The 111,483-nt window shown below is 47.7% G+C and overlaps 3 protein-coding genes across 7 annotated transcripts; all 3 read left to right on the forward strand.

The window, feature by feature from the left end:
- Positions 1 to 1,549: 1,549 nt before the first annotated feature.
- On the forward strand, positions 1,550 to 76,043 carry LOC108936502 (breakpoint cluster region protein-like). Its single transcript, XM_029252901.1, has 24 exons — positions 1,550 to 2,588; positions 2,897 to 4,422; positions 44,764 to 44,948; positions 46,585 to 46,689; positions 47,364 to 47,549; positions 49,906 to 50,013; positions 51,136 to 51,196; positions 52,521 to 52,573; positions 52,995 to 53,135; positions 58,016 to 58,137; positions 58,950 to 59,115; positions 60,879 to 60,998; positions 61,178 to 61,253; positions 61,441 to 61,545; positions 61,980 to 62,054; positions 62,622 to 62,719; positions 62,985 to 63,116; positions 68,383 to 68,442; positions 69,657 to 69,766; positions 70,080 to 70,219; positions 70,810 to 70,944; positions 71,238 to 71,343; positions 71,585 to 71,747; positions 72,551 to 76,043. Exons 2-24 carry the CDS (start codon positions 2,922 to 2,924, stop codon positions 72,638 to 72,640), a joined length of 4,038 nt encoding a protein of 1,345 aa, XP_029108734.1. The 5' UTR covers positions 1,550 to 2,588; positions 2,897 to 2,921; the 3' UTR covers positions 72,641 to 76,043.
- A 4,058-nt stretch (positions 76,044 to 80,101) lies between these two features.
- Positions 80,102 to 97,909, forward strand: LOC108933998 (cytospin-A-like). Of its 3 annotated transcripts, XM_018751469.2 has the most exons (13): positions 80,102 to 80,320; positions 80,631 to 80,817; positions 82,046 to 82,119; positions 83,288 to 83,463; positions 83,577 to 83,722; positions 84,244 to 84,347; positions 90,085 to 90,160; positions 90,605 to 90,694; positions 91,131 to 91,254; positions 93,179 to 93,281; positions 96,023 to 96,139; positions 96,959 to 97,018; positions 97,432 to 97,909. In XM_018751469.2, the coding sequence occupies exons 1-13, from the start codon at positions 80,291 to 80,293 to the stop codon at positions 97,519 to 97,521; spliced, it is 1,377 nt and encodes a 458-aa protein (XP_018606985.2). In that variant the 5' UTR covers positions 80,102 to 80,290; the 3' UTR covers positions 97,522 to 97,909. The 3 variants fall into 3 exon arrangements, with proteins under 3 accessions (XP_018606985.2, XP_018606991.2, XP_018606999.2); XM_018751475.2 differs by lacking the exon at positions 80,102 to 80,320 and having other exon boundaries at positions 80,750 to 80,817; positions 81,951 to 82,119; XM_018751483.2 differs by lacking the exons at positions 80,102 to 80,320; positions 80,631 to 80,817 and adding an exon at positions 81,838 to 81,900.
- A 2,579-nt stretch (positions 97,910 to 100,488) lies between these two features.
- On the forward strand, positions 100,489 to 106,543 carry LOC108932699 (adenosine receptor A2b-like). 3 transcript variants are annotated; one of them, XM_018749269.2, is made up of 3 exons: positions 100,489 to 101,587; positions 103,204 to 103,786; positions 104,965 to 106,543. In XM_018749269.2, the coding sequence occupies exons 2-3, from the start codon at positions 103,356 to 103,358 to the stop codon at positions 105,989 to 105,991; spliced, it is 1,458 nt and encodes a 485-aa protein (XP_018604785.1). In that variant the 5' UTR covers positions 100,489 to 101,587; positions 103,204 to 103,355; the 3' UTR covers positions 105,992 to 106,543. The 3 variants fall into 3 exon arrangements, with proteins under 3 accessions (XP_018604785.1, XP_018604793.1, XP_018604776.1); XM_018749277.1 differs by lacking the exon at positions 100,489 to 101,587 and adding an exon at positions 102,130 to 102,756; XM_018749260.1 differs by lacking the exon at positions 100,489 to 101,587 and having other exon boundaries at positions 103,068 to 103,786.
- Positions 106,544 to 111,483: the final 4,940 nt, after the last annotated feature.

Consider the following 111,483-nt stretch of genomic DNA (forward strand, 5'->3'; position numbering starts at 1 on the left):
ATTCAAGCACATTGCGTGATGAAGGTGAGCGGCCCATCGCGTAAATAACGTTGATAATTAAAATTTAAATGCATTCATTTTGGGAGGAATTATAAATTATAATGAACACTGAGGATTTAATTACAAACGTCCATTTATTTATTTTTTTTCCTGAAAAAGTGTAGTTTCCTAAAATTCCCGCATATCTCACACCCCGATTTTTAAACTTGAATTTTGGGGAAAAAAGGGCGAGTTATATTCGAGTAAATGAAGAACATTTGTTAAACACACACACACGCTGGCTGAAGCCGCTTGTCCCGAGCGGGGTCGCGGTGGACCGGGGCCTAACCCGGCAACGCAGGGCTGGAGGAGGAGGGGACACACCCAGGAAAGGACGCCAGTCCGTCGCAAAGGACCCCACGCAGGGCTCGAACCCCAGACCCACCAGAGGTCGGAACCTGGCCAAACCCGCTGCGCCCCCCTTCGGTTAAATAAGCATATTACTAAAATTCAGTCTCATTCTTTATGCAACAAGGTGACTTACAAGGTTAGCAAGTAGGTAAGTTCAATTCGTTTCAAGTTCAATGAGGAAGTAATAAATGCAATTATCTGATGAAAATCTGAGAAATATTATTTCGCAGACACAATCTAAGCTGCAATTTCTAGACCCGATAGCCCCCCAACAAGCGAAGGTTAAACAAGACAAAAACAGGCAAAGTGCCAACTTACTGGATTTTGACCCCTAATTTTCTGAATTTACTGCAGCGGCCCCTACTTCTCCTCCCTCTGCTGGGGTCACCTGTCCGCCTGCAGCAGGTCCAACGTGCCCGGACACCTGGGAAGCGCAGGCTGGATGTTGGCGCCACCTAATGGCCAAACTGCGCAATGGCAGCGCAGCCACCTGACAGCGGGGCTCGACGGCGTCGAGTTTCTGCGCTCGGCTGCCAGACGCACTTCGACAAGCAGCTGTGGCGTCCGTGACCCTGTCTTCTCAGCGATCTGTGCAAATCCGCTCGCCACGCGTGCGTTTCGTCCTGACGACACGATGATATCCTTCCCTGGATTTTCTCCTCCTCAATCATCCACCGCCGACAGGCCCGTAACACCGCAGTAAAACAGTTCACTCAGTCTGCGGACATAAAACAGAAAGCGCGCACATTACAAACAGGCAGATCTGCTCAAGTGCTGGTGTCGTGATTAAAATAGCACATTAATGTGTTTCTCTGCTGTAATAAATAAAAAACGCGAAAGGATAAGATGACATCATAGTGCTTGTAGTATGATATTAAACAACACGGTAAAATCATTCAGCAGTCGTCCTTATAAACAGAATTATAGGAATTTAACCTCTTGGTGTGCTTTTGTTTTTAAACAAATATACATTTTTTTCTTCGTCTTAAGGGCATCTCCGCAGTGCCTCCAGTTCGGTGTCGATGCTGCGGCTTCGGTCAATGGGGGGCGCTGTTGAGACACTTAAGGGCGACAAAACGACGTGCGCTCGAACAATAATCGTCGAGGTTTCACCACTGTATTATTATTATTATTATTATTTTACAGTAGGGCAGAAACTATGTAATTGCTGCATGGACAGACAGTCACCAATAGCTCGTCTGCCTGCTCCGTTTTGGATTTGTTCTGTTATATCACGACACTTCACTGTATCGTCGTCGTTATATCGCTTTCATTAAGTCACTTTATCGGCAGTAGGGTACAAAAGGGTGACGCGTCATCGTTTCAGCGCTCATCGGGGGCCGTCATTTCTGCGTGGATTAGTTTTGATCGTGTCCGCGTGTCCTTGCGCGCGGAGCTCGTCGCGAGCGGTCGGTCCCTTTAAGCGGCGCTCGGCCGCTGTCAATCAGGAGCACGTTGGCCCCGCCCCTTCCTGCGCCGCTCGGCGGAGCGCAGGAGTCAATGGGGAGAAGCGGAGAAGCGAAGAGGGCCGTCGGCGGGGAGGCAGCGCTGCGAGCTGGCCGCTGACATGGGATAACTGGGGGGGCGCGGAGAGCACAGTTGGCCCTGCACGGAGCCCGGGGGGAAGAGAGCAGCAGCAGCAGCAGGCTTCAGCTCTTCTTCGGCGTTTTCTCCCTTCTGCGCGAACTCAATTCTTCTCGGACGCGTCCACAATAACCGAGCGAGCGGAGCGAGACTGAAGGTCGTCCCCCCGATGAATGAGGACAGGATGATGCCGATGCGCGTCCGCGGAGCGCCGACGGCTTGAAGCAGCGATGACCAGCAGCCCGTTACATCACTTTTCCCCGCACGCTCGTGTTTCTAGACCATTCGCTCCGTGAGACAGATGTTCGCGGCATTGTCGTTTCCCGAGATTTATTCCCAGCCCCCCCCCCCTCGCCTCGGCTCTTCTCGCGCGCCAGTCTGGTGTGAGACAGAAATCATGGGGGAATATCATCATCATCAGCACAACGTGATTGTGCCCGTTTCAGCCTCCGTCCTTTTGCTGAGTGTCTAGTTTGGGGTTCGACGTCCGACGCTGAAGAAATCGATGAGAGACACAGAGAGACAGACGGACGCTGATATGGTTGGACCGCGAGGGGGGACGTGCTGAGAACAAGGTGCGGCCTCAGGCCAGGAGAGCTCCAGCCACAAGCCAGGTATTTGGCGTCCAGGTGCATGTTGTTCAGCTTGGACTACCTGAAAAATTAGGCTGTTTGTTTAATTGGTACAGAATTTCAAATGCGGTGCGACAGTAATATGATGATAATGACCTGTGTTGTCATTGGAGAGTGTCCTGTTTGAGCTGGAAAAGATGGTTATTGTGAATAGTTGGGAATTGTGGGTAAAATGTGGAATGGTTGCCCAACCGCTGTGGGGACTCACGGGGAGTAGGTAGGGGGTGAGAGTGTGTTGGGTAGTGTAGAAAGAATAACTATGATGATGATGATGACTGTTCTTGTTGCAGAAGAAGGACTGTCGGAGTGTCTGCAATGGTGGAGCCTGTGGGTTTCGTCGAGGCCTGGAAAGCCCAGTTTCCTGAATCCGAACCTCCCAAGATGGAGCTGAGGTCCGTGGGGGGGATCGAGCAGGAGCTGGAGAAGTGCAAGGCGTCCATCCGGCGCCTGGAGATGGAGGTGAACAAGGAGCGCTTCCGCATGATCTACCTGCAGACGCTGCTAGCCAAGGAGAGGAAGAGTTATGACAGGCAGAGGTGGGGGTTTCGCGGGGGGTCCCAGCCGAACGAGGGGGAGCGGCCGCCCGGTGCCGAACCTCAGCTTTCGCACCACGGGCTTGGGCAGGAGCAAGGACAGGGGGACCGGAGCAGGTTCCACCCCGTCGGCGAGGAAAGGTCGAGGGTCCGGCCCCCGGCGCCTAGGAGGTCCTCCTCCCACGGGGACGGCCTGGAGCCTGCCCCTTCAGGAGAGAGGCACCAGCCTGGGGTGCCCGGGGAGCCGGACCGGTGCCGGCATTATGGGGACGGTGAAACGGATAAACTGTCGCCGTCTAAGCAGCGTGGTGGGACCTCCTCTCGCAGGCCTGGGGGCGTGCCGCCGATGCCCACGGACAAAGAGGCTTCCTCAGACCCCCCCAAGGACAAGCCGGGAATGGGTCTAGGGGTGGCCGCCCTGAGGTCAAACTTTGAACGGGCCAAGAGGGGCAACTGGCACTCGTTTGGGGAAGGGAAGGGAGTGCCGGAGCGGCCGCTCTACGCGAGCGTCGAGTACCACCAGGAGAGGAGCCTGGGGAGGGCGGGCGAGCGTGACATGTCTGACGTTGTCAGTACCCTGGGAAGCCAGACCTCGCATATCGACCGCCAGCGGTCTCTGGCCAAGGCAGCGGCGGAGGCCCGCAGGCCTGTGCTCCGAGGCCGGTCTGCCGAGGGCCACGGTGGGGGCTATGAGGCTGAGGGCGAGGAGGCGGAGTCCGAATGTCGCCCCCCCAAAGAGGGGCCGCTCCAGGCGAATGGGGGTCGGCCGCACCACCAGCACCCTCCTCCGCCGTGGCAGCACGCCGACTTCCAGTCTTACTCGGGCATCTACGCTGGAGGGACGTCGGGTGAGGGTGAGGGGAGAGGCGCGGGCAAGCGGGACACTGCACCCACCACCTGGCCCCGGCGGTCCTACTCACCCCGGAGCTTTGAGGACACCGGCGGTGGCGGCTACACCCCTGACTGCAGTTCCAACGAGAACTTGACCTCCAGCGAGGAGGACTTTTCCTCCGGTCAGTCGAGCCACGTGTCCCCCAGTCCCACTGCGCACCGTCCCTTCCCGGCTCGGGAAAAGAGCCGCTCGCCTTCCCAGAACTCCCAGCAGTCCCTGGACAGCAGCAGCCCGCCGACCCCTCAGGCCCAGAAGCGCCACAAGCACCACATCATGGTGTCGGAGGCCTCGGTTGTGAGCGTTCGAAAGACCGGCCAGATCTGGCCTAATGACAGCAATTCCACCTTGTCCAGCAGAACGTCGCATGACAACAGTTTCCATGGAGACCTGGGTACGTATTTGACCACCTAAATCTTCTTCTATTATTGCTGTGCTGACATGTTGCCGAGAAGCGAACACGTGTATGTTGAGGAGTAGCTGAGTACGAGGCGTGTTCTCCACCCGTCGAGGCCGGAGAACAAGGCCGTTCCAACGTAATGGGCAAAATTCAGTTTTTCTTTGAATGGAAGCTTACGAGGGTTCGTTGTCTTTGGAGGTTTTACTGGGATGGCTTGTCTCTTGTGAATTTCTCTACTTGGTACTCTTTTTATATGCAAATTAATAATAATAAAAAAAAAATACTACTGAAGCTCTCTTACTGGAACACATGAGTTGATTGTGACCTTTGGAGCCAGTGGTGAATTAGCGTTTATTTTTAATATTAAAAGGGTTCAGCTACTGGATTCGTATGTGATGCTCGATGTTTGCTGCCTAACATCTTTTGTTGAAATATTGCCGGACTCTGGTGAACATGGCGCCCTCCTGACGCCAAGTCTCCCTTGGCGGTGCGGAGCAGGAAGGTGTTGAGGAGATGGGTGTTGGGGGATGGGGTGCGCTGCCAGGGGCTCGCTGCATTCCTGGAGCGGACCTTGAGCAGAAGACTGGGGCTTGGCTCTTAACTGACCGGTTGACCAGGTTATGGTTCGCCGCATTGTTGTTCGTAAACGTCGGTCAGGTGCACCCCCAGTGCATCATGGTAGAGAAGGTTGGACACAGGCGATTTGACCGCAGTAAGCGGCTTTTTCACTGTCGCTCCAACTCTTGAGTTCACCCGGCAGTTACGGCCAACCGTCCTCCGGTTTTTCACCCTGATTCTTTTACCTCGGGGCTATTAATGTGTCATTAAAGTGGGGCTGTTGCTATGGTTGCGGTGCTGAGCAGCGATTTATGAGAAGTGGCTGCTGAATCATCAGTTGGAGACTTTACCAAAGCTGGTTTGTGGTCACGAAACAAAGCGTCAATGTGAGAAACACCTCATGGTTTCCTTAGAGCAGGTTGGTATTTTTAGTGCCATATTGCTGTGGGGGAGTTGTGTTGAGTGTGTCTTTCGGGTATTTTCCTTTTTTTTTTTTTTTTTTTATTGCGGTGTGATGAGGTGAGCGGTTGGTTTTTGTGGTCATCCAGGATCCACGTAGTGAGGACAGGCCACATGGGGTACATGGGCATCTCCATTCTGTACTCTACCTGTCCGGCGAGCTTCTTCTGAGGGCAAGGAGATGGTTCCGTAGCAGGGTTCGAGTTTAGGATTTGGGTTAGGGAGTCGTCTGTGGTCTTCAACACGAAAGTGTCAAGCGCGAGGCCTCCTTACCCAGTTGTGGTGAATCCAGTCTGCAGATGCTCACCCTGAATGACCTGCTTCCCGAATTGTGGAGTCGCACGTTCACGTTTTATTTTGCAGTATTTTCTTTTAAAAAAAAAAAAAAAAAAAACCTGCTTACTGTGTATTTTCCTCTCTATTTGTTCCAGCATCTTCCTCCACTACTTGTATTTATGCTGCTGTAGCCTGTTTCCTTCAGTAAATATTTTTTATTTTTTAATAGAATAGAAAAATATAAGATTTTACAAGAGGGAAACTCGTACTAAGACAGAAGGTGCAATGCACAAACCCATTTTATACAAAAACAATCCCCAACCCCTGTGATAAAAAGATTAAAAATAGAGAAGTAATTAACTTAAAAAGGGCACAAACAGAAACGTCCCTGGATTAATACCTAGACGTGCAAGGAAACCGAAGCAGGATCTGGGACTTTTTTTCCCTGTACGTATGAAAATGCAGTGATTTATAGCTGTACGTTTCACCTGAAAGACCCTCATGGCAGGTTGGAGCCTCAGCTGCGTATCTGTTGGCGACGGATGTAAACAAGCAGCGGTACTTTGAGCCATCGCCTCGTGGAAGGTTTCCCGTTTTGCTGACCGTTGCGTTTTGTGTGTGCGTGGGGTGGAGGCGAGGAGCGATCGGCATGGCGTCTGTGACGATTGCTCGCTCTTCTGGGAGGCGAGAACCTTCAGTTAGAAAATGCTCCAACTCGAGGTTCTCCTATCGACCCACGTTACTAGGATTGCGTGTAAAGAGGATGTGCTAAAAATCTGAGGAGTAGTTCTTCCATTCTATCAGCGAGGCCCTGCTGTGTGTGCAGACTTTGCTAGGGGATCCTGGGAGGTGTCCCTAGGAGACGGCCAGGCCTTCATGGTCTGGAGGATCGTGGACACATAGAATGATGTAGAGTTTCCTTCGCTCTCCAGTTGGCTGCTGGGACTCCTCTACGTGGGAGACGTCTGGATAAGTGAAGTTCCTTGGAAAGGACCCATAGAAGGGCATCGTCTTCGCTCCTCACTTGACCGCCCTGGGAATTCATGGGAAACTGAGAACGTGGAGACCGAAGAAACGTAGACGCCCGATACCCCAACGTTTTTTGGGTCTTATTCTCGTGTAAAGGGACAGAGATGAGAGCAGCGCTGCAGAAGCAGCATCATGTAACCTCATGAGTCACATTAGGCACTAATTTAGCTCTGTCTTTAAATATGATGTGGCTCTTATATCGTTTACTATGAAATACCTGCTTTTTTTCTTTCAAGTCTAAGGAAGTCTGTATGGGAATATCCTGACAGTCCTTTTCGGCGACGTTATTCTAATTAATGCTCTTTCAAGAGCTAATTCCTATTTTTCAGTGTTGTTATATCAAATATTTGTGGACAGCTGGTAGTGTAGTGGTTAGTGCCGTTGCCTTTGGATCCAAAGGTGACGGGTTCGAATCTCGCCTCTGAGTGTAGTACCCTTGAGCAAGGTACTTACTCTAAATTGCTTCAGTAAAATTACCCAGCTGGAGAAAGGGGAGAAAAATTATAGGTATCTTAACATTGTATGTGGCTTTGGAGAAAAGCGTCAGATAAATGTAAATATATTAATTTTTTCCTTTTGTGATGACTCATTCAGCCACTGCTTAAAAAAGAACATGTATAACGGCTCGACTGTTTTTAATCTGGTAAAATCCAGAGCCCTGAAAAGCCCTCGCTTCACTGGATTCCCTAGTTTTTACTCTGCTTTGACTGCAGTCTCAGTGGCCTGGTTCTTCTGGTCTCAGTTTTAGGGACCTTTTTGTATGAAAGGCTCACGAGTGGCAGTTAAACGTGTCGATTTCTCGCCAGATGGACAGAGATGGAGGCGTCTCGTTGCCCTTTTCCCTTAGTCCTGTGCAGCCCGGAAGAATGCGAAATGCTCCGGTCCGCTCCGTTTTCTTCATTTTTAGCGGTGCCCCATCGCCCACCGTCCTGTCTGCTCCCACGGCGACGCAGGAAGCCGCGGGCGTAATCGTTTCGCCGTCGTGGCTTTCGGGGACAGAACACCGCGTTTGTGATCCTTGCGGTTCTTCCTTGGAGAACATGCAAATCTTTAAAACCCCAGCAGGCCAAGCGGTGTCGGATGGCTGCGGTTAACGTGAGTTCATCTCGGATGTCGGCGAGTCGCTGTGCATCAAACCTAACGTGTCCAGAATGCTCATGCGGCGCTGACCTCACCGTACGTGTCTGCGAGTTGGGCAGCGGTGAGAATTGCTTTGCGGTGATTTCACATCCCCCCCCCCCCCCCCGTCGCAGGAAGCCTTGAGCGTCCGAGTGGCGAATGGAAAGTGCGAGCGTCGTTGCCAGTTGCCGGAGTCCGAGTCCGTCCGCGACAAACTCGCCGTGAGACCTGTTCCCCTTGGCATCGTGGTTTCCGTAGCGATGAATGATTTGATACAAGTGCTTCAGACATGAAGGGGAAAAGCTGGGGATGAAAGGAATAGAGGAGTTCAGAGATGAGTGAAGGAAAGGTTGGGCAGCGGCGAGAATTGGCTGGAGCAGCTCGGTGGAGAAAGGACGAGACTGGAGGTCGGGTTCGGAACGAGCGCCGCGCCCCGACCGTCCGAGGGTAACCCCACCGGTCGCGACGACGCTCTCTGTGCGTTGGGGGTCAGTTCCGTCTGCCGGCTGTGGACCGCAGCTTCTCGCCGATGCTCCGGCTTCGCGATGATGCACGGCCCCGAAAACGGCAGCATGTTTGTGCCCGAGCCGGTTCCTCACGGAGGCCCTGTTTACCCTGTTGTTTTCCAGGATTGGGTACCCAGGTGTGCAGATTAGCGACACTGCAGGGACTGGGGGTGGGCAGCGAACAGGAGCGAGAGCGCGGTAAGCAGGCAAGGCTGCTGTTGGTTACAAAGCGAGGAGGTTGGGCTACGAGTCTCAGCTGTCGAGTGTTTACACGCTGATAGAAGCATGAGGAACCGTGTGGGGCAAGGTCACTTTGGGGCTGGATTTTCTTCTAGAAAGCTCCAGGGTTGTTCTTAACCAAAAAAAAAAAAAAAGTCAGGACACCATCTCCGTAGCTCGCGATCCCCCCCAAACCCTGTTCCATGTGCAGGCCCTGCTAAACGCTCCTTTCTGAGCCCAGCTGTTTGTTCCTCCACGTTCTGCCACGATCGCTTTTGAGTCTGGCTTCTGGAAGAGCGTCGCTCCTTCGCTGTGGCTCAGTAGAAAAGAAGCCCGTCCCAGAAACTTTTTTTTTTTTTTTTTTTTAAATTGGAAGTGACAGAAGTGGGGCAGTCGCGTGGGGAAGAATAAATAAGACGTGTCCGATAGCGGGGGAGACGGCGACGAGGCGCGGTAAACGTGCTTACGATGGACGTGGATAATTTTATACCTGTTATCCGCTCGCGTTACAAGGAGGAGGCCGCCTGCGTCGAATGTGGAGTGTTTAGGGACCGTTGTGTGGGTGCGATGGCTTTCTGGTGCGGAACTGGAAGGCCCACACACACTCTGAGCGTTGCACTTCTGCAGCTCTGTGTGTGTGTGTGTGTGTGTGTGTGTGTGTGTGTGTGTGTGTGTGTGTGTGTGTCCATCCCATTCAGCTGGCAGTTTCTGCTGCGGAAATTTTAAACCAACGCGCTCGACCGCAAACAGTAGCTGGCTGGAGACCAAAGCCTCCGCCGTGCGGCAAGAACGAAAGGGACCGCAGGTTAACCGGTGACGCCCTCCTCCCCCGTAATTCCACGAACCACACTTAACCGTACTCCCCCGCAATTCGTTCGCTCCAGCGGAAGCTGAGAATTATTTGGTTAGAATTTGCCGGAAGCAAAGACTTCTTTCAGCAGCAGGACTGTTTAACGTTCGGGTTAATGGAGAAAGTTCTAGTAACGGACTCAAGGTTCTCCTTTTGAGGGTTTCGTGCGGAGCTAAAAGAGTAGCTGAAGGAGGTTCGTGACATCGGACCTCTCGCGGACGATACTGGCGTGCGACTTGTTGTGGCGAGCGGCTCTCGAAGCCCTCCTGCGATTTGAGGTTTTGCGAGATGTTTGAGCTCTGAGGCACAAATGAAGGTAAGGTCACCCAGTTGGGTTCCTCTCTGGTCCGCGATGCTTTGATAATAGGCTCTCCGGGTTGCACGGGATGTTGGGACGTGCGGGAATAAAATGAGATCTGAGGCCCGATGGGAAATGGGGCGGGATGGCGTGGAGAGGCACCGGGGCTGCTGGGACTCGAGGGCAGCGGGTTGGGCCCCCGCATCACGGCGTCATCGGTAGGGTTTCGCTCCGCTCGATCTGCCCGTGTTTGTGTCGTGAAGGGTCAAAGTGGGAATTTTGGGCAGGGGGGGCAAGTGAACCCCCCCAGAATGCTGGGGATTGTGGAAAGGAGATGCACTGAAACTGGGATACCTGGGGGTGTGTGGTGTGTACCCGCATCTGTTGTTGGGCTCCATCTCCACATACGTGACTATTGGGGAAAATGATGGAAACTCCCTCAAATACAAGACCTTCTGTTGTTCGTCTCCCCATCCCAGCTGGATGCTGTGAGAACATGAATTCATTTGATTTCACGCCTTGCAAATGGAATCTCGTGTTCTATATATGTGTTCGAAACCCCCGAAATGTGCCGTCATGCTGATACCCTGTTCTTTTTTTTTTCTTTTTTTAAAAAAAAAAAAAACCACTGAAGAGGTGGAAAAAGGGCATCGTTCCATTCTATACAAAGGGTTACACCACGATTTCGGGAGCGGAGTGGTAAATCGGCCACAGAACTGCCAACGGATGTCGACCAGACCTGCCAGCCGTCCTGTGTTCTTCTAGCCCGGTACCGATCTCCCGTGTGTTCTCACCCCCTCCGGGTGTGTTGCGCAGGCTCGCACCCAAACGTACGTCCACGGCGCCCTCTCTCCAACGCACACGCGCGCAGATATCGCCGGCCTTACATCATCTCGTTCCCGGAGGGAAATTGTCGCCCGACCGTGGACTAAAGATCGCGGCCGAGAGAGTTCTTTCTGCACGTGTGTAAGGTCCACATGAGACGCGCCGTGTCCATATTATCTCGATCTTCTTTAAGCGACTCCAGTGCACTTCATCGCCTTAAGACTTGTGAAATAGGGGAAAAAAAAAAAAAAAACATTAGTTTAAGCTCTGCCTTTGGGATTTGATCAGTACTGCTTCTAATGGCTCGGAGGAAGCTCCTCATGGATCTTGCGCACAGGAGAGAGCTTGTGTGTGTGTGTGTTCCCCCAATGGAATGCTAACACACTCCTTTGGCTGTTCACACTGCTCCAAGAAGAGTTGCAGTACAGCTCCAGGGAATGGAGCAGCTTCCAGCGGTACGAAGGCCCCAACTCCGCGAGCCGAGCAGGTTGGAGGAGAAATCTATGACTCGGCGTTCGCGCGTCCGCTCTGACCCGGCCACCAAGTCGGCGTCTGGCAGGGGCCCGGTCGAGGCGAGGAACGCTTCCAAAGTCCGGAACGGATCGCGTTCCAGGGCGGCGATGGGCATCCTGCCGCTCGGCTCGCGCTCTTGGCATCAGCTGCCGCCGCAGATTTGCTGATAGTGTGCGGCCTGCGCGGCGCGGGGCCGAATCCCCTCGATCGCCGTGTTCCAGAGCTCATCGGAGCACGTGGGAAGGGTCACCGGCGAAAGCACTCCGCGAACGGACGTTGGCGTTTTCGGTAGGTCGCTTTCCGGACGAGTCGGGCGGCCGCTGCTTTCGCTGCTCACCCGCGCCGCCGTTTCCCGCATGTCTTCAGCAGCAATCCGAACGGGCCGCTTTCTGAACTCGAGATGGATTTTTCGTTCCGTTCCCGCCGCCTTATTCTTACGGTCTCTAGCGTCGAGGCGGGAAGCGAGGCTTCGTTCGCGTAGCGTGGAGCGCGATCGATGGGGCCGTGCGGGCCGACCGGGCGGCCGGGAGGCGGGGCCGTCTGGGGAACAGTCTGTTGTTTTTGGCTACGTGATACGGACCTTCTGCCACGACCGTCGTTTAAGTTCGTGTTCTAAACCACTTAAGTGAGTCGCTTATAAAAATTCATGAACTGCAAGACCTCTTCGTGTCGTCCTCTTTCTTTCTTTCCGCGGTCTCTTCACTTAAGACGATTGTCTCCGGTGCGCCTCCCTAATTGGAAATGCAGCGAAAGCCGGTCTAGTTATGAATATTCATGTGGCTGTTGGACTGGGACTGTTATGCAGGCACTAAATGTTCTTGGGACATGGGAGCAGTGCACTGAGCCCAGTGGTCTTGCCTGTGAATCAGAGCCTTTGGCCTGGACACCCTCCAGGAACCTCTTTGGCAGAGAGAGGATTTCTATGGTCTGCTCGATGAATGGGGGTGGTTCTTTGGGCAGGGTGCAGAGAAGGGGCAGCCCTCTGCTCCAAAGACCCAGCCAAGAATGTTTGCTCGAACGGCCTGTGGATGGGAGAAGGGAGAAGTTGGGTTTAGGAAGCTCCCCAACTGGGGCTTTGAAGACTCCGGCTTGGTCGGCACTCGAGGACTGGTGTCCCGCCGAGGGCGAGACCGAGAGGCCCGAGCGAACGAGGTTCTGGTATGGCCGTAAAGGTACGAGTAGGAGCTGCTTTCTCTCTGTGCTTCTCCTCCCTGCTTCCCGCCAACCCTCAGCCCATGCAGACTTTCCCCACTTGCGTTCTGGGAATTGTAGCCAAGATTTGCGTAGAGACGGGCAGGACTTTGAGGACCCTAGAGCCGTGTCACCTGCCACCCAGGAGCGGCACAGCGGGTCCAGTGTTTCAGGCCTAATCACACTGCAGTCCTGGAACACAAGCTGCTCTTCTAGATCATTGTTGGACCTCTGAAGTCTGCTGTTTTTTTTTATTCTCCATGCGGCATAGAACCTTCTGTTCCCATGAATTAGATTTTTTCTTTTTTTTAATTGCTACTAATTACATCCTCTCCTCTGGCAGACTAAAAATGTACTTTTTTCGAGATTAGTTCAGATTCTAAAATTACTACCCGATATTTGTACATCGGCAGAAGTAATTGTGTAATTGTCCAAATGGTCTTTTTTTTTTTTTTTTTTTGTCTGTCATTCTTTGTTTAGCCTTTTTTCTCCCCCTAATTTAGCTGTGCACATTTACAAGTTTCTCACTCTTACGCCCATGCTTTATTTACATTTACTCATTTAGGTTACAGTTGGTCCCAGTCCAACATTTAGAAAACCTCATTTAGGTTTTCTCCAAATCGACTTATGCTGTAACTCGGTGTATATTTACAGCGGAAAACTCCCTTGAGAAGTTCAGTTACTCTTTTTGCACTAGAATGGGCGAGATGTTATCTAATCCACGTTGGACTCGGTGCGATGGTTGGTGCCAGATATGGAGGTTTTTATCTCGGGAACGGCTACTCTTGTGGGATTTTTTTGGTGCTACAGTATCTAGAATTAGGAGATGATGGTGTGATTAAAAGCCTTCGGTTAGCGGAAGTTCTGTTTGGGGGCACCTTGTTAATGGGAGGCCACGAGTGCACAAACAAGGTCGGTGGTGTTTTAAAGGAGGGTATTTTGGCACTTGGTCACCAAAACTGGGCACTTGGAGGTTGGAAGAACCTCACCTGGTTTGATGGGACTTGGTTTCTGTAGAGATGTTGATGGCAAGGTCAGAATTTGGCATCAGCATGAATACAAGTTTCTGGAACCAGCTCGTGGTGATGCTTGGTGACATAATTTACCGGGGAATGCCCCCCCCCTTCATGCTACACATTAGGGTCCTTAATGCCAGCTGAGCATCACTTATCACAGTGTACCGAAGCATTTTTGGAGAGCCGGTGTACACTTTCACCATAGTCTGGCTTTTTTTGAAGTGATCCTTCCAGCAGAACAATGCAGCATGTAATAAAATGAACATTGTCTGACTGGTTCCAGGAGCACGAAAGCAAGTTTGGCTCACTTCAGTGGCCTACAGAGTCTCCAGATCTCAGCCCAATCAAGCCCATTTGGAATGAGGAGGCACAGGAGGTTCACAGCAAAATTGATGATTTTTTTTTTTTTTTTTTTTTTTTTTAAAAACAGAAAATCTAGAGGAAGTGTCTGCTGTCCAGTCATCGTGATCCAAAAACTATAAGGAATGTTCCCAGCACCCTGTTGAATTATACATCAAACAATTTGGGCAGTTCTGGAGGCACAAGGGTGACCTACCCCATAATAGATGTGTGTACCTAATAAAGTGGCCACGAATGTTTGTATAGCTGTCAACGGTTACGTGGCTGCCCTTCCCATGTCGTAGGAGTTCCGCGAGGTTCTCTCATTTCTCCACTTATGGAGTTTATGATGTGAGTCTCCACACCGCTCATTTACACATGCTGGTAAGCACTGATATGAAAATAGTCCTTCAAAGAGGTTCTCTGTGGTATTTTTTTTTTACCTTCTCAGAATGAATCTCTTGTTCGTAACAAAGAAGGGAAATTTCAAGAGTCAAGAGAGGCTTTGTCATTTCAACCATATACAATAGTACACAACGAAACGGAACAACGTTCCTCCAGAACCGTGGCGCTGCATAAAATGACGCGATTAGCGACCCACTACGTAAAGTGCACGTGGGTAGTGGGCGTCTATCCGGTTTGCCTTCGGGGGGGGTTTGGGGGGGGGTGACCTTGAACACGACGGAGGCCGCAGAGTGGAGGTCATATGGTTCAAGAAACCCTTTTACACACAAGCGAACTTGATATGGTTGCGCTTCTCTCTGCTTGCTGAGTAAAAATACTTTATTGAGACGGATCTAAATATAGTCGTGTGTGAATGAAATAAATTAGCAATTTAAATACACCTCGTATCGCGGGGTGCTTTACAAAGAAAACCGGTTCAGTGGCTAATGGGGATGTACAGACACCCCTTTACTTAGGTCAATTTTTTTTCACGTAAATCCGGATTTATGGAAAAATTCCCGGCAAACGCGTTATTTATGGATAGTGCTTTTATTTTACTCAAAACATCCAAAATACGTTAAGCGCGAGTCAGCGTAGCCAGACGAGGCAGGAAGCTGCATCTTCCCAGTTCTTGCGAGTTTTGAGCTGTGAACACATCTCCTCTCGTTTAGTGTAGTGCTTTTTTTTTTTTTTTTTTTCTCTCCCCAATAATTTTTGACCACTTTCATTATTCGCAATGCCTGATGGTAAATGGGGCTTGAAGGAAAACGAGAACGTCTCGCAAGCGTACAGCGATCGATTTGGAGATCCATCCATCCATCCATCCATCTTCCTCCGCTTTTATCCGGGGCCGGGTCGCGGGGGCAGCAGTCCGAGCAGAGTACTCCAGACCTCCCTCTCCCCGCACACCTCCTCCAGTTCCTCTGGGGGAACCCCAAGGCGTTCCCAGGCCAGCCGGGAGACATAGTCTCTCCAACGTGTCCTGGGTCTGCCCCGAGGCCTCCTCCCAGTGGGACAAGCCCGGAGCACCTCCCCAGGGAGGCGTCCAGGAGGCATCCGGAACAGATGCCCGAGCCACCTCAACTGGCTCCTCTCGATGCGGAGGAGCAGCGGCTCTACTCCGAGCTCCTCCCGGGTGACTGAGCTCCTCACCCTATCCCTAAGGGTGCGCCCAGCCACTCTGCGGAGGAAACTCATTTCTGCCGCTTGTATCCGCGATCTCATTCTTTCGGTCATGATCCAGAGTTCATGACCATAGGTGAGGGTAGGAACGTAGATCGACCGGTAAATTGAGAGCTTCGCCTTACGACTCAGCTCCCTCTTCACCACAACAGACCGGTACAATGACCGCATTACTGCAGACGCCGCACCGATCCGTCTGTCGACCTGCCGCTCCATTTTTCCCTCACTCGTGAACAAGACCCCAAGATACTTAAACTCCTCCACTTGAGGGAGCAACTCCCCCCTAACCCGGAGGGAGCAATCCACCTTTTTCCGACTGAGAACCATGGCCTCGGATTTGGAGGTGCTGATTCTCATCCCCACCGCTTCGCACTCGGCTGCAAACCTCCCCAGTGCACGCTGCAAGTCTTGACTTGATGAAGCCAACAGGACCACATCGTCCGCAAAAAGCAGAGACGAGATCTCGCGGCCACCAAAGCAGACACCCTCCGTTCCCTGACTGCGCCTAGAAATTCTGTCCATAAAAATAATGAACAGAATCGGTGACAAAGGGCAGCCCTGGCGGAGTCCAACATGCACCGGGAACAGGTCTGACTTACTGCCGGCAATGCGAACCAAGCTCCTGCTCCGGTCATACAGGGAACGAACAGCCCGTAGCAACGAGCCCCGAACCCCATAATCCCGAAGCACCCCCCACAGGATGCCACGAGGGACACGGTCGAATGCCTTCTCCAGGTCCACAAAACACATATGGACTGGTTGGGCAAACTCCCACGAACCCTCCAACACCCTAGTGAGGGTATAGAGCTGGTCCAGTGTTCCACGGCCAGGGCGAAAACCGCATTGCTCCTCCTGAATCCGAGGTTCGACTATCGGTCGGATTCTCCTTTCCAGTACCCTGGCATAGACTTTCCCAGGGAGGCTAAGGAGTGTGATCCCCCTGTAGTTGGAACACAATCTCCGGTCCCCCTTCTTAAAAAGAGGGACCACCACCCCGGTCTGCCAGTCCAGAGGCACCGTTCCCGAACTCCACGCGATGCTGCAGAGGCGTGTCAGCCAAGACAGCCCCACAACATCCAGAGACTTGAGAAACTCGGGGCGGATCTCATCCACCCCCGGAGCCTTGCCACCAAGGAGTTTTTTTGACTACCTCAGCAACTTCAGCCAGGGTAATGGACGAGTCCCCCTCCGAGTCCCCAGCCTCAGCTTCCTCTACGGAAGGCGTGTCGGAGGGATTGAGGAGATCCTCAAAGTACTCCTTCCACCGCCCGAGAACATCCTCAGCTGAGGTCAGCAGCGCACCACTTCCACTGTAAACAGTGTTCGTGGAACACCGCTTCCCCCCTCTGAGTCGCCGGACGGTTTGCCAGAATCTCTTTGAGGCCGACCGAAAGTCTTCCTCCATGGCCTCACCGAACTCCTCCCAAGCCCGAGTTTTTGCCGCGGCGACTGCCAGAGCCGCGCTCCGTTTGGCCCGTCGGTACCCGTCAGCTGCTTCAGGAGTCCCATGAGCCAGCCAGGCCCGATAGAACTCCTTCTTCAGCTTGACGGCATCCCTTACTTCCGGTGTCCACCACCGTGTTCGGGGATTGCCGCCGCGACAGGCACCGGAGACCTTATGGCCGCAGCTCCGAACAGCCGCACCGACAATGGAGGAGCGGAACATAGTCCATTCAGACTCAATGTCCCCCACCTCCCTCGGGACCTGGTTGAAGCTCTGTCGGAGGTGGGAGTTGAAGACCTCTCTGACAGGGGCCTCCGCCAAACGTTCCCAACAGACCCTCACTATGCGTTTGGGCCTGCCAGGTCTGTCCAGCTTTTTCCCCCGCCATCGAATCCAACTCACCACCAGGTGGTGATCAGTTGACAGCTCAGCCCCTCTCTTCACCCGAGTGTCCAAAACATATGGCCGAAGGTCAGAAGAAACGACTACAAAGTCGATCATCGACCTCCGACCTAGGGTGTCCTGGTGCCAAGTGCACTGGTGGACACCCTTATGCATGAACATGGTGTTCGTTATGGATAAACCGCGACTAGCACAGAAATCCAATAACAACTCACCGCTCGGGTTCAGATCAGGGAGGCCGTTCCTCCCAATCACGCCCCTCCAGGTATCACTGTCGCTGCCCACGTGGGCGTTAAAGTCCCCCAGTAGAACGACAGAGTCCCCAGTGGGAGCGCTTTCCAGCACGCCCCCCAGGGACTCTAAAAAGGCCGGGTACTCTACACTGCCGCTAGGCGCATAAGCACAAACGACAGTGAGAGACCGTTCCCTGACCCGAAGGCGTAGGGAGATGACCCTCTCATTCACCGGGGTAGACTCCAACACATGGCGGCTGAACTGGGGGGCTATTAATAAGCCCACACCAGCCCGCCGCCTCTCACCTTGGGCAACGCCAGAATAGTGGAGAGTCCACCCTCGGTCGAGTAGAGTGGTTCCAGAACCCAAGCTGTGAGTGGAAGTGAGCCCGACTATATCTAGACGGTATCTCTCAACTTCCCGCACCAGCTCAGGCTCCTTCCCCGCCAGTGAGGTGACATTCCAAGTCCCAAAAACCAGAGTTGGCGCCCGAGGTCCGGGTCGGCCGGGCACTCGGCCCCGACCACCGCCCAAATCACAACGCACCGGCCCCTTATGGTTTCTCCGGCAGGTGGTGAGCCCACCGAAGAGCGGCTCCACGTTGTGGCTTCGGGCTGAGCCCGGCCAGGCCCCGTGGGCATAGACCTGGCCACCAGGCGCTCGCATGCGAGCCCCCCCCCCAGGCCTGGCTCCAGGGTGGGGCCCCGGTGACCCCATACCGGGCGGGGTAAACGGACGCCTTGATTTTTTTGTCATAAGGGGTTTTTGAACCGCGCTTTGTCTCGTCTGTCATCCAGGACCTGTCTGCCATGGGAGACCCTACCAGGGGCATGTAGCCCCAGACAACATAGCTCCTGGACTCATTCAGGCACTCAAACCCCTCCACCACGATAAGGTGGCGGTTCACGGAGGAGCGATTTGGAGATGAAATTGAAAATAATAAGGAAGTATGAAGGTGGACGAAGATTGTCTATAGCGCTGGAACCAGGTTTAGCCACGTCGCCGTGACGATCGAGGCGTTCCATGCCGAGCTGGGGATCCAAGATGCCATTTACCAACATTATAATTACTTGTTAAACACTGGCTTACAAATTGTTACTTTCTAGAATGCCCAGGAGAGGTGGGCAACCACTGGCCCGTGGACCCCCATAGGTTTTTTTCTTCTCCCTCAACCTTCAGTTGGGAGTTTTTGTTCCTTTTCCCGGTGGCCAGTAGGTATACTTGTAGCTCTATAATAAGTTCTTCATTATGGTAGCCATTAGTTGACTCTCTTCTTTGTTTATATCAATTTTTCTTGCTGTATGCCTGTGTTAAAACGCTCTGTGTCACTACGTGAGAAGAACGCTCTATAAAAAATAATATTGACTATAAATACGACGGTGAAGGATTCTGCATGTGAAAAGAACAGCTAGCGTGAAAACAATATCGAAGAAACGTTAAGGCTAGGGTTAGCTAGACTGTTGAATGGTGGGGAGGAGAAGGAATGTAACATGTAACTTTTGATTTACGTAAGGGGTTGAGCGGTGTATTTGCGTAAGTCGAGGAGTGTCTGTATACCGCTTCATACAACAGGCTTATTATTCAGTTCTACAGCATTTTTGCCCATTATGGAGTCGTCATATGTCCACAGTGGGAATTTAGTTCTCTGCACAACCTCGTATTTTGTGCTGCTATTTGATGTTTTAGAGACTGATACGCACACTTGGTGTCTCCCACCCAAAAGGGTTTTCATCCCTCAGTGGTGTCCAGGTAGGGTTCACTTAGTGGTGGTTGGATCCTCTCCTTTAGTACAGGCATTGTTGTAACAGATTTTTTGTTTTTTTTTGTTTTTGTTTTTTTTTTTTTTTAATCATCCTATCATTGTCAAATTAGGACGAAAAGAACACGGTTTATGGAAATCCATTTGTAATTTTCGGACCACGTGTTTCAGCTGAATGCCTTCTGTGTGTGTGTGTGTGTGTGTGTGTGTGTGTGTGTGTGTGTGTGACAGCGTATGTGACATGTCGTATTACTTGGACCAACAGCAAAGGTAATACACCTAATGGTAGTAGTAACACAGAAGGATGGAAATAGCAAACATGTCAGTGTTATGAAAATTAATATACTATTTATATAAAATAAATGTAAATTAAAAACCAATTCCAGTAAACACCCTAATTGTTAGTTTACTGGGGGATTTGAGCACTTGAGCTTCTCGTGATTTTTATATTAAGATGTCTTTGTCATGTGTAAAAAATACCTTTTATTTTGGTATTTTTAATTCATTTTAGGTTCCATATTTTTTTTTCTTCAAGAACCAGTATTTTTTCGTAAATAATGCCAGTCTGATTCCCTCACAATGCAAATTTGACTCATGGTGATTTCATAGAACTAACCCTTTTATGTGCGAAATGGGTTTATATTAAAACTGATTCAAAACAGAAGGAATGTGCTGAAAGGGTGTAACGGTCTGTAAAAACAAATATAACTGTAGCCATTTTTTATGCTGTGGATTATACTCATTTTTAACTATAAATTTCTAATACATAAAAAAGCTTGCATGTAAGAAGTGGCAGTTAATTCCATTGTCTAGTATATTCCAGTATATTTATTATAGAATTTGTAGTTTTTTCTTTTTTTTTTTTTTTTTTTTTGTGTGTGTGTGTGTGTGTGTGTGTGTATTTCCTACATGTGAAAGGCTTAATTTAACTTGGAACGACTTTGCCGCCTTTCCAGGGAATCAAGCGGAAAAAAAAAAAAAATTATCCTTGAGGAATTTTTTTTTTTACGATATAGAGACATGTGACAAACTGGGCTGCATTTGTGATTAAATTAGTCTGCATGTATTTGGATGAAACTTTGTCCAGGCTACACAACGGTCACGAGCTGTTTGGATCTAATATGTCTTAAAGAACTACGCACTGCCAGACTACAATTAAGAACCTCTCGAAACGTAAGCCATAGGTGGATTAAGGTTGGCAGGGTTAAGCGTTCGTGAGACGTTGAGATGGTCCATACGAGATGTGATGGAAGTTCTCCTGCTGGCAGCAGGAAGTGGGGGCTCAATGGGACAACCCAACGCTCTTCTGCCAGAAGCGTGAAGGTACAACACCTTCAACGACGACCATGTGGAAGGCCAAGGTTGTATGTTTGTAGTCGCCTACATATCTGTATGTCTAGAATGAAGAGACGAGCGCTGCTAGAACTTGGAAAGGCGCTACGCTTGGGGAAGATGAGCAGTAGCTTATCGTGAGATCGCAGGGAAGACGAATGTTTAGCCTTTTTACACTGAACCCCTCTGCCCAGCAGAAGAGGGTCAATGGGTCATAGGTAATCTCACATGATAACGTAGGGCCCGAGGTTAGAAATAACCTGGCATCTTGAGGAGCACGTTTGAAAACGCTTATTTGGGATGCGGGGCCGCCTCTGTGTTGATGTGAAAGATGTGAAAAGTGACCTTTGCGAGTGACAATTTTAGTAAATCTCAGATCTGGTAATGATAACATGAACTTTTTTAAAAAAATTTTCTTGTGTAGATGTATGGAGTGCAATTTGAGGGAGGGGTGGTTTGGAGTGATTGATGTGGAATACCTCAAATCCCCTTTCGCTTTCGTTTTGTCTTCATACCCATGTTGGGTGCTCTACTTGCGAATGGACATTGTGGAGCCGTATGTGACGACATTGGAAGCAGTAAGGAAAGCTGGTACACGGAGTCCTGACGGACCATTAGTCTCCTCTGGAGCACAGTAGACCAGGCTGGTCGCTGGTCACTGGTCATGTCTAAGTGGGTGCAGAGTCATTTGCAGTGTTCTCAGATATGCTGGGCTTCTGGTCAAAATGAGCACACTGACCATACGTGGTGTTCGCAGGCACTTCTTTCGCTTCCGTACTGGAACAATTACTGGGCTATGAGGGCCCCCCCTGAAGATACCTTGTGCCACTGTGACCTCCTGGAGCTAGTTAAACCTCCTAAATGATAGATGACCTGTGCGACAAAGGTTGGCGTTAAATTTAAAGTCAGGGTTCGGGGGCTCTTGGTCATTGCCGCTTGGGTCCACCTCCCTTCTGTTACGAAGGAGGTTCTAACAGCACTGGAGTGTGGAGGGATTGCATGGGAGCTGTTGCTTCTGGAACATAGGGTGGCCTGCAACACCGTGAGCAGATCTTCTGCACAATATCTACTTTCGAATTTGCTTCTCCCCTGATCTCCGATGTGCTCCATCAACGTGTATGATGTTATCTGTTTAAAAAAAAAAAAAAACCAATTGCTACTCCTGTAATGTACACAGCTTTATATGGTTGCATGTGATAAATGGACTGTACTCAGTCACAGATCTGCATCCAAATCACTCCTCCTGTTGGCTCGATGCCCTTTTGTATTGCTCTCGGAGGTTTACGTCATTTTTGGAGAAAAGCATCTGCTAAATGAATAAATGGAAATGAATATCGGTGTATCGCGTAACTGGGGCGTGGCGGTGCATCGGGTTTGGCCGGGGCCCACTGTGTGGCGGGTCTGGGGTTCGAGTCCTGCTTGGGTGCCTTGCGGCGGACTGACGTCCCGTCCTGGGTGTGTCCCCTCCCTCTCCAGCCTGGCGTCCTGCGTCGCCACGTTAGGCTCCGGTTCACCGTGACCCCACTCGGGGCAAGAGGTTGTGGACGTGGTCCGCTAGAGTTTCGTGTGCTGGTATATAGTGGTATATTATATACCGTGCATTACATTTCTACCTATTGAACAGATTTTTCTTATTCACGTACGACATGTTGGATAGGTTTGCTTATGAACTGTCTGCCGAAACACACGTTCGTTCTTTCGCTGCGCTAAGTTTGCAAGCTATTTTGTTATATACGGTAATACGGATCGTTGGTTACGTATCTTTTTTTGACCATAATAGGGTTTATTTTTATTTTGTTTTGCAGTGACCTTATTTTGTTTGAGCGCCACAAAAGCTAAAAGGAAAATCTTGCAATTTGATTCTTTACAGCTTTATTTGATGAAAACTGCATTGTTTTTAAGGTAACCACTTGTTGCCATATCTGATGCCCCGTGGAGCTAAATGAAATCGATCCATCGTAAAAGCCTTGGAGGGGCGCAGTCCAATTTATTTAGCCAGCCCAGCCAGACGCCAACTTCAAACCCATTTTAGACAGTGACAGTTTCTCACCTACCAGTCCGATGAAGTTGACCTGATTTGCATTCTGTCTCAGCTGTCACAGTTTGTTTCCTGGTGGGCAGATCAACCAAGTGGGAGGAAATGTGCACGAAGAGTTGGAGCTTCATTGTATCTCTGTCTGCCGGCCAGCAATGTATTTGCGCTTTGTGAGCATGTGGGTCTCCAGAATGTTGCTTTATGGTTGTAGCATCTAGAGTGTGTTTCTTTAGGAATAACATTTGGTGAAGACTGAAGCCTTCCTTGCTCCTTCAGCTTTGTCTTGGTGGAGAAGATGTGGAAAAGAAGTGCTTCTGCTGATGGTCTACTCTGCCCTCTGCCCTTTAGTTGTGATACCAAACATCCCAACTGAACTGAAGTCTAGAATGTCTTACAGGATCATTATTGCTTGTTCTTATCAGGTATCCTCATTATCTCACTGGACATGTTCTCATAATAACTTAAGGTTCGTCACTAAAATATTTGCTTTTGCATAATGTTGTCTGGAAGAACCATTTGCTGAATCGGCTTTTCTGGCTAGTGGCTTTTTTTTTTTTTTTTTTGGTTGGGGATGTTTCTTCTACCCCTAAGGGCTACAGTTTGGAGAGGATCAGTAGGAATTTGGTTAATGTGAGCCCCCTACCTTTGTTTTAATACAAGGATTATTATTTGGATTTTGACCTTGTTCTGTCCTAAATGATGTAATTGTATAAAAGCTTTTCTGTCTGTGTGGTTCTTGTAACTGTATAGCAGACTGATGGATTTGGTGAAAGTCATCCATCCTGGCAACTTTGTTTGTCGTTCCCCTTTTGCTAAACTTAGATCAGCATCAAGCATTTATGAAAGTGAAAGACAAAATGCATATGACTTTTTAAATAACCCTATAAATGCATCACTCTTTTTGGGGCCTCAGTCATCTGCTTCATGGGACAATCTTGCTAGACCCAGCTTCTAGATAGCAATGTCATACATTGAGGGTTGCAAATCTCTCCAGAGGGCAGGAATTAGGTGTGGCAAATATTAGTGCTTCTTATAGTGAGAGCTCTTTTTTTCTTTTTGTTGAAGACCCCTAGATGTTCGTGGATGTTCAGCGTTCCAAATACTGCACAAAAAATGAAGGCCTTTCCTTCGAAGGCACCTTATTTTGACCCACACTCTCTCAACAATGAACTGTCCACGTTGCTGTGTCATTGAATAGGTTTGGCTGGGACTTGGGGACCAGATAGCTCAAGGCTGAGGTACCGGGATGGGCCGTTATAATGCATTCAGTTTGTGTTTTAAAGTTACTTGAATGAGCATGTTGTAAGAACTAAACATTTGCACTAGCAGATGGCACAGCTGTTAAAGACATTAACAAATGACGTGAAGGTTCCAGGCTTCAGTTGCACTTCCACCAGTGCTCTAGAGCCCCTGAGCAAGTCATGGACCCCGTATAAAGCCACAAAGAGTGCAACTGTTGAAGTTGTTCTGCTGAGGGGTTGAATAAATTGGCACATTTATCTGTTACATCTTGTTTATTCCTAAGTCTGACAACTTCAGAGCTGTTAAAGCGGTTGATGTTGTTGGGGGTGAGGCTCTGTAGATTGCATACTAGGTGATAAAGTGAAAATTTGACCGGCCAATGAAACTCACCAGAATTAGATGCCAGCTATTGCTGCAATATTTGCTTATTTGTCAAACAGCTATGGGTAGAAGTCAAATTATCACAAATCCTTTTTTTTTTTTTTGTCTCCTGCCTGGCCTTTTTATGTTGTTGTAGAATTATTTAATATTCTAGTGGTGCCCTGATGTTCTTTTGCATTCCTAGAAATTCAGCTTCTTAGAATAGCTTTGCACTGGTATTGGGCAGGACTTGAGAGGAATCCTATGCCTAGTTAGATTTGATATGTTCTTCCCAAACTGCCTTTGTTCTGGTCATGAGACGAGTCTTTTGAAGGATTTATGAAGTTGCCTTAGCTAGCACTTTTTCATCCAGGAGACTTGGGAAATGCTGTAGAATCTTCTGGGCCCTGATCTGGATGCATTACTACATAAAGTTATAATGGATAGAATAAGCAGTCCTTAAACATCTGTTATGGCTTACAGCTGGCTGTTAGATCCATAGTGCCTGTTGGAGCTTCTCAAGAGACGTTGTTATACCGAGGGCTGTAGAGTCGGTACGCAAAACCTCCGACTCCAGTAACCCAATAATTGCTTCCAACTCCACAGCACTGGTTATACCCAGTTCTCTCTTGATGTGTGTTATCGAACATTAGGCTCAATAGTTTGAGTTAGAAAGGTTTAACTACTATTCATCGGTTACATTTGAATGAATAGGCTTATTGGGTTCATCTCTAATTTTCAGCCAGATTCTAACCAGTTGACGGCGAGCAGGTTCTGCCATGGATATAGAGTTGCCAGAAGTCCAGAGACCCAGGTCAGTGGGGGACCAGACGCCCATTTCATCATGTTAGAAGGAAGGGACATCAATGCAAACATCTTCAGCGGTGGTTATTGTAACTGATTAAAGCTGCACCGTTGAAATGAGGGCTTGTTTTCCTGTGCGTGAAAATGCCCAAGTGCCTTCTAGAGTATGGACGTTCCAAGTGTTCAAGGTGGACAATGTAGTCCTGGCTGTTCACTGCTGCAGCAGAGTTGTGCACCTCAAAGGTACAGTAGCCCCCCGCCGTTATCTGCAGGGGATATTTTCCAAGACCCCTAGCGGATGCCTGAAACTGCGGATAGTACAAGACCCTTATATATATATATACACATACACTTTCAGAACCGCTTGTCCCTTACGGGGTCACGGGGAACCGGAGCCTACCCGGCAACACAGGGCGTAAGGCCGGAGGGGGAAGGGGACACACCCAGGACGGGACGCCAGTCCGTCGCAAGGTACCCCAAGCGGGACTCGAACCCCAGACCCACCAGACAGCAGGACTGCGGTCCAACCCACTGCACCACCGCACCCCCCATATATATATATATATATATATATATATTAAAAAAAAAAAAAAAAAAAGCTTTTTCCTATAGGGAAGACGAAAGAAAACTAAGGACCAATGCCCAGGTCCTAAGTGTTGATTTTTTTTTTTTTTTTTTAAAATAGGTTTTTTTTTTTTTTTTAATTTTTTAAAAAAAAAATTTTTTTTTTTTTTAAATTTAAGAAAGGGTTGCATGAACACAAGCACCGCAATACTGCGACAGTTGGTCTGATAACCGAGATGCCTACTAAGTGACTAACGGGCAGGTAGCGTATACAACGTGAATATGGTGGACTAAGGGATGATTCACGTCTCCGGCGGGATGGCACAAGATTTCATCAGGCAACTCGGAACGGCGCGCAATTTAAAACTTATGAATAGTTCATTTCTGGAATTTTTCCATTTAATGTTTTTGGACCATGGTTCACGCCGGGTAACAAACTGCGGAAAGCGACCTCATGGATAAGGGAGACCACTGTAATTGGTGCTGGTGGTTCAGACATCAGCAGCGACGGCATAATGGAACAGAGTAGACTAAGTGGCTTGTGGCTGGATAAGGTGCTATTCTGTCTATAGCGTCCTTTTTACAGAAGTTCGGTCCCACTTTCTTGAGTATGTGTTGGTGAAATATTAACTATACATCAGCTTCATATACAGCTTTTACAAGCTTCTACCTACCCAAAGGTTTCAGTCCGGTTTAGTGCCGTTGGGGCAGCGGAGTTTTGCTGTATTTTCCCCTTTTGAGGGCTGAAATTACACCATCCGACAGAGGTGTGAGGAGGCTGAGGTTTATGTCTGTGTTGAGTGAGGTCATGTTAGCCATGACCTCCAGAGCGTTGACTACTTATCTGCGAGACCCATTCTTCTCCCAGTAACATTGACGGAGCTGCCCCAGCCAGCAGACCTAAGAGACGCAGATGGGAAAAACCAACAAGCAGCCTTAATGTGAAAAAGCCATCCGATCGGTATCGCCGCAAGACCGCGTTTGTACCGTTTGTCCGTCCGGTCAAGCGTTGCCTTTGTGCTCCATGTTAGTCTTGACAAAAGCAGCAGCCACCATAGCCACTTGCTTTCTGCGGAAGAAGGTCTAAACCTTGCTGGTAATTTTCACGGATACTTTGTCCTTTAAGTTCTTTTTTAGGGCTGCAAAGATCATTACTGTTAACATATGTGGTGAGATGAGTATTTAAGAGCTTTAGGCTGAAGACCTGCAGCTTTTCTTCTATGTGACAGAATGGTAAGGATTAGACCTAGTAATGCAGATTATTGAAGTGTTGTTAGTTTCTTGCTATGAGACATTAAGGTGTTGGTTTTTACTATGGGCCATTATATTATTGACTTTGTATAAAATGCGGAGTAATGCCTGTACCAGACGGCACGGAAGCTGCCAGCAGCATAGCTGAAGGTACTAATGTGGCTTCGGGGACAGATTTTTCCTTCTGGACTTGGCACGTGCCTTTTATGTGCACTGGCATTGAGTGCACTGCTCTCTTGGTCCATTTGGTTAACTCCTTGAGGGTTGTTTTTGCCTTGTGTGTTGCGATAGGTGGTAGTTGAGCCTTGAGAGTCTTTCTGATTCCCTTTGAGGGACAGAGGTTTTTTGCTTTTAAGGTTGTTTCAGGACCATGAGATAGTTTCTTGAATTGTCATTCCATACCTATAGCCAATTATTGCACCATGAGATGTAAATCTAGGAGAGCTGCTTGAACCGTAGACCTAGGAGACGTGCTGAAAGCGGTGAAGTCGAAGAGGATGAAGCTGTTGGAGCCGTTCTGCCAAAGAGTCCTCATGAAGTGTTTGGGAAAGCACCAAGTGAAGCTGCCTTTTGCCGCTCAGTTGGAGGAGCCCTTGGTCTGTTTTTACTCGGAAGTATTTGGAGCTGGAAGGTAAACTTGGAGCGTTTCTTCCGAAACGCACCTCTTGACTGTTTGTGTGTTAACTAGGTGGAGCTGATATGATCTAGTCCATGATTTTGCTGTCTCGGAAGTTTGGGGCAAGCTGCGTTGAAACTGCTGTGGTGCTTGCGGTCTACATGTGCGCCTCTGATGTCATCACGTATCTCAAGTCTTTGTCACATGCCCTACATATTGTTTTTGTACCTGAATTTAGAGCCATGTGGAAATGTTCCCCCATTCTTACGTAGGGTTTATTGTAGTTTCAGGATGCAGCAGTTTGTATGGGCAGGTGTGTAGTGAACTGGCGAGTTCTTTGAGAACAGGAGCTGGTACTGTGCAATTCTTAGAAGAATGATGTCTTTGTAAGAGCTGAGGGGTCAGGGAGACCCTTAGCAGCATTCGATGTCTCATTTACACCTCTGCGTACGTTGGAATGGGGGCACCTCATCTGCTTCTCTGGTTGCCTTTTCCCCATGATAGCAGCAGGGGAGCAAAACCGTAATAGTTTTGGTTAATTTAGAATTTAATTGGCTTTTGATGAATGAGGTTTAGGAGGTTTAAACACCTTGTTTCAGTGCTGTGGCCCAACGCAACCCCCTCTCACTTTGCATTTGCTTCCTTTACCACAAAAGGTTTTTGAAGACTGTTCGGCTCGGATGGCTGCAGCTGAAGGAATTTTGGACTCTTTTGTTATGTCAGCACCCTTCCCCCACCAAGAAATTTTTATCTTCACTGTCACACCCATTTCTGCTTGCAGCAACCCAGCCTCCTGGTCTGTTGCGCAGGTCTCTCACCGGGAATGGAATATGTGGTGGTGACTCGCCAGGGTTTGACACAGCAGATTCGGTCCCCAGGGGAAATTGAATCCCTCCATTTTCCTCCAGCTCTCAAACACAGTTAACTCTTAGTCCTTTGAGCATCTTGGAATTCATACAATGCTAATGTGCATTTCGTTATTCCTATATTGTTGGCGCAGACGTTTCTTGTTTCTGCCGTGAAAGGCTTCATGAAGATGAGACTGTTGAGGAGCGTTGCGTTCGAAAAGAACGAAAGCAGCACGAATCGGTAAAGCTGTTTCACTGCTCGGTGTCACAATGTTGCAGTATGTGTTCCAAGAGATTGGAACAATGAGCAGAAAGCATATTGAAATGTGGAAATCTCGCCTTTTAAGTGTACAAGGAATTCAGAGAGGCCACACATGCACTCCCCAAGCCAGAAGATGTGTAAGAGAGTAAGAGGTGGAAGTACTTGGTGCCCCCCCGAAAAAATTTCTCAGCAATTCTGCACATCTTGAATGCTCCTCAATACCAAAACCAACATACCCAACAGCTTCCTGGGGTGCTGTGTGTCAACACTGCAAAGGGTTATGAATATCCAGTGCTGGAAGGAGACCTTCTCTGTCCTTGAAAACCCTTGGGTTGCACCTTGTTGCAGGAGGCCCTCACAGATGCTCATTTCCTTCTCCTGGCACAACAGGAGATAAGATTGTTCTCATACGGGGTGAAGTGTTTATTAAATGTTAGGTTTTTCCCAGCTTGTTCCTTTTACTCTGCCTATGGTGGGGTGGTGTAAATGCCACCCTTTTTTTTTTTTTTTTTTTTTTTTTTTTTTCCTCCATGACAATTTTGTTTTTTTGCTTCAACCCAATGCTCTGTTGACATTGACACAGATCTTATTTATTGGAGAACTGACAGGTGATAGAAATTATCTTTTAGGTTTACCTAATAGAGAGAGAAGTGGTGTTCATGTATCAGCATATCTAGATGGGCTCGAGACCTTGAGCAATGTGATCTGTGGGACATTATGTCATGTCCTTGGAATTTCATCGATTAGGTTTCGTTTAAGGTCACCGGACTAAATTTCCTTCTGGAACCTCTGCAAATCTCTGGTCGTTCAGTGGTTTAAACTGACAAAAACGGCGTCTTGGATGTTCAGTAAGGAACCTTTGACTTTGTAAAAACATCAGTCTGTCAATGCTGTGGAATCGGCGTTGTGGAGTTGGAAGCAGTTATTCAGTTACTGCGGTTGGAGTCGGTGAAAATGTTCAGATTAAATGTACCCTCGATCCGGCGTATGTCGACCCCCGAAAATTAGCGGTGTAATATAGGTTTAGCCGTATATTCGCCGGATAAGTTGACCCCCAAACTAACGTGCAACCTTTGGGCAGTGCTTCGGAGTTGGAAAAAATTATTGCGTTACGGAAGTCGGAATCGAATGTTTTGTGTACCGACTCCACAGCCCTGGTCTGTCAGTTTTCAGGTGTGCAGTTCCCACTTGTCTTTTCGGTACCTGATGTAGTCCGGGACCGTATGACCCAAACAAGTCTCTTTCCTCTATGTTTAAATTCCAATCCTGTGCCTACCTCTTCTGTGCCATTGACTTGATGTATATTAAAGTATTTATGAATTTGTAAATGCATATGGTTAATGAAGGATGAAAATGACGGGGGTGGGGGTACATTAAGGTGTGTGTGACGGCCTTGAATTAAACTACCCTGTGCTGTGATTTTTACTTGGAGTTTCACTTCCATTTTTCACTTTCTTCACTTGTATCCCACAAACAGGCAGCTCAGCCCATTTTTATTAGTATATTTTATTTTTTTTAATTTACTGTCAGGGTGTACTGATGGCCTGGAAGCAGTCCCCTAATCTTCTGGAAGCAGTTCCCTAATTCCATTGCGTAATGAAGTAATCGCCGTCACAAATGTCTTGATAACCAGACCGCAGCAAAGAAATGAGATTTGCTGATCGGATATCCCCTATCTCGGTACAAAAAGCGTGGATTAGGGTCCGTAAGTGGTTTATGAGCCTGCAGTGGTTATGTCCCATTTTGTCCCGCAGAGATGTGCCGCCTTTACGGCCAGTTTTTGTTGAGTCCTTGTCAGATTAAACCTGTCCAGCGGGCAGCTGTTTATTCTACATAGAATATCTGCAGACTGTAAGTAGCACAGTTTTTTTTTTTTTTTTGGTTTTTTTTAACCACAAAATGTAATATTTAAATGTATAATTTGTTAGAGAATCCCCTTTTAAGTACAGTTTTTGTGTTGAAAAGCTGTTTGTAGCAAATGTAGTAACGTTTGCGAAAACGGTTACAGTTTTGAATTATTTCACAGCAACAAAATGTTCCTTTGTTACGCGAATGTAAAACATTTTGGCAGTTTAATACCTTAAACTCACAAATTGGACTGCTGTCGATTAGTTCCCCATTAGCGTAATGACATCTTTTTGGGCAGAGTTCTGAAACAATGGACCGCTGACCACTCGAGGACTGAAGTGGTGTGGATTCATGCTGTCCTGCGTGAATGAATGATTAATTGTGTTTGTGTGCACAAGTGTTGTAACTGTGAGTTTACCTTTAGAAGCTGAGAAAGGACCTTTGTAGATAGGAGATGGACCACTTTTCAAGAGTGCACATTTTGAATTGCTTAGAAGTACTTAGTTTTTAAGGGTATTGTTATAGTAGGGGTTAATGTCGGGTCTGTGCTGTAGTCTCTAATGTGTAAAGTAGTTGACTAGAATTCCTTAATTAAAATAAAATAACCAGCTGTATGAAGGAGGGCTGTGGAGTTGGAGGGTTCGTGAACCGACTCCAGTAACCCAATCATTGCTTCCGACTCCATAGCGCTGCCCAGAAGTAGCACGTTACGTTGGGGGTCGACTTATCCGGCGAATATTAGCCTTTTCCTTGTATTACACCTTTAATTTTTGGGGGTCAACTTATACGTCGAGTCGACTTGTATGTCGGCATATACTGTACATTCAGTCGGAGTCGGTACGTTTTTTTCCCTCTCCAGTAACCCAGTAATTGCTTCCGATTCAGACTCCACGACTCCGAGTCCACAGCGCTGGTATGAAGGGATAAAAGTGTCTCCTTAAGGGTTTCCTAGGCAACAGAATTATCAAATAATTTGATAAAACTATTTTCTACACAAGTTGATTCATGACTTCGCATAGCTTCAAATATGAACTTGAAATATTTTGTGCTTCAACATCATATTGAGGAGTAAAGTACCTGGTCCAGACTTAAAAAGTGTGTGACAAGGTTTTTCTCTAATATAACTGCTGTATTTTAGTAGATGGCAAATCTAAATGTTTCTTGCGAGGTTTTTTTTTTTGTTTCTCAAATGAAATTCATCGTTTTCCAGTAGTCGGAGTGACAAAATCTGATGAGGGGCCTTATTTAGCCCATGCAGAATCGCCACAAATTTATACTGCACGTGCCGTGCCAGCAGCTTCCAGAAGTGTCAGTGTCGTCGGATAGAAAGCACTACCCTTTTTGATGATTTATTTATCTGCATTGTTAACAAACTCCCGTATCCACGGCAACCTGGGGGCTTTTCATGTTTAATACATTACCGGTTTGTTGATATGAATATTAAACCAGGGCACCTTACGTGACTTGAGGGAGCGTAACAGTTTCAGCCGATAGTTACTCGGTCACCATTCTTGATCTCTTTGTCTCGCTTTCTCTTTTGTGCATGTATCGATGCTGACCCACACTGCGGGTGAACTTGTCTCGCTTCCTCGGACCTCTGGTTATTGGTCGTTTTAAATTTTTCAAAACGGCTGCGCTCGTTTTGCTTTTGAGTCGCTGTACTTTTCCAAAAGTCGCATCTTTTTTCAGCTCTCCCTCTTACGGATGGTGTTAAAGAGAATCTGAATTTGTGGTGCTTTTTTTTTTTTTAATACCTGATCTTTCTGTCTCTCATTGATATGCTCCGAGTGAGATTCAACTTTCGTTGACGCGTGCTTGTAAATATTGGTGTTTTTACGATCGACCCTGCCGCTCTCCGTCCTCAATGTTTGTGTTCCGTTAGCCGGTAAGGTGCACCGGCTTTTTGTGTCCCGCTGCGCTCTCCCAGCCTTTTCAGACAGTCTCCGCCGCCATCAGACTCAGTCATGTAGGTCGTTTTGACATCGTTTAGTCTTGCTCTGCAGGGAAATCTCCTTTGTATGAAAGCGTGCTTCGCATCCCTCCATTTTGTTCTTCATAACGGCAATATTCTTTTGAATGTAGAACTATGTTGGGGTTTTATTTAGGGCTGATATTAATATGGTAGTCCCCCCCCGCCCCATCTGCGGGGAATATGTTCCAAGACCCCCAGCGGATGCCCTGAAACTGTAGGTAGTACTGAACCCTATATATACAGATGCTCCTCAACTTACGATGGTTTGACTTGTGATTTTTTTTTTTATTATTATTTTTTATTTTTAATCGACTTTACGGGAATGAGCTGGCGATAAACATTCAGTAGGAACCATACTTTGAATCCCCCCCGCCTCAGCCAAGCGATATGCGGTGCGACACTCTCTCCCCCGATGCTGGGTAGCGGCAGCGATCCGCATCTCCCAGTCTCTCGCACAGAGGTGTGTGTGTGTGTGTGTGTGTGTGTGTGTGTGTGTGTGTGTGTGTGTGTGTGTGTGTGTGTGTGTGTGTGTGTGTCGACTTAAGATGGGCTTTGCCAAACGTAACCCCATCGTAAGTCAGGCACCACCTGTACTATTTTTTCCCTATACATACAGTACATACCTATTGTAAAGTTTATAAATTAGGCACAGTAAGAGATTAACTGCTAATAACTTATTACAGTATGTCATATTTTATGTGAATGTGGTCTCAAGTATTTTATTGTACTGTACTCGCTCTTCTTCGTTCTTTTCATCCGTGAAGGGATGATTGACGTCCCGGGCGGAACGGCGCAAGATTTCATCACGCTACTCACAACAGTGTGCGATTTAAAACTTATGAATTGTTTATTTCCGGAATGTTCCGTTCAATTTCTTCGGACGGGTGACTGAAACCGCGGAAAGCAAAACCTCGGATAACGGGGAACCGCTGTATGTGAAGCTTCGCCTTGGGGTCACTTGCGAGGTCAGTAATTCGCAACCTTGGGATTATAGCTTGCGCTTGGTTCGGACCCTCTTCTCATGAACTTACGTGTATTTAGTACCAGCGTGTATTGGCCTTCGGTGGTTTTGTTCTTGTGTTCAGTCCCTGTCTTGCCTTTTGGAATTCATTTATAATCAGCGTTACCATGTTTGTCTCATCCGTAATACCCAGCTCTTGTGTGGGACCACAGCAGCCTGAAGTGCGTAGCGCTGTCCGTAGGCGTTCGTCTCTGTAGGCGTGGCTTTGGAGGATGCCGTTAGTTCATATCTAAATGTTATTGACCCAGGTTAGGTGGCCTTAAGGAGAAGAAAAGATGGAATGTTGTTGTGTTTCTGGTTAAGTGTCTCTGGGACCGGAGGCTTGTGCCGGGGAGGGGTCTTCGTCTGATCTATTGTCAGTACCATTCGTTTCAACCACAAAGCCCCCCATCCCCCGCTTGGCATCAGATGACTGAAGGTTTCATTATTAAAAGATTCTCTCCTGAATACCTCAAACTACAAGGTCAGGAAGAGTGAAATTTCTAAACCTTGGCATGTTTCCCTTGTAAATTCAGTCATTAAGCTTTGAAAGATGGTTTTTCTGAGGGATGTTTAGGTACCAGCTGAGTGATTTATATCATATGAGATGTTCATATGCCAGCATGGAAGTGGAAGGAGGACAATGCAATGGCAACTCAAACATCTAAGGTTCGAACTAGCGCCAGCTCTCTATGTGTGCTTTTGCTGTGTTTGTGTGGATTTTTTTTTTTTTTTTTCTTTTTTTTCCACTGCCCATTCTTTACCCCCACAAACCTTCTCATTTTCAAAACTGCGTGCGTAATGTGTGCACCCTTTCCGAGATGAGCCCTCCTGTCGACCTTACAGTTCCCGGATTAGGCTCCAGATGGCCATGACCCCCCGATTGTAAAAGTGGTGCTGAAATATTGATGATGACTGAATGAAAGAAAAGTGGCCAAAGCCCCCTGATGACCAGTAGCACGGACATTTGATCGGGGCAATACGTTGGGTCGAAGGGTTTCCAGTCAAGCTGGAGGCAGTTGCGTGTTTTGAGCTTTTTTTTAATAAGAGGCACTGTACACTAATTACAAATTTGCGACTCATATTGTAAATGCTTTGTTATTTCTAGAGACACATTTATGTAATCCTCATGACTGGTTATAATTCCTCATTATGTTGAGGCACGGGGTCACCCTGAAGATGCGGTGTGATATCCAATGAGAAAACGTGGAATTGCGTAACAAACGTGTGTTTGGCACGAGTGTGTCTTCGAGTACGCGTACGTGTAACTGCCCCGCGGTGTACGGGAGGCCTCCCTCCTGCTTCCGACAGGATCCTCGTAAACAGCTGTACGTTCAGGCCCCGGGTACTCGAGGGTCCGGTTGCTATGGCGACTGGCTTCCAGGAGAGTATCGGTAATTAAGAGGGTACCGTCGCTCTGCGTGCGCACGAGGCTCCTGCGGATATACGTGACAATAGACCCCGGTCTTCTAAATCTTCCACCCTCGTGTCCTCCTGTGGCAAGAGGTTGCCGGTGTGTCTCCTGAATAGCCGCCGCACCTTTGGAAGTAATAAGTCCTCGTAATTAGATCTCCTAAGTAGTGGCTATCTTGGTTTTTCGGTTCTCTCAGGTACGGGGCTCGAATCGGTAACGTGCGGCGGAGGTTATCGAAGAGACCGAGCTGCAAGTTTTCCATCAAGGCGATTAAGGGGGCAGCTGGTAGCGTATTGGTTAGAGCTGCTGCTTTTGGACCCATAGGTCGCAGGTTCGAATCCCACCTCCAGCTGTAGAACCCTTGAGAAAGGTAGTTACCTTAAACTGCTCCGGTAAAGTTACCAACCCGTGTAAATTGAATAAATAAATGGAAGTAGCTCAGCATTGCAAATTGCTTTGTAGAAAGGTGTCGGCTAAAGTGTATTGGTTTTAGTTTGGGGAAGGCTGCTACCTAATACAAGTGTCACAGTCTCAGACAAAAGCAAAAAGCTTTAAATGGTGTGTGTGTGTGTGTGTGTGTGTGTGTGTGTGTGTGTGGGTTTCTGCCCGGCATTGATTCCCTTCTTATTATGCATGTTTGTTAGTCCAGGTCACCTCAACTGACCTGTGTGTGGGAGCTCTGCCAACGCAGGCCATGCGGACTAATGGGAGCCCCCCGCCGAGAGACACCTAGTATTGATCGATCAATTGATCGATCCGTCACGCTTTTCTGGAAGCTCGGAACACTTCGGCGCCGGGTTCGACGCGCCGGTCACGTGATCCGGGAAACGAAACGCAAGACTTGTCTGCGGCGCGACGGCCTGCCGGACGCCGAGCGTAGAACGCGCCGCCGACTGGAGCGTCGGAGCAGAGCGGTCCTTCGTATGGATTCCGTGAGGTTGGCGTTGCAGCTGAAAATGGAACCGGGGTCATTGGCAGTATCTCTGAAATCCCCCCCCCCACCAATCACTGCACCCCTTGTTCCACCCTTCAGAAAGCAGGAACTGCAGAACTCCTTCCTGTGCTCTACGTAACCTAGGCAACGGGCCTTTGAGGGGCCGAATGATTTGCTGTCTGAAGCCTCGTCTCAGAGGAGGGACACAAAGGGGGAGCGGAGACAGAAATAACAGTGAGCCTTGAACACGGCCACCGCGTAATGTGGGATTTGTTTACTGGGCGATTACCAGATTGCTCCATTGTCTGAGGCTCCTGTCTGCTCACGATAAGCGTTTTGTGTTCCTTGTTGCCGTTCGCCGCCAGAACGATGGCAGCCCCCTTATTACCTCCCTGGCTTTTGTTGCTCGCTCTTGCGGAGCAAATGGGCTTTGCTGGCTCGGCCGCCTTGGCCGGGAACGAAGGTAATGTACCGTGCTTCTTGGACGAGCTGAGGAGGCCTGGTCTCGGGTTGCGTGACTCGTTTCTTACGGCCTTTTGAGCCGCGAGTTTCAATGAATTCTAATGCGCCGACTGCCAAGGCACCCCGGGATGATGTCTGGCTGGTGGGGGGGTGGCGGTCACCCCTCCTCGGAGGTGACGGTCATTTTTATAGCTGTAATATCTCAGGCCGGACCGTCCGCCGCTCGGCCGGGACAACCTCTTCGTTTCTGCCGTTTTTCCATTTTTATTGAACTTTTTTTTCGTTAATATCTTTGAGGTCTCATTTCAGACCCTACTTTTCGGGCTCTATAGCAGCCTGTAAGAGAATTACTGTCTGTTGCGGTTATCGATTAGACAAACATTGAGAAGGGCTGTTCAACTTGGAAAGAAATGTGTGTAGAGGGGCCAAGAAATAAATAGCGGTGTCGTTTTTGAAATCCGTTTTGGGCCAAAACCGTGGCTCTGAAAGTCACGAGAAGGTCGAGGCTAAAGAGCTTTTCTGAAGGTTTTGGTAGTTCTTTAAAGCCCTGAAGATTTGAGTATGATTACATGTGTAAGTGGGAGAGAGAGAACTTCATGTTGCTTGGTAACCAAATAACTGACATTATGAGCATAGAGTATGACGAACCCCCCCCCCCACCACCACAGAAAACCGTTGCATAGGTGAAACATCTGTCGGATAAGTCATAAAATGGGTACGGTTCCCCCCCGTAAATCAGGATGGACCTCCGGAACGGTCCCTCCGCCGCTGCTTACAAAGTCTTCTGGAGGCTGTGGTGTTCGTGACCAGAATCATAGTTGCGGATGCTCCGATTCCTACTTTTTTCCACTTTGCCAAAGAATCTCAGCACCTTGAAGAATGTCTCTGGAGGAGACGGGGCTCATTCATCGTCCCAGACTCTTACCGTTAATGTGAATAACGTCCGCTCTTTTTCGGTACTTTCTTTGGCGTTCATTTTCAACGAGTTGCGGTAAATGTCCAGCAGCACCCGACTCCCCGCCCGCCGTGAGCACGCAGCGGCCCGGAGTCCTGGCAAGGCGAAACGGAGGAATGTTTTCCGCTTTACTGCAAGCGTGTCTGATCGGGGCCCGTTCAACTTCTTCTTTGAGCTCCGTGTTTTGAAGCACAGACATCCAGTTAGTTCACGTTAAGCGTTTAGGTGCGATGAATGCTGGGATGTTCAGACCCGTCACTGTATGTGATGATGTGTCCTTATCCATCCAGCCGTCCTTCCCTCCCTGTGGGTGTGCTGCTCTTGGCATCCGTTAGCTTAGTGGAAACCCATAGTCTTGAATTTAGTGGACCCCCCCCATCAGAGAAAGGTCCAGTTTTAATTAATTGATTACATGTATTCATTTGTCAGGCGCTTTTCTCCAAAGCGACAAACATCTCATAGAAAAGACAAGGTGTTGATTACATTAGCAGAAAGAGACACTTAGATGCAGACGTGTGATTCTTAAGTGCCGTTAGTTTGTTTCTTTCCACCAAATGAACTAATATTCATCGAGTAGCTGCATAAAACTTTATCCGAATATTGATGATTCCTGATCCCCTTCCTCGTAATAATTTTTTTGAGATGCATATAAATATATATAATTACAAGAGTAGCTGTGTAAAGGTTTATCCGGGCATCATCTTAAAGTTATGGCGCATGAACATTTACACCTTACATGAACTTAGGAGATCATGGGCCGAGTGAGTCTGGAAGAGGTGAGTTTTCAGACCCTTTTTAAATGTGGACAGGGATTCAGCAGTTGTGAGTGAGAGGGGGAGGTCGTCCCGCCACAACGGAGCCGGAACCGAGAACCTTCGTGCTTTGCCTTTTGTCCGTGGGACCACCGAGCGAGCAGAAGTAGACGAGCGAAGGGGTCTGGTTGGGGTGTAGCGGATGATCGAGTCCTGTAGATATCTGGGAGCAGTTCCGTTGATACATTTGTAGGCTGCAACCAGGGTCTTAAATTTGATCCAGGCAGCTACAGGTTTTTAATTACACGTGATGAATTTTTGTAACATTTTTGGTTAAAAGCAAAACTTTTTTGACTTTGTGCTTAAGAACACTTGAACATGTTTACTTGCTGCACTTTTTGCACTGCTAAACAGAAGAGCGCACATCACCGTATAACTTGGCAGTAATCGAACGAGCCGCGTTCGCATTACCGGCTCGTTAATCGACCGTAGTCGTTTGACTCGGTCTTTCGTTTTAAGCGGCAGGATAAATAAAATTGAGCGCTGTGAACGTAAGGCGCCTGTTCGCACCGAAGCGAAAACCCAACTCATCAGATTCAAAAGATGCTGGGCTGAACACCTCGCTTACATTAGCTTAATACAACGTGTGATCGGGGTACGCGTCCTTCACGGGGCAAGGGTTCGAAATGACCGTTTCCGTTCACCCAGCAGCTCGCTGACACTTATTTCTAGGCGAGCTCGGTCCCTTCCGCACCAATCTGAACCGAGGACAAAACGTGCTCCTTCGTCCGTCGCGTCTCGTGTGACGGGGCCTACGGAGGAGCCGTCGACCGCCGCACGTTCCCTGGACCTTCCCGGCCGACGTGACGCCGAGAACGTCGAGCGTCCTCCGCGTCCGCGATCCGCTCGCCCGCTCCACGTTGTCCCCGCGTGCGCAGCTCTGTGACGGGAAGGAATCGAGCGGCTTCGCGGGGCGACGTACGGCTCCTTAACGCAAATATGCCGAGAGAGGGATGTAAACGGGAGGAGGGGAGAGCGCTCGCCTGTGCCTCGGCAGCCCGAGGCTTTTAGGCTGCGCTCGAGCGTGCGTTGCACCCTGGAGGCCTCATTAGCCAGGGCGGAGGCGGACTCTTTGTTGGCGCTCGCCCGCGACGTCCTCCTCGAGGGTGATTTTGAAGACCGCGTGCAGATCGCAAGTGCGACGTCCTTCCGGTTATCGGGGAATCTCTTTGACGGCCGTTAATAGCACGTGAGCCCGCCGTCCTCCTTTTCGTCGTGCGGTCTCTCCTCCTTTGCGGCGTTCGCTGCCGACAGCGCTGCTCCGAGGGTGTACGGAGGAGCCCTGGCGGGGAAAGCGTAACGGTCGTGAGCGTACGGGGCTGCTTGAGAGTGTGAGACCCCTACGGGGATGGTCATTATTCCCGTATAAAATATTAAAATAAACTTAAAATGAATAAATGACTGTGATTTACACCCCCTGATTCCACTTACCTACTTGATTCAATCAGTACAACTTGGGCTTCACTTTTTTTTTTTTTTTTTTCTCCCCTCCTCCAAAAACATTTTCCCTACTTGTGTGTTTCCACCACGCACACGATTTCCTCTAAAGAAGCATCTGGAATCGGTCATTACACACCTATTATGTCGCATGAGAAACACTGATTTTTGTTAAATAACTGTTCCGTGGTAAAAGTTAGGTACACAAGGGGTTGCCGCACTTTGGAGCAGCTCTGTATAACATGATATATTGTATGGAGGGAGAACTTCATTTCATTGGGCGTAATGAAAATTCAGATTTTTACTGATTTAATCCTGAGTGCATTTCTAAGGCAGAATGGAGTTGCCAGATATTCAAACTTCTCATCATCGTGATAAATTACTCCACCGTTGTACCCAGTGTTCACCGCTGAAGTGAGACGGGGGGGAAATTTTCCCGCATCGGAGTTTTGGGATGCGATCGTGTGTTCATGTTTAATATTAAATTTAAACAAAGGAGGTTTGTGTGTGTGTGTGTGTGTGTCACTCATGTCAGTCCCCATTCTCAGGGTCAGTCTCCACTTCTCCCCTCCCTCCCTCCAAAGATCTCCTTCCTAAAGTCTAGGATTGGAGATTTGACGGTGTGTGTGAATGAGCTGCTGCCAGGGCTGCGCAGCTACGTCTGTTGGCACAGGGGGTCAGGCGTATGTCGCGGAGTTGGGATCAGCGCAGCGTGCGCGTGCCCCTGTGTGTAACGATCACCCAGGCTTCTCTGTTGCCACCATGGAGGAAGCCTGACCGCCACGCTAGGGCTGAGATGAGACGCTGATGCGGAACCCTGGGTCACGGTAGCATGCTGGGTGCGGGGGGGGGGGGGGGGAGGCTCTGTCGGCATCTTTCAAGCTTTTCCTTTTATTCTGGGCGGCACAGCGAGTAGTGCTGCTGTCTCACAGCTCCTGGGTGCTGCGAAAGGACATGGATTCGATTCCTTCAGTCTGTGTGGAGTTAGCATGTTCTTCCTCTGTGGGTTTCCTCCGGGTGCTCTGGTTTCCTCCCACACTCCAAAGACGTGCAGTTCAGGTTCCCCCATACTGTGTGTGTGTTCCACTGATGTATGGATGAGTGACCCAGTGTAAGTAGTGTATCTAGCAGTGGAAGTCACCGCGGTGAATAAGGTGTGTGGGCTGATAACACTACATCGAGTTTATTGGAGGTTGCTTTGGAGAAAAGTGTCTGCTAAATAAATGTAAATTTCAAGATGTGTTTTTTTTTTATTTTGGGGGACAATGTCAATAAACATTGTGAGAATTAGCGAGTGATTTACCATATTTTCTCCCAAAAAACCAAGTTTGTTATACCTCCTGAAAAGCGACGCGTTTTTCTCACTGTCGAAGGTGTAACCGATGGTAGAAGCGGACAAGGAAGGTCCGGAATCTGGCTGAGTGCTTTCGCTCGTAAGCTTCCTCTTCCCCTTTAATTGACAAAGTTTGTTTTATCAAGGGAAACGTTTTTCTCCGACATCCGGACCGACGGGGACCTGGGGGAGGTAACGGTTGCTGTTGGAATCCTCTCCTCGCCCCTGCAGTCCAGGTGCACCGCGATTCACTCTGTGTCACTCCATGTGTGGCTGGAAAAGGGATAATTTTGGCAGCGCTCTCTTTGTGGTCTGCCTTGGCAGCCATCCCCGGTTTATACAGAGGCGCATTCTTCCTCGCGCCGATTCGTCCGGGGGTAATTAGGACACGGAGCCTGGGGCTTCCCTGCAAGAGTCGCCATGTGGTCACCCGTCGCGTCAAATTGGCTTCAGCTATTCAAGGCCGCGGCTTCGCGGAACCTGGTCTGCGGGGGGGAGGGGCGGGATGCACTCGTGGTTCGCCGTCGGCATGTGGGCGCTCTGCGTGTTCGGCTCCCCCTTCCTCCACGCGCACTACCCCCATCTCTGTGCCGAAGAGTCTACTCGACTCTAGTTGACCCTACATAGTTGCACCAAAGCAACTACTTAATTTTCCCCATTTGTTGAATTGTTTTTTTTTATTTTTAAGTAGGTTTGCTCAGAAAAAAGCAATATGGAAGGCTTGATAAGTCTGTGATTTGTACCCTGTTATTGACATTTGACCTGAAGGTAAACAGCCCCAAGCAAGGTATTTGGAAAGCCTGGTGTTACAAGAGGGGTTTGACCTGTTCCCCTTTGGAATGTGCCCTCCTCTTCCTGCCATCCACCCACCACTCCAATCACCTCCTCTTGCACCTGTGGAGCATATTCGTATACATGTGTTAGTTCTTCCGCCGTTGTTGGAATGAGATGTTTACCTGGCAGTGTTGGAGTCCAGAGTCCAGACGGTTGTGTGTGTCCCCCCCCCCCCCCCCCAGGGTTAGCTCAGAGCATCGGAACATGCTGCTAGGGGCTGGAGACTTGTAGCGTTTCCATTTACTCCATCTTTTGGGGCTGTCGTGTGGAACGATGCCAGCCGGAGGTCATGTAAGGGCTTCAGAAGACACTCCGTTGACTTGGTGATAGTGCCCTTTCCAGAATTGTCCTCATTTGAGGTTAGCATGGAGTATAGGGAGCAACCATCCTGGCCTGTAAGCTTTGAGTTTGTGTGTGTGTGTCGCTCCTGCCTTGCAAAGTCACCAAACAACATTTGGTGGAATGTTGAATGACTCGCACAGAAGCATCCCCATCTCACTGTTGATGTCATTAAAGCTCCCTAAGTGTTATGACTAATCACCGTCACAAATGGTGGCCCAACTTCACTGACCTTGTCATAAGTCATTGCGTAGCTACTTTATCAAGCACCTACCAAGCAGATGGAATTCTTCCTCGACGCTCAGCCACCTCCTTCCTGGATCTACAAGGGGTGTGGAAAGGGGTTACCAGTTTAGAAGTGCTGTGATTGTAATGCTTTTTTGCCTACTGCATAATTCCATATGTGCTGTTTCATAGTTTTGATGTCTTTACTCTTATAGAGTAGTAAAAATGAAGAAAAACCCTTCTCTTAGTAAGTGTGTATGGTATGTTTTGTAAATCAATCTGAAGATGGGTAGCAAAACACAAAAAGCCTTCTTAGCATGGGGTGTGTGTGTGTGTGTGTGTGTGTGTGTGTGTGTGTGTGTGTGTGTGAGAGAGAGATTCTTTCAGCAGGCAGGGCTTTATGGGTGTATTCTGCACCCCTGGAGAGCTAGCAAAATCTCTGTGTTGAGATTTTACGAGGGTGCTAAAAGCGTGCTGACCATCTAGGGCGAGAGTGCGGTCAATGGTGGAAAAGCATTCGGTCGAGGCCTGGCCACTCCTTGGCTCCCAAGGAGCTTTGAGGGTGGCCATGTCCTTGTTCCAGCAGCACAGACAACAGACCTTTGAGAACATTCACAAACCAAGGCATTGGGAAATGCTGAATTAGACATGCATCACTTAATGAGGATACGTTCTGAGAAATGTGCCGTTAGGCGATTTCGTTGTTGCATGAAAATCATAGTGTACTTATACACACCTAGGTGGTATAGCCTCGATCATAGAGCGTACTTATACAAAGCTATATGGTATAGCCTCGATTGTAGAGCATACGTATACAAAGCTATATAGTATAGCCTTGATCATAGACTGTACTTATACACGCCTAGGTGGTATAGCCTCAATTCAGTCAAGAGACATGGTAAACACAAGATTTATGATGCTGCTGCCAGCGTAACACAGCATACAATTTTCCAGTAAACTTTTTTATAATTGGGAAGAGTAAAGTGTAAAATAACGATTAAAAAGTACAGTATAGCAAATACATAAACCAGTAACATAGGTGTTATCATTATCAAGTATTGTGTACTGTACATAACTATGTGCTGTACTTCATATGACTGGCAGCGCAGTAGGTTTGTTGACAGCAGCACCTCCACGAACATGTAACACATTGCGTTACGACGTCGCTAGTCTAGAAGAAATTTTCAGTTCCATTTTAATCTTACAGGGCCACGGTCGTATCTGCGTTCGGTCGTTAAGTGAAACGTCGTTAAGTGGCGCATGACTATATTTTCGGCTTCTACTACAATGATGGAGACGACGCTTACCTGGAAGTATAGAGGTTCTGACAGTTAGTGCACGCTGCGAATGTACAGAATGGAGAGACAGAGAGATCTCTGTGGTGAAGAGAATGAGCCCTGACTGACAGGAGAGGAGGTTGCTGTTCCTTCACGCAACCGTGAACGCATTCGCAATGGTGTGTTTGTCCGGTCGTACGGCGACTTGTCGCTTTTACCCTTATAAACCTGGTATTTTGAGTGTCATCACATGACTGATTCCATCGTCTTGGTGCCACAAAGAGGCTCCTTTGTTCTGGTCGGCTGTAGCGCGCAGCTGTGTGTTTGCACTCTGTAGGCCTCAGGCACAGCAGGTAGCCCTTGTAATTGTCTCCATCAGTCATTATACTGTATCCCTGCTGGTCTCCAACTGTAAAGTGCAAGTGAGGTTACCGTCAAATATCTGCTCGAGGGAGAGGTTTCCTTGATTGCACACTTTTCTGGTTCAGAATGACAGGATTGCCTGGAGCGCATGTTTGCGTTATGTTTTTTTAACATTTCTAAGGTATTGTGGAATGGGTCACTCAGTGGACCCATGTTTGCTTCCTCTGTCGGCACAGGGGTGTTTCGTATGGGGTTCAGCAATTAATCCCATTAATTAGTTTGCATGTTCTCCCTGTGTTGTGTGGGCTTCCTCCCACACTCCAAAGACATGCTGTTGAGCTTCACCCATAGTGTATATGTTCCACTGATGTGTGGATGAGTGACCCGGTGTAAGTAGTGTATCTTGCAGTGTAAGTCACTGCGGTGAATAAGGTGTGTGGGCTGATAACACTACATAGATAGAGCTCATTGGAAGTCACTTTGGAGAAAAGCATCTACTAAATAAATGTAAATCTATAGTATTTTGCAAATACACAAGTTTCCTTTTTCTCCAGCATCCTTCCTTCGCATAACCCGGGTGTTGTTAGAAAGATTACCCAACAGTAGGTTAGACTGGGCTTAGTGTTGCCTTGCAGCCAGGCAACGTGGGTTTGAAATCTCACTCCTCCTGCAGCACTGATGAGCAAGGCACTTACCCTGAATTACTCCAGTGCAAAAAAAGAACCTTGTTGTACAAACGAGAAAACAGTTGAAAGTAGGTTATTGTAGAAATGCAACGTTACGAGTCGCTTTGGAAAATGGCATCGGCCAAATGAATAAGGGTCAACAATTATAAGTAGCTTCTAGTGGTTGCGCTCTGACGTTTGGGGTAGGTGGCTGGTACTACTTCCTTTATGCTTTCTGCCCCGGCCGGGGTATAAATGGAAGTGGGGATGGAGTGGTGGGTGGAGACATCGATAGCTGAACTGAGGGAGGAAGGGGTACATTCAAACACTGTCAGCATCACTAGGCTTTATTGCTCGATAACTTGACTGCCTTCGCTCCCGCTGAAGGTGTTTTTTTTCCCCCACTGAACATCCAGTGATGTTAAAATCAGTTGTGTGTAATTGGTAGTGACCTTTGACCCTCTATACCTGCTGCTTCCCCCTCCCAGACTCCTCCTATGGAGGGACTCCACCCAGTTACGGTTACGATCCGGAGCGCAGCGAGGAGCACCGGCGGCACCACGAGGTGATGCCCTACATCGACGACTCGCCTTCCTCCTCGCCTCACCTCAGCTCCAAGAGCCGCAGCAGCCGAGACACGCTTTCCTCGGGGTCCCTGGAGTCCTCCAAGTCGGTGAGTGCGCGCCCTACGGAGACCTTGCAGATACGCCGGGCGCTCGATGGCCGCGGTGTCGTCGAGACGTAACCCTTCGAAGACGTACCGTCGCTCTGGTCCTCAAAATACCGTCGAAGGTCAGGTCCGTGTGAGAATGAGGTCAACGTGGTGCAAACCATTTGCTTCCGACTCGCAGGAAAAGGTATTAATATGCAGCTTTTTTCTGGAATGTATTTGTCAAATGTTCCTAGTGGTGTCGCAAATCTCGACATGCTGCCAAACGCAAAAGTGTGGGTTAATCATCTTGTGAAGGTTCTGAGAGCTTCTCTAGAGCTCTCAGTCTTATATGTAAGTATGACGAATTTATGTCTTGATTTTAATATAGCGACATGTGAATCTATCTTTGGTTAAGTCACCAGGAGACCGAGGGGGGTGCTCTACTTTTAAAATCGGGCGGTTCGAGCTGCTCGACTGCTCACCAGTCATTCGCTCTTCTGTGACTTTCATTGTGATGTGCAGAATAAGCCGGTGCCATGTTTTTACGTCACGGTCGTGACCATGTGAGAATTGGTCTTAAGATGGACTTCAGAGGATGGCGGTCTAATGGATGTTAAGAGTTAGAACCCTCAGCTCCCGCCTCGTAAGGTGTGGTTTGGAGCTCTGGCTCGAAAAGGTGAAATTCCTTGTCTCCAGAGTCGGTTTGATTGCTAGTTAAGTCAGTTTTGCTCAGATCTGTGTCAAAGAAAGTCTAAAGAAGTGAAATCTTGGGTATTACCAAGGAACAGTCTGTATTGTTCTACAAACTAAGAACAACAGGTAATGGGTATAGTAAACAGTGTACCCTTCTTCAGGCTTGGTCTCCACTTGGCCCTTAGATCATCGGTGTTGTTCTCATAACACCGATTCCTTTTTGCAATGATCCTTTTTTTCGGAATCAAGTCCAGTGAATGGGGGGAAAAAAACGTATATTATATGTATGTGTGTGAATATGTGCATAAGATGATATAACAAAATTCACGCCTTGCTGTATAAACAATAACCATGACGGAGTGGGAATGATGCGCTGGATCGCAACTTAGCCAATATTTTTGGAATTAAATGATGATGAATTAAAGATTCTACTCGGGAGCTCAGTGCCCGTCACTAACTCGAGCTCTTGTGTGGACAGTTTTTCTTTGTCTCTTGTAGTGAGTTGCTGACCCCCCCCCATTCAGGACTAATTTATTTAATTTCTCTTTGCTCTTCGCGCCCGTATCCCAAGGGGCCGATGTAATTGATCCGGTGCGGTGATGATGCTCAAAGTGAAACGACAATACCAACTTCTGGAATATTACTCACCACAATCCATAAACATGTCAGTGTATTTTAAATAATCGTGGAAATTTGTTTACACATCCTCCGCTGAGAGCCCCTTCCCCTAGGACTGTGCGAGCACAGCTTGAGCTCGACGCAATTCGTAAAGGGCTGCTTTTTAGGGAACTGGGTGGGGGTGTGGGAAGGGGGCCCTGTCACCGAACCCTACCTCCAGGGCACCCTGCGTGTTCATCTCCGCCGTCTTTCTCATTAAGTCAGGTGTGCACCCATCTGTTTGTGTGTACAGGTACCCACGTGTGTGTATACAAGGTATAAAAGGAACATTTTTTCTCCTCCGCAGACTGAGCTGGACCTGGAGAAGGGCCTTGAGATGCGGAAATGGGTTCTGTCTGGGATCCTGGCCAGCGAGGAAACGTACCTCAGCCACCTGGAGGCACTGTTGCTGGTGGGTTTGGTTGGTGTATCTCTACGGTAGTCCCAGTCCTGCTCCTGGCGGTACGTGTGGACCATTAACAACTTCCGCAATCAAAAAGGGAGGGCTAAATGAATTCGGCACCCGGTCATAGTAATTATTTCTTTAATTGACGTGTGTCACTGTGGTGAAAACCTAATTTTACGTCGGCTCGTTGGGACAAGGGCCGGTGCCCCCCGGTATCGCGCGATCATACGACGTCTTGTGTACTTTCTTCAGAATTTGTCATGCTGCATCTGTAATCGTTCTCATTCCCCCACTTTTATTTGTCATTCTGCATGTTTTCTCCCTGACTCTGCCTTACCTTGTTCCAGTCATCCTTACTGCACTCCAAGTAGCAGTGCCAATCCACTGTAGTGTAACACGCTTGAGTTGACGGATGTGACCCAACCGATTCATCTTCGCGTCGTCATTAAAATCATTTAACTCTTACTGAGCTCCTTTTCTGCTGCATGAAGTGCTGGAAAACCTGGTGGGTTCTGGAAAACCCTTTAAGACCATCATCAAATAGCCCTACTCTGTAGTTGATGATGTCACCAGTCTTGCATGTAGGAATTAACAAGAAAATGACCATTTCTTAGATGCTCTGTATCCCACTTTCCTATACGTTTCTGGCTCTGGCTTAGCTCTCACACCTCTCTTAACAGCCGATGAAGCCCCTGAAGGCAGCGGCCACCACCTCCCAGCCTGTGCTGACCATCCCCCAGATCGAAACCATCTTCTTCAAAGTGCCTGAGCTCTACGAGATCCACAAGGAATTCTACGATGGGCTCTTGCCTCGCGTGCAGCAGTGGAACCACCACCAGCGGGTGGGCGACCTCTTCCAGAAGCTGGTGAGAACTCATGGGACTGGGGAATCTGGCATCATGCTGCTAGGATAAATCACTCTAGGCACTTACGGTACTGCTTCAAAGGGTGTGAACCTTATGGCAATAGTCATTATTCATGTATAAAATATTAAACGTATAAAATGAATAAATTACTTATTTACACACCTGATTGTGCTTTCCTGCTCAGCTGAACTAATACAACTTGGGCTTCGCTTATTTTTGCACCTGGACTATTTGTGTTTCTACTACACACTCGATTTCTTCTAAAGCAACATATGGAATTGGTCATCGCACACCTATTATGTTAGACGAGAAACACCGACTCTCGTTAAATAACCATTGTGGTAAAACGAAGAGACGGAAGGGTTCGCATGCTTTCCAAGCAGCAAGGCGTACTTGGATTTTATAGGTAAAGGTGATGACTGCTTTCTGCAGACAGTGACATGTAGTTTCGTGTAAATGCAGTTTTACACATTTGATTTAAATACACATATAATACAACGGAATAATCTTTTCCCAATGATGGTAATTTGTAGAAGGCAATAAATTTGCATACAGTATATGAAATGGATACTATAGCAAATAGAAATGGGACAGAATCAGATTAAATCTGTTTTACAGAAATGAGCACAATATGGACATCCTCTCAGAATCAGTTAAATGCCTGAAAATGTTTAATATATTTTCACTCTATTAAATTACAATTGGCCTAAAAAAATTTAGTAGAAGTTGGTTATGTAATATTTGTAATATACTAAATGTTCAGATTGAAGGATATGCTGTGTCTCTTTCTATTAATAGGCTTCCTAGAGAAAGTCTTTCCCTGTTTAACTTCAATGTCGCCTCCTCAGGCACGGTAGTAGTTCTGGATTTGTCTGTTCCGTCATCAAGCAACGAGCAAATTCCTCGTCTCCGTTTTTGCTCTTTCTTGGCGAGCCTGTAATCCGGCATCAGAAGGTGCTTTGCTCGCGAAGCAGACAGGCTTGAAATCTGCACGTCCCACGCCTTTGGTCGCTCGCACACACAGGATGTTATATGCAAATTTGTTCAAATCAGGTTCCTCAAGATATGACAGGGGCTCATGGTGTGTGTGTGTGTGTGTTGGGTGGGGGGGGGGCTGCCATGTGAACGGATGCAATGGGCAGCATCTACAAGCAACTGTTAGCCTTGCTCTGGAAGCACTTTGCACTGCTTGACAGGCATTTACAGAATGGGCCGCTTCCACGACGCCCCTTAGAAGGCTCTTCCGGTCGGCAGATGCGTGGGAGGGGAAAAAAGTGTTTTCGTTCTTCTGTCGGCAAGTGCATCTCTCTTAACTCAACCATGAACTCATTCTCACGTGTGCACTGCAAGTACTTAGTGGTATCACCTGGAACAAAGTCCTTCTGGTTGCCACGTCTACAAAGAGTCTTCCAAGACCTTGACCGCACCAACAGTTGTCGTCATGTTGCTTGACGTCTGTCAGACCCTTCGGTTGACCCTTTACCCTGTACGTGATCAACAGAGGAACAGCTGACAAAGGGAAAGTGGCTTCAAGTTCCCAAAGACCTGGACTGGCTTCTCCACACATCCATGGCTCAAACATATAAGAGCTCGGTGGCTGGTGCAACGGCAACCCCAGCAGTCACGCCACCGCAATTCCTATACAACTGGTGCCCGAGCAATATACCTGAGCTGCTTTTGGATCTTTTGAATATTTCTTCTTAAATCTTTTCAAATCTTCTCTCCTTAGCTTCTTTTTTAATGGAGCAGATTAGCTTGTTAAGATGGTGAAGGATACATTATTGCACTGCTTAATAAAACTGATGAGTTTGGATAGCAGAATTAGATTTTCAGATGTGCACTTTAAGCTGCCATCTCAGGAATTAATTGAGAAGCCGCTCTTTGCTGCTATGGCGACGGATCTGCAAATGAATTAGGGAGATGGTGGTGGTGGTGTTTCTAGAGCCGGGGGGGGGTGCTGTGTGACTCTGCCCTTGACCCAGCTGTCTTGTACAATACCTGTGTTCCTTATTATAATCATAATTTTGATACGGTAGGTTTTTAATGGCTACTTCTGCTGCTGTTTGTAATAAAAATCACACTGGTCTGAACTGCTGATGCAAATCTTTGCCTGGAAGGTAAGTTGTGGGATTTCCCTTTCAGTTGATGGATAAAATACACATAGAATTACTAGATGAACTGCAAGCAAATCTGCTTGGAGCGCATTCTGTCATAGAGTTCCAGGACTACTGTGGTTAAAAATTACTCGATGTTAATGCTCTTTCTCGCAGTTGATGTCTGTGATCTTTTAATTCTGTACCCGTGACAAAGTTGACCCCTTGTAATTGCCTGGCAACCTCCATCGTCCCCTCAACAGGCCAGCCAGCTGGGATTGTACCGCGCCTTCGTGGATAACTACGAGGTTGCCGTGGAGACAGCTGAGAAGTGCTGCCAAGCCAACACGCAGTTTGCTGAGATTTCCGAGGTAACGGCATGAGAAATTGTAGCGTTGACCTCTTCCCGTCTCTTTAGTATTCGATGTGGGGTGTTTGGGGTTTCATTGGTGTGACAGATTAGGAAGAGTTGGCTGGGTTTCTTAACGTTGGGATTGGCAAGGGTTCACTTGGGAAGTGGTGTTGGGTTAGGCGATTCCTCTCTTACACCACTCTAATGCAAGTACAGACATGTGTTGCTTAACGACGGAGATACGTTCTGGGAAATGTGTCGTCAGGCGATTTTGTTGTGCGAACATCATAGAGTGTACTTATACACACGTAGACGGTATAGCCTCGATGCGGTCGAGATGTGGTAAAATCGAGATTTATGACGCTGCTGCTGGCGTAACATAGCATACTGTTTACTGTAAAACTTTTTATAAGTAGAAAGAATACACTGTAAAATTTACAGTAAAGACATAAACCAGTGACATAGGTGTTTATTATCAAGTATTATATATTGCACATAATCGTATATGCTGTACTTTTATATGACTGGTAGCGCAGTAAGTTTGTTTCCACCACCACGAACACATAACACGTTGCACTACGACACCACTAGTTGATCATTTTTCAGCTCCATTATAATCTTGTGGGACCACCGTCGTATTTGTGGTCAGTCGTTAAGCGAAACGTCGTTAAGCGGTGCATGACTGTACGCACACAACTCATCTCCCTGAACGGCGTGCACTCTTAACATCTCAAGTATAAACCCAGGGCAGTTGGGAGGGGCATACACCATCTCTCAGGCATTCTGAGAACAGGCAACTCCGGGGCTTGAGGTTCGAAAATTTTGAGAGTGAACAAGCGACTCTGCACCTGAGCTTTATTGGAGTTTCAGGGGTTTGGGTGGGAAGTGTCTATATGCTTTGCAGGTGATTTACTCTTTCACCTGCATTGGAAAAAAAGGGCTTTTTCAGTTTTTTATAATTTTGACATAGTTGCCAAATTACAGTGCAGATGAAATGAAACGCATTAATTGAATCCTCCCAAGATATTTGCAAATTTGTGTTGACTTCTTACAGATTTTGTCAACTTTTCGTGACATAGAGATATTCATATTTATATGAATAAACTGAAGGGCAAAGATGCCCCTCTTCTTGTGCCTACAGAACCTCAAAGTTAGGGGTACGAAGGACTGCAGAGACCAGACGTCTAAGAATTCTCTGGAAGGTTAGTGCTGCTCTACTCCTTACAAATACAGCCCACAGTAAAAACAATAGGTGGCGATTGCAGGTGAACTTTAGGGCTAGTAGTACATGATTGGTTCATATTTATTGCTTATTATCACTTAAACTTCTTTTAACAAAAGATACACAGTGAAAGTTACATTAATGATTGATACACAATTTCTAGTTTTTCTTAAAATGTATAACACAAATCGATACATTTTTGCTTGATGTAGAATTGTCATATTTTCAATCCTTTGTCATAATCTGGTAAAAGAGCTTGAATTCTTCATAGGCCTGTTCCTCATATTAATTAATTTCATAAAATTACCGTTTGGTTAATTTCCAGCGAAGGTGGTCATATTAGTTATTTATGGAAAATGTTGCCTAAAATTAATTACTGGTAAAATAAAAGGTATTTTTTTGTGTGACAACACAAAACAAAGAAAATGTTTGATACATTTTTAGTTTCTTTTAATGTTATATTTTCATTCTTTTGTTATCTATAACCAGTTGTCCAGAGCATTGATTATTTGGGTCATGGATTTTTCTGACATTTTAAGTATTGATTGAATTCCTGTTGAAACTGCAGAGCTCGTATCCATCGAAGAAACAGGTAACAGTGGAGGAAAGTAGTCTCCTCCCCCCCCCCCCCCCCCTATTTATCATTTGATTTATTTGCTCCAGAGCGTTCTGTCTTCCTCTTTTTGAATTTAATTTTTTGTTGGGGTAAATCAGATTTTTAAACATTTCCTTATTTTCGGCAGTTTCAGAACTTGGCCCACTGCTACGGTAGCCGTCCGAGATACCGCAAACACACCAGAGGAAACGGAAGCGCTGAAACATTGTTTCTCGTCTGTTTTCAAAAGCCGCAATATTAGTTTTTAACTTGATTTTTGAATCAGCCTATCCTCATAACCAGCGACTCGCTGGTTGGAGTACGGACGCGGTCAGCTGCCTTTCATTTATTAGCCCGGTTTGTACCAGTGCACAAGGTAACCGGAAAGCCGTGACCAACTGCTCTGCACAGGGACTCAACGGTTCCTTCTGAAAACCTGCCGAAACGAAGCGAGAGCGAAGGCAGCTGGCGTTTTTACATCAGCTCTTGTCCCACCTGCTATGGAAGTGACTGCGCAACACACGTGATGCTGCTGTTCTGAAAAAGAAGCCCCTCGCATTGAAAGGGGTGTATATTTGTACCGTTCGTGCCGTTTTTTCAGCTTAGGGGTGCCGATTCCAGAAAGTTCCTTTAACCGGACTGGGCTGCAGCAGGGGTGCCTGCTCTTTGTTGGCTGCAACACTGAACCATTTGTCTCTCTGTGCCTCAGCTCTCCTGTACAAACCTGTGGACAGGGTGACCAGGAACACCTTGGTGCTGCACGTAAGTGGGAGTCGGCGCTGCTGTCTGCGCAGCCCCGTTCCTTTTCACCTCTTTCCTCCTTCAGTCTCTAAAGTTAGTAGTGACTACAGTCAACGAAGAGCTTCCTCAAGCACAGTAAAAGTCATCTGGCACAAGTATGGCCTTAACATAGTGGTTAGAGCTGCTGCCTTTGGATCCAAAGGTCACAGATTCGATTTCCACCTCCAGCTGCAGTAGCCTCGAGCAAGGTACTTACCCTAAATTGCTCCGATAAAATTCCCCAGCTGTATAAATGGGTGAATAATTGTTGATAACATTGGAGAAAACCATCAGGTAAATCGCTAAACACGAAATGTTGTAGAAGCAGCAGGTTCCATTCTCCACGAAATGTGCCCTTAGCCGAAGGTGACATCTTTTTTAATGTGTGTTCCGTGTGACGCAGGACCTCTTGAAGCACACCCCCTGCAGCCACCCAGACTACCCCCTGCTGCAGGATGCTCTGCGTATCTCCCAGAACTTCCTATCCAGCATTAATGAGGAGATTACGCCCCGGCGCCAGTCCATGACTGTCAAGAAGGGGGAGGTGAGGCTGCTTTGTTCGTTCAGGTCTGGTGTTGAGAGTTCGAGGCTCTCGACCGATCTCGACACGGTGGCTTTAAATCATTGTCGGCACGTAGGATTTATGCATTCGGTGGCTGCGGGTCTTTGTAGTTTGCAGAAGGCATGAATGACAGCAGTTTTGCCCAAGTCTGTGCCACGGAATAACCCCCCCTCCACCCGCCAGCATCCCCCGCCCTCGCTGCAGTTATTCATGCACTATTTATTACGGCGGTCTGGTCTGAGCACTCCTCCCTCCTCCATCTCTTGTGGGTGTAGGAGGGGCACGCAGGGGTGGGGGTTCAGTCTTTATTACATTTTGGTTCGCCCCCGGTGCCTACCACCAGTCTGAGTCGAGGCGCACCGTCGGAGTTGAGGAGCTGTGAACTCGTCATGAATTATTGATTTCTCCGACGTGAAGGGTTACAGTGAATTGACGTTCGTTATTTTTCAAAACACGAAAGGAAATCCTTGGATTATGTGGATCCCCCTCTCCTATCCCCCCCCCCCCCCCCCCCAACCCTATACAAGCCCTGCGCTGGGGTCCAAATGGTCATGGTACCCTTTGACCACATTGCTTTACTGCACTGTAAACAGCCAAGGGTGTCTCTCTAAATTATTACTAACCGATTGCCGTGCTATGGATAGAATTTCTAATCTATTTAGCACGCAGTCATCTACGATTATTGTAATTGATGATAATTGCGGTCATAATTTTGCTGAGTTTTGTGGCCGCATCGTGTTTCCCGGTTTAATGTAATCGTAAACGCATCCATGCAGCTCGGTACAGCGGACGGTTTTCAGTTGCCAAAGCGACGATGTAGATGGGCCGAAAAAGGATGAGTCAGTGCTGGTGCTGTTATTGATGACAGCTGGCATTAATTACCACTGACCTCTGGGCTGGGACCAAAGGACGTCCACTAGGTTTTGTCTCTCGTCCATCATTTTATTCAAGAGTTTCCCTTTGATTGGCAGAGCCCGTCGCGTGACTCATGGCCGCGTGCCGCGCCGTCGTGAAGGGCAGTTAATTTAACGCAGAGCCGCTGCTCTTCTCTTGCCCGTTTGGCTCCTCGATACCATCGTGAAACCCATGTTCCAGGATCGTATTTTGAGTTTTGCAAAAACATCGAGCTGCTCCGGAGTGCAGATTACGTTTTCTCCCCGGCGGTTAGAGCTGTTGCCTTCGGATCCGAAGGTCACGGGTTCGAATCTCGCCTGTTGCTCTAGTACCCTTGAGGCACTTGCCCTAAACTGCTCCAGTGAAATTACCCAGCTGTATAAATAGGTAAATCATTGCAGGCAGCCTAATATTGTAAGTCGCTTTGGAGAAAAGTGTCAGATAAATGAATAAATGTAAAGGCAATTTCAAAATCTTATGACTTTTACCCTGTAGTAAAACCAGAGAGGCATTGGAAGGTATGACTCTGCTTGGGTCTAAACCTCACTTGGCATCAAGGAAGGTGTTATAAGATCTTAATTTTCATACCTTTGCTTTCGACTCATCTTTTGACCAGCGTTTTGGGGGGAATCTTGTCAAGTTGCGTAGCTGTACAACATTTTTATCCTACTCAGTTTCTATTATTATCTCGTTTATTAACCAGCTTTATTCATTGACATTTTACACAGTTCTGTAGTTTTTTACCTTTTATTTAAAATTCTTTAGTTCCCATTTCATTTATATTTTTTACGTTATACAATTTCTATTGTGATTCTGATTTTTGTTTAACCAGTTTTATGAATCGACATGTTTTTAAATCAAGATGGTTTTTTTTTTTTAAAAAAAGTTTTTTTTACCTTCTTAGTCTTTATGACTTCACCACAGTACAGTAGTATATTTATTATTCTTTAGTTTCTATTTTATCATTTTTGAAATACCATTCTTTAGTTTGTTTTTTTGATCATTTTAAAGTATTTTGTTGAAATATAAAAGTGTATGGCAATGGCGTACCGAATGGCATCTGAGTGAGATGCAGTGATTTACAGGGATATCATCTGACGGTCACTACCGTACGCATCCATCCGTTGACGCTGGTGGACCTACGACCAAGCGTAATTTTTATATTTGCATATATTTTTTCTCTTTTTAAAAAATTCATGCAGTATTTTTTCGGTTGTATGTACAGATGGTCGTAAGTAGGGGAGAGGCTGTACTTTGAAGAATACAAAAGAGCGTTCAACAACAGACAAACATGTTTACAGACTGAGGATTTGCTCTGTTACTGACACCTGCAGCAGGTTCATGGTGCTGCTAGTAGATGCAGACTGAATGTCTCTACACTGTTGTATAGAAAGGAAAGTGTGTGTGTGTGTGTGTGTGTGTGTGTGTGTGTGTGTGTCGGGCTGCTGATCTCCACTCCGTATCCATGCTCAGCACTTGTCCAGCATGGTCGCACTTCACTCCCCACATCGATAAACGCAACTTTCGTTTTCGGTTCAATAGTCGGTTCAGTTCTTTCCCTTTAAATCCAGTGTTCAGTCCCTGACGCACGCAAGATGCATTACTTTACACTGTTTTACGCTGTGTCTGCCTTATGGATTACACCCCAACCTCATTTGCATATGCAGCCTAGAATATTTAACAACGTCCATGTTCAGTTGATGTCTGGAGCGCTTTTCAGTCGGCGGATTAACGCAAGGACCGCGATTCGGACGTCTTTGGCGGCCGGCGCTTTGCGAATGGGCTGATTAATGAGTACTTTTACAGTGGGGATGGATTTGTTCTGTGCCATTTGGGCAGAGTAGCGGGTTCGGCGCATTAATGAGAGCGGACTTATTAGGTTCTGAAATTCAGAGAATGGTCTTTGGCGGTTGGAGCTGTCGAACCCTGTCCAGTATTCTGAGCCTCATGGTTACTTGAGCTTTTCTTCTTGGGTTCACGAGGAGGGGCCCAGAACACGATGGGCTTCCTGACAAATGGATCTTCGCACCAAGCGGAGTTTCAGCCAGCTCAACAGCTAGAGCTTGTGAAGGAGGCCAACGTCAGCGGCGAGAATGGAGGATAAAATCATTCCGTTTGGAGCCGAAATGCTGAGCGTGAGCGAAGAGCAGAACGGGGATGCGACCCTCCGTCAGGTTGTCTCGATCACGCCGTCCCGGAAAATGCTTCCGGACACGGAAAAAAAGGAACACGTCGCTCTTCTGGCCGACACTGATTTTAATTTTAGGATAAAAACCATGTGAGTTTGAGTTCAGCCTTGATGGAAATAGGCCACGTTCCGTCCTCGTGGACGTTCTGCTCCGAGTTTTGTTGGAGAGATCGGGGGCGCGAGGGGGTGTCGAACAACACGTACCTTTTAAGTTCCCAATCTGTCTCTCATCCCAGCAGGTAGTTAGCTCATCTTTTTATGAGCACCACCAGCCGGAAAGAGACATTTCACACAGAATGGACACTTTTTGTGGGGTGGGGGGGTCAGTGGACATGTCCTCTCCCCCTTTTGTCTCATGTCATTTCCTAAAGGGGAGTAATAAGGGTAAACCACACTGTTTTTGAACCTTCTTTTTTTCCCTTTGGATTGGGGTGTTTCACTAGTGACACTATTTGGGGCAGCTGGTAGTACAGCAGTTAGAGCTGCTGTCTTTGGACCCAAAGGTCGCAGGTTTGAATCCCACCTCCAGCTGTCGTACCCTTGAGCAAGGTACTTACCCTAAATTGCCCCAGTAAAATTACCCAGCTGCGTAATTGTAAATAGCTTAACGTTGTAAGTCACTTTGCAGATAGGCATCCGAATGAGTGTGAACAAACGGATAAACGAACGTACAGATTTGACGGGACACCTCTTCTTTGGGGCAAAGCCAGAAGGATTGTACTGGTCAGAGGTTTAATGCAGCCGAGTGCACACTTGCAGGGTGCTGACTCATATGTCTGTACTGTTTTTTAGGGGGTTGGGGGGGTTGTGTGCTTGGGGTATGGTTGATGTGATGCTGGCAAACAGCATGCACCACCACCGTGTGAGTGACTTGGGTGATGAGTACTGCATTCTTGGGGGTCTCCATCTCAAACTGACTGCACCAGCGTTGTCAGCCTCGCTCTGATTGGCTGCTCGTGGCTGTGATGTCATCCTTTGTAAATGTGCTCGAGGTGTGTTTGAGCAACACCAGACAATGGGGTGTGTGATCTCTGCTTGGGTTAGCTGTGTGTTGGGGTGTGAAAGAAGATGCAGCCGTAATACCCCTCAGGCGAATGTCGGGCCTTTGGTTGCCTAGGATACCGTGATTGGCGGGTGCATTGAAGTTTCAATTGTTTGGGGGGGGGAGAAAATGTATTTCTTTTTGTTTTGCAAGAGAGCATGTCGGAGAGAGTCTGCCAGTCTGGAACCTGTCATCCAAAGGCTGTTTCCATTTCTCGGAGGATGACAACACCGCCCCCTTCGGGCGACTGGTGTTACTACAGGTCGTTTCTGTATTTGTTTTTGAATGGAGATGTTTCTTTTCCTGAAGCTGTTTCGATATTCCAGTAGGGTGTGTTTTTTTTTTTTTTTTTAATACGTCACTTAATTGTACTGTGCTACTTACGTCGGAATGTTTCAGGCCAGAAATGAACAGGCGCAGCTCTTCGGCCTCCTGCGCGCCAACGTCGGATGTCAGAGAACGCACGCTTTCGACGGGTCAAAATCCACTCGTATAACGAATAGTAGTCACTGAGCAACCGGACAGATTTATTTCGGTCTCGCCCCGCGCCAATAGCTCCGAAAGTAACATTTCATGCAGCGAAGTAAAGCTACTTGACTGCTGATCGACTGCATTATCCTGAAGAATCGCCCTATGCCGCACCGCCGGGTCGGTCGGTTGAATCGGTGACTCATCGCCTGCTTGCGCGAGAGGCTGCCGGATCGCTCGGTTGACGGTTTCCATTGTCATTCTGCACAGAACCGGCAGCTGCTCAAGGACCGATTCATGGTGGAACTGGTGGAGGGCGCCCGGAAACTGCGGCACGTCTTCCTCTTCACCGACCTGCTGCTCTGCGCCAAGCTGAAGAAGCAGATGGGGGGGTAAAGGCGCCGCTGCGAGCTCCTCTCTACCATTCCTCCTGTGCGAGCTCCCCTCCGCCTCCTTTGTTCCTTGTTTCGCCCTCCAGCCGGCATCGTCTACACACAGCCCGTCTACCGCGTGTGCGAGTGACATCTATTGGATAATCCTTTTTTCCATTGAGACGCCACATTAGCGCTCAAAATTTGGCCTCGCTTCCACACGCCCCCCCCCCCCGTGCTCCGTTCCGGGGTTTGTTTCACTAACGCCGCCACCCCCCACCCATTGTCGTACGAGGCTGCGGCGGAGCACTATTGATCTGAGTGAGTGCAAGCAGAGCCAGTGGGAGGGCACATTAGCACAGATTGGTGTCTAATCTGGCCTTGGCAGCTGTGATCTCTGCAGCGAAGGGTTAGCGGAGGGTCCGTTTAGATCGGCTCCGTTACGTTCTGCAGGGTGTTTCACCCCGTAGTTGTGTGCGCGCTCATGATGTGGGCTCGTGTCTGAACACCCCGTTCCGACCTCCCTCCCCTCTGTATTCTTGCTGCCGTCTGTCTCTGATTTGGGCGCTTCTGTCCTCCAGTTTCCCACTAGGTTTTGTTCCGTTAAATCTGGCACATGTCACACGTTTCAGGTTCGCACAGACACGTTGAGATACTTAACAGAGGGAGAGATTCGCACCGAAACTTCCTGCCGTCGTAAACTGAGCACGGTTTATTGGGGGCCATTCCCTTCTGACCGCTGGCCTCGCTTTCTGTTTGCCAAAATTCCACATTTTACCTTCATTACTCAATGTGCTCCTGCTCTCTCCGTCTTCCTGTCTTTCTCCGTGCAGGAAGAGCCAGCAGTACGACTGCAAGTGGTACATCCCGCTGTCCGACCTCACGTTCCAGGCTGCCGATGAGTCTGACCCCCCGCCCATCCCCCACGTTCCGGATGAGGAGATCGATGCCCTTAAGGTCAAGATCTCCCAGATCAGGGCCGAGATCCAGAGGGAAAAGGTGCGTATCGTCCGGGACCTCCAGGAAATTACGGATGTGCCGGAAGCAAAAGGTCATTGTGTGGGTGATCGATTTCGTTGCATGTGTTGCTGCCGTGTTCCCGCTAAACATACCTATGCGGGACGCTGTCGAATACAATCATACCTCGACTTTCTTGAGAGAATTCTTTGTAAATGAGAATTCATAATTGGACCCTCTCCCTGTCATGGTGGACCTGATAATTGCCAGGTTAATTAGTTAATAACCACACAAACGCATGTATTTCATGCAGCAGAGTGCAGAATTGACTCTCTTATTTGTGCAGGTCAGCACTTGAATAATGAAGTCTAGTAAAAGAGTGAATTTTAATTGTGAAGTTAGGGGGAAGAACGGTGCGGTCCAGTTAAACGAAGCGGGTTTATCTAAACGCTTTGGTGAAAACGAAACGAAAAAACGAAACTCGTAAAATGTGCGTCACAGTAAACCCTGTGTTACAGCTCACCCACGTTGTATAACACTTTGTGCAAGAGAAGAGCGAGCTGGAAGGTGGCGGTAGCGGTGTCGCAGTAGTGCCGGGGCTTGTGGCGGGGATTTGGATACGACCGTAAATATTTGTTACGCTCGGCAAACTTCAGCCGCTAAATCACCTCCATCTTCACACTTGAAGGTCACAGTTATTACAATTTATACAGCTCACGTAAGGCCGTTCCTGTTATTAATACCTCTTTTGTACATTTCCGGTGTCAGTTTCACCACTTTGATAATCTACACGTATGAGGTGTATTCAATTTGGACAGAGAAGGGGAGTGGGGCTCTTTAACACTCATAGGGTATTACACTTAATTGTATGTGTCCCTGTCGGGCTGGTATCGCTTTCTGAAAGCTGGTTTGAATTCCTGGATCGTAAGTTCACGGTCTTTAGAGGGATGGCTGTTTTCCTGATGATTTTGAAAAGTTGTTTAATTTTTTAATTTTTTTTTTTTAAATTAGAAGACCACACTGCCAAAGTTGTGATGGGCCAGCTATGGCCTACAGCCGCCACTTTGCATAAATTCCACATTAAAACTGACATGATTTACTAGATGTATTTATATGAAAAATCCCAATATTTTTGCATTAAAATCCATACTGTGCGAACTTCTTTAAGTTTATGTGATGAGCGTAATTGCTTTTGAGTTGAGATGTGGATCAAAGCTGGAGAGCTTCAGTTTCATGTCAGGCTCAATATTTAGTCATTTGCTCTTTTTTTACGTGGGTTGATGGACTGGGATCAATGCCACTAAATTAACTTTTTTTTAATACTGTGACGAGTGGATTAAAATTGGTTAGTGGAAGCAAAAAGATATATTTGGTAACCGATTTTTCTCATAAATAAAAACAGCATAAAATTTAAAAGTTTCACAGCAAGGAAAACTGAGTGACGGTACGAGTTTCCGTACGCAGAAATAGACCGTGATGCCCGTCAAGGAGCGACGAGCAAGGCGGCTCGGCGATACCGGGCTCAGACTACGATATAATGTGCTAAGGGAGGCTTCAGTGCAGGTGAACAGTAGGCTTGCTTAAGTTCGGAAATTGAGCGAATCCATGATGGACTTGTGTATCGGGGAGATTTAAGCATCTCTTTGCTCAGAAACGACAACTTCGCTCGCAGACCCACTTGTCTTACGTTTGTCGAGTACATTTTGAGAAGAAGCACGAATGATGAGGCTTGTAAGTGGAAGGGGAGCAATAACCGATATGAAGGCTCTAGTGACGTGTGTGTGTGCGTGTGCTCGTGCTCACAGAGAGCTAACAAAGGAGCGAAGGCACTGGAGCGGCTCAGGAAGAAGTTATCAGAGCAGGAGTCCCTGCTTCTCCTGGCCTCCCCGAACATGGGCCTGCGAGTGCACAACCGCAACGGCAAGGTGAGTCCACGGCTCCAGAACGGAGCGGGAAAAGTATAATTAAATTGTCGTTAAATTGTTATCCACCAGCGGTGTTTAATTAACAGCGAAAGTGGATTACTGGTAATACACCTGGATTTAAAGGGTGCAGCTGCAGCTCTTCACAAGTAGAGGAACAAAAGGTGTCCTTTGCATTTCAGAGCTACATGTTCCTGATCTCCTCGGACTACGAGCGGGCAGAATGGCGAGAGGTCATCCGGGAGCAGCAGAAGAAGTGTACGTGTATTTGGGCGCTCCGCTAACCCTCCGACTGACTGTTCGCGTTTGGTGGAGCCGAAATGTACTTCGCAACTCATAATGTGACGTGTACCCGAGACTGACCTCTGACTTCACAAGCAGCGACACCGGTCCATCGTGACCCAGTCTCGTGTTTCTACGTCTGGTTTTTCGTTCGCCCTGGCAGGTTTCAAGAGCTTCTCGCTGACCTCCGTGGAGCTGCAGATGCTGACCAACTCGTGCATGAAGCTGCAGACCGTGCACCACATCCCACTGTCCATCAACAAAGAGGGTAGGAGGGCTGGTGGCAAGACGCTGGTGGCATTGGCACAGGATTAAAGCTCCACGTTGTTTGGCCTGAGTATTCGCTGTAATGGTTTTTCACACACACACACACACACACACACACACACACACACACCAGACCTGTGACTCGGGTGTCCTGCTATGGAATTTTTTTTTTGGTCAAAAGCCCTAATGTATCTTTATCTGCTGAAATACAGTATGATTAGTGCAGAGCACCGTCCGTCTCATTTGGAGGATGAGCGCGTGGACAACACACACGTGGCCTGCTTTGCCGTTCGTTAATCAGTTCGTGCGTTTCTCCTGTATCGGAGGGTCACCTGCCGTGGACACGTGCGAATGTGAATTCACGTTCCAGCTCGTACCTCGCCGAGGCGATGTGTGGACACGCTTAACCTGGTTTCTCCCCTCTTTTGTGCCTAGATGAGGAATCTCCAGGCCTCTATGGGTTTTTGAATGTAATCGTCCATTCGGCCTCTGGCCTTAAACAGAGCCTTAGTAAGTTCCTCCGACGGGTCCTTTACATTTTACGTTTATTTCCTTATCAGACACTTTTCTCCAAAGCAACTTCCAGTGAACTCTATGTAGTGTTATGAGCCCACACACCTTATTTACCAGAGTGACTTACACTGCTGGATACACTACTTACACTGGGTCACTCATCCATACATCAGTGGAACACACACACACACACACACACACTCTCTCTCTCTGTCACTCACACACTATGGGGGAACCTGACCAACATGCCTTTGGAGTGTGGGAGGGAACCAGAGCACCCAGAGGAAACCCACACAGACATGGGGAGAACATGCAAACTCCACACAGGCTGAGCGGGGATCGAACCCACATCCTCTCGCACCACTTAGGCACCGTGAGACAGCGGCACTACTCGTTGTACCACCGTGCTGCCCTTTAACAGTTCTCTTCGCACTAATGAGAATTTGTTGGGTTCTCGTTGTCAGAACACCTTGGTCAGCGTGAGGCTAAATGAGCTGAAAAGCTGGCACTCAGGCGGGTATGATCTTGCTGTTCTCTCACTCGCTCCTGTTTCCTTGTGCACAGACCTCTACTGTACGCTGGAGGTGGACTCGTTCGGCTACTTCGTGAACAAGGCCAAGACTCGCGTGTACCGCTACACCACCGAGCCCAACTGGAATGAGGTGAGCCGCTGGGCTCGTCGCTCAAGAACGCTCCACGGGTTTTTGGTTCTTTACATTCAGCCCAGGCTTATAAAAACCGGTATTTTCTAAACATCAGCAGCAACCCTTCGAGAAGATGCTTTTGCAGCTGAGAAGCCAGATCCTTCGGTCTTCATTGTATAAAGCCATTCTGAACAAATATGATCACCTCCCTCCAAAACCCTTCTGCGTTTCTCCTCCTCTGGTCGGGGGTCACTTCTCATGATCGTGGGTCTTGTTTCTCCAGGAGTTTGAGATTGAGCTTGAGGGATCCCAGACCCTTAGGCTGCTCTGCTACGAGAAGTGCTACAGCAAGACCCGGCTGAACAAGGAGGACGGGGAGAGCACTGACAGGATCATGGGAAAGGGCCAGATCCCGGTACGGAATCATCCTGGCCTCGCGAAATATGAGGCGTTTAAATGCGCGAAGCATGCGGTACGGCAGAAATGGCCAAAGACGAATAAGTGCATGTGCAAATCCAGGTGAACTCCCAAGTAATAATGATCAGATTTGTTTTTAAAAAAAAAAAAAAAAGAAAAAAAAACAATGCGTGACTAGTGAGGTAGTCGGTCTGAACAGCCTTATCGTGTGTGAAGCTAAGAAACCTGGCCTTGGTTGTTTTCGTTTTACCAATACGTGTTTGTAAAATGCACTGGGACATGACGCAAAGAACTCTCGAAGGACTTCCTGAAGACTGCGCCAGGGGTTCGTCTCCCTCGAAATAAGTCGGCCATAGTAAAACATAGGATTGTCTCCGAGGGAACCACGGTAATTAATCAGATCAGGGTGTTTATCCTGAGAACCGGACTAGTCCTACCTCATCACTTACTACTTTTTTCATCACCAATTTATGTGCTTTGGAGTGTTGTGGGAGAGAATATAGGTGGTCTCCGACTTACGATGATTCGACTTCACGATGGCGCGCTAGCGATGGACATTCGGTAGAAACCATACCTCGAATTGTTTCCCAGGTAAGCGATATGCGGTACGATACTCTCTTGCGATGCTGGGCAGCGGCAGCGATCCGCATCTCCCGGTCTGTCACGTGGTTGTTTTGTGCATCCGTAACGTCTACAAAATGCCCGTCTGTGTCTCCTGCTACTGGTGGGAAGAAGAGGAGTTCAGTTACCGTTGAGGAGAAACTCAAGATAATTGCCCACCGTGGGGGCGGCAAGCCCGTAATGGCCATCGCACGTATGTTAGGCTATGATGTTCGGTAGGTTAGGGGTATTAAATGCATTTTCGACTTATGATGGGTTTTGCGGAACGTAACCCCCTCGTAAATCGGGGACCACCTGTGTTATATCATTTCTGGTTTCGCGGTTCCCTTTATTGCACTTCGGAAAGTTGCTTTGGCCTTCTCTCAGCAGAGATTTACCCCAGACGTGTGTACCTCCTTACCGCCTGACCCCCGACACCCTTTTACCTTAACATCGTGCCTCCGCAGGCTGTGAACCTTCTCTGTTTTGCTGTATATTCCTTATGGAGAGACACTTAATGTAAGTTCCTGTACAGTACTTTACCTGCAACCTGCGAGCAGCACCAGGTCTATCAAGTGGACTTGGCCTGTTGGTCATTATGGGTCAACATCTACATCCACGTCAGGTTCTTAAGTAGTATTTTGGCTCAACTGGGGTTTCCGTACGTGAACTACGGTAAATTGCACCTGTCAATACCTTGCGTATGCATGAGCTGTGAAATCGCAGTGCGGGGCTACCGCAGGGGACGTCTGCAGCTGCTGATTTGCACCTTTAATGCTCCCGTGAAGTGATTTCATCAAGTTTAATTATAGCGGCGGTTAGTCTGTCATCCAGAGCTCAACTGTCTGCCCTGTTGCTTGGCTAAGTGCCCCGAGCCTCCATGCAACATGATTAGCATACGATGAGTAAATGCTGGAGTTGGCGGGGGTGGGGGTGGTGTTGGGGTTTAGAAGTGATCAGCGCTGTCTGCTGTAGAGCAGCGGATGGTTTTGTGTGTGTGTGTGTGTGTGTGAGGGAGAGAGAGCTCAAAATGAGGATTAGGGCAGGAGGGGGTGGGGCAGTGCCGGGTTGTACGAGGCTGGAGGCGGTGACAAAGGAGCGGTGACGTCTGCCGCGAGAGGAGAACATGTGGACCTTGGGCAGGAGATTAGAGGAGAGGACGCGAGAAGAGAGACCAGCGGATGTAAGGCTGGGCGAGATGTTTGAGCGTTCCGGCCCAGCCTCGGGAGGGAGGATGGCGAGGGGACACGGCTGTGGGTTCGAGGAGGCCTAACGTTCACGAAAGACCGTGCCAGACGGACATGCTGGATGTGGATACGGGAACCTTTTCTTCTGGCATTGTCCTGTTTTTTTGTTTTTGTTTAGCCCTGTGTTTGAGCTCTTGGGGTTGGGGGATGGCGACTGGGGGCACCGAACAGGTCCTGGAAGAAGCTTGTGCCCAGCTGGTGGACTGCTGCTCTGTGGTGGGTGAGCTGGATGCTGGTGGTGGCAGCAAGAGGTCCCTGGGGGGGACAGGCTCTCGACTTTGGGGCCGTGTACGCAGCACCCTGGCCAGGCAGAAGGTAAAGAGTTGGGCGAATCACAGATGCAGTAGATGGTGCTTCGCTGGTTGCGGACCTTAGGGTTTAGAACGTGAGCCCTGGTAGGATTTGAAATGAAGACGAGGACTTGGGTGTTTGCTCAGAACGCATGGAGATCCACGTAGTGGTTTGTGAGGCCAGGTATCCTTTCTTGGGTTGAGATGATTGAATTAGGATCTGGGTCTCAGTCTTATGGGATTTGTGTGGCCATGGTGGAAGAGTTATACCATGTTTAGACGGGAGGGCAGAGTGACACTCAATGACCATACTTGGCTGAGCTGGGAAATTGACTTGGATCCAACTTTGGCCTGGAGATTAATGTGGATTTCTTTATTTTTTTTAAATTACTTTTTAATTACTGTCATGAAATCATGTGAAATGCACACCTTGGGGTTTCTATGTGTTCGTAATGACTGTGTACCAATGCAGTTGTGGACGTGTCATGAGGGAAGCGTTCAGGACTAGAAACATCTCATGATATCCAACAAGTGAAGCTGAGTTGTAGAGCAGAGTTCTTGAGTTCGAACTTTTGAGAACAAGAGTCTATTTCTTCTTCTCGTGTCTTCCGCCCCTCCTGGGGCCGCCAACAAGGGGTCTCCAGGCGTCCCTAAGAGCTGAGATCTCATGAAGTTTCCTTGTTGGCGTTTCTGTAGCTGGCAAGGTTTTACAGTGTGGGGTATCTAGTCCCACACCCAACTCTCCTCCTTTCTCAGGTGGGTTTGAGAGCCTCCGTGGTGGGGTTGAGTGTGTTGAGCTACTCATTTTTATTTACAGTGCACAAGAGGTCGTATCAAGTATCAAATGGACTGGAGAAAAAGATGTGACGTGAGTAGTGTGGTTGCTGTAGTGAAAGCTTGGTTGTTGACATGAGTGGCGTCGCACTACGAAAGACTAAGTAGGTCGCTCCCCGTGGATGGTTCCGGTGTCAGGTGAAGAGCGAATAATGTAAATTATTAATGAAATGGTAGAGGCTGAGATGAGGGATTAACGGAACGCAGCCAAAACTCTACTGTACAGTTGAGGGCAGATTGCCTTTCCAATTCGAACTGGTTGATGGGATTGAAAGTGTACGATGGGCTTCAACGCTCGGGGGTGGGGGGGGACGTTCTGGGTTAATCTGCTGGTTAACTGGGTCAGCGGGGGAACAATGGCTCGGTCGCCGAAGGCCTCTTGTGTGTTTACCGTGTTTACCGTATTCCCCAGTGTAAGGGATTGTAACCTTCTTCCACCTTGAGTCTGAAATGAAGTATAAAACTGACTGATTGTGACCCTTTATTATTTATGAAATAAAATAGGGCCTCCCTTGCGTGAGTAGTTTATTCTTTAATATCAGTTTGCTGATGTTTCTGTAACACGTGCTGTTAATTCTTATTTACATGGCGAAGAACACTGCTTTCCTAAGACATGGAAAATTCACCTGTTTTTCCACCAAGCATGTAAAATTCCTGCTTTTTAAGCTCAGAAAAAAATGTAATTCATATTCAAGTCCATATCATCACCCCTCTAGGCACCTGTATATTCAGACTTGCGTCCCACGTGTTCAAAATTTCTTATACTGCCAGTGATGGCATTTGAATTCTCCCTTTTTCTGTCCCCTTTCCCTTTTTGTGATTTGTCTTAGTTATTTTCTTTCTATTATGTTCCTTGAGGGACTGTGGTGATACAGCGGGTCGTGTTGGTGCTTCACAGATCCTGGCTTAGTCTGTGCAAAGTCTGCGTATTCTTTCACATGAGTGTTCATATGGGTTTCCTGTCAGTGCTCTGGTTTCCTCCTATGAGAGAGAGAGAGAGAGAGAGAGAGAGAGAGAGATGCCCTGTGATGGACTGCTGTTCTCACACCATGAACAATTCCACCCTTTTATTGGGCAGGTGGTCATTAATGACGGATGGATGTTTTACTGTTCTTTTAAATTACAATAAATTTTACTTTGAGTTGATACCATATATCAGTCTTATTGTTTAAAAAAACTTGGAAATGTTGCTTTTAAAGGCATCATAAATTAATTTAATAATGGCACAGTGGCACAGCAAGTAGCACTACTGTCTCACAGCACCTGGGTGGTGCAAGAGGACGTATGTTCAATCCCCGCTCGGTCTGTGTGGAGTTTGCATGTTTTCCCTGTTTGTGTGTTTCCTCCAGGTGCTCTGGTTTCCTCCCACACTCCAAAGACATGCCCATAGTTCACCCATAGTGTGTGAGTGACTGTGTGTTTCACTGATGTATGGATGAGTGACCCGGTATAAGTGGTGTATCTGGCAGTGTAAGTCACCGCGGTGAATAAGGTGTGTGGGCTGATGACACTACATAGAGTTCATTGGAAGTCGCTTTGGACAAAAGCATCTGCTAAGTAAATAAATGTAAAACGTAAATTATTAAAACATTACATAACAAGGCAATCGGTAAATGACTGAATAAAATGACACAGCCACTTGTAATGCTGTTGTCTTTCAAGAGAATTGTGTTTCATCACTTCAGGTGTTAAGCCGATAAGAGAGGTTAACCTGTGCTTTTTCTGTCTTTCAGCACCTTCTGTAAAACTTCTTTTCTTTTAAATGTTACGGCTCATCACAGGCGGTAGATTGATGCTGAGATAAGTCACGAGGTTTCGGAGAGATGCTTGCGAGCGGACAGCCGAGATTCTCGGGAAAGGCACAGGGTCGCAGACCAAGGCTCCCGTCCTCAAGAGAAATGTCCGTTTGCATGAGGTGCTTCTTGTGAGCCGATAGCTTTGTTATGCAAATTTTACAATCCAAAATATGTGCCGTAAGCGTGAATTCTTGAAATGAGTTTTTTGTGAGGGATGCGTGCGTCTAACTTAATAGCATGTGTCACGTGGGTAGTTGTACACATCTTCCGCGTTATGTGAAACGTGGGTGTCGGCGCAGCCCACGTCGCCGACCCTGCCTTAGAGCATCGAAGCGCGACATCGTTCCACGTTCCCTGCGTATGGGGTGCGTTTGTGGCTTTTGTGGTCTTCGGCTTGACGTGCCGCGCGACTCGGCCTCACCCGTCTTCTCTCTCTCTCTCTCTCTCTCTCTCTCTCTCTCTCTCTCTCTCTCTCTCTCTCTCTCTCTCTCCTGCAGCTGGACCCCCAGAGCCTGCAGGGCAAGGACTGGCAGAGGACAGTGGTCCCTATGAATGGGGTGAGTGGGTCCGGGTAAATGACACCATGCCCCCCCCCCCCCACCTCAGCCTGACCAACCACACTCTACTAATGTGACTGTGTGTGTATTGTGACATTGAACAGAAAAATATAACAAATTAATTAATTAATCTGATTTATATTAGTAATTTAATTTTAAAATAATAATCTGATTTGGATTAGTAGGTTGGTAAATACAATTTTTGTATTACTAATCTCATTACTAATCTGACTTTGTATTTTACCTGAACATTTAACAAATTCCCATAATTTAACAAATTTAACAGAAAAAAAGATTATTAATCTGATTTAGTAAATTAATTTTAAAAATACTCTGATTTAGATTAGATTTTTTTTCTTACTAATCTGACTAACCCCAACCCAGTAATTACTAATCTGATTTTGTATTGCTACCTTAATAATGGTATTTAACAGAAAAAATTCCCATAAAGCTGTAATGTTTGTACATTAATTAATTAATCTGATGCTTTTCTCCAAAGTGATTTACCATGTTACAATTATTTACCCCTTCATACAGCTGGGTAATAACAGTTATTTAATTTGATAACAGCGAATCACACCGAGTATTTGAGAGACCGTAAATATTTAGTTTAATAATCCATTTTATCCGAGTAATTGCATTTAATAGATGGGCATCTGGAGGGTGCGAGTGATTTGAGGCAGGCGGCAAAGCGACCGAGGACGCGGAAATGTACCTGGACGGCGTCGTGTCTGCGCCTCCAGAGAGAAGGACACGGGAAGGGACACCGTGAACTTTTTCCTCGTGTCATAAACATCCGCGAGACAAATTATGGAAACGTCCTCCATCCGGGGTGAACCCTCACAAATTACGATTCCGGGATAGGCTCCAGGCCCCATGACCCTCCACCGGACATACGGTTTTTGCTGACGAATGGTTCTTGACGTTGGTTGGTTGGTTGGTTGGTTGGTTGAATGAATGAGAAAACGACATTAAAAGACCTGTTTGAAATAGTAACTTTGTTACGACGACATATTTTATTTTACTTGTTTTATTTTGGTATTTAATTTTAGGCGACATTTTTCAACCATAATAATGGTGTTTGTTATAAATATTAATAATGGTATCCAACCCCTAACGGAGGTATTTTGAGGAACGAATGAACCTCGTTGCTTGAGCAGTGGGTGGTCCTTAGGAACTCTCACTCGCGCTCTTCTCTTGGCCCTTCTCTCCAGATCGAAGTGAAGCTCTCCATGAAGTTCACGAGCCGCGAGTTCAGCCTGAAGAGGATGCCCTCGGAGAAACAGACCGGCGTGTTCGGGGTCAAAATCTCAGCGGTGACGAAGTGCGTAAGGCGGTACCTCGATGCGCGATGAACCCCGCGCTCGAGTCCTTAAACGTTCGGAACGGCCTCGATTTCGTAATTTCGTTTCCGTCGTCTGCGTCGCTTGAAAATCGCCGCCGCCGTTGCGCTTCCTTGCCCGTGGACGTATGCATTGTGGACTCGACACGAATAGATTTCATAGTAACGTAAAAGGTCCATTGATATTTGAGGCCTCGTCTCTCGTCGGCCGCATCTTTTTCGAATGCGGTCGGACCCGGGTGTTGCCTTTTAAAGCTTGGTTAATAATGTGTGCGCGCGTTTGCGTTTGTGCCAGGCGGGAGCGCTCCAAGGTGCCCTACATTGTGCGCCAGTGTCTGGAGGAGATTGAGCGCCGGGGCATGGAGGAAGTGGGCATTTACCGCGTCTCCGGGGTGGCCACCGACATCCAGGCCCTGAAGGCTGCTTTTGACGCCAGTAAGTTGTCGTATCTTCGCAGCAGCGGTACCGACCCGGTCAATCCACCGTCACACGGCAAAGTGTGGGGCACCATTACATTAACATTAAATGTATTTATTTAGCAGACGCTTTTCTCCAGAGCGACTTCCAGTGAACTCTATGTAGTGTTATGAGCCCACACACCTTATTCACCGCGGTGATTTACACTGCTAGATCCACTGCTTGCACTGGGTCACTCATCCATACATCAGTGGAACACACACACAGTATGGGGGAACCTGAACAGCATGTCTTTGGAGTGTGGGAGGAAACCAGAGCACCCGGGAGGAACCCACCCAGACACGGGGAGAACCTGCAAACTCCACACAGACTGCGCGGGGGTCGAACCCGCGTCCTCTCGCACCACCCAGGCGCTGAGAGACGGCAGCGCTACTCGCCGTGCCGCCGTCCCCTTTCACCGAACGCTTTGTCTTTTATGAAGTACCTTTCCTCATTTGGATTTCGTTGGATCGGCCTGGCTCAGCCGTACAGCTCGGGTAGCCAGATCATCTGGCGCGTTTCTACTTCCTCTCCCTGCTGGTGAACCGCTCCCGCTGCCCTGTTCGCAGACAACAAGGACGTGTCCGTGATGATGAGCGAGATGGACGTGAACGCCATCGCCGGGACCCTGAAGCTGTACTTCCGGGAGCTGCCCGAGCCCCTCTTCACGGACGAGCTGTACTCCAACTTTGCCGTGGCCGTCGGTCAGTTGTGGGCCTTCGCCGCCGCCGCGTGTCTGAGCGCGAGTGAGACGGATCTCCAGCTTTACCGTCCCCTTGAATGTCCCTGTCCCTCCAAGTCGGGTTCCCTGAACGCTGTCCTCCTCCGTCTCCGCAGCACCTACAGCGAACTTCTCTTGCATGTTTTGCCACGCTGTTGAACGGGGGGGGGGGGGGGCACTGACCACTTCCTGTCTCTCGTGCGGACCGACCGCCGGTCACGGATGTTTGTCTCACCCTGTGTTCTCCCGTGGGGCAATCCCACGGTTACCTTGCAGCCCTTTCTGATAGCGTGGCCAAGGAGAGCTGTATGCTGAACTTGCTGCTGTCGCTGCCAGAGCCCAACCTGGTGACCTTCCTCTTCCTGCTGGACCACTTGAAGAGGTACGGCCGTCGGCGCGTCCGGAGCGCGGGCGCCGCTCGGCCGGCCGGGAGACGCGCGCGCTCCGAGCTCGGCTTGTTCTGGCCGTTGACCCGAGCGGGTGGCTAATATTAGACCAGCCACGCGAAGGTCTTAAGAGGCTGTCGGCAGCTTGCGGAGCTGCGCGCGACTCCGCCGACGCCGATTCCTGACGCTCCGAGAGAGCCCGTCCCTCGTGTCTCCATCTACGACTTTGTCCCCCAGGGTGGCCGAGAAGGAGAGCGTCAACAAGATGTCCCTCCACAACCTGGCCACGGTCTTTGGTCCCACCCTCCTCCGGCCCTCCGAGAAGGACAGCAAGATTCCGACCAATCCCACGCAGCCCATTACCATGAGTGACAGCTGGTCCTTGGAGGTCATGTCCCAGGTACTGGTCCCGCCCCTTTACTTTAAAAGGCGCTGTGCAGCGCTCTGTGTTTCCCGCTCTGTCCTTGTCCTCCTTCAACACCAGGGGCCTCAAACTATCAGCCCTTGGTCCGATACCGGCCCGGGAGCCGTCGTGCTCCGTCCCCGTTACGCCGCACGGTGCCGATGCGCTCGGCTTGCGAGTAAAACTTGTTCGCTTGACGCCACAGTCGTGTTGTGTAAAGCGCTTTGTTGTATGCGCTTTCGGTGCCATTAACGTTCCGTTGCTAAAACTGGGACCCAAAGGTTGCAGGTTCGAATCCTTCCTCCAGCTGCAGTACCCTTGAGCAAGGTACTTACCTTAAATTGCTCCAGTAAAATCACCCAGCTGTTTAAATGGGCAGATGATTGTCGGTACGTTACCATGGTAACTCACTTTGGAGGAAAGCGTCGCAATGTATGCGATACACGTTTCTAAAACCAAGCAAGCGAAGGCTTCTCGGCCACACGCCTTCCGGAAATTGAACGGGTAGCTCTGGTTTCCCACAGCGCGGCCCCGTGAACGAGAGGTCGATGTTGAGTGCGGGCAATTTGGAGAACGGCTGGACTGTTGGACGTCCCCGTCCAATATAACGGAAAGGATAGTGATGAAAGAATGTAACTTCAGGTGTCATTGTACAAAAAAGCATTGGGACGTGCACACAAAATACCAGAATTTAAATATATATAATATGTAAATATAAACTGTGTTAGTATATAATCCACAAATGTCACTTTGTGGAAGCAGGGTTTAAAATTGTTCTTCTGTGTTCTCTCTGGGTCCAGGTTCAGGTGCTGCTGTACTTCCTGCAGCTGGAGACCATCCCAACCCCTGACAGCAAGCGTCAGAGCATCCTTTTCTCCACCGAGGTGTAGGAGCGCTCCGGGAGTCCGGAGCCACCGGCGCAGGAAGAGCCCGGAAGAGGAGCGAGGGGGGGGGGGGGGAGAGACTGAAAGGCAGGACTTGAGCAACGCTCAGGGTGTCCCCTCCTGGACGGACGTCCCGTTGCTCCACGTTGACGGCACGGCCCTCGGGTCGGGGGGGATGGTGCCGGCAGCCGGCGCACGAGACGTGGCGGCGCCGCCAAAGCATCACTTAATAGACGTTACCCCACTAAGGTGTGGCTTCACCAATCGGGCATCTTGTACAAAGCAGCGTCGCCGTTTCAACGTCGGTTCTAGGTGTTCTCTTTATTTTGAGGTGTGCAGCTTGTGCACAGTGTACGGTGTACCGTGTTCCGCTGTACAATCTGTCCGCTACTCACTGCTCTTCTCGCCCGGATTCCAATAGAAACTGGTAAACCGGTAGGAATAGTAACACCTGGTTATTTTTATTTCTTTCTTTATTTTTAATTTTCCTCCCCCCCCCCCCCGAGTCTCCCTTGCATGTATTAACACTCATCCTGACCCTGAGCTCCCTTTTCTATTGCGCGGGCTCTGCAGCGCACAGCATTGTGGGTAGGGTTCTGTCCTTTGTCGTTCTGCGTCGCGCCGCTTCTCCCCCGTCGACGTCGGGGCGTCGGGAGATCGAGAGGCTCTTCCGCGAGCTCTTCGTCGGGAAACGTTTCGGCGACCGAGGTGGGGGTCGGGTCCCCGAGGGAGTCGCCGCTCGGCTGCCGCGGAAGAACGTACGCGCGGTGGTTTCCGAAGGCCGCCGAACGCCAGCGTGGATCCCGGGTTCGAAAACTCAACTCGAGACGTCCTGGAAGACCTCTAGGGACAGAGGGACGAGGAGGGGACGCGATTCCGCTGGACGCGACGTGTATGCGGGGAACCGAACCTCTCTCGCAAGTCCTGGGTAGCAGGAGCTGAAGGGAGCGGCTTCGGATATTTGCCGACATCATCAGTTGGCATTCGGAAGAGGAGAACGTGGCATTTGGAGGTAAAACGCACAAAGCCTCACGGTTTGTAGGAGGTAATACAGCGGTGAATCTTCCCATTCTTCTCTAGGCCCGTTCGTTCTTCTCGCTGCACAACTGTTTCTAGCGACCCATCTTGTCACGACTACGTTTGTGAGGAACGTCGTCTAAAGTCTCCCGTCGCTCTGTTCCGAAGGGCGTCGCCGAGCATTTCTCGCTTCGGGAGTTCGGGCTGGCACGCGTCACGTTCGTCATCGTTCGCGGTCGCGAGCGGGTTTGGATCCTAAACCTCCGCTGCTCTCCGCAGCGCCGCCTTCGCGTCGCGCGCTCCCGTTGGTTGCTCTCCCGGAATGCACCGGCGGGGCGGCAGCCGCGTCTTTCTCGGGGCGCCTACGCAAAGGCCGGGCGCCGTCCGCCAGCCCTCGTGTCCACAAGCTAAGCCCGGCGTGCGGACGTGACCGCGCGATGGTGTCGCCACGCAGGCAACCCGGTCCCGGAGATGAGACGCCGTCGCTCGAAGTTCACGTGGTTTAACGACTCCGGCCAACGTGTGCCGCGCCGATCCGTCTCGTCTCCTCTCGTCTTGTCTCCGTACGCTCCGCACTCTGTGTCCGAGAGCGTCCGAGACCGAGGAGGAGCTTTTTCTTTTCTTCTTTCCCCTCCTCTTCTTCCCTCCCACGGTTTGAACCCTGAGAAGTCTAATAATTTTGGTTAAAGGACCGATACGAGTCGAGTGCGGTTATAATTTAGGCGTCTTGGTTTGAACACGCAGGCACGTCGAGGACGACTTCTTTCTTTGCTGTGCGCGCGTCCTTTTTTGTCGCCGGTTACGGGTTTTGTGAGGTCTTCGGCTCGATGTGTCCTGCTGGTCGGGGGTTCGAGGCACCTTCCTTACCCGGAAGCCAGCGGGACCAGGGTGGACACCGTGACCTCCAGGCTTCACCACCGTGACCTCCAGGCTTCACCGCACGGTACGTGGGGCACCTTAGTTCTGCTGGGCTGCTGCGTTTCCGTAGCGAGCGCCGACTCTGTCCGCGTGCGTCGAAACGTCGGACGTAAATGTACGGGCTACGTTTTGAGATGCGTCGAAATACCTTTTTATAGCCGTCGTCGCCGTCGTCCTGTGGGTGATTTATGAATATATATAGTGAAATGACTTGCGTTAAAAAGCGACACGACTGCTTCGTTCCTTCGTGTCCTTTTCCGTCACGGATTTCCCGCCCTTCCCGCGTCTCCTGCCGGGGGTCCGGCGCACGAGGAAGCGCTTAAAATCCAGAGCTCATTTCTGTCCCCGAGTCTCCTTAAGTGTCGTTTGACCTATTTATTTATTTATTTGGGCTCCTCGTTGTTTTGTCGATGGGTGGCGGGGAACGCGCTCGCGTCCCCGGGCGTCTCCGCGCCGTCGTTCGCGTACAAGGCTTAGGGGCGCTTGAGGCTTCGGGTTCGGGTTCGAGCGGAGCTTACTCTGCTCTCGTCCCGGTGGCCCAGGAGAGATGGATCGGGTGAGCGAGCGAGCAGTGGCCGCGTGGTGGCTCGGCACTCGGACCTGCACCGCGCCCGAAGAGCCCTGCTGTCGTCGTTTCCGTGTCGCGTCGGTGTTGTCTTTTTATTTGCCTGTAAATGAAGTGACGCATCTCGGATGTTCGCTCTTCGGGCCGCTCGGGCGGCTGGATATAAAGGAGCCAAGTGCTCCGGACGGACCCCTTTCGGACCCCTTTCGGGTCACGGCGTCCCTCTGATGCGGAGAACGACTCTTATTTATTTTTTTTATTCATGCACCGTGGGTTTATGGCAGAACCTCTTTCCCGATTGATCAATGAATCTCCAGAAATGCAGAGACGAAGCTCTCCCTTCCTCTCTTTGTCCGTTTTAATTCGGTCTCGGTCGGTCACGGCGAGAGATGCTACGTTAGGAGGAGATGTACCAGGAAGATTTTTTTTTTTTTTTTTTGTTTGTTTGTTTGTTTTAATTATTATTCTTATTATGAAATAAACAGGCTGACCGTTCCAAGACTGTGAGGTCAAAGCTCTTGACCTCGTCCACGGAAGCTGATCCACGTATAATACGTGCGGCGGACTTCGCTGGGAGCCCAGCTTGTTTTTGCACGGCGGTGTCGGTCCCCCCATCCTGACGGTACGTAAACGGTTCACGTTTGATGGCGGACTTTGCGCTCGAGCTCTGCCGGGAATCTGCGTTCGGGATTCCGTTGACCGGCCGCCGGAGCGACCGTTGCGTTGGGCTCGGCCCTTCTGATATCTTTTATTTAGCGATTCCTCTTCGGGTTTGGCCTTCGTGTCCCGATCGATCGCGCCGCCGCAAGGAAGGAAAGGATTCTGTACTCAAACTGTTGTGGGAAAGGCGTTTGTAGCCTCTTGTTTGTACACAAACTGTTCAATAAAAACTCCCGTATCTACGTGATGCGCCGCCTGCTCTCTTCTGTTGCCCGACTTCCTCCGCAGCAAACCTCGCCGAGCGGGGAAGGGGCTCCGGTTTCCCGCCTTCCGAGGTCTCCGTGGCCTCCGGGAGAACTTGCGCTTGCTGTGCCATGGGTGACCGGAGCCTCGGGACCTGGACGGTAGTGCTTTGGTCAGCGTCTTACAGGGCGACTCGGTCACCAACTTGGGGACAGCTGGTAGAGTAGCGGTTGGAACGACTGCCTTTGGACCCAAAGGTTGCAGGTTCGAGCCTCGCCTCCGGCTGTAGTACCCTTGAGCAAGGTACTTACCCTGAATTGCTCCGGTAAAAAAAAAATGACCCAGCTCTGTAAACGGGTAAATAATTGTAACCTTAACATTGTAAAGGCGAAACCAGCAGGACCGCGGTCCCACGCACGGTCACGGAGAAAAGGTAACGGATGCCTCTCTTCCCGAGGCACCGAGTCTTGTTGTGTGTTGTTGGCACTTGAGGTTCAAGATTATTTTTTTTTTAATTAAAAAAGCAACACCGGGTCACAGCAACATACAAAGGCAACAACGGAAGTATGAAACGAGGACACCAAGTTACCATGTTTCTCACAAGTGATCAATTGCTCTTGCCCAGGTGCGCTGTCCCGAAGTGTGCAGAGTGCCTGTACCTTGTCATAACATCACATCGTAATTGTATCTAAAAGAACAAAATTGACCATTAAAATGCTCAATATACTATATAAAGACGGTTCTGGAAACATGGGTCACGACTACACGGTGCTGTAAAGACTCAAAGTAACAACCATATCATTAAAATGTGCAGTAGGGAGGCAGTTCAGTGTAAACTTGAAGCAATAAAATGTAAAATTTATGTAATGGGTCTTTTTAATCTGTTAAATGCTTAAAGTGCCAAAACGGGCCGAGTCTGAGACGCTCGGTCTTTCCAGCTCTGGACGTTCGTGTTGGACGTCAGAAGATTGCGGTTTGTATGTAACGGTGTACGTCGTGTGGAACAAACTAATGACATGAGAACAACACGCCGGACGTCACACGGTATCAGCAACACTACTGGTAAAGCGTGAAAGTTCTCGGGTCTGGCTCCATTGCGGTGGAACGAGCTCCCCCTCTCACTCAGAACTGCTGAATCCCTGTCCACATTTAAAAAGGGTCTGAAAACTCACCTCTTCCAGACTCGCTTCACCCATCATCCCTTAAGCTCAGGTAAGGAGTAAATGTTCGTGCACCATAACCTTACGATCATGCCCGGACAAACCTTTACACAGCTGCTCCTGTAATGTAACGTAAATGTTTATATGTATCTCAGAAAGAGATTTATTATCAGGAATGGTCGATATTCGGATAAAGTTTTATGCGGCTACTCGTGTGATGAATGTTGGTTCAAATGGTGGAAAGAAACAAACTAACAGCGCTTAAGAATCACACGTCTGCATCAAAGTGTCTCTTTCCGCTCATGTAATGAACACATTGTATTTTCTATGAGATGTTCGTCGCTTTGGAGAAAAGTACCTGATAAACGAATACATCTAAATGTAAACTGTGTGAATGAGCCCTTGTGTGTGTGATAGGGACCCCCCCCCCCCCCCCCCCCCCGGTGATGATCAGAATATTTACGCTGAGATTCCATGTCTTATGAGTTTGATCCTAAACGTTTCTCCGACGCGTCGTCCGCACGTTTCCTTAGCGGTTGCTCGTGGCGACGAATGCGGCTTCGCCTCGTGCCGAAGCAGGAATGCGCAAACGTTACGTTGAGCGTTTTGAAACGAGGCCTTCGTACTCGGAGCTTTGATTTACAACCGCCCGAAAGTTTTGGAAACAAGGCTGCGTTTTTGCTTCGCCGTGTGCCGTTACTGCGGTCGGAGTGCGCTCATCCGCTCCCCTCCCTCCTCCGGGCCCCTCGTCGCCTTTTAAGGCTCGACCGCAGCGGGTGCCCGAGAGCCGCTCTCCCCGTTTATTCGAACCCCTCCAATGGCGTTGCTTGTGTGCTTTCGAACCCGCTTTCAGCGCGCGCTCCGGGTAAGCGCTTAAATACCGCGGTATCGTACCGAACGCCTGCAGACCAGAGGCGCACGCTGGAACACGGTGCATCGCTGTCTGGTGGCAACAAGCAGCTGTCGCTCATTTGTCTGCGGATTCTGCGGATCCCCAGCGCGGACGAGATGGGTTCGCTTAGGAAAGTGACGGCGTCCGGCCTCAGGTAACGTCGAATGGGAGCGGTGGGGGGTTGAGGGTGACTTTCAGCTCCCTGGTCGTTCCCACGGTCCACATGAGCTGCTCTCTAAAGGTTCTGAAGGTGCGTCGAGGGCCGATGCTCCCGTCCTCCCAAAACCCGCCTCTACCGTGGAGTTAGATTATTGGAGGAATTCAGTGTCGAATCAGTGTTTTTCTTGTCTGACACCTTTCGTGACCTTTCATACATGTGTGATGCTCTGAAATAGTGTGTGTGTGTGTGTGTGTGTGTGGGTGGGGGGTGTGCTGTCAGGTCTCCTGGGTTTTGGTTTACAGCAGCATCACGTACTGATTGCTTTACCCTTATTTTTTTTTTTTTTTTTACCTATTTCGTACGCTGTGATGACGCTTGTGTTGCGGGAGTCGCGTGTTAACAGGTGGTTCCCCCAAAAAGACTCAGGTGCAAGTGCGTCGGTAACCCGGAGCCCGGCGTGAAGGCGGGGGGGGGCCGGCAAGCGGCGGTCCGGCCCAAGGCGACACGGCGCCGCGAGGAGCCTCGTAGCGCGGATCATCTCGGCAAGGAGGTAACCGTGGCGAACGGGGTGGGGAGAGATGCGTCCGGGGCCTCCGGCGGAGCGGCGTCGGCCGAGGTGACGAACGCAACCGCATTCTCGGGCGGCGCAGCGGGTGGCGTAGCGGTTACGAGTGTCACCTTGCGAACCGAACGTGTCGCTGTGAATCCTGCTGTTGTACCCTTGAGTCTGGCACTCGATTCCTCCAGTAAAGACCCTACCGGAATACCTGAATAGGTAATTCATTATGAAGACATTTAATATTTGCCACCTTTCTGTTCAGCTGATGCTTTTCTCCAAACCTGCTTACTGTTGAGCAGTTTACCTCTTTACGTGGGTGGGGAATTTTTACCGGAGCAATTCAGGGTATGTACCTCGATCAAGGGTACAACGGTAGGATGTGGAATCGAACCTTTCCTATGCAAAGGCAGTAGGTCTAAGCACTACCCTGCCAGCCGCCCCTTGAATTTGAACTAAGGCATCAGCCAAAAGTGTAAGATGGAACAAAATTTCTGGAAGAACAACTTGCTGGTCCAAAGGTTCAAGCAGTTGTAACGTGGAAACCTTATTGCGCTCGTCGCCCATCCCGCTGTGCCCTCTTTTTCTGCCAGGTGAGGCGTGGGACCAGAGCAGCTGGGGAGGGCGGTGCGTTTAGGAGCCGTACGAGGCCTGATCCCAGCGAGCGCGGTGAGGTGCCCCCCCCAGTAGCTCCCGTATGAACGCTGCGCCATTATTAAAATAAACCACGTGTCTTTCAGGCAGTATCAATGTGTCAATATGTGATATATGAATCTATCAGTGTGTGTTACATAAATATCTCAATGTATCCATATGTGATATATCAATGCCCATTCATATGTGGTACGTAAGTTTATCAGTACATTATATAAATGTTGCACATATAAATATGATACACTGAGTTAATTTATAAAGAGTTGCCATATTTTGCTGATGTACGTTGAACTATGTTGGAATTTCTGTAACGGGGTAGGCTCCGGTTCCCCGCGACCCTGTCTGGGACAAGCGGTTCAGAAATGTGTGCGTTTTATTTAGAATTATATAGTTGACCGTCCTTCTAGTGAGGTTCAAAAGTGACAAGTTATTTTCTTGTGTGCTGGACTCTCTTGTCTCAGGTTCTACAGCCAGGTCGTGGACACACTCCGTAGCAAAGGAGTCCATCTCCGGTCGCCGTGAGCAGCTTCCCCAGCTGGTGGCTGTGCGGGACCCCGGGGTGTCGCAAGGGGGGCCAGAGGTGCCCAGCTGTTGGATGAGCGGCACCCCATGAAGCTTCGGGGGTCTTCGGGTCCTCCCCGCCGCGCGGGCGAAGTCGGTAAAGGGACCGGCGGGGTCGGCCGTCCTCGGGATGACGAGGCTCGTTACGGTGGCGCCCGGGACCCCGTCCCGCTCCGCCCTTCTGGTGCCGCTCGCTTCCGAGCGGGCGGAGAGGGGGCGCGATGCGTGCGTGCGGCGCTGCGGGAGGAGCTGGAGAAGACACGGGGAGAGATGACGCATCTCCAGGAGCGCTTTGACGAGGTGACTCTGAACCCTCCGTTGACTTGCACCCGTTCGGCGTCTTCGTGCTGAAGCCAAGGAAAGATCTGGAACAAACGCACTTCACTGTGATGGACTGTATCTGGTCAATTGGGGTCGAGACCTTAAATGTAGGAACCAACAAGTCAGGATGGGTGTTCGAGGTCCATAGGGGACTCAGTCTGGGTTACACAGAACATCGTAATAAATTGTGTGTGTGTGTGTGTGTGTGTGTGTCCGTCCGTCCGTCCGTCCGTCCGTCCATTGACTCGTGGCTGTGTCTTCATGACCTCGCCCTTAACTCCTCAAACAGCTCAAGGAGGACTTCGCCGCTCATCGCGAGGAGGCCCAGCGGGAGGCGGCGCTGCACGCTGCCAACCTGGAGGAGAAGCAGGTCCGGTTGGAACACCTGAAGGAGGTCGTCTTTGAGCTGGAGGACGAGGTGGAGCAGCACCGGGCCGTGAAGCTGCACGACAACCTGAACATCGCGGCGTTGGAGGGTGAGTTCGGTCAGCTGCTTCCTGTAGGGAGTGGGTGGTGGTGGTGGTGGTGTGGAGCAGAACCTGAACAGAACCGTCGTCACCGTCAGCGTGACCCTGCTTTCCTCTCCTCTACCGACACGAGTCCCCTGCATTCATTCTGTTCACCTGGATTTCATTAACTGTGGTGCGTTTGCGTGTCGCCTCCGTGTCATCAGTTCGCGGTCTTTCCTGTCCGTTTCCCGTCTGCCTGCTATCCGTTTCCTCGCCGTTTCCTGACCGTCTCCTGTCTGGCCTTTCACTCTTATGCACCGCATGCAGCGCCTTGCAAAATTATTCCGACCCTCGACAAAACCGCACATTTTCTGGATAACGAAATGATACTTAATATTGCAATTCAAAATAGTTGTACTCAAAATGAACTTTTCTGAAGTCAACTTCAGTTTTGCATCACTTTTTTTTTAAATAAAAAACTGAAATATGATGTTTTCATAAGTACTCAGACACTCTGATTTGCGACGTTGAAATATATAGAGAAAGTAAATATAGTAAGTAAATTATAGTAAATAGAAATCGCTAAAATTCTGAGAATATTTTGGCCGAAGTGGGAAAACGGAGCTCACGAGCGCCCCCTGGTGGCTCAAAATCACCGCTTCTAGCAGGAAACGGCCCTGGGCGTTAGAATGCTGTATGTACGCAGAAATAAATAAGGCGCTGATTGCTCCCCTGAGAAACGCAGTAGAATGACCACAAGGGGGCGCTAATGCGTTAGAATGACCACAAGGGTGGGACGTCACAGAATTTCCACAAGGGGGCAGTAATGCGTTAGAATGACCACAAGGGGGCGCTATTGCGTTAGAATGACCACAAGGGTGGGACGTCACAGAATGACCACAAGGGGGGAGTAATGCGTTAGAATGACCACAAGGGGGGAGTAATGCGTTAGAATGACCACAAGGGGGCTCAGTTGCAGCGCATTTTAACATTTCATACCTCAGGCAATGGAAAGAATGACCGCAGTAACTGTTCTACTGGAGCGCTGTGACTCCTCTGGGGCCTTTCCTCAAATGTCTTTCTAAAATGTCTTCTTGTAATATTGCTTGTGTAAGTCCTTGTTATTGCATTTTAAGAAATTCTCACCTGATTTTTTTCAGGTTTTTTCCCGTTGAATTTCACAGCGAACAACTAGGGAGCTGTATCACACACAAAAAAAGATGCCGTTCATACATGTGACGCCTTTTCCCGTCAGATTTTGTCCGGAAGCTACAGGACGAGAAACGTGACATGGATCGCGAGATTAAGGCTCTGCAGCGAAAATACAAGGTAAAATTTGTCACATGGACCAATGGAAACGGTAGCAATGGGAGGCAAAATTTTTCAGTATTTCCCCGCCCACCTTTACATCCCAGTCACTCAGAATCATCTTAATTGGCCAAGTATACGTGAGCATACAAGGAATTTATTTCCGGTTTAGCGCAAACCTACAGTGCACATTGACACATACAGGCTACCTACGCACATACGGAACTAGGCATAGACTAATACAAACATGATTATGGATAATGCAGCAGACAAGAACATAGTACAATGCAGACAGAACACAACTAAATGACCAAGCATAGAAAAAAGTACGTGTTGACCTGTATCATAAAGCGACATTATAGTGCAGTGATTGTCAGTTATTTAGAGAACACATTGCACATGCGCATGATTTTGCACAAAGTAGGGGAAAATACTTGAAATGACAGTAATAGTAGAGTCTACTACATATTGTACATATGTAGCATGATTTTGCTCACAAGATATAAAAACCTATTGTACATGGGTATGATGTTACTCAAAAGACATAAAGAAACATATTGCACATGGGTGTAATGTTGCACAAGTATGGAACAGTACTAGTAAAAAGTCCAGTGTAGATTGAGGTTATAACAGGGTGTTTAGAATCTTTATGGCTGCCAGGAAAGGTGTTTTGGTGTCTGGTAGTTCTTGTTTGGTAGTCTGTGTCGCCTGCCCAAGGGAAGTAGGGTAAACGGACAGTGAGTCGGGTGCGAGGGGTCCCCTGCGATTTTCTCAGCCCGTTTCCTGACACGGGACGTGTACGGATCCAGCGGCGTTCCCCAGCGCTGCTGATTTTTAGAAATGTGAGCTAATGTAAATTTGACGAGATGCCTCCTACAGCACTGACGTGCGTGAGTTGCGCCGATAGATGCGTGACCGCGAGCCAAACGTAATCGAAACGCGGCTCCCGTGCCCAAAATGACCGGAGACGACCGTCGTCCTTCGCGTTTCTCCCACGTTTTATGAGTCAAAGTTGCCGCTGAACTCCTTTTCCAATTCACTTTAATTTCTTTAAGCGGCGCGACACCGGACTAGAGTGTAGGACAGCGGTGCACTTTGAACGGGAGGGTTTTGAGTTCTGGATCCACCCACGAGAGCAGCTGCGGTCGTGGTCGTGTTTCCCAGCGTTTGTCCCGGATCCCCGTTGCAGGACGAGTCGGCCGAGTGGGACCGGCTCCGCGCCGATCTGCACGCGGCCGTGGTGGTGGCCGGTGACATTGCCTGCAGCGCAAAGGACGAGGTGGAGGCTCTAAGGCGGCGCCTCCTCCAGGCCCGGCGGGAGAACGATGAGTTGAGCCGAGAACTGGAGGAGCAAAGGAACCACAGGTAGAGTCTCGTAAGTGTGTGTGTGTCAGCAAGAGATGTGTTTGTTTGAACTGTGTGTGTCTCTTTAAACAGTGTGTATGCGTGCGTGCGTGCATGTGTGTGTGTGTGAACAGGGCAGCCGAGGAGAGGGCCCAGGTGCACACCCACACGAGAGACCCGTGTGCTCTGAGCTCGGGGACGAGGCCCAACCGCTGGTGCTCCACGTTCTCCTCGCCTAACGTCAGGAGCCTCATCAGGTCCTTCGACTGCGTCTCGCAAGGTGTCCAACGTTCCACTTCTACATCTGCGTTCCCCCAGGAAGTTGCAGCAGGAACTGGTGATCCATCCCACATGCGCTTACTTAGGCACCATGGTGGTGCAGCAAGTAGGAAACGCGTCCCAGCTTCAGTCTGCGTGGTCTTAGCTTGTCGCACACGTGTCCTTCTTGTTCATGTGGGTTTCCTCTCAACGCCCCTGTTTCCTCCCACAGTGCAAAGGCAAGTGTTTCAGGTGAACGGGTCAAGCTGAAGTGTGTGTGTGTGTGTGTGTGTGTGTGTGTGTGAGACTTGTGATGCCCTTGCATCCCATCCAGGATGGATGCTGTCTTGCCCCTGTCTTCCCCAGGGTTGGTTCTGGATCTCCGTGACCTTGGTCTGGATGAGAGTTTCTCAGTATGGAGCAATGGGTGGACGGATGGACAGACAGATGACAGCGTATACAGTACAACTATGTTAGCAATACGGACGGAAGCAACGTTCAAATAGATGCTTCATCTCTAGTATTTTTTTTTTATCCCTGTAGGTCCAACACCGGGCCCCAGTTGTTTGGCCGCAGCGTCAGTCGGGACACCTTTCAGCTGCAGCCCCCTGAAGAGCCCACCAGCAGCCACTGTCTACCCCCTTCAGGTAAGCAGAGCCCATGGAGCCACCATGATCTTCTGTATTTAAGGGTCTCTGTCAGAACTGTCACCTAACAGAGAACAATGGTGGGAGCTGGTGGCAGCAGGTGGTGCTGGTGTGTCATAGTCCCTGGGCTGTGCGACCGGACACGGGTTCGATCCCAACTCGGCCTGAGTGAAGTTTGAATTTTGTCGCTCTGTTTATGAGGGTTTTCTCTGGGTGCTCTGGTTTCCTCTCACGGTCCAAAAAGATATAGTACATTCCAGCTTAATTGGTGACTCTATATTATTCATAGCGTGTGTGTGTGTGTGTCTGTGTGTGTGTTTTACGCTAGTCTGGAGTATAGGTGCCTGACTGTAGGGAGACTGACTGGAGGCAATTTGCTGTAGTGTTTCAAATGCTGTACGTGGCCTTGGATGAAGGTGTCACATAAATACTGGATAGTTGTCATTATAAGATGCTTTGGAGAAAAGGATCTGTGAAATGAATAAATGCAATTGTATCTCTCGGTGATACCTCTCTCTGAGCACGGTAAACCGTTTATTAGGGCAGCCCTTAAATGGTGTCACACAGTAATACACCAAGGCTGAAACACGCAGACACAATTTAATTTCACAAAGCAGTCAGTTATAAAAATTTTCATGGGAGCGCTAGTTGGTGTTCGGCAGGATTTTTCACAGTAGGATTTTGATTTCTTTTTTATTTAGGAAAAGCACAGGGTCACATCAGCATACAGTGCTGCTTGAAAGTATTTCAACATTATTCGGATGTCATTGTTCATGCGACACAGTGGCACAGCAAGTAGCGCTGTTGTCCCACAGCACCTCGGTGGTGCGAGAGGACGTGGGTTCGATCCCCGCTCAGTCTGTGTGGCGTTTGCATGTTCTCCCCGTGTCTGTGTGGGTTTCCTCCGGGTGCTCTGGTTTCCTCCCACACTCCAGACATGCTGTTCAGGTCCCAACCAAAAAACTTACGCAATGAATGAGTGTGATTTCCACATTTGATTCTACTCAGTTTAATTAATACAGCTCGGGCTTCACTTATTTTTACACCTTCATTACTTGCATGTTTCTACTGCACACTTGATTTCCTCTAAAGGAACATGATTTAAGTGGTCGTTACACAGCTGTTATGTCAAATGAGAAAGACTGGTTCTCATTAAATAATCATTTCGTGGCAAAAGAGGGGAAACGAGGCCTTCACACACTTTCAAGCAGCACCGAATGTATCTACAGACACTACACTGAGGATATAGAAAATATGACCACGTACACAGAGCGAGGGCTCAGGCCACAGTGCATCACAGCGATGATTATGTAACACTTTCTAGTAACTTCCGGAAGCGTGTCCCGATATTGCATAATTCCTTATAATTGTCAGACAAATGAAATGTCAGTTTTTCAAGTGCAAGAAATTTAAACACCTCAGACATCCACATGTTTACAGAGACAACTTCTGGTGTCGACCACAACATTAAAATACATTTCTTTGCCCAACGTGTAAAAGTAGTCTACATACAGTAACGCCATCGGAAAAGGACTTTGGGTTGTGATTTAACAAGAATAAAGTTAAAAGTGTCGTCGTTGCAGATATTTATAGAAGTTGGTATTGAAGAGGTCAAAGTTTTTTTTTTCTTTGGAGGTTGAAACTCACCATTTTTTTGACATGGCGGTAAAAATGATATATACAACAACCTTTTACTGTGTGTCCAGGAACCCACTCCCTCTGCTGAACACGCTACCGTCATCCCCGGAACAATGTACGGGCTTGTTGAAGGTCCCTTAGTTTGTGGGAGGTGGCAACCAGGGTGAGATGTGTCTTCATGGAAGCGGTAGCCTGGAATAATGCCGTGAGGGAGAAAACTCGATGTGTCCTCGTGTTTGTCGGCATTTCACGGAAGCGTTTGCGTTGAGAGATCTGTTTTTGTAAAAGGATCGTGAATCTAGGTGGATTTTTTTTTTTTTTTTTTTTTTTTTTTTTTTTTTGCCCGACATTGATAATTTTGCTTCTGAAGAATCCCATGTGACACATCCCCAGGGTGAGGTATAGTCATCCCATCTGCCTGCTTCCCAAAATGTGCATTCAACAATGTTCAAGTCTCGGGAGATACGGGATGATAAGTGAAGGATTTCCTCAGGAGGCCTCTGGAAACAGAAAGCCGTTGTTTGAGCGGAAAAGACGCAAAATTCACGACTGTTATGAAGATTTACCGAGTGCAAAACGTTACCCCCATCGTTGCATGTCGTCCAGAAGTTCAACGCTGAGAATGCCATGATAATTTGTTTAGGAAAAATGCAATCCCGTATTGGCATGCAGCCCAGCACTCTCGGTAACCACGGTAACCAGAATGCTATGTCCAGTCACACTGACGAGTGGAAACATTGCGGGAAGTCTTGCTGTCCCAGCTGTCTTCTGGCATGTGACTTTGCTGCCTTAGTCGTGGGGAAAGAGGAGGCCTGGCTTTTGTCATCATCTCACAGACAGACCCCATTCGGTGCTTTTTTTTTCCTCTCGTGTTCCAGCATCGCACCATTCCTTCCTCTTCCTGCTGCCGTTTGTCACGGCTGAAGTTTCTCACTACCCCCGTCCCAGATGGACATGGGGAAGGAACTCTTTCCCAGCTCATCCGTCAGTTCTTTGCTGCCACCGTTTTGGAAAAGTTGAACAAAGCTGAAGAGCTGTCAGCAGATTCATTTAGTTCAGGCTAAGTGACCTTAACTGCTTTCTTGGGGTCGAACAAGAGCCTGATACTGGGAGTAACTCCTAATGTGAACACAAATAAACTTTGCAATTCAACCTGTTTTGGCAAGCAAGAGAGAATCCTCACTGGTTGTTGCACATGTTTTAAAAGTGCAGGCATTCCTCAATTTACAAACTCTTTTTATCCAAAAGAGCTCTTGGTTTTTGATTTACGGAACGAACAAAAAAAAAAAAAAAATCTGCTTAACGAAATATATCCAAAGTGTGTCCTAAAAATGCGAAAGTTGCATGTCGCGTGATTGAAGCAGAAGTACCACAATGTACTGCAGTTGGCACGTCTGCATCCGGTATGTTGCGGTGTTAGGAATGTGAGAGGGGGGCTTTGTGGGAAGTGATTGAAATTCCACGAGTGTTTGTCAACCACATTGTGTATTTCATCTGAATGACTGCAGAGCAATTAGTACGAAAAGTGTAGCCGGTGGTCCTTCAGGTACGTATGTGCATTTTATTGGCAGTGCGCAGTTTTAGATAGTTGTTCACAATAAATAAGACACCCTCAGGGGATCCCTGCTTGGTTTCCTGCTCATCTTATGGAGAACTGATCAATTTATAAAGAACAGTGAGGGGGGGAAAAAAAATGCCCTGGGTTTATGGAGCATGGTCTGGAAACGGGAATGGAAAGTAACAGGTGTAATGCACTTTTGTATTGTTTTCTGAGATGTACGATGCTGTCCGTTTTCAATAACTGCTTGTCCTGATCAGGGTCACGATGATCTGAAGAATATTCTGGAAGCACTGGGCACAAGGCTGATGGGATTTACACCCTTGGCAGGATGCCAAACCATCACAGGGTAGCTTTGGAGAAAAGTGTCTGCTATATATACAAATGTATTTGTTTTATGTTCTACTTAAATCTTGAGTTTTGTAGTTGTATAGGTTTTATACGGTATTTTAGCGACGTTTGGGGTTTTTGGACGGGCTGGGAATGCACTATTTTTCTTCAATGAAAATAATGAGAAATAGGCTTTGAGTATCTGAAATTTTGAAATTTAACTTATCAGCGTTGATTTGTCAGAATCAGAATTCAAATCCAATTTATTTGGCCAAGTGTGGTCATCATGGTGGCACTGCGAGTAGCACTGTTGTGTTACAGCGCCTGGGTGGTGCGAGAGAATGAGGGTTCGATGCCCGCTCAGTCTGTATGGAGTTTCCACGTTCTCCCCGTGTCTGCGTGGGTTTCCTCCGGGTGCTCTGGTTTCCTCCCACAGTCCAAAGACATGCTGTTCGGGTTCCCCCATAGTGTGTGAGTGACAGAGAGAGAGAGAGAGAGAGAGAGAGAGAGAGAGAGAGAGAGAGAGAGAGAGAGAGAGTGTGTTCCACTGATGTATGGATGAGTGACCCATTGTAAGTGGTCTATCTAGCAGTGTAAGTCACTGCGGTGAATAAGGTGTGTGGGGTGATAACACTACTTAGTATCCATTGTAAGTCGCTTTGGAGAAAAGCATCTGGAAAATAAATTTAAATGTAAGTGCACACACATACAGGGAATTTGACTTCGGTTCCTAATAGCTCATAGTGTATAGTAGACAAAAAAAAACATACATACATACGACAAGTGCAGGGACAGGAAGGAATGGAATGGATTTCCGTAGAAGTCTGTAGAAGAGCACAGGTCAGCGAACCCTCACCGGGTTCTGTCCAGAGAACCAGTGCGATCTGCCGAAGGAGTGTCGTCCACGGGAGGTCTCGGCTCAGTTATTTTTGTGCCTTGTGCTTGAGGCCATGGTCGAAACACCTGGAGAGAACATGGGACACTACAGTCATCTTCACTCTTCTTCTGTGAGGAGTGGCTGACCCCCCCGCCACCACCCCCCACCAACTGTCCTACTGTCCGTCTCGGGGAATCACAGGACACGGCGGTGCCCGCTCTTGGAGAAAGACGGCCTTTGAGGCGCTCGGCTCGACCCCCTGGACGAAACGCTTTTTACGCACGTTCTGCCCGACTCAACAGATGTGACTTGTTCTCCTGCTCAAAGGCCTTTATACATATTTTCAGCCAACTATGTGTTTTATTTGCCTTTGGCAGAATGGGAAGAGACACGATTTTGGACCTATCTTTGTGATCGCTTCTCCGGGTAATTGAAAAATATTTGCTTTTAATAACTCCTTATCTTCATACAAACAGAAAACACTGAGGTTAAATCCCAACTTAAAAATGATGGGTTAGGGTTTCCTTAGCGACATTGTTAGTACACTTAATTTTTATTCATTTTATTGCTTAGCTGCTATTTTTTATCCAAAGCAGCTTGTGGTTTTACCCATTAAGAACAGCTGGATATTTTAGCAGAGTAATTCAGGTGAAGTACCTTCTTGAAAGGCTCTTCCTTGGATTTGAATTGGCGGCCTTTAGGTCACAAGTCTATATTATCGAGGACAAATATGAAATATGTCTGAACCTAGGAAGCCGATTATTGATCTGCGCTCACCCTGTGACACAGACTGGTGGGGGGGGAGGAAGGGACTAATGTTATTGAGAGGAGAAGGTCAAAAGCCCTAAAGGAAATGTTTAGATTTTTAATCAGTGTTAACATCAGACTCCTTTTAGAACATTACTGAATGCATTATATTCATCCAGTGCAGCAGAGGGCTTTTATTGGTCATAAGGAGAAGGTACTAGAAGGGTGCCCTGATCATTTCAAGAGGTGAACTTGTGTTCGGCGGTTAATTCTATGACTTGACATTGATTTCATCACTATGCATTCATAGTAATGGGCAGCTTTTTATAAATCACAATATGACTTAATGAAATACTTCGGTAATGCATGAAAGTGTCAGTTTGATATGATTAAGCAAGTTGTCCGATGTAAGTTCACTCTGCTGTTCTCCTTTTGTTAAGAATTAATGATGTTTCAAAGGTGGGGGAGTCAGATGCTGGGGAGGTTGAGTCATCCGTCTGTGTTGTGTCCATGTGCTGGACTCGGAGTGCTCGAACATCAGTTTTCGGGCGAGATCCCTCACGCTTCCGACTCCGTTTCCCTTCCAGAGACCCTGTGTTGATGGAACCCCTCCAGTTGCCCATGACCCCTCCTTCCCTACACGCGGTGTGTTCGACAAATCTGGTAAGTCAGCTCAGAAATGTTTTCCTTTCCTATTGGTTATCATAATCGCAGAATGGAGTAGTTCCTGCAAACTTCTTTAAGTGTTTAGTCAGTAAGTTCTAAGAGTGGCCATCGTGTGGCGCTGCTGTTGATGCAAACCCCCGGCTCGCACAACGGCAAGAGTGGGAACCTACTGAGCGTACCACGTGTGCGACATCTTAAAAACAAATACTTATGGGATAAGGATATAGGATATGGGTTCCAGCATTTTCTTTATTTTTCACTTTTTGACAGTGGGGAAAAAATACACTACTCAACCTAAAATACCATGTTAATTCCCTGGAAAGCAAGTGCGGGAGGGGCATTTGGGGGAAGTAGCTAGTGGAGTGAGTGGTTTAGACTCTTTGTGATCTACAGGTGAATGGTTCGAATCCTTCTCACAATCTGCTCCCTTTCCTCCAACAGCAGAGAACATCACCTCCACATCACAGGTGTATGATCTTGGTGTAGCTGCTGACGTTGTGTCTGACGTGGTCTCCTCCACAGCCAGCCCAGGTTAGTTAGTCCGTGTGTAGGTGTGTACACTATGTATCCTGTCCAGAAATTACTTTTTCTAACCACTGGTCCTGGTGAGGGTCATGGTGGTCCAGAGCCTAACCAAGAATCACTGAGCACAAGGCAGTTGGGGGGGGTAGGGGGTACACCCTGCATAAGACGTCAGTGTAATGCAGTGTCCAGGAAATTATTCCGATGGATATAAAACGCTAATCGCTGAAAATGATTGAAGTGTTAATTTAATGGTAAATTTAATAATTTTTTTAAAAAAATTGTATACGTGAGCACAGTGTTGTGGAATTACTTGCCTACGGCTGTGCTTGGTAAAAATGCTCCTTACCAGAAAGCTGTTATATGCCTGTATATTTGGTATCGCGTCAAATATATATTTCGTCATTTCTGTGTCGCTGTTGCCGCATCGTGATGCGATGGCCAGTTTCCAGCTGCAGCAGGGAGAAAGTCCAGAAGGATGTGGACCCACACAGCGCTACCGTGGCCCTGAACTCTTCTTCACGGCCCTGCTCCACATCCGCCGTGCCGGTGTCACAAGGTGTCCCCCGGTAAGGACGCCCCACCCCCTCGCACGGTCATATGTTGGCTTTCGTTCCTTTGTCACCCTTTTCTACAAATTATTTCCGCACTATCTAATGAAAGAGGCCTTTCAAGACCCACACAGCACATGGGATGCCCATTCACCATGTTCCGAGTTTCCCGTAAACCGCTCGCTTTGATATTTCCTCTGTGGACTGACCACATTAAACTGACCAGCGCTTCATGACATCAGTAAGTTGGCCGAGAGGGTGGAGGAATACCATGTTACCGTGGTAAATTGCCCACAAGTTAAGACCCCATCTTATTCCTCAATGTAGTTGAATTCCAGTTCTTGCTGAATGCAGCGGCAGTGAGGTTCCCTTGAAGCTCGTGGAGGAATTTATGTGGTTTTTTTTCAATGACTTTTGAGACCTTCGCTTGGCAGTTAACTTTAACGACAGCAGGGAGGAGCAGCGGTGGAAAGTGGCCTTGGGACCATAAACACACACACACATTTTCAGAACCGCTTGTCCCATACGGGGTCGAGGGGAACCGGAGCCAACCCGGCAACACAGGGCGTAAGGCCAGAGGGGGAGGGGACACACCCAGGACGGGACGCCAGTCCGTCGCAAGACACCCCAAGCGGGACTCGAACCCCAGACCCACTGGAGAGTAGGACCTGGTCCAACCCACTGCACCACCGCACCCCCGCGGACCATAAACAATGAGTTTCTAAAGAGAGAGTGCTGCCATTGCTCTAGAAGCCTGGGGGGGTGTATTTCCATGGTGCTGAGGCCTGTGTATTGCAACAAAATCGATCAGGACCTGACTGCGACTGTCATACTCGCAGTGAAAGACTACATTACCCATGAGCCTTAGGGTTGGTGAGGGAAGGACTTAAAATGGTGGCCAAATAAATACGCATTCATCTTTATACGTGCTGTATGTCTCAGCTCTGTGTCTATTATAAAGTACAAACCACAAAACATTACAGCAACATCACCAAATGAACACTTTGCTTTCTTTTGATTGATTTAACAAAGCATTTCGGGGGCCATAATTAGTTGCGAGGGATGTCATGTCAGTCTCGTAATTTGAAAACTCCTTTTTCATGGTGGTAGATTTATTTTCTTCATCGTAGATGACTAAATAAGTATGTGCGGAACTGTCATAAGGTAATGTTTTCAACCTTGGCTGACAGTGATGCTTTGACAAATGTTATATGAAAACAAATAACAGCCAAACCTCCATAAAGTTGTTAAATTTGGCTGTAAATATGAAAAGTTGCTTACTGTGTTTGAAGCATTGTTTACAAAGTTAAGTAGATTGTTCCTCGAAGCCTCCCTCGGGACCGTCTCTGTTGACATCCATATAAATACTTAATAAACAAATTCCTAAACGTTTACTCAACATGGATCAAGCACCAGCTTTAACTGAAACAGAGAACGACTCTGGCAAAGTTCTCGCTGCCTCTTGACGATAGTGCGGCACACAGGTGATGCCCAATAATTTGGTTTACGTTAATAGAATTTCTTTACATTATTCATTTTAGCCTGTAATTAGAATCAAGAACCTGTTTGTTTTAAAAAATGCTGAGTCGTCAGACATGAGGCCGTCAAACACTGTTGTGTGCAACCGTTCTTCTTACAGGATGCTTCATATAAATGAACTTGGGCATGTGAATGGCTGATTTATTTATCTAATCGTTTATTAAGTAGTTCAATAATAAATCGTTATGTATTTCTTGAGTGTCTCATACCAGAAACATGAATGTGGCTATAGAAGAGTTTTTAGTAGAAGCTGATCTGAGGAGAGGGCACTCAAAGTGGTTTGTGAACTTTTTATCCTTTTAGGTGAGTTTGTTTTCCTGGTTTGACAATGTTGGGTGTTTCATGAGTTAACTAAAACCCCTCTCTCAGGTGGTGTTACATTTATTTTGGTGTTTGCTTTCAGGGAGCAGCAAACAGACCCCTGGTCAACACTGGTGCACAGGACTGGAGAGTCCAGGTGGAACGCGCTACTCAGGTGGTGCCAGAGGAAGACTCGAGGGTACCAGGTATGAGTCGTAAGAACTGAGGCAGCCATTGAGCCATTGTTGCAGTTCCCTTTTTTCTCGCTGTTCGATTAACCTTTCTTTAACCATGTCCTCCACGCTTATTTTTTTCCGAATTTTTCCCCTTTGATTCACTTTTTTTTGTGGACAGTGGTCCAATTTATATTCCTTGGTGTGTGGGGTGAAATATGCAAACACGTGGACGGTAACCAGTTGCTTTTCCCTTCCTCGCGTGAGCTGGTCAACATATTGACCTTGGCTTCTGGTATCGTGGATCACCTGGTTTGCTTTAGTGCCGTTGCCATGGTTTTCAGCCGTGGCTCTCTCTCCTCAGGAAGTCTGCCAGATTTCACTAACGTCCAGCCGTCTTCCAGGTGCGGAAATTCGCACGGATACAGCTAGTTGGTGGAAAGGAAAGACACTCAATGTGGTATCAGTGCAAATTTAAATCACATGTAGTACTGAAGGATGGAGTTGCAACTGACGACTATGGACAATTGTATGGAATTATGAGTATGAACCGGGCGACGCCAGTGCAGCTCTTAAGCGTACCTGCAGATCTCTTTAACTTCCTGGATCAGGGTTGCATCTCTAGAAGTGTTTTTACTAGCACATATTCTCAGCATTGGTGCCAGAAGGGCAAAGGTTTGTCTGACACAACCATGAAGCAGTTACTATGAAACTTGTGTCTCTCAATAAATGACAAAGAAAAGGCTCGACTGTATTTGGTCTTGTCTTCGCAGTTCATGAAAACGTTGCTTATCCCTCACACTGAAGCGTTTGGTGGGACCCCAAAAATTGTGTCTTTAATGTCCTCCCTCGATACTGCTGGAGCATTTGTCTTGTATAGGTCATGATTTTCCCATGAGATGTGACTCTGGTCTTGACCTGTACATGTCACAGCCCTGTGGGATCTGACCCCGCTTGTTGTGGTCTGGGAATCTCTTTCAGTGGAACTGGTGAGAAGGGGGTGGACAGACCCTATCAGCGGGACCTTCCCCACGACTCTTGTAATGAGTACCCCTAGTCTGCTCTCTGCTCCTGTCTCCTGCTTTTTAGGGCCTGAAGTTATCCATGGCAAATGCATAAGTGATGCTGGGATAACAATAGGTCCGTTCTTGTTGCGCCTCGTGGTATTCGGTCGTTCGGTTGATCCCAGCGGGTTCCACTTTCCCCATGGTTTTGATCTGTGGAAAACAGACCAAATTCTTACCACAAAGTGTTTACTTAACTCAATCTGAAATTGAGTCACAAGGTCCTGTGCTGCACTGAGAAGAAAAATGGCCAGTTGACGAAGTCAAATTTGTTGGTCGAGGAAAAGGAGCTCAGCCGTGGTGTGTTGCTTACAGTTACCGATGGAATATAGACGATGGTACAAGAGTCTAAGATCAGTACCCAGATGTGTAAACGCCGCACATCTTATGAACAAATAATCACTCCATAGAAAGGAGCAAGGAGAAGCCACTGCTGAGTGTTCATGGTGACATGGAATCGCTCACTGAAAATTTTTGAAATTGAAACTCCCAGTAAACGGTGCTTTCTAGTTGTACGTCCTCAGTTTAATAATTCACTGTCCTCCTCCTGGTGAAATCATCTACTGGTAAAAACTGATCCCTGGACAAAAGAGGAACTGCCAGAACTGACTGCATTTTTTTCACTGGGCAAGTAGCGGTCTTTTTTTTTTTTTTTTTTTTTTTTTTCTATCTGTTTTATGTATATTTGTAAATTCACTAGTTTCTCTAAAACTTATTGTAATGATCCAGTGATTCGAACCAGTAAGAACATGCATCCATTTTATTATCCATGTTCTTACTGGTTCTTCGATGTCAGCCCTGGTCAGTCCATATTCCATATTCTTCCCAAGCTGCTCCTGGGGAATGTACTCGTCTCTCTTCGATTTTGTTGATTATTCAAACAGGACTCTGAAAAGCACATTGAGTGTACTGGGCAGTGTTGCTGTGTTGTTGTGCGTAGTTCTGCACACATTCCGTTGTAAAATTGCACCTGTCAGTCCAAATGGTAATGGGCTCTAGGGGTGGCGGTGAGTGATGGACATCATGAGGTCTGGAACTCGCATGTATTTTGGAAAGTGTTTGGAGTGGGGGTGCTCTGTGGTATGGAAAATATTTCATTAAACGTATTGCAGATTCCAGTGCCTGAAATCTATAAGGAAAATGAAGCTCCAACTGCCCATACTGAGAACAAACCCTAAAACACATCACTGACAGGCTAAAGCCTCACAGCGGTGTCTATGAACAATACACTTTTTCAGCATGTTGTGTTATCAGTCAATCACCAGGCATGGCACTTTAACCCAATTTTTCCAAAGCTTTAAAAAGGGTAAAAAGTTTTAAAGTAATAATAATAAAGCACAGATTTCCCTTATTCAAGCAAGCGTATGATGAAGAAGGTGACCGATAAGCTTGAGCCATACCTGCAAACAGAACACCGGAGGGTTACGTATCCAAATCCTGTTGGGCACTGAAACACACTAGCTACTATAGTCAACACCGGGGTAAATGTGAAGCTTATGTTGAAAAATAAAAAAGAACAAGCTGAACTATTCATTTTTAAATTAGAACTTGAGAATATCATCAGCAGCGAACAGTGAGAATATTAGCTGACGAGTAACTATGTGAGATCCCAAAAAATTACCAGGGGGGCAGGTACACAGCAAGTGGGGTTTGACCGGCATGTGTCTACCACCTCTTTGTAATCTCCCTCTCTTATGCTTTCTCCTCCAGAACATCCACATAAAGAACTTCAGCAGCAGCTGGCATGATGGCCTGGCTTTTTGCGCCATCCTCCACTCCTACCTGCCAAAACACGTCCCTTTCTGGGAGCTAAACAGCCAGGACAAGGCAAGTAAGACTGCTCACATTGGATGAGGTTAGAAATCATGATCCTGCTCATGGACCACGTGAGGGTGACCTTTGGGTTGGCAGCATTACTCTACCATCCCCGAAGGTCCTGAAACAGTACGTTGATGTGTCCAACAGTACCCGCTGCACGTGGTACAGAAACAAACTGGCACGCACACACAGAGCTCAAGGGGTCGTGCATGAAGCTGAAAATGTACAAAATGCTGCTTGTGCTTTATTCATAATTGTCAGAGCTGTTCTACAACCATTCAGGAAACCACGTCTGCCTGGGGCCTTGGACTCGAAGCCAGTGAGGGAACGGGCTTCAATGTGTAGTGCCTGCTAGTTGTGTGTAATAGTGTAATTACACTTTTTGTGGGGACAGCTGGTACTGTAGTGGTTAGAGATGCTGCCTTTGGATCCAAAGGTTGCGGGTTCTATCTCCGGCTGTAATACCCTTGAGCAAGGTACTTACCCTAAAATTGCTCTGCTAACGTTACCCAGCTGTATATATGGGTAAATAATTGTAGCCTGAACATTGTAAGTTGCTTTGGAGAAAAGTGTCAGCTAAATGAGTAAATGTAGTTACACTCTTTTGGGTCACTTCCACAATACAGATTCAAAGTGACTATTGGCACACAGTTCTCACCCAGGTTATTTGAGATGTATTTGGAGAATATTTGAATGCACTGTGTGTTTAACTGAAACTATATTAATTTCAGTAGAAATTAAAAAAGTTTTTGTGTTGCGTTACGTTTGTTCTGTTACTATCTCTACAAAGGTAAATGAATTAAAGTTGTTTTTTTTGTTTCCTATCAGAGGAGGAATCTGATGCTGGCCTTGACGGTGACACAGAGTATAGGAATTAAGTGCACTTTGGTGAGTCCGAAAAGCCAAAGCGAAGAGAAATGTTAATGCCAGTTAAGTCAAAAGTCTATCTGAATTATACCATCTGATAAATTCGAAATAATCTATAGTTCCACCCTTAGAAAATATAGTGTACTTCATATTGTAAACTAACTAAATAGGCTTCTTACTCTAAACAAGATGATTTTTATACGGTTACATTGTATAAATACTGTCTTTTGCTAGTTTTCAAATTAATAATTGTATCTGAAAGCATGATATTCACAAGGTACGAGATCATAAAACAAGTACAAGGCATGAGTGATGCCCAAAAATGGAATAGGTATTAATAAATCTTTTGTAGCAACATGTGAGCATTGCTGCTGGAAGTTTCCTGTGAAAAGAAAAGAACAGCTGTGATGTTTTTCTCTGCTTTGTGGTTCAAGGATGTTGATGAGATGATGTGGACGGAGAGACCCGACTGGCAGAGCGTGATGACCTACATCATTTCCGTCTACGAGTATTTTGAGACCTGAATTACTGTCCCTTTGCCCAAAGGACTGACAGATGGCCTCCCACCCCTGCATCCCTACTCCGTGCCATGATGTGGTAAATACCCCGGATACCACTCAGCACAGAGGTGGCTGCAGGGAAGAGGGCTGTCACGTCCATTCTGCACAAAGATCTCGTCACAGGCTGCGTCCAGCATACAGTCGCATGTAGTTTTCCTTTTTATTTTCTTTTAAACGGTTCAAAACTCTTAAATTCACAGTTTCATTCTAACTGTAGAGGTCATATTAGTGAAATGGCAACAGAAAAAAAGATTTCTTCAGCATGTTGATTTTTAATACCTTTTCACAAAAATGTGGTTTTCTGAATATTTTTGGTCACAATGTCACCATATTTGGACAGGCTGACAAAATAAAGGCCTAATAGTATATTTGGCTTGTGCTGAATGGCATTGTATGGTTTCTAATAACAAAATCCTTTGATTTATGGAGTGCTCCTATGAAACACTTGAAGGGAGACGATTGAAATTTATTTTTGGTGCCGTTTCTCTTTTTACGTTAATTTTTGTTAAGGTCGGTGTCTGAAAATACAAAGTGTTAAACTGATCATTGACTTTTCCTACAAATGCAGTGAATTTTTAGTTCCAAAAATTTTGATTTATATCCAAAAGGTAAATTACCATAGCAGTGGGGAATATTGTATTTTACATTTAAATGTGCTGCTGTTTTGATAGATATAAAGTAAACCCAGTATTTATTTTAAACCTCAGTACTTACAATATTTTACTTTGTCCAGAAGATACATTCCTTTATTTAAACTGATTTATGAAACTTTTACTCTAATCTCAACTAATGCTCTTCAGACATTTCCCTGCACAGGTACACATCAACTTGAACAAGAGCACTAATTGTTTAGCAGCAGTTACACTTTTGGGATCTGAATCCATGACAATGGTAACTTTGGCTCAGAAATACAGCAGTTTTGTGTGCAACACTGACAAACCCTTCACATTCCATTTATAAGTAATAAACTTTCCAGTAAAATTTTCAAGGTAGAGGGAGATATAGAAGTGATTTACTGTCCCTTTTGTGTACATCTTTGGAGTGTGGGTGGAAATTTTGACAAATAAATGGTCAAAAAGCAAACTCTACCTGGAGCTGGATTTCAGCCCACATCCAAAACCATAAACCAGTATTTTTGAGACCAGTGCTACTTGTTGCACCATCAACAGCATTAGTTTTCTACAAAACACAACTTTCAATTGTCTATCTATAGGTAGCTGGTAGCACAGTGGTTAGAGCTGCTGCCTTTATCCCCTCCCCCCCAAGGGTCACAGGTTTGAATCCCACTTCCAGCAGCAGTACCATTGAGCAAGGCACTTACTCTAAATTGATCCAGTTTAAAAAAAATATGTCCAGCTCTATAAAGGGGTAAATAATTGCAGGTAGTTTAAGATTGTAAGCTGCTTTGGAGAAAAGTGTGCACTAGATGAGTCAATGAGCAGAATATTCTCAATGAAGTAGTTCTGGGCTAGCATTGTGCTCGAAGGTACTGCAGCAGGAAGGAGGATTTGAACTAGAAACCTTTAGGTTGTGCAGCAACAGCTCAAAGTGCTCTACAGCCTCTTGCCATCATAGTTCATATTGCAGAACTTTTACAAGAGATTGGCTGCTTTCACTCCTTCTCACTAACATTAAACTATGTGCAGCAAGATGAACTGATCAGATGTGTGAACAGAAGGAAGTTCAGCTAAAATGTTAGACACAGAAGTGTGAAAACCTCAGTCCTGCCAGAACCGGAAGGTTTCAGACTTCGCCCTGCTGGTGTCACACAAGTAGGTGGCGCCGACATCCCCAGCCATTGCTCACTTCATTCAAATGATCGTAATATCAAGGGGTCTCCTGTAGTGTCCATATGAGGGACATCTGCATTGCACAGCACACCACTCCTCCATCCTGCAGCCCAGCTGTGGCAGACGAAGACGTGGGTTCTTGCCCCTTTTCGCCGTAGGAGCGGTCCACCTGCCACCACCTTCAGAACTTCAGGTTCTGGGGAGTGGGACTCTTTGTTGTGCATGTGGTGTAGGAACTCGTAAAGGTGTCCACCCATTCCTTCCAATATCCCTGTGTCCTGGGAACTTGGAGCACCAGTCATTTTGTGTTAACCGTGTTTTAACAGAAGAGGAAGCTCGGTCTGCCTGAGGCATCAGTAGCTATTCACACAGAGATTAGCCGATCTAGCAAAACAGCCGAGCATGGGCTCCGGCAGCGTAGGTACTGCTGCCGAGGCTACGGGACTAGACAGTCGCCGGCTGCGGTGCTGGGCTCAGGAGGAGTCCCTCAAGAGATCCTTTTGGCAATGGTGGACTTTAAGTGGTGCAGAAAAAAATCTAACTGGAAAAGTGATACAACATGTTATAATAACAATAAAATGCTCCCAATAAGTTGCTCGACCACAGTGTCTTTATCACATCTTCACACCGAGCTGCTCCCGCTATTACGTAGTCAGCGGTCCCTCCACCAACCTCTCAGCTGTTCATAAAAGCTGTCGGGAACAGCTGGTAGCGTACTGGTTAAAGCTGCTGCTCTTGGCTCCAAAGGTCGCAGGTTTGATCCCCACCTCTGCGTGTAGTACTTTTGATCAAGGTACTTACCCCGAATTGCTCCAGTGGAATTACCCAGCTGTATAAATGGGTAAATAATTGTAACCAAAACACTAAGTTGCTTTGGAGAAAAGCATTAGCTAAACAAGTAAATGTGAAATGTGACTGAATATTCTAATATGGCATATGCTACCTGGGCAAAGTGGAAAAAACAAGGTTCAGTGGATATGTACACAGGAGTATTTATTAATGCAACATTTTTACTGTTTGTTCCTAACTTTGCAGTGAATGTCGATAAGAATTTTATCATCAGTTGAGTTTGGGCGGGAGGAAGTGAGCTGGGCTCGGATTTATGTGCGGTGTCAGGCGTTACGTGGCGGGGTGACGCATTTCTCTCGGCGATTTGTCACCAGGGTCTGGAGCAGAGGGTCTGTTGTCTGCCGTCGGACCAGTTCCCTCTCCACCCCGAGTACAGTATACATATAATATGATTCCCGGTGGAGCCGCACACCACTCATTGGGACATCAGCCTGCTGCCGTGGACACCGGGCACCGGACCTCCGTCCCTCTCCTCTGCATATTTGGGCCGTAGACGCGCCGACTGGACGTCGTGCTCGTCGTCTACTTTTCGTGACTAAAACAAAGGGTGAATGTGCTCGACCATTATCTGTTTTGACTACGGGGTATTCCGCAACAATGGCAAGTTGTGAATATGGTAATCTCCTCGTTCTAATTTTAGTCGCGTTTGAACTGGCACGGACTCCCGCGTCGTCGTCGGCCCGCTTCGGCTGTTTGCAAACGGCGCGCCGCCGCGCACAGCCACGTGACCCGTCTGCTCGCCGCGGAGGCGCCGATTGGCCGACGCGGCCTCGCGCTCGGACCCGCGCGGTCTTTAGGCTCGAGCTCGCGTGCACCGTGACACAGACGCGCTGTGGCGGCGCGCGGGCAGGCGGCTTTTCGAGAATCTCGTGTCGCCGCCGGGCGCTTTGTTTCGGACGCGCCTGTTTGCGGAATAATTGCATTTTTCATGGTTTGCATCAAACACTTTTTCCACCCCGGATTACTTCAGTGGCATTTATTTACATATGACATAGCAGCCACCGGACTTCGGGGAATTTCCCAATTTACGAGTGAATTCATCATGTGCGGCAGAGTTAGCAGATCCAGAAACATCGACGGCTTCGCGACTCCTTAAAATTCGGAAGAGTCGGATGTTTTTTTTTCTTTTTTTTTTTAAAGTAAGAAAACTCTGCCAGGGACTGTTTGCCCTAAAAAAAGGAAATTTACCCCAGCAGTCGGGAGTATTGTTGTAACAGAAATATAAGTTATAACAAGACGTTGGGGCAAGTCTTTCTTCTCGACTTCTGCATCTTTTTAAATAATTAGCCCTAACGGTGGGTGCTATATATATATATTTTGACGGTGGAATAACTTGGGCGAAGATTTTAAAAAGGCCATTCATTCAGTAACATCTGTGCATCTTACACGGGGTAAGTTACCGCTTCACAATAATAACTGGAAAATAGTTGGATGAGTTTCTAATCGCTGGTTTAATTAATGTAAAAATAAGAATCGCGAGTGACTGAGTGAGGATGAGCCGTTACGTGACGTTTCTGCGCTGCTGCCGTCAAAAAAAAAAAACACATTGATTGTAAAGTTCAAACGGGATAAGAAACACATTACATTTAAGTTCAAACGGGATTGTGTCGCATGTCTCGCTGGAACATTTTCTCAGCTATAACTGTATTTTAGGGCAGAAATATCAACTTCATGTTGTGCCTCTCATTCCTAGAACCCCTGGTGGGGTGGGGGGGTGGGGGATGTTGCCCCCTCCCCCCCCAAAGGTCAAGCCAACCTTCACCCCCACAACTTCTATGTGTACAATTTGATTGCGCAATACTGACCATGTTTTTTACCCTCCCCCCCCAGCATCTCATAGATTATCACCCCTGAAAAATGTTCACTCCTTGTGAGGTTGAGAAGTTCTACTTCTGGAACTTGTTTTCAATATTATTATTATTGTAATATTTATTATTAGTATTATTATTCTTATAATTTTCAAATGTCTTTTTTCAGTTAAACGGGGGGGGGGAATAATGTTTCCATGAAGTCTCTGTTTACTGTGCTTAGGTTCGGAAAACCTGCATACAGACGCTCACACGCACACACGCACCCACCCTTAACTCAGCGATCAGCCCAAGTCCCCTCCACCCCACCCCCTCCGCCTCCTCGCTGGCTGGGGCTGCCGGAGCATCTGTGTAGCCAGACACGTCCAGCCTCTCACGGGCTTATGGGAAGAGAATGCGGTCGGCGGCGAAGCCTGCTCCCAGGGGGCTCTGCTGTCTCCACGGGCCCCCGGTGCCGCTCTCGGACGGACTCAGCTAGGGCTGCATCACTCGAGCCCCTTCCCACAAACTGGCGTTTGTAGCTCTACCACTGCTGCAGGAAGTCCTGGGGGGCGCTTGGTCAAAACCACATACGTGATCAGAGCAGCAGTCAACGTTACGACGACTTCAGGTTTCACAGCTGGTTGCTGTGTCTCTCAACACGACAGCAGTTGGGGACATGTCTTTGGTTTCTCTTGGACGCTGACATGCAGAACTTCATGGGACAGGCACATGGGACAGCTTGTTTCTTTAGCGGCAGTAAGATTTCTCAGGTGCGCTGCTGTGTCTTGCCGTTTTATTGGGGGGAAGATCAGTGACAGAAAATGCAGTTCTTTACATCCTCGTTAAACCGAAATCCAGGGCAGTGCACAAATACTCTGTAATATTCCAGAAATTCTTAGAAGCTGTCAGAATTATCAGTCGTTTTATGAGTGATGGGCTAAGTAGTTAAATCTCCAAAGCAAACTCAGCGTGTCCCCGTTGTAGCATCAGACATTAATCCACATATTTAATGAAGAAATGTCTTTGCAGCATGTTAGAGTAAACAGTCAGTATCTTGAAATTAAGAAGTGAAGAGCTTTCATGACCAATAAAAGCTGGTTGTAATTTTCTGGTTCAGAACTTGGATCTCATTCCATTTGAACTTTGCGTGATGAGGTTTTTCTTCTTTGCCTCCAGTATGAAAATGTTTCTTGTTATTGTTGTTGTTTTCATTTCAGGACTTGGATGTCCGTAACAGTTTTTGCTGGTTTTGTTTTGCACTCACCTATCTCCTTCTGTGTTTGGAGTTGGCGTTTGGACTTGGCCCCCCCAACCCAGTTGCTCACCGTACACCCAATTTTTACTTCACGAAGGGAGGTGGTCCCTGGTTATGTGCTCGTTTGTGTCTGAACGGCCAAAAGAAAGCCATGCACCTCAAGGAGAGGCCCAGTCCCGTCTTTTTGGTGATCGCGCCCCCGGCCCCACCATGCTGAACGATGAATCGTCCCTCGTCTACGTCGTGCTCGAGCTGGCGATCGCTGTGCTGGCTGTGCTGGGCAACGCGTTGGTCTGCTGGGCCGTCAGCCTCAACAGCAATCTCCAAAATGTCACCAACTTCTTCGTGGTGTCGCTGGCGGCAGCTGATATCGCCGTGGGCGTGCTTGCCATCCCCTTCGCTATTGCCATCAGCACAGGCTTCTGCGCTTACTTCTTTGGCTGCCTCTTCATCGCCTGCTTCGTATTGGTGCTCACACAGAGCTCCATCTTCAGTCTTCTGGCCATTGCCATGGACCGGTACATCGCGATCAAGATGCCTCTACGGTAAGCACCTACTTGCCCCTACAGGTTGGTAATAGTCACATAACTTTAAAATGAGCTGTAAATACTCACTGCAGTCTGAGGTCAAAGATCAAGTTCATGAACTTGGACACGAAAACGATATCGTAGAAAATGTTCAGTCATCTGAGAACATCCGCTGCCTTCAAGACGAGATCTAAAGAAGTGCATCAAGCATGTGATGAGCTCCTAGAAAGAGAACTGACTTGTACTTGTGAGAGAGATTTTTTTTCAGGAAGTCATGATTATTCTCTTCATGCTTTTTGTCTTGAGATGTACTTGGGATTACATCATTAATGCAGCAGAAATTCATAACACCAAAGGCGATAGTTTGAGGAATTACAAGTGAAACCTTTCCTACTACTGCCTGCTGTCTCAAGATCAGTAATTTAGCCTAGTGGCCCAAGGGTCTGTTATAGACATGATTGTAACTGTAGCTGTAAGTACTTTTGCAAAAGACGGTGAGAGGAAGTAAACATGGGCACATGTGAGATCAGTGGTTCACACGTATCTCCGTGGGCATCTCTTTCCGTGAACTACTCACAAAAACAACTTTGATGGTTACTGGTAGTTGATCGGTGTAGCTAAATTTCTTAAACAGAATCCCGTCACTACTATAATGCTACCGCTGTTCTTATGTTGAGGTAGGCAGCTGGTAAGATAGGAACGGGATCGGGATCGCTGAGGTCTGGAATTTGTTTTAATCGGGGTTTGACAATAGCTCACTGGCCAGGGGTTTCCAAGGCAACCTCTTCCTTCTGGATTTGCATGAAGGGCCATGAGCTGGGCCATTAATTGTCTGAGGTATATGGCAGGAAGGGCCTGGACCCCTTGGTTCCGCACTCACTGTGTAGCTAGGAACGACCCTCTTCTAGGGCTAATAAAAGCCAGCGGTGCAGGGTCTGGCCTTGTCTCCCAGTGGGCTTGTGGCCTGGTGCTCTTTGACAATCGGTATGTCCCCGCAGCCGCTCGATTGCTTCCACACACGGTCAAAGACGGGGAGGGCCACGGGACAGCAGTTTTACTTCAGGCACAGGAAATTTTTGACCCATGACTGAAAATAGAAATGTATCTGAAAATTATTATCAGATCTTGCATCTGAGCTGAGAAAAAAAAATGAAAACCCTCCAAATTCATCTCTTTTTGTTGGTTCCATTGTCCAGGTACAACAGCCTGGTAACAGGCAATCGTGCCAAGGGGATCATTGCGGTGTGCTGGGTGCTGTCAGTGGTCATTGGCTTGACACCCATGCTGGGCTGGAACAAGGGTGCCAGGAGCACCAACAGCTCCTGCCCCAGGGGCATGATGGCATGCCTCTTTGAGGAGGTGGTCAGCATGGACTACATGGTTTACTTCAACTTCTTTGGCTGTGTACTGGTGCCTCTGATTCTCATGCTTGGGATCTACCTGCGTATCTTCATGGCTGCCCGGCGCCAGCTGAAGAGAATAAATCTCAAGGGGGCGGGGTCACATGGGGAGAAGTCAGGCTCCACTTTGCAGAAGGAGGTCCATGCTGCAAAATCACTGGCCATCATCGTTGGTCTCTTCGCGATCTGCTGGCTGCCCTTGCATTTCATCAACTGCTTCACCCACTTCTGCCCTGGCTGTGCCCGGCCGCATCCCAGCATCTTGTACTTGGCCATCGTCCTCTCCCATGCCAACTCGGTGGTCAACCCGCTCATCTATGCTTACCGGATCCGTGAGTTCCGGCACACCTTCCGCAGGATCATCCGCCACCATGTGTTGGGTCGACGCCAGAGCCACGGGGGCAGCCAGGGCAGCGGGCGTAGCACCAACTGGCATACTTCCAGTTGGCAAACCTCCACGAACCTCAACACCAGAGACCCTAGTGCCTCCCAGGGCAATGGATTTGCTTTGGACTCAAATGCTGAGCCTGGCTCAAACCCTTGTCTCAGCCACGTAGAACCTAAGGAGGCCATGCTGACTCTTAGTCCCTGGAAGCCTTGTGGTGTTCCAGGTAGCCCCATGATTGGCGTGCCTCACGCTACCCAGCTGAGTGAACTGCCCTGCGTGGCTGGACAGCCGGTTCAGAGAGGAGTCACGCCCTCCACCCCCAAGGGACTGGGAATTACAGATATGATGGATACAGATGGGACCTCCAGTGTGCATGCCAAACTGCCTCTCTGCAGATGGACACCAAGGTGTCCGGCGCTTACACAGGTGTCTTGATGGCTCCCGAGGACTGATGATGGTCCAGCATTTCATTAAATACACTTTGGTATTTATTTTCTTGAAGGAAAGACCAAAATGCAGAGTGTACAAGTAGCATCTGTCCAGCAGCTTCCACCAGCACTCCAACTGAAGTCATTTTTGGGGGAAGTGGGGAGTACAATTAGACAGGTAGTTTCCGGATCGGAACCAGCAGGTGACTGTAGCAGCCGTTGGGCATCATCATGTACCTTTAAAATAATCATCACTGAACACCTAATTTTGTTGTCCTCTTTAATGGCAAATTGACTGGTTTCAGGAGAAAAAAAAAAACCTCATATGAGCAGCAGATCCCAGGTTTAGACATTATACATGAAATGAGAACATACAGTCGTGATTATAAATCCTGGGGTATAACAAAGTAAACAGATTGTCCCCATTACACGGCACTGTAATATATGCTCTTTTGCCCATGTGCTGCCCTTCTTTGTGACCATGTCTCATTATAGGACACTTTACCCCACAGATACACCAATAAATACTTTAAGGGATGCATTATAACTTGAAAGGAAAATTAAAAGAAAATAAAAATGAATGTCTTTTTATATTTTTACTTAGAAATAGATGTTGAAGAAAATATTTAACTAGTGAGTGTCTTTTACTGTACATTTGTATATTGTGTTTTCTAATTCTGTGAGAAGGTAGTTTGTTGTTGCCTAGTACTACTGCGGCGTTTGAGTCACTGCGCCACTGTAATGATGTGACCAGGTGGGATAAGTGCGATTGAGTCGAGTTCCACTCTTGGAGACCACTTGCAAAGAAACATTCAAAATCAATTAAAAGTGATTTGAAATCACTTAAATACTGTTCAATTTCCATAGCCTCCTGTTCAGTCCTGTTTATTACATTTATTTATCAGACACTTTTCTCCAAAGCGACTTCCAGTGAGCTCTATGTAGTGTTACCAGCCCACACACCTTATTCACCACGGTCATTTACACTGCTAGATACACTACTTACACTGGCTCGTTCATCCATACATCAGTGGAACACACACATGCTCTCTGTCACTCACACCCTATGGGGGAACCTGAACAGCATGTCTTTGGAGTGTGGGAGGAAACCAGAGCACCTGGAGGAAACCCACACAGACTGAGCAGGGATCGAACCCACGTCCTCTCGCACCACCTAGATGCTGTGAGACAGCGGTGCAACTTGCTGTGCCACCCAGACAACTTTCAATTTTTTTTCCAGGTTAAGTTCTGTAAAAATCTTGGCTATAGCTATAATAAACAAAAATATATCACTGCTTCATGTCCCACTAATACATTGATCCAGAATCTTTCTTTTGGTGCACTTTTCTCGGAAGCAATGAGATTCACTTAGTTATACACCATGAAAGAAGAAACACAGTATTTCTCAGGCTTAAAGAGGTTAGGAATCCTTTTCTACGTACATTATAAGTCCAACTTTTTCTCAGCATGTGCCGTTGCTTTTTTAAAAGGTGAACGTAAAAATGGCTTCTAAATGAAGAATGATGCGGGGAAACGGTATGATGAGAACCTCTTATACTGTATTCCTGCAATACGAAATATATTTCAGGGCTTCTTCTGAAATGCAACATGCCTTTTGTCCATTTTGGGAGAAACCCGGTGTAGCCTGGACAGCTGTCGACGCAAACCATTCAACTTGATGCGTTGGACACGGAGCGAAGGAGTTGCCCGCTGTCGCGTTTATGAGGTCGTTACATCCAGAGCTCCTGGCACCGAAAGCTCGTTCTAGGGAGGGAAACGGAGCGTTGCTGCCTTTGCTGTGCTGTATATGAAAAGATGAGTTGGACTTGAAGTGGAATAATGTCCATTAACCTTTGGGATGTTTATAGAGGCGCTTCACGCAACGCTGATTAATTCTGATGCTGCTTCTCACAGATGTGCAAAACAAGCCAATTAAAAAGGGCTGAACGGATGTGTTTGTTACACGGAAACCTGCGATCCTGGATAAATTTGAACGCCATTTAATTTCTTAAGCCGGCAGCAGAGGCTGTTTTCGTCACTGTTTCGTCCAAAATATTCAATTATGGCCACCTGTGGATTCGTACGTGTTTAAGGAAGCACTTCTGGATAAATACGGATGCTCCTCTACGTGCGACGGTTCGACTTACGACTTCTCGAAGTTACGATGGTACGATAGCGATACGTTTTCATTACAGTCCGTACTTCGAATTTGGAATTTCCATCTGTTCCCGCTCTTGCGATTTGCGGTACAATTCTCTCTTCCGATGCTGGGCGATGGCAGCGAGCCGCAGCATCCACTCAGCTGCTCTCGCAGTCTCTGTATTGATCACGCCAACGAGTGTAAACAAGCGATACTGTGTCAAGCGTTTTTTATTTCGTGTTTTTGCATCCCATCATGTCTACTAAACACCCATGTGTGTTTCCCGCTTAAATTTGCCCATCTGTAAGCTACGATAAATGTTCTGAGCACGTCGAAGGTAGGGTAGGCTAAGCTCTGACGTTCGGTAGGTGCGGCACGGTATTCTTTTTCGACTTACGGTTTTTCCGCTTATCGGAACGTAACCCCATCATTACTCTACTCTTATTGAGGGTACAGTAACATATACTTAACATGACATAATAGACCAGTACATGAAATAATAAGGTATCCCAAAAGGAGTCAGACACTTTCTGTTGGGGTCCCTAACATCATGGTGAAGGGTATTTCCTCCAAGCGGCCCAACGTCTCCAGCAGCATCGTATCGTGCAATATTGTCCGGAAAATGATTGGCTGTTACGTCTCGGTCACTGATCTGAAATAATTGCTCCCTAATTGATCCGGGTGCGTTCAGGTGTTCTGCACTTGAGTCCGTCAACTGCACACTTGGACAGGTTGACCATAGACGGGATGCGGATCCACTTGCTCCGATTCTGTCTGAACGCTCCCTCCCATCTCTTCGGGAACACCTGTGGGGTCCCGACAGGTGCGCCCGCGCTCCTTGCTCTTTTCCGTCATCGTGTTCTTCCGCTTCGAAAGGATTTAGGAAACAAAGCGAATGCGCCGACTGAGAGATTTAGAGAATAATGAGAAAAGACGTGGTGGTGTTTCCGTGTCCAACGGTAAGTTTCCACGCAGCAAAAACAGTCACAGATGTACGGAGGGGATTCGAGTGGAAGGGGGAAGGAATGAGAATGAAATTTCCCAGGGTGACAAGATATAAAGGACATTAAAATTGGATGCTCTAAATATCTAAATCTAACATATAGAAGCTTTGAGTCGTTTTTCACGTGTAATAATCAGAAAAAAAAATCACCTTCAGAAAAAAAACACCTTTTGGGTTTAATTCTCACAACTGACTCTGCCCAACTACTTGGCCAGGCCATGGTGACATCCTGTCTGGATACTGCAACTCTCTCCTGTGTGGCCTTCCTGCTACTGCCATCAAACCTCTGCAGCTTCTACAAAATGCTGCTGCATGAGTTGTGTTTGACTTGCCGAAGCGTTCTCACGTATCTCCTCTTCTCATTTCTCTGCACTGGCCTCCTATAGCTGCCCAAATCAAATTCAAGACCCTGGTTATTGCCTACAAATGCATCAAGAAAACTGCTCCCAGCTATTTACAGGTCTTGATCAACCGCTACACCCCAGCTAGACCCCTTCGGTCGTCTACTTCTGCTCGCTTGGTGGTCTCGTGCATGAAAGGTAAAGCACGGAGGTTCTCGGTTCTGGCTCCGTTATGGTGGAACGAAGTCCCCCTGTCACTCAGAACTGCTGAATCCCTGTCCACATTTAAAAAGGGTCTGAAAACTCACCTCTTCCAGATTCACTTTGCCCATCATCTCTTAAGTTCATGTAAGGTGTAAATGTTCATGCACCATAACTTTAAGATGATGCCCGGATAAACTTTTACACAGCTACTCCTGAAATGTAACATAAATGTTTATATGTATCTCTGGGAAAAAAAAAAAAAAATATTACTAGGAAAGGTGATCAGGAATCAGGGATATTCTGATAAAGTTTTATGCAGCTACTCGTGTGATGAATGTTGGTTCAAATGGTGGAAAGAAACAAACTAATGGCACTTAATCACACGTCTGCATCTAAGTGTCTCTTTCTGCTCATGTAATGAACACATTGTATTTTCTATGAGATGTTCATTGCTTTGGAGAAAAGTGTCTCATAAATGAATACATGTAAATGTAATCATTGCAAGTGTCGAAGGTGATATTGTTTCTGATAATTGCATGTAAAAATGTTTCTTTGCTCTCTTTTTAGCGTGTGACGTGGAAGATTATGTGCAGGATGGAGCTGCTATGATGCAAAACTGGTTCTGAGTCCCTCGTGAACCACAGAGCAGATATTTTGCCTTTTTGATGTGAAGGTCAACGGTTAAGGTCACTTTTTCAGTACTGTTCTAGAAAATTTCCATCGTACACACAGTCATATCTCTGGCTCCTGGTCAATGTACTCAGAAACGAATTATATTGTGCTAAAATGCTGTCAGCAAATTCTGTGGTGAAGGTCAAACTCAAATCTCAGCTCAGATTCACTGTCCAGGTCCTGTAAGATCTTGACTAATAGAGGAAAAAATACAGAAAAACGTCTCTATGCATTTCCCTTAATATTAAAAATATTTATTCAAGTGAGCCACTTTACGTCAAGGGAAATGAACCCTGTTTCTCTTTTTTGCTACACTGTGTCCGTGGGGTTAAAAGGCTAAAACCATGCAAATGAGCAATAAAACTCAAGAACAGTGGTATGTTGCAGATTTTTCTTTTTTTTTGGTAAATAAATCATCAAAGTGATGAGACTGAACTTTTATTTTAATTCACATTTTACAGTTATTGTCCTAAACAGCAGATGTTTGTACAGTTTCGTTTTGGAATAGATACGACTGATGTTGAGGGCACTGGTAACCATGACAACAGGAAATGCAAACACAAACCTTCCCCAGAGAGAAGGTTAAGTCTTTATGAGATGTTTTTACGATGCAGTACGATTGAACTTTATTATCAGGTTTCTCTCAGATTTGTTTTACATCGTAGCAGCTCTGTTCATCAGGGCAATGATATTTTGCCAAACACAGCAACCCGCAAGGATGCTTCAGAAAAGAAAAGAGAGTAAACAGGAATGAGAAGTGAGAAAATGAAGATGGATAAGTAAACAGCACAAATAAGTAGGTGAATGGATTGATAATCTGACACAATTCCCTCCCAGTGTCATGAGAATAGCAATATATGATATGAATTAGGATTTTTAGCAAAGGAGCAAAAAAAAAAAAAAAAAAAGGAAAACCTGATGCCTTTTTCCTTGAACACCATGTTCTGTCGCCTTTAAAAGTGAACTGTTTCTGAACTCAATTTAAGAATTTGCTTCTAAATGACGAGTGTAAATGAGCCGTTTCTGTGCCTTGAACCCTGTCCGGGAATCGTACGGTGCATTAAAAGTGCGTTTTGTTTTGCCCACATTAGTCACACCCTGAGACTTATTGCTCTTATACAGTGTCCTACATTTACATT

This window comes from Scleropages formosus, chromosome 6 (assembly GCF_900964775.1).
Source record: "Scleropages formosus chromosome 6, fSclFor1.1, whole genome shotgun sequence".
Classification (NCBI taxonomy): Eukaryota; Metazoa; Chordata; class Actinopteri; order Osteoglossiformes; family Osteoglossidae; genus Scleropages; species Scleropages formosus.

What these genes read in the sequence shown, in the direction of transcription:
- LOC108936502 (XM_029252901.1), top strand. Translation starts at nt 2,922, where the DNA reads ATGGTGGAGCCTGTGGGTTTCGTCGAGGCCTGGAAAGCCCAGTTTCCT. An exon ending in TGACTGTCAAGAAGGGGGAG is followed by an intron (nt 53,136 to 58,015) that starts GTGAGGCTGCTT and finishes CATTCTGCACAG; the next exon opens with AACCGGCAGCTGCTCAAGGA. An exon ending in TGCACAACCGCAACGGCAAG is followed by an intron (nt 60,999 to 61,177) that starts GTGAGTCCACGG and finishes TTTGCATTTCAG; the next exon opens with AGCTACATGTTCCTGATCTC.
- LOC108933998 (XM_018751469.2), top strand. Translation starts at nt 80,291, where the DNA reads ATGACGCATCTCCAGGAGCGCTTTGACGAG. An exon ending in GAGGAGCAAAGGAACCACAG is followed by an intron (nt 83,464 to 83,576) that starts GTAGAGTCTCGT and finishes GTGTGTGAACAG; the next exon opens with GGCAGCCGAGGAGAGGGCCC. An exon ending in CTTCGACTGCGTCTCGCAAG is followed by an intron (nt 83,723 to 84,243) that starts GTGTCCAACGTT and finishes TTATCCCTGTAG; the next exon opens with GTCCAACACCGGGCCCCAGT.
- LOC108932699 (XM_018749269.2), top strand. Translation starts at nt 103,356, where the DNA reads ATGTGCTCGTTTGTGTCTGAACGGCCAAAAGAAAGCCATGCACCTCAA. An exon ending in GCGATCAAGATGCCTCTACG is followed by an intron (nt 103,787 to 104,964) that starts GTAAGCACCTAC and finishes TCCATTGTCCAG; the next exon opens with GTACAACAGCCTGGTAACAG.